Consider the following 117,820-nt stretch of genomic DNA (forward strand, 5'->3'; position numbering starts at 1 on the left):
AAGATATTATAGTCAAATTACATTTATTTAGACATCTTGAGAATATTTTGATTATTACATGATTAATTCGTCGTATTCAACTGAAAATTCGAATTGTAAAAATAGTCCTTAACTTCAAATTAATGGCCATGATGTAGACATAATTTTGGGTATGTTAGAAAATGAACACGAGTTTGAGTTAGAAAACGTTCCAATCATCCTCATTCCATATCCATATGTATAAACCTAAGAAAATGTTCCGAATTAAAGAGTTATCCTATTTGCTTTCATCATTTGATAGGCAATGAATGTGAACTATAAGGGGGGTTAGTAGGTCCCAAAAGAAGTTATCCAATAGGCTCTGGTGGCTTCAACGCTGTGGGTCCAAGCACAAATGAAGATGAAGCTGCATATCACTCACCTCCCTAATCCCTATGGCCTATGGCTATCACTTTTGAAAACTCTCAGATGAGGGTTTCTTTAAAGTCTAACCATGATGGAATCATGGAACCCTGCTATTTTAACTCTTAGATGGGTGGTATTGATTCTGATAATTCAGAAATCATGAAGATCTTCCCCCAGGATCTTGGATTCAAATCGTTTGTAATTTCTTTCTCTGCAATTTCCTATAATTCTTTCATGGGATTGTGCCATGTGGGATTTAAGTAATCTAATGGTTATCCAATTTAAATCAAATTTGTATTTTATTTAAACTCACCAATAAATTTGAATTTTATTTAAACTCTAGTTTGTTGGATAACCTTTGGATTACTTAAATGCCACATGGCACAATCCTATGAGAGAATTACAAGGAATTGCAGGGAAAGAAATTACAGACGATGTGAATCCCAAGTTCTTGTGGGGTCTAACAGTGGCCGAGCCACGTTGGGGCCGTGGGCCATGCCCCTGGATTTTTTTAAATTTCAAATATCCTTATATGTTTTCATGAAATATTACTATTTGAAAATAAAATAGGTAAATATCACTTGCCTCCCCTCTTAGCTGGACAAATAGCACTTACACCCCCTCTTACTTGGATAATATCACTTACCTCCCCCCTCTTACTTAGCAAATATATCAAACAACTCTCCTCTGTTAACTTTTTCGGTTAAATTTAACTTTTACCATTAAATATTTTTCTAAAATCTCAAACTACCATTGGCTACAAATATTTTTTTAATTTAATCCTAAATTATCGTAATCACCTTAGCAGTTAAAATACTAAATTATCCTTAATTAAAATAATTATTAAAAATCAAAACACCATAGTTAAAATTCAAATTATCTTTAATTATTAAAAGCCCAACATACCATTTTGATAATTCAATATTGAAATCAAGCAGTTTGTGTTTTCTTAGTTGTTTGATAAAATAAAATAAAATAAAATAAAAAAGGAAAAAAAGGGGTATGTTGGGGTTTTAATAATAAAGATAATTTGGGTTCTAAGTATGGTATTTTGATTTTTAATAATTATTTTAATTGAAGATAATTAGTATTTTAGCCACTAGGGTGATTAACGTAATTTAGGGTTTAAATTAAAAAATATTTTCAACCAAGGGTATTTTGAGGTTTTAGAAAAATATTTAACAGTAAAAATTAACAGGGGAGGTGTTTGATATATATATATATATATATATTGGTACAAAGGTGTTTTTTACATATAGGGATAGGGATATTACATATGTCGCCGGTAGAAATTGAACCCATGACCTCTCCACTGAGAAGTCTGATTCCTAACCATCCTACTCCTCCTCCATTGGCAGGTGTTTGATATATTTGATAGGTAAAAGGGGCAATAAGTTATATTATTCAAGGAATAAGAGGTGTAAATGCTATTTATTCAGCTAAGAGGGGTGGTAAGTGATATTTACCTAAATAAAATTTTAAGATAAAGATGATGGGTACAAATGTCATTCTTAATCATTATCTAATAGTTATTATTAAATTCCTAGTTTTAAGGAATAAAATGTTAAATTCTAATTAAAAATTAATTCACAATCCATGAATTTTTTCCTATATATTCTCTCATATCTTCATTTCTATTTATTCTCTTATGAATGTCATCTTTTATTCTTATTTTTTCTCTTTTTTTTTCTTTTTTTTCTCATACGCCTCACAAAATATTGGAATAGTTAATAGATTTTGGAATTTTTCTAAATCTTCTCCACGGTTATCAAGTATTCACTCACTATTTCTCAAATTATTCATCTCTCTCTAACACTCACGATTTCTCTAGTATTCCTTTCATAAAGCATAATTATTTTTTTTTATTTCGTTGTTCTTTCTTTCCCCTAAAATTTTGATTCTACTAATATCAATTTAAATCTTGTTAGAATTCAGCCATTGATTTTTTCAGATCTAATCATAAACATTGATTTTTTTTTTTTTAATTCTTAAACTTTCTCCTAAAATTTCATTTCTTATTAATGAGAATTTAAATCTCATTTAGAATTTCAGCCATCAATTTTATCATATCTAATTCTAATCATTTATATATATTTGAATTCCGACTAATAGCAATTAAATTTTAAGTTTTATTAGTTTTATGTTTAAATTTCAGTCATTAATATTTTATTTTATTTTATTTTTGGTACAAAGGCGCTTTTTATATATAGGGATAGGGATACCACATATGCCGCCTGGTAGGAGTTGAACCCATGACCTCTCCACTGAGAAGTCAAGTTCTTAACCATCCTACTACTCCTCCATTGGCAATATTATTATATCTAATCATGATAATTAATTTTTTTAATTAATTTATGATAACTTGAGTGTTTATTCCATATTTAATTAATAGACTTCAAATCTATCTTTTTTTCTTATAATTTCTCTCACAATTTCTTTTTCACTTTTTTCTTTTATGATTTTTTAAAGTTTTTCTCCCACAATTTTAATCCTTACTTATATTTATAATTTACTTATAATTGTGTTATCTATATTTTAGTCCTCTTATTAATTTACCTAAATTTTTACTGTGGACCCCAAATCAGAACATAATAACATATTCTTAAATGGGACTCACAATCGATCACGCATTGGCCTACATATATTCGCCCCCCTCCAATGTTCAATCCTGGCTCCGCCCCTGGCGTCTAATCCGGAGAAGATGAGTAATTCCTTGGTAGGTGGGGAGGATGAACGTGGACACTATCCGTTGGGTAACAATAAAAACAAGATAAAAGTAAATTTAATGTCATCTTTTTCTAGAACTCGAGTCGTAAGTGTTATGTCGGGGTATGATTTGCGATTCATGAGCGTCACCTCTCAAAGATTATTTCCGCTTTAATTTTTAATTTTTTTTAACAGAGAGACGCTTTATATATATAAGGATATTACATATGCTGCCGGTAAAGGTTGAACCCACAACCTTTCCACTAAGAAAGGAGATTCTCAACCATTCCACTAACCCTATATTGGCAAACATTTCATTGTTGTCGTTTACTGACATTCCATGGTTATCGCTGTGGGACTGACACGGTATCCATCATAGTCCTTGTGGCACATCCGATGGTTCAGGGGTGAGATTGATTTTCTGTTTGCGTGGCTTGCTCTCATGCTTAGCTAGAGTAGAAAAGTTCTACATGATTACATATTCTACATTACCATTTATGCCAAATTACATATACACCCCTTGTATGGCCAAAAAAAGAAAAGGGGGAAAGATTGCAACGTCTCTAGTCACCGGAAAATAAAAGTTAATTGGGAGAATGAATATAGTTATGCTATAAAATGGAGAAAAATCATCTGTTGTGAACAGTTCTCTAAACAGCAGTGCATTTTTGTATCAAATGGTTGGTTAAAATTAAAATCTTAAATTTATAATTTTAAAATCTTCAATAGTTTTGTATTTGCTTTGTTTTCTCAGCCAATCATTTGGTATCAAAAGTGCACTGCTGTGCACAGCAAAGAATGTTTTTCCATAGAATGTAATGCAAATTACAATTTCTACTTAGTCCAGTCGATTTAATTATTAGTTTTTTGGCTTGTTTTTTATGCAAATTTATTGTCACATATTATAATGAGTTAGCTTTAAAGGAGGCAAATGTGGCTTTTGGGGATATTTTCAGTAAATATCGAAAATGATGGATATGGACGATTGGCAAAGAAATATCAAACGAACAAAAATTTTCAACATTTTTTATGGGCCTATTTGGTTACATGAATTTAAGGTCTATTTGGTTACTTAAGTCTCTGAAGATTTAAAAATCTAGAGATTTCAAATTTATAAATTTCAAATCTATGGAATCATGAATCATAAAATTAACTGTTAGGGTAGCCTGAATCTTTGGAATGAAATGTGTAGATTCATCCCAAAAAAATATTTATGGAATCATGTTTAAATGTTTAACTTTTTTATAATAGGGGTGAAATCTCTAGATTTCACCTCATACCCATAAATCTACATATTCACGTTTTTAATGTAGAAAGGCAAATTTCTAGATTTCATGAATCCAAGGATTCACACAACCAAACATGTATAAATCTCCCATTTGTTTTTAATGTTTTCCTTTCAAATTCTATCTTCAAATTGCTCGTTCTGAGGCTGCAAGTTTCTATTATAAGACTTTTTTTTTTGGGTAGAATTATAAGACCTTTTGAGAGTCAAAAGGGGTTTTCCTTTTCACCTGCGTTGCTTTTAGATGCCGTGTGGACCAATCCCTCCTAATTTCCACATTCGCATGCCTTGTGATCCTCTCTTCTTGTTATTTGATACGTGGCATTTGAAATTAAAGTCTCTTACAAGTATTACTTATAGAGGATGTTATGGAAATTTTGTACTCCTTAAATGCAATATTGATTGTGCTGCATTATGAACATGGTTCTTCATATTTCTAACTTCATTTTATTGGCTCTGTCGCACAAAGAGAGTCTGGCAATGGCGGATTTGATGAAATAAGAAGATCAAGTAAACCCTTTGTTTGATATAGAATATAGTAAAATCAACTATATGTATCTTCCAGAAAATTTTGCCCAAAAACAAGTACTCGCACGCATTGGGCACTTTCATCAATGGTCACAAGAACACGAGTCTAGATCTGCGATCTTGACGGGGAATACTATATGCTTTCAGACGCTTTTCGACCATAGAATACAAAGGAAAGGGGGAGGTGCGGATGATTTAAGGTTCAAATTCAAGATTTCGTTGCTATCGTATCATAAAGGAGCCATAAAGTCGTGAAAAGCTATTAACCTGTATAAGCAATGGGGCACAGCTGAGCCACAAATGCGACCAACAGAGTCTAACTGGTATGACCTTCAGAAACTTCCAGCTGAATGTTTAATAGCTTCTTACACCCAAAAATATCAGCAGCTGGGAATGTTTAATCTTGTCATGGACACTGATATAACAATGTATGATGTACCATTAAGGCCTGAAATTCCATTAACTTGTATAAGCAGTAGGGCACAGCTGAGCCACAAAATGAAGCCAACACAGTCTAACTGGTATTCCCTCTTCTATACAGTTCTCACTATTTCTTACCACGTCCATGTAGGATTCCAATATTTCAAAGTCTATTAATCAACTTCATTTGTAATCAGTAACTGACATCTGTCTTTTTATAATGGCATTTAGCTATTGAACTGATTGTTTATCCCAGAATTCCCAAAATTTAGAACTTGTGTAGTTTCAAGTTTGTCCACCATCATATCCCCACTCCCCAGATTTTGAGTAAAAAACATTTCTATTCCATGTCTTCCCATGTATTAATGGATTTTTTTTTTGTGAGCTGAGGTTAGCTTACAGGTTCTAATGGCTTTTCAGGCTTTTATGGCTCCCTTAGCCTGGAGCCTTTTTGTAACAAAATCTACCCATATTTTGGTTGAGTGTTTCAACTTTTTGATAGAAGAATAATATTCCATAATTTGAGACCAATCTGATGGTTGGATTCCAAGTAGCCAAAAAAAAAAAAAAAAAACTACTTGATGAACGAAAAGCGAAAACCATAATCAAGTGCAGGTCTCAGAAGGTTCAAAACAGAATTATAGAGTTCATATTATTGAGATATATAACAACAGAATGATGCTGTGATCCCTGTAACCGAAATATAGTACTAAGACTACAGATTCAAGAAAGCAGGGTAATGGTACGGGTCAAGGGATTCAACAGCACAATCTAATTATGAACACAGACCTAGAATCAGCAATACCAAGAATTCAAAACCTTACAAATTCAGACTTTAAATTAAAATCCTAGTTGCCACGGGATGTCAGATATCCATTTGAAGGTTCAAATTTTGATATGAACTGGGCTTTGGACTAGTAACGGAATAGAGATCTGAAATCAGGCCTCATAGATCAATACAAGATAAGAGTTATGAGAAATTACACAATTACACTTGAAAAGAGAAATATAGAATTTGATAGCAAGATAGGATTTTCAAAACAGAAATATGTCTTACACAGGAGAGAAGTTTCAGTCTTTCAGATCTGACATGTTAATGGAAATGAGAAGATATCAATCAAGAAACATACCTGATCCTCTGAGTTAAAATCTCACCAAATTCATGCTTGGAACTGCCATCAAGGCTTCACTAGATCTCAGAGCAAACAAAATCTCTGAATCTCACAAAACCAGAGGGAAAAGACAATATTCTAATTCATCAAATTTGTGTGCCTTGCAGAATGGTTTTATAAATATATATACTTTCAATATAACTTGAAATAGCTAAAACCAACTAGTAATCAAACTATCCCCTTGATTAACCAAGACTCAATAATACTCAAAAAACCTCCAACTGTGTTTGGAGTCCCTAAATCAATCAGGATCTGAGATAATGAAAGGCAATCAATCCATGACAAAACTTGACTCGCAGATTCCTAAACCAGACGGAACTAGAACACATAAAATAATCAAAATACAAAAATAAATTAAAAAAAGAACTCCAGTTTAACAGAACTCTGTACTCAACGAGGAACAGTATTCCTAGAAAGAATAGGAGTTCTGAGTTTGCTGACCACTGACTGTTCTTCTTCTCCTGCAATTGCCACTGGTACCTAGATACAGCACGACTATTCATCAAGGGTGACTTCAAAAGCTCAATTAACAGGAAGCTCTTGAGAAAGAATGTTTTACTATTTGTTTGCAGCCAAAGACGTCTAAGAAATGCAAATTCCAACTCCTACTTCTGACCCTGCTCAATATAGTGAATTATATCATCATTGAGTTGGAAACAAAAAGAAAGCCTTTTTATGTTGGAACCTCATTATTACAGATGTATTCCCTCACAGCTTAAAATATTTTCAGCTAGATATCAATAATAAATGAATCTAACACCAAAAGAGTCTTGTTTGGATCTTCAATTATCTTAGCAGCATGTATAAACTGTACTTCCAAAGCTTCAAAACTCACAAGAACACTTGGCCAGCAACCTTCTATCCATTTATATGCTACTTCTTATCCAGCTCCCAAATAACCCCTCCATCTTCTGCAATGCCAGTGAAATAGGTGAAATCACAGGTCAAAGATTGCAAACAGAAAATGCAAAGAGGGGAGAAGTCACCATTGTACACAACCAATTGATGTTTAAAAGTTAATTCCTTGCTACGGTTAGAGTGTCCAATTTATCCAAGAGAAAATAGAATGCTTTAAACAAAATTACTATTGTTGTCCGATTTACTAGAGAAGAAGGACCTTCTTGGATCATTTACTATAGGCACACTGTTCCTGTTCCACAAATGTAAGCCTAGTAGAACTATTTAAGGAATGCTCCAAAACCAAAAACGTTGCACAAAAAGGTGCTAGTATGGTTCTTGGCACAGTAAAGCAGGCAAACAGTTGGATTTTATGACTGACTAATACTCCAAAGATTAAAAACATGAAATCATCAGCAGGTAATAGTAAATACACTAATATCTCAGGAAACAGCTACGTTACATGGAATTTCATCCCTTGTTCATGTCATCTCTTGCTGTCCTGCTGTTATATATTAGAAGCAATTGATCCTTTTTCTCCTAAGGTTTGTCATCAAGTGACCACCTCATCAGATCAGTAGCATAACTCAAAATCTCCATTAGTTATACTTTCTCTAGTTCTGAACCTGAGGAGAGTGCATGTACCAAGACTCTACATTCTTGAACATAATAACTTTCTCTATGATATAATGTTCTTGATGCAAGATGGAATGAAATATCTGTGAACAGGCAAAAAAAGAGAAAAAATCGGCTAGAAAGAGGAAAAAATACTCGAGGACTAATATGGATCAGATTTAATGTTGAGATTTTGAAATTACAATAATAATAAAGAACAAAGAGGAAATAAGGAAATATATGAACCATAGGAGGGGGGGGGGAGGGGAAGAGGATGTCTAATTAGAGATAAAAATAAGTTGGCTAAAATAAATTAAAAGTTGGTACCGTACAAGAGATAGCAACTTCCATTAAAAGAAAATAAGGGCTCAATCCATAAATTGTGGAGAAGTTTAAGAATTCTCAAGTTATGACTCAATTAGTTTAGACCAAATTTCACAAGTTTTGACCAGGACACCTATATTAGTGTCACTTATACCCCCAAAATTTTGTCCTCATTGTCTCAAACATTTGATTCATAGTGAGATAAAGAAATCGATCAAAGGGAACATATACAACTTAGATGTCTCGTATTTCTTGAAAAAGTGATTCGATTGATGGGATTTGATATGATACTTATGAGATGAAACCTCAAGAAACTTGGTTGGGAACACAAGTATTATACAAGTGCTACTTATCCCCATATGCACTTGAAATATCATTATCAAAATGATACAAAAACATTTTTATGATAAATGATCAAATACCCATATTTGAATCTGGTAGAAATATTTAAATAAAATATAAATTCCAAAATGGTAAAAAGTCAACCCCCTGTTCAAGGACAGAAACAGATTTTGGTGGTTTATCAAATTTTCAAACTTTAATGCTAAGGTGTTTCTCAATTCTAAAAGTTTCAATCCTGATATGGTGAAGCCCCCCCCCAACAGAAAAAAAAAAAGAAAAGAAGCAATAACATAGTTTACATATTTAGGAATTCAAAAAGATATTTTCAAATCAGAGCAGTTATGAATAGCATTCACAGACACCAAAATTATTGGAACATAATTTCTATCCAACAAATATTTGCCTAAATCTGATTAATATTGAAGGATATTCTCGTTTCTGTGATGGCTTGAACTAATGTTCCAGCCCTTGATTCATCTATTTTCCTCTCATATTATGCTGCTCCTTCAAAGCTAAACTTCTTGCTCAAAGGTGCAAAAACCAAGAGTATTCATCTTCTTTCTTCTTCTTCAATCTACTAAAACACCTTCTGATAATGGAAAATTCACAAGCACGAGCAGAGTAAAATTATACTGCAAGATGGTGCAAATACATAAAGGCCAGTTCATGAGTCGGTGCACAAGTTGTCATTGCACCATGGACACAGCCCTTAGGTGAACCATGAACATCAGTATGTGCTTGTAGTTTGTATGTTGTGTCTTCAGGCATCATTTCAGAAGAATGCATGGGATTCACCATGAAATTTCTTTTGGCATCACTAGCCCATCCTCTCAGTGATTCAGGGTATGTTGATACACTGATACACAGGCAGGAGATAAATTGAGGAAATGGGAAGCAGTAGAATTCAAGACCAAGGATTCGGATATTCAGTCTTCTTATATCTTCGTCTAGGAATTAATCAAAACTGTGAAGCTATTGGACCTAAATATTAAATCTCCTCAGATATTCAATCTTCTTCTTATTTTGTTGATCCACTCTCTGGCTTGATTTTGAGGGGCACCTTTTTTTTCTTTTGGGTTTCATGTCATGTAAATTTGTTCCCTTCTCTACAAATAATGCAGATCAACACAGTTTAAAACTAAAGTAGGGATGATCGGCACGTCCTGAAATGTGCTGACCACAGCTGAAATGGCCGTATTCTTTTCCCAATACAATCCCATACTGGTCCAAAGAATCCAAGAATCTCCCAAAAGTTAATGGTACTGTATTTATCTGGATGTACACCATCCGCAAGACCAAATAAATTGTGGATCAAAAAATTGAGTTTAGAACTTGGAAGAATAAAAAAGCCCCAAAAAATCAAAACACCAGATTGTGAGATTTTATTTTCACCCATATGGGAGGAAAAAAGGCATACCTTCGATTTTCTTGTTTATCCACATTTCCACCAACATCCCAGCACCAACACCAGCGGCACAGATTGCTCCATAGAGGGCAATGGCAGAAGGTAAGGATCTTCGGGGAAGGAAATAATACTCTGGGACTTGCCTTATTTTTTTGGGGAGCCGTTTCTTCACAACTTGTCCACCACTTGATCCATCAACTGAACCACCACCCACAGTTTTCCAGTCCACACCCTTTAATAAGTCTTTGGGCTCCTCAGCTGCCATGGCCAGACAACTAATTTGCTTTCGTTTCTGCAAAATCAGAGCTAGCAATATCAGTTGCAATTCACGAAAATCAGGATATTAATTAAAATGAACCTTAACTACCCTAACGCTTTGAAGAAAATTTCTGATGCAGTTCAGAATTGTGGTATTGAGCCGTTGATAGTGATCAGGATTTTAGTAAAAAGCGCCCTATATTAAGGGCATTTTCGTCAAATGGGGACAAAATTAGAACCAAGAACCAAAATCGAACCCTATTTTCTCCTCTTCTTCATGAGTGGAGCTTCAACCCAGCTGCCGTTCTTTGTCATCTCCATCTCTGGTAACCGGCTTATTCAAATCAGTTCGGTACACAAGTTGATCTCTTCTCCATCTTTTTTGTCTCGGATTGCTGTTAAGGTGAGTGAATTAAATCGTTTTTTCTACTTAAAATTCTTCATTTTTCCTTCTTTCCAAGAAATTCTCTAGATGGGTTCTAATCGTTTTAGAGATTCTTTAGGTTGATATATATTTTTGTTTTAATCAATTGAACTCCTCTTCCTGAAAACAATTTCCACAATGAGAGCAGAGAACAAGCACGAGCGTCTGATAGGTGTTCACCCTAAACTAGAGGTCTTGTGTTTTTTTTAATTACGGTTTTACCCTTATTTTTGTTTATTTTCTATTTTGCCCTTTTTAGCGGCGTTCACCGTTACAATCTCGGTTCTCACCTGCAAACCCCTAGTGCTCATCGCCGACTTCAAAAGGCTTTCCTTTCTTCTCCTCTCTGTAGTTTTCTTCTTCTTCTTCTTCTTCTTCTTCTTCTTCTCTCAATTCCAACTTCCAAGACTTCCAAAACTGGGGCTGAGGTTGCCGTTCCCTTCAGTGAAGGTCGAAGAAGCTGTCGTTAACCTTTAGTGAAGGTTGCAGTTTACTGTTTCAGGTTTAAAACTACAGGTATCTCGATTGCTCACATAAGTTGTAACAGTGTTCTATTTTGCTTTTACCAAGTCTGAAGAGAATTTTCTAATCCAGTGGAATTGATTGGGAGATAAATATAAATATCTGAGAAAAATTATATCCTGCTACGTTAATTCTACCTTGCTTAATACCTGTGATTCTTGTTGTAGTATGTAAGCAGAAGTATATTGCTAATAGTATGTCATTTTCTTTTGCTATTTGTTTCTCGACTCTACTAAAACCTGGTTGTTTGAGAAAAATCGAAAGACTCCCGGTTTTAATAGGTTGTCAAAACCTTGACAATTGGATTCATTGAGGGGAAGGATTTGGGGCTCTGAAACTGAAAACAGTGGTGGAGTGAAGTTATAGATTAGGCAATGGGCTGAACGTCAGCAGAATTTTTGAATATCAGATTGAGAAAACCTGACATTCGGTTGGGAAGACTGATTTGAGACCAGAATCTAATAATGGCAATAGTAAGGCAATTTGATAGCAGAGTCTATGCAATAGTCAGTACAGCAGCAGCATAGCCTTTTCCTGATTAAATAGGGTTGCCCTCACTCAAGAATCAATATTGAACAGAATTGGAACTATAACATAAACTTGAAATGCATAAACTCCACTGGAGATGCAAATTACAGGGTTTTGAAAGGATAGAAATTATGGCCTGTGTTTGACGGGGAAAAAAGGAAATATGAGGGAGATATAAGTCAATCTACAAACCACCAGGTCACCACTGCCAAATCCATGGCAGTTCTCTTAGTGTGACAGTGTCCGGAGCAGAATACCCTGGAATCTTCAGAGCTCATTTGAATTGTATTGAAACAAGCAAGCTGCAATGTTTCTTCATTAATAAAATACATCTGTAGGTTGTTAAGCTTTTACAACACTTATATAGAGTGCTGAACAGACCTGGACTCTGAAAAGGAAATATTCTCCCATTTGTGTGTTTGCAGTTTCCTGAACTGATTACGAAACTGAAAAATAGAAAGGACTCGAGAAGAAAACTGTATAGGAATAAAACTAGAATTTTTTTAAGCAGGGAAAAAATGCATCTGATCCTAAGGAGTTTCCTACTCCCTCTCCCATAGATTATTATTTTTCTCTCCTAAAAATCAGAACTACACATTAACTTGTGAAAAGCGTAGGGGATACTTACTTCCATTTCCCCTTGTGTGGATTTCAGTTTCCCAACATTGCCTCCAAAGGATCCATGTAGCTGGTCCCATTTAGTTGGGTTAAGGCTTTTTCAGAGAACCTTTCCCGATAATTTGCATAAACCAGCTTTAGCAACAATGATTAAAATAATAATAATAATAATAATAATAATAATAATAATAATAATAATAATAATAATAATAATAATAATAATAATAATAATAATAATAAATAAAATGATTTGACTTGAAACTGGGCCCATGGTTTTTGTCCAAGGAGAACTGGCTGTTCAGTTTGAACTAGAAAAACTGGTCTATACAGGTTGAACTACGGGCCATTTTTCTTCTTTTATATCCAAATACTACATCACATATACAAGTCTCACCTCCATCTACTCTGATCAGACACACTATCCCTATGCCTTCTGTTGATTTGTAGGTTCTCATTTTTCACCTAATTCCAATTAGATTTGTTGGACTATTTATTCACAAGTGCCCGGTCAAACTTGGAGTGTGTTTAGGATCTAATCCATGATGCCTCCTCCAAATGATGAATAGCTACTTCTCTGTTTGGGAAGATGGAACCCTTGAAGTATGACTTTGATAGATGCTTATTCCACTATTATATATAATAGCATGCTATTATACTGCAGCCCCTTTACCTAAAATGAAGAAAGTAGAAACTGAACTTGATTGTTGTTCTTTAGGGATGGCAAGAGCAAGAAAAACGCCTAAGTTTGCAGTCATGAAAAAGATTGTAAGCTCAAAAACACTTCAGAAGTATGTATTCTTCTTCCTTGATAATGTTCTTCAATATCTTTTCTTGTCTGATTTTTTTTCTTTCTTTTCCGCTCCCTCTGCTAACTGGTCTTATTGTGGTTGGATTCAGACACAAAGAAGAAGTTTTAAATCCCAATAAGAAGGATCTTGAAAAGCTGAAACTCCCAAGAAATGTGTATGCCATTATATTCAGATTTGCTGGGAATACAGTAGCTTGTTACAAATTTATGCTTTTCTTGTTAATGTTTTTAACACTTATTGGAATGCTAGGCCAAATGTTTCTTCGGCACTTTTCTTCAAACACAACACTGCACTGGGACCACCTTATCGGGTTTTGGTTGATACCAACTTCATCAATTTTTCCATTCAAAATAAGGTAAGTACTTCAAAAGCTTTCTTTGTAGCTAGAGTTGATCCTTTGGTAATTGTCTCTATTTTAGAGAACATTAGCCATGTATTTGATGCAAGTTATGCAACAGATTCATGATTGTGCTGCTTCAGTAATTGTTGCTTTAACGCTAATATACACCATGGGGATATGCTCTTGAGCATCTGCTAGATGGATAGGTGAAAAAAAGGTAAGGTTCAATCATGAAAAAATATTGAAGATGAAAGTGCCTAGAAATGCATCCACTTCCAATATATGACATAATATTCCTACATTTGGGGGTATCTATCTAAGAATTAAATACATTAAATCGTACATTTGTTCCCTCCCTCCGTCTCCTCACTTTCTTCTTAATGTGACTGAATTTCTTGAAACCTCTTTGTTTTTCATTCTGCTTGACTTGTACTTCTCTGGTTCTTGATGCAGTTGGATTTGGAGAAAGCCATGATGAACTGTTTATATGCAAAGTGTGAGTGTCTGCATACTTGAGTCTACATTCAAATAATGGTGTCATGTGCATGAACTTAAATATTTGTTGTGTTTTATTTTTATTATTATTATTTTATTCTTTTTTTTTGTTTATTTGTTTATTGATTTTTTTTTTTTTTGGGGGGGGGGGGGGGGCAGGGGCGGTTAAGACGCCTCTTTTCTGCATTGAAAGGATTAACAACTTCCTCAATGCTCCAGTCCACTGTATTCTTTTTTTCGTGCAGTTTAAGGAGGCAGAGATTCTAGTGCTGTTTATGCAGTTGACACTTATAATGGTGGTGTTTATACAGTTGACACCTTTTGCTACATGGGATGATTGTATCACATATCTTGCTGTGACCCCTCACCCCACCCTCCGCTCAAAAAAAAGAAAAAAACATTTGACCTGTACTAGGTCATGACTTATTGGTTTCATAGACTACCTGTAGTCATTCTATGCATTCATCGTTTCTTCAGTTGCTCATCTACCCAATTGCTTTAGTTGGTTGCCCCTTTTTCTTAATGTATTTATACCTTTTACATTTTATTTATTTGTTTATATTTATTTATAGGTACTCCATGTATCACCAGTTGTGTCATGGCAGAACTAGAGAAGTTGGGTCAGAAGTACCGTGTAGCTCTCAGGTATGTTCAGTTTGATTGAAAACCTCCTTCGGGGCATGTATATGTGCATGCGCTTATGTTCCAAGAAGATTGTACCCTTGAGAGATTTTATTATTATTATTATTATTAGTTATGTTGATATCAACAAGAAGATTCCCTAAGCACCTTCCATTTCATTAGATACAGAAGCAATCCCATTCCTACGATTGCCTTATCTGTTTAAAAACTGAAAACAAGTTTTCCAACTTCCAAGGTCTATACCAGAACTCTTTTCACTCTTAAGTTTATCTTTGGGAGTTTGGGGGAAGAGCAATGGTATCTTCTGCGGTGACGTACTGACAAATGCTGTTTACTACTTGTTATTCTCTTTATGTCTTACTACAACTATTGTCTTCTCTCTCTGCCATTCACCACTCCTAGCTTTCAGGCTTCATCTTCTTTACTGTTTTGAGTGTGTATTCGTTAACAGTAGCATCTATAGCAAATCAATGTCTACTTTAGATTTTCCATTGTTTGTTTTATAATTTAGAGCAAATTGCACTGACACCCTAAAATGGAGGCCTTAAAGCATTGACACCCCCACTTTATGTTTAAAAAACACAGAGACCCCAAAATTGGATTTTCAATGGATATATTTGTCTAATTTACCACTAAAAACAGTTCAATTATTTTCTTTCAATTCCAAAAATATCACCATAATAAACAGTGATTTAACTGTTTTTACTGATAAATTAAACAAATATATCCAATGAAAATTCAATTTTGGGGTCTCTATGTTTTTTAAACATAAAGTGGGTTGTCAATCCTTTAAGGCCTCCATTTTGGGGTGCCAATGCAATTTGCTCTATAATTTATATACCAAAGCCTATCAAGTTACCGGAAATTCAGCAACTAATTTGTTGTCTAAAACTGCATAAAATGGCCCGCAAAATGTTACAAATATCCTCGATAGATAGAAAGAACTGAGTAGAAGCAGGGTGCATCTCCCTCAACATCTTCCCTCATAGTATATTGCCTCTGTGTGACAAAGAACTTCATGTGTAGGCTATTTGCCTTGCTCTCTTTGTCTTTTCCTCTCTCCTTCTCCTTCCTGCAGTTTCTTGTTGCATGGAACTGTTTGTCAGAAGCAAGGTTCATACAAACACCGGTATAGGATGACGCCGGCCGGGGGGCAAGCGCGCGGGAAGCCCCCAAAAAAAATTCCCCCCCCACACCCCCCCTTTTTCCCCCCCCCCGCCCCTTTTTTTTTTTTATTTTTTTTTAAAAAAATTTTTTTTGAAAAAAAAAAAAAAAAAAAAAAAAAAAGAGAAGAAAATTCAATTTAGACATTGATAATCCGCCTCCTTCTTTATTTTGCATACTTCTCCCTTGCTTCCTCTCCCTTCAGTGTGGCTTGCTCACCATTTCCATATTCTTTGTGACCTTTCAAAATGCCTCCATATACCTAAAGAAAGTGAAGCTTGAGATCTAGTCTTGATGACCTGCCGAAAAATAGGGTTATTCTGATCTGCTTGTAATGTATTAGCCACTGGGTTGGAATCTTGATGTTGACCAACTTGCCGTCATGGTGAGTATGATCTTCCATGACTATTCATTCTTGCCCACTGCCATTGGTGCACTGAAAAGGATTCTGACCTCTGTTTTCAAGCATTTTCTGGGTTGAATTAATGACCTGCCATCAGTATTTTTTTCTTGGGTCAACTGATTTTGGAATTTTAGGTTTGTGAGAATGCATATGCAATTTGGACAGGCTTAGTGTGATTGGAAAATTTTGGTTCAGGTCAGGATGTTTGAAATATTACCAGTAGCTGACCAATTTCTGATGCATTCTTTTAACTTTATTTATAGGATTGCCAAGGATCCTCGATTTGACAGACTGCCTTGTACTCACAAAGGAACTTATGCTGATGATTGCATTGTTGACAGAGTTACTCAGGTATGGTTTGACACAATATTTAGTGCTTAAATCTTTATTTTGATGATTGTTTTCCAAGTTGGCAATGGATACATTACATATGGAAGCTATCGGAGAAACCCTCCCACCCCCCCCCCCCCCCCCCACAAAAAAAAAAACCAGCCATTTTTTTTTTTTGGGGGGGGGGGGGGGGTTCGGGTGGATAAGGGGGATGATTCCTTCATGTAGCTGTCTTTTGGTCCTTTTTTCATTGTTCTCACCAAACAAGCATTTGGAGAACTTTTTGTGTTTCTTGTCCCAATAATAACAAGTATGTTTGTGTTTCTCCTTCCCAAAATTTAGGAGGAATTTAATGACTTATAAATCTCATTTTGCTTCACAGCATAAGTGCTACATTGTTGCCACATGTGATCGAGACTTGAAGCGAAGGATTCGAAAGGTATGGCAACATTAGTTTTGTAGTAATTCAACTTCTAATTTTTGCTGAATGAAACTCACCTATGACATCGTTATTTCCCACCAACCCCCCAAAAGATATCTAAATGAATAGAACTATTGCATGAACAGATACCTGGTGTGCCTATCATGTATATCACTAAGCGTAAGTACTCAATTGAACGGCTGCCTGAAGCAACAATTGGTGGAGGTAAGACCTGAAAGCTTATGAGCTTTTATCATTTAGATCTTTAACCTTGTTTCTCTGTTCCTTCATGGAAGTCAGCAGTGTTAGAACTCTCATGCACTGTATTTTCCTTTCAGCCCCAAGATACTGATAATGCCAGATCTGGCCTTTCTGCAAGAGGAAGAGCGCTGGTTTTGTTCCTGGTTTCTGCAGAAGATTTAGTGGTCGATTATAGTGTTGAGTAATCGAAACAGCCTCTCAGCAATTAGGCTGCATAGGAAAACTACCCCCCCCCCCCTTCCCCAGCACAGGCTCTGCTTGTGTGGAAGCCATCAGCACCAGGTCACCCTTTTTTATTAGAGTGTTGAGTAGTTATTTACCAGTTTTCTTGTGAAAATTTCTGTTGGATTCATGTTATCCAAAATGGTGATATTAAAGCAATGGAAGGGAATGATAATCTGATTAAAATCAGTGAAAGAAGTTTGTACAACGTTGGTGATTAAGAAGTGAACTAATGTAGCAGGTATTGGTAGAAGATGTTCACATGCACAGAGAGCTCTCTATTATTAAATCAGCTATTTGACAACCTAACAAGTATTGTATTGTGAACAAGGTGATCTCTTGATGCATTATAGCAGTCGATTACTATAGTTATAACTTCATTCAGCTGTTTTTGTTATTATTTGAAGAGGTAATTTCAAATTTTTTTTCTTTGGTCTGATTATCATCACCAAACCTGTGTATGGACTGTCCAATGAATCCCCCTCAAATGCCAAAAAAAATGATATGGACTGTGCATCTTTAGATTCCGAATCCTTCTTTATGGCAACTTAGAATTTTTTATTTTTTGTCGAAAAGAAAAGATTCAATTACTGGTGGGAGTTGTTACAAATATATTTTTATGTCAGAAAAGTTTCTCTCTATCATCAAAATGAGGTGGGGTTAGTTCTAACAGCCAGTTTTCTAGAGGGTGAAATTGGATATTACAAATTATAATGTTCTTTGTACTTTCAAAAAGGTCAGTCATTGGTAGGATTAAATTCAATAGCCATATGCTGTTGTGTATGAACATGGATTGGAATTCATCTTTGAAGCATTAAATTTCTTTGATATTTATACCCAAGTCTTTTGCCTTGTCCAAGTCCTTTATGATTCTTCATGTCATTGCTTCCTTCATTGTCCCCGCCCCTGCTTCCCCTGTGCTTACAAAAGTATTTTTGTTTTGGTCACTCCAAGAGAGTGCTTACATCTCATAAGGCAAGGATAAGGAAGTAATTCAAGGTTTTCCATTCAGTAAATGGCAAGGGGAGAGGGAGATGTGTAAAGTTCTAGCTCCTTTCCCTTGATGAACTTCCTGACTCTTGTCTCTATTTGGTTAATGACTGTGTTGTGATCAAGTTTTATGAAGCCCAGAATTCTGAAGTGAAAGTGTGTGCAGAACGGAGATCAACGGGTCAAAAGATTTGATTACATTGACTTGTATAAATGCTTTTGTGTAAGAACTATTATCTAGAGGAGGAACTTCTCAATTCTAATACAGAGTTGAGACAAAAATGTTTCCTTCTGTTTGGCTAAGAAGTTTTTAGTTAATAAATTCAACTGTAATAGAGATCTGAACAATTCTACTTAAATATGGAATTTAATCTGATAGAAAACAATGATTGCAAGCAAATCATACTTGTGGGGGGCAAAGATCAGGGATGAGAAGGAATAATCAAAATCAAGATTCATGAAAGCTTGAAAGACAAGCTAGAAGTTTATAACAATACATAGTAGAATGAAGTTCAGAGTCTGTACGTAGAATATGTTATTAATGACCGAAAACAAAGAGAGAAATTTAGAGCATCATGCAATCCAGAAACATCACATATTCACTTTGGCCTTCCATTTGTTTGCAACTTCTGATAATGCCTTTCTTGAAGATCCATCTTCACTCAATACCATTGAAGCTGCCTCTTTCAGCAATCTCATCCTACTCCTGATCTTCTTCCCTTCTTCACCCTCCATCAAGGATCTCACCACTGTAGCAATCTCTACTCGCCCAATTACTCCATTTTCCCCTGCTTTGGGGTGCAGTGCAACCTTCATACCTTCCTCTCCTAACATCTTTGCGTTCATCTTTTGCTCAGCATAGAGTGGCCATGTAATCAAGGGCACACCATTTGCCACACTCTCTAGGGTCGAGTTCCAACCACAGTGGGTTAAGAATCCTCCGGTCGAACCATGGCTCAGTACTTGAATCTGTGGGACCCACGTCGGGACCATCAAGCCTTGCCCTTTAGTCCTCTCCAAGAATCCCTTAGGCAAAAATGCAAGAGGGTCATCAATGTTTTGGGATGTGAAGTAATTGGCATCTGCTGCTGTTAGAGTTGGCTTCTTGACAACCCACAAAAATTTTTGCTCACTTAGTTCCAATCCTAAGGCCAACTCATCAAACTGCTCCGGCGAAAGGGCCCCACCGGTACCAAAAGAGACGTATAGAACTGATCCACTTGGCTGATCATCCAACCACCTCAAACAGTCTGGTTCACCAGATGACTCCCTTGAACCAGTCTTGATGAGTGGTCCAATTGGGTAGATCGGAGGTATTGTTGGGTCAATACCATCCTTAAATGCCTTGATGGCACTTGGTTCCATAGCTACAAAGCTGTTTAGCAAGATACCCTCAGCTGATCTATAGAGCTTGCAATTCTTTATAAGCCCCTCATAGGCCTCATTAGTTCTATCTTGTGCTGGGTCCAATAGCTCTTCTCCATAAAGGGGAACACAACCAGGCAATTGAATTGGTTCAGGAATGTCTCTATATTCACAAGAGTACATCTCATCAAGCTTGGGAAAATGAAGAAACAATGACAAACACATAGCTGTGGTTGGGTAGAAGATGTAAGGAGAAATATTGAATTCCCTAGCAACTTCCATGGCTTCAATACCAAAGAGATCAACAACCAAGGCAGAAACAGAATTAGTAGCTGTCAAGACCTTCAATGTTTCCCTTAATGAAGGATGAGAACGAATCATGGTGAGTATAATACGGGTTTCGACCTTAACATCTTTGGGGAGATCATCGAAATTCACCGGAGGAAGGACAATGGAAGTAATGGATTCAGGGAGTGAATCTAAGAGAGATTTTTCAGCTTTTGAGACAGTACCATCAGTTGGGATAATGAAGGTGACTGAGAAGTTGTGGTAATCAACGAGTTTCCTAGCTAACTCAGTGAGAGGGGTGAGGTGACCCAGACCTGGACTCGGTAGAATGGTGATGAGGGGAGAAGCTTGCTGGGTTTCTGCCATTGTGATGGATTGAAGCCTTGCAGTCTTAGGAGTTGCAGAGGGAGAAGATGAGAGTTTAAGAACTGAGAGGCTTGAGAGGTGAATTGCATGGGCTTCCCTTATAAATAGGCTCCACTGCTTAATTAATATATATTATACTTTTTATCATTTAGTCGTTTAGTATTAATTTTGTGGATGATGAGACAAAATGCTGCTGAAGTATCTGATTTTAATACGTTTTGGGTTCTTTGATTAAGACAATCAAACAACAAATTCTTATGGTGACCACACTTTCACAATTAATTTTGAAATTTTATTTTAAACCCATCATTTCTATTTCTTGTATGATATTAACTATTAAATGGAATACATATAAAATGTCTTTTTGTCCTCAGAGTAGTTCTTGTTCTTAATTTAAGTGTAAATATACAATTAATCTTTGCTGGTGCTAATTAATGGAAATCAACTATGATGTCTAATGCAATTTTAATTTTGAAGTTGTCATGGATTCTAGTTTGAAATGGTTTTTCTATCTCTACAAAACTAAGGTAAGATCATGTTAGTTACAATTTTCCTTCCCCAGAAATCCAAACTCCTTAATGATGAAGTTTGATGTAGTGGGTATGCAAACTATTAGGAGGTTAGAGTTCGAATCCTCTCGAGGCCAGGGGCGAAGCCCCATCTATATTAATTATATAAAAGCTCCCATGAGGATGTAGTCGTGGTGCGCACAAGCTGGCCCGGATGAACCTTGGATCAAATATATATATATATTAGGAAATGTGTTGTATTTTTATTTTGTGTCTACCTTTTAATATCTCGTGACTTTATGACATATTACTGTATGTTTCTTTGTTACTTCGTTGGAATGTGTTTGACATGTTGCATAAGTGCTGAGTTGTTCAATGCTTGGTCATAGATTCATATCTTGTTGACAATGTTGCTGAAAGAGCAGTGAGTTGCACATTTTCAATTATCGTTGAACTACTAAAATATGAAAACCTTATGCACTAGGTATGGTTTTCTTCTTCTTCTTTTTCTTTTATTCCCTCTCTCTCTAAAAAAAATTGTGTAAAATGACTTGTAACGACGAAAGCCAGCTAGACCACCCAAAGCAAGTCAAAGAACGTGTCAAGATCATCCATAACAAAACATATTAGCGTTGTGCTTATCAAGATGACCTTTGTAGCTTGATATATTGGTACTCAACTCAATGCACTGCAGACGATCAAAATCCCGTAAAATGACCATAAAAACGTAGTTCCTACTCACAAATGTGGGAAATAGAAATTTTTACTTTATAGAAGGCTTTACAGTGCCCAAAAAAAATCATCTGGATTTTATTTCTTTGTATAAAGAAAATATAAGCATATGCCTCTTCTTTCTTTTTATCAAACCTAAGAACATTATAAGTTATTTTTCTATCATTTTCATTGATGTTAGCCTTCTTTAAAATTTAAATTCCACAATTCAAGATTCAAATATGGAAAAGATGAAATAGCATGCAAACACTAGGTTTGGTAAAATATTCCAAGATCATACGTATGAATCCTGAAAAAGAATCACAAGATTATTGAACAATTGGGTAGGTATTCTCTCTCTCTCTCAAAATTTTGAACCTTAATTAATCCTCTAAATAAAAAACTTACAGAAGTCTTCCATTGTTTCTCTATATAGTTCGAGTGATACACGTAAAAGATCCTGTTCTATTTCTTATATTACATATGATTCCAAAAAGAAAGTATGGAGTTCAAGATAGTATAAGAAGAAAAGAAAACCACTTCCCCCATTTTCTTACCCAAAAAAGAAAAGCACTTCCCATGACTTAGTTTGCTCGGCTCTCTTTGTCAATAGTTTGTTCATCACTCTTTGTCAATCATCCATCCAAACAAGTTTAGTTAGCCAAATCAATGATTTTCACATTTATACTAATCAAGAAGAAAAGCACTTATTCAACCCCCCCCCCCCCCCCCCAAACACACACCCCCAAAAAAAAGCACTTACCTTCTTAGGGTAGTAAGTTTTCTCATCTCTTCGGCAAATTAGAGAGAGACCATGAAAAGTATTCAATCACTTAATAAGCTTATCTAAACCTCGTGGTTAAATTCGAAGGGTTGACTCAAAAGGCATAGAGAGTAGAGATCAACATGTTTTATATGAGATCAATAATTTGAATCTTTTTAGAACCAAAGATGAAGTCTTGTTATAGAATGTAATCAAAATGCATCTAAAAAAAGAAAAAAAAAGAAGATGATGATGAAGAAGAAAACAAATCTTGTGGTTAACATATCCCTATTTTCAAAAATAAAAAAACACAGAAAAATAGTTTTTTCTTTGTTTGTGGAAAGTGGAACTTTCCATAGTGATGTTAATGAAAGGTCATATTTTAGAGAATAGTTATTTAAGCAACTAGTTCTAACCTAACCCGACTCATTATTTTGGTGTCTCACCAAACTTTTTAATAAATAATAATAAAAACAACAACAATAATTAAGTCAATTATGCAGATTCTACCAAAACAATGAAAAATAATCCACCCGAATAACTTTTCATTTTAAAATAAGGCAATATTATTTACAAAGAAGATTTTTTAAACATTAGAAGTTTTATAAATCTTACTTTACTTTTTCAACAAAAGAAAAGGTTTTATTGTTACGTATGTCTTTGAATTTGTACAATACAATTAGGATAAGTCACTTTTAATTTATTCTTAGAATTCTTAATTTACTTTTTGACCAAAAAAGTAATCATTTAAGAAAATGACAAACAAAAAAATTTGAACTACTTCGCTTTGTTTTGTTGATAATGTTTTGTACTATTATGCTAACAATTCTAGAAAATTTACAGATAATTAAGTCATTAAAATTTTTAGATGAACAAACCATTGTAGTTTGACAACTTGGTGTTGTGCATGTATATGGCAAGTTGTATGCTTGTTTTACTCAATGGAGAACAAAATTCAATAGAATTTATAGAGTAAGAAATGTTCGAATGCTTAGTTGTAACTAGTTTCTTGCTGGATTAGATTGATAGGATTTTAATTTTGGTCTAGGAATTGAATTGGTTTTGTTCTCTCGATGTATGAAGTGATTTAATTTTAAACAATCTTTTCAATTTGGTCTAGGACGATTTACTCTATTCAAGCCCAAGATTAACAACCTTAGGGTTAACAAATAATGCAATCTTTGGACAAAAAACAAAAAACAAAAAAAAAATGATATAATTCAAGGAGAAGAGGGGGGCGGGGGAGAGTACTATTATATATACCACCAGGGATTTAAACTTGTGATTTCTTCACTAAGATGTATTGGTTATTGTCAATTGAGCCAACCTTTTAGTGGTGTAGAACAAGATTCTCTGGGCTATGTTCAATTTTCTATGATGGACTCTAATGTGTGGAATTTTATAAACATGAGTCATATTTGAATGCAATAATAAGTTTGTTTTGCGTGAGTGTTTTGGTATATATAGAATACGGTTCGAACAAAAAAAAATGTACAGAGTCGAACTTTTGGGGGGGGGGGGGGAAGAAATTATTACAGATAGCGTGAAAGTCATACACTTGAGCTTTTCACGACAAGATGTTGGTAATTACTGACTGAGCTACCCTTTGATAATAGAATGGAGTTTGTCGGGTGTGTTGATAGAGAAAATCCTGCAAAGGTTACAACAACTCGAACTCTTTTTCGCTCTCATACCCTGAAAACTCTTTTTGGCAGCGGCACAGTTGCAAGGCACCCCCTAACATTAAGCTCCTTTGGGTAAGGCTCACCTTCAAGGAGCTCAACCTCATTATGTCTCCCACATCTCAAGGTTTGCCTAGCTAGTCATTGAGTAAGTGCATCCTATTGTAGTTCCAAAATTGATTCTATTTCCTTTGATTAGCCCTTAGTATGTCACATACTTCATTGTACATTACAAAACCCAAACTCCCCACCTCAAATGCTGATTAATTAATTTTTGATCAATCATTAATGAGGTTTCAAGAACACATAACTCTTTTTGCCCACGCCCGGATTGGATAGAGGATTATACTCCCGATGCATTAAGCGAAAACCCATTTGAAATCCACTGAAGATCTCACCTCTAATAATATGTGGTGAAAAAATGTGAGAAAAGCACGCTACATTGACTACATTGACAGGTAGAAGTCTAAACTCCTTCACCCACTTTTCTCTCTTTTTTCTTCTTTGTCTATCTCTCAACTCTCTTCAACTTCCCTGGAACCGCTATTGAGCTTGCTCTGTTTATAATCATCTTCCGTCCACCAAACAACCAATTCAGCAAATGAAATCCCTCTTGATTCGCTAGGGTTGGGAGACTTGACCAGAATCAAGATGCCCAGATGAGGCTTTTATGTGAAACAACAATAAGATTACAATTCATAATTCATATGAAGGGGGAGAGACTCGCTTATTCTTAATTTCCCTTCCCCAACTTCACCTTACTTCCTTGTGAATGGGTGATTGCAAGTGCTGAAAGATGGAGAAGACCAAATCACAGTGAACTGGGGACTACCCAGAGCTTCCCACCTGGTGTCCCCTCAAAAATCACTGCATGGAGTAGAAAACTCAGTCATCGCAGTCCAACATGAAAGATCAACTATTTTCACAACAATAATTTTCAAAAGAATGTCTTTATTAGCCTCACTAAATAACAAAACTCCATCTGATAATCTTACAATAAGGTCCCTCACCCAATCAGATTTTGACCGGAGCAGTGATAAAACTCATGCTTTAACATGGAATACCCCCATCAACCCTTTCAAGTACGAACAGCGGCAATAAGAAGGGTGGGGAAGGCAAGAAACAAACAAAAATGACACTTCTTAGTCATGTGCAGTATTTATCAGGAACTGGTCTTGCTCTTCTTTTTTCTTGAGGCAAAACTACTGGGTCCAACTTCAATGGACATTCGCTTCGCCCTGCAAAATCAATAGGAAAGTTAAGCAGAACCTCAATAACTATGTGAAATGCATGTCTAAGACAAAAAAAAATACAAGGTAAAGGATGTCTCTGACTCTCTGGGGGCATACCGCTGTGAGAGCTCTCCTGCCTCAGTGCCACTTCCATCTACTCCATCTGATGATGAAACCCACAAGTTAAAAACTATATTTGGCAAGACATAGCTTGAAAGCATTACTTATATTCAGCAGATAACAACGTAATTTTTGTCTTCTAAAACTAAAGAAAGGCTGACCCATACACTGATGCCAGAGAGACAGATGAAAGGTACCTCATAACCAATTGATGAAAATTCTTTCTGATCATAAATGGAAATGTTACCACTATTTGAATTTGTCTAAAGGTTAAACCAACCCATGTTACCCACCCAAGTCAACCGACATATGTTAATTGAGTCTGTCCCTCCCACTAGCTCCTTCATCTTATGAGCAGGAAGTTACAGATAGGTTTTGGATTAACAAGAAGCTCACCAACATTAAAACAACTGTTCAGTCAAGTATAACTGGATTACAGGGTTGCTTAGACTGCTACGACCAGCACGATCAGGTAAGAAAGAACAAGTCAATAACTGAAAAGAAAAGTCAATTCAGGTTTGAAAATCATCTTGGTTCCAGATACTAAATCATGGGTGATTTATCTAAAGAATATTCTCTTCAAAATTATAGTTCATAGATTGATCACATGACCCCTTTGATAAATTATGCTTGTTTGCCTAATTAGTCATCAAGATTTGAGGCATATAACATGTAAGTCCACCAGAAATGGTATAGTTTATGTGCTGTTACCCAAGCACTAGGTAACACCACACTCATTCACATCTTTAGGTAACCCAAGGGAAATTTAAGTTATATTGGATAAATTGTTTTGCCCATATAGTATCCAACTGCTTGAGTAATTGTATACAACTATTTGCTGATCCAGTGAAAGAAGGGGAGTACAAGACAAAGTGGAGGAATTGAAAATATTTATGCTAAAATAGCTCTTACTTTTAAGGCCAATAAAACACTTACCCACTTCAATACCTTCCTCAGATTCCAGCTCTGAGTCTGAACCCCATCGATCTCCACCATCATCGTTATCCCAGCGATTCCCAACAGGAGGGATCCAGAAATCGATTTCTTCTGAATCCTCTTCAACATCACTAGGTCTCCTTGGCTGAGGCTCATTCTGGTCAACATTGTTTTCTAAATCAGTTCCCACACTCTTTGCTTTTGGTTTTGAAACCTTTTGAGACAGCTTCTTATTCTTGCTCCCTACTAGTTTAGTGCCACCTGATGCTACCTGTTCTTCTTTTTGTTCTGCTCACAAACGACCAGCAATTAAGATGCAAAATGTTGGATATTTGTAAAATACAAGTTGAAACCTCCAAAGTGCATACATAACCATAAACACTGTTCAAAATCCATCATCTTATGAACAACACAATGTTTACACTGGAACACCAAGAAATCACAATGCGACAATCTAGAACATTGATTCTGAATAACAGAACAAAAAAATGATGAAATTTGGGAGGCAGGAATGAGAAGCAACTGTTAGGCTGCATTTGTTTGCTGGAATAAAAGTGGGGTGGGAAAAAAGGAGTGCGAAAATTCTTGAAAAAAGTGTAGATTTCTTACTTTTTCCTAAAATCCCAAAATTGTGGATTGTTTGGTTGCTTGGGGTGGGAAAGTGAGAGACAAGCTTTCTTGAATCAAGGAAACTTGTCTAGTGATGTGGCAGCCCAACTTTCCCACCCCAAGCCATTTTAAAACCCCACAAATTTGGTGGGACTTTGTGGAAAAGTTTGGAAAAATAAAAAGTGGGACCCACCACTATCACTTTTCCACAAAACCCTTTCCTTTCCTTTCCTTCTCCCTCACCCCACTACACATGGGGCCCACATGATTTTTTCCCACCCCACCTTTGCAAACAAACGCAGCCTTACAGGTTTTTGAAAAGGGTTTCAATGGCACAAACCTCATCAGAAAAAGATCAGAAAGTTCTAGAAAATAAAAATACAGACCTAACTTATGGAGGAACCTTCTCCCGTTTATATGCTTCCATATATGTTCCTCAGATTTATTGATGGTATCTCCAGTCAGCTTACATTTTATCTTTGACCTGCAACAAGATTAAAAGGCTATGAATAATGAAGCGTACTAAAAGTAACTCAGGCAACTTATTGGGAAGATATGCATCCAGAGCACAGAAAACAGTCTTCAGTCTCCCAAACTTGCTCGAGAAAACTTTCCTTACAATTAACAATAGTAACAATGCAAGACTGTCACAAAGAATTGTCAAGTTCAAACACTGGAAGTCATATTTTGCCTCATTTTTGTTAAGAGTAGTCGTAAGTTGTAAACATACTCAATATAATGCTAGACAGCACCAACCAATGCCTCACTTGACATTTGAGGAAATACTGATTAATGAGATTTTCTAACCTCACAGTAGGGGTGCCAAATGGTTGGCTTAGACCAGTTTTGACTGGTGCAGTTTTGGCTTATTTTGGTTTTCCAATGTCAGTATCAGTCCGTTTTCGGGCTTAAACCATAATTAAAGATAAGATTCACAATCTAAAACAAGGAAAGAAGTGATCAGAAGACTTTAGATACTCCTCCCTGAGCCAAACAAACAAACAATCAAGAAAACAGAGTTGATATGCTCGTGTTGTAATTGGAACCAAGAAAAAAATATCGCATGCCAGTTGAAATTTTTATTTATTTAGGGCAATCATCTATCACCCATGGAACTCTAGAAAAAACAACCATTGCAAGTTACAGTCAAATCTGACCACAGGAGCTTAGCTGGCACTGCCACACATATCTCCTGGGTCCAAGTGGTGCTGGAAGTCAATTATTTCATATAGGAACATGATGATTTATTCAGATAGAGAATGGCAACTTGACGATACTTGAGTTGAAGATTCAAAAGCAGAAGTTTTAAATCCTAGCTGCAAAATCAACAATTAAATCAATAAATCCTTCGACATAGAAAAAACATTAAAAGAATCACCAAACACTCTTAAGTAAAACATCATGAGTGGAGATGTTTTCACCCTTCATTTGCTCTAAAAATTTGCCGGGATACAATTTTATATCATATTACTGAAATAAGTCTCAACTTCATAAATAAATATAGCCATCCTAAACTAATGATCCAAAAGAGAGGAGAAAAAAAACATCCAAAGAAACAGAGGAAGATATTAAAAAGATACCGACAGAGAGGATCCTGTTTGAAAATGTTAAGGGGGGGTTTTTGGAGAGAAAGAGCAGAGTCAATGAGACCCAATCGACAGCGCTTGCTCTGACCATAGGACTCCATGTCTTTGGCGGGCAACTCATGGCCAGTCTCTATGCATTTAAAGCGACCGTTCTCTAGCTCCTTAAACGTCGGTGATCCCAATAGGTAATGCCCCTCCACTTTTTTTTCAGCTTCTTCTCCGACGGCAGGTTTTGGCTTTGCCTCCTCCACCATTGCCATAGCTTTGCCAGTGAAAAAGCAAGAACGGTTAAGAGATGGAAACAGAAGAAAATTTCAAATGCATAGCTTTCTTCAAAGGGGCATTATATTCTAAGAAACTGAAGAAATATTAACTAAATACCTCCATCTGATGTTCAAACAACTGAACATTTGACAGAAAAGATATATATTTCGCACCTGTTATCTAAGTTCCAAAGTCTGAACTTCCAATATACCATAAAAATAAGCTGAAACCATCCAAAATCATGTCCAAATTAAATCACCATAACCAAAAGAAAAAAGAAAAGCCAAACATGTCCAAACTCCACATACATACATCCAAGATGCCAAAAGAATTAAGATTACACAACACGTCTAAAGTTTAACACCAAACCACCACAACACCCCCCCCCCAAAAAAAAAAAAAACCCAAAAGAAATTGGTTTTCTCCAATAGCTTGCCTATGCCTGAAAACACTCTTGCTGATTGTAGATATGCAACGGCAAGCAAGACCATACGAAAACCATCAAGCGAAGATGTAAAACACTTTTCATCCAAAATGGAAGAAGATGAAGAAATGATTTGTTGCATTTCCTTGATGCTTTCTATGACAAATATCCAATTCCAAGATCAGCAAGATCTCCATTCAACCCCAATCTATCCAGTTCTTTTCCTACTCAAACTTTGTTACATAGGAAGGATAAGGATAACATGTGACTTGAGATTTGCAGCACCTAAAGACATCTCTTGCAACAAACAAATTGTATTCATTACCTACAAAAAACTCCAAGAAAGAGAAATATATTTAAGGAAATGCTTCAAAAATATGAGTTTGTTTATGGTGACGGAGCCATTTGGACAGTGCCTACTAAACCTCTCAATTTTATTTTATTTTCTTGTCAACACTTTCTGCTCCTATCTTCAACACTGATGTTTACGCCTGACTTGTCTCACTCTGCCTCCCTAATCTCATCATCCACATTATTGAACCATCCAAAGCTAGCGTATAATCTCCACCCGATCAAACTAGACAGCACAACCTTGTGCTATTGCTGTTTCAATTCAGCCTTTTCTTACTGCCCAAGATCTCTATGGGTAAATTGGGATGTCCTTCCTCTGTCCCTTTAAATTCCTCATCACTGCTGGAACCAAATCTTCCCCTTCCATCACTATTATGATCCTGCCTATCCTTTATGGATTAAGCAAAGACCAATTCATTATCAGTTGGATGTTTGCATTTCTCACATAAGATTTAATGGAGTAATGTCGTAGAAAGCCATTTGTCAAGATACAGCAATATGAGCAAGAAAATGGTACATCAATGTACTCTTTCTGTACCCCTATACCTACTGAGATTTGGAACCTGCACTCTTGTAGTAGGGGCTTCTTCATGCTCTAGTGCTATGCTGTCGCTTAGCTTTGCTTGTTTGGGTGTTTGTAAAGTGGCGCTCAAGCTAACTACAGGTCCAAATGACCTCTGACACCTAGTCCTTCCTTATGTGGTAGAAAAATCAGTATTCCTATACAAGTTCAGTTAAAACATCTCTTGAACCCAACCAACTATATTTATGAAGACTCTCAACAGAGAGAGATATATGCAGGAAAATATTTCAACAACTGAAATAACCTGATTTTCTTTACTTCCATCACTAGAAACAAAAGTCCCTCAAAAATCAAATCATAAAGTAAAGATCCAAGCAGGGCAAATTCAGAATCTCAATAGATGGCTAAATGCATATAGGAAAATGGAAAACCAATTAAATGCCCTCTATTCCTCCCACGAGCATCCACTCAAGTTCAGAAAAGGATGCAAGAGGAGAATACCAAAATTTGGAATTGGGGTTGAATCGATGGAGGCAGGTCCAGAGGCTTATCTTGGGCAATATGGTCGAGTCCAGCCTCGAGAAAGAGAGTTTTGATTTGGGGAATTTTGGTTCTCCGGTTGCAGCCCAAGAACCTAAGTCCATTGTTGATTATAAAGGTGGCCTAGGGTTCCTTAGTTGCATCTTATGACGGACTGCAGGAGACAGCAGTATCAGGAGTTGCATAGAATAATAATGCAAAGACAGAAGACTTGAAAGGTTTCAAATGACAATCATAAATGGGTTTTGTGTTTTGAAACTTTTTATTTTATTTTCCATCTTTAACTTTATAAAATACGATATATTTTAAGCTGGTGTGGCATCTCAGTTTAAAAAGAGAGTTATTTACGTGCACACCCCCTGACATTGCCATGACACTTGTGAACCCCAACCCCACCCCCCCCATCTGCCAAAAACTATATATAGCTTCATTCCACTAGTCACTATTTAGGACTGTTACTGAAATTCAAATAATTTTTCAAATATGACCCAGATAACCATTGTGTTAAAATGACCATTATACCCTCAATTAAAGAAAATGAAATTACAATTACACTTACCTACACCCTCATACCCTATTCTCAAAGAACCATACAGATGGGTGAAGGTATTCCCCCTTCACCCATCTTCCTCCTCCACCCCCCTACAAGAAGCACCTACACCACCATTGGAAACCACCCACCAGAAAAAGAAATTGTGGCAATGTCTCAATCTCTCATTCTTTCCGATTCGATTACTAATCAAAAACTCTAAAATTGAGGCGAATTGCGGAGTCTACTGTGGGGAGTCTTTCTCTAGACATTTTGTACTATAGAGGAAGCAAGAAAGCGAGCAAATGTGATATGAAAGAACCAGGAAAACCTTTGCTCGCCTCAATTTTGTTCAGTTAGGGTTTTACTATAGAAAGTTAACCAAAATAAAGGGATTCCCTGAATCATTTTTCCCGATTGAACTCCATTCCTTCCAATCCAATGGTGCTAGACTTACTTACTGGTTCGCTCGACGATCTCTCAACCCGAAGCTCGTTGATGATTCTTCAATTACCCAAGGCTTCCATTTCCTTTCTTTGTTTATCCCCCACCCCTTTTATTCCTTTCTTATTTTCATTGATTTTTCCATGTTTTCCCATCTTGGTTTGGAAATTTGGATTGGGAACTGCATCGATTAAACGTTAAAAAACCACCCAGCTCAAGGAATCCCTATGAATCTTTGTGGATTCGACCCTATGGTAGATTCCAGCAGTGGGGCAGTAGTGGGTGATTTTTGGCAGGGTAAAGGAAGAAGATGGGACCTGTATAGTTCTTTGAGAATAGGGTATAAGGGTGCACATAATTTTCAATGGTATATAGGTAAGGATATAATGGTAATTTCATTTTTTTGATTGAGGGTTTAATGGTCATTTCACCTCAGCCATTATTGGAGACGGTGTTAACTATTTTGGACCTATCTATAATTTTTGGCAGACTAGGAGGGTCACGGTTTCGTGGTGAAGTCAGGGTCTACGCATAAAAAAACTGTAAAAAAAGAAAAAAAAAAACACACACTGTTATACAAGGATAACAGAGATGAAAAGATAAAACTGAGAAGCAATTGAAGCTAATCAGAGACCAAAATCCTAGAAAACTTCAAGACTCTTATTACAAACTAACTAATTTAAATTCTTAAACACGATATAACTGATGTCATCACAGCTTAAAACCCTATCAATAAACTACCATAAATTAATAGCTTCCAAACTAAACCGAAATCATCAGCCCTTAGTTTAGTTAGCAGTCTATCTACCAAAAATTTCACAGGAGATCAAAATCATGCCCACCCAAAACTCTCAGAAACATCAAGAGCTCCAACCCTTTCGTTCTGAGTTTACCAGAGAGAGAAAACAAAAGCACATACATATACGAATAAACAAAGTATGAACAACAGTGAAACCCAGGTTTTACAACTTGGCATATGATGGTTTTTCACCACTCATTCCCTCACCATAGCAACCCAAAATCGAAAATACAAGGGAAAGCATAGAGAAATACCTGAAAAATAATCGCAGAGAATAATGAAACGCCTAACAACGGAGAGATTCTTTAGCAGGGGAAGTCGAGAAGTCCCCCCAGGAGAGCAGCGAGCACAGTCGGGAAAAACATCGGGAGGGTTTGGGAGTGAGATACATCGTTGTTAGGTTTTTATATTTTAAAAAAAAAAAGTAATTTTACAAATATAACCTTCAGTTGGAATGAATTTTCTAAATTAGTGAAGCACACTGGTTTTTTCATTCTTTTCATTTCATCTTCTCCAATTCTCTCAGGCTTGACCGGAGGAAACACTGCTGAAAGCTTTAATGGCGACGGACGAATTTCTCTCTGCAACCGATTTTGCAGTGGACTAATTTATACTCTGCTGAAGCAACTGAACTTCGTGATGAATCCGGATTGTCTCCTTGAAGGAACTATTCGTTCGTAGAGCTCACAAATGAAAAATGATTAAAAAATTTTAAGAGGGGTGGGACCACTCGCTGATTCGGACTCCTTCATGATGGACCCCTCATTATAAGTTGCATGGGCCTAGTGGGCCTTCATCTGGTTTCGGATATTTAGACTTGTATCCAATATCTTTTGGGTCAAAGGCCGTCAACTCCTCCATGTGTCAGCCAAATTCAGGATGTTGTTGACTTGTTGCTCGATTGTCTTTTTTATTTTTTTTTTTGTATTTTTTCCATTTTTCCGAGAGAGCAAGGGCAAAGTCAAAATTCAAGATAAAGTGGGGCCAAGTGCCGGTACTTTTTTCCAATTAAAGTCGGGGGCTACGTCAAGGATCAATTTTAAACCCATATTTATTTGCACTTGTAATGGATGGAGTAATCAAAAACATTTAAGACAAGGTCTCTTGGTGTAAGTTTTTTTGTTGATGATATTGCATTGATAGATGAGACTCAAGTAATGATTAATACTAAGTTCGAATCATAGAAAGTAGTTTTGGATTCAAGAGATTTTAAATTTAGTAGAATGAAGACATAACATTTAATTTGTAATTTTAATCATGATCGGACAAATGATGAGGTGGTAAAACTTGACAAGAAAGAAATTCTTTCAAGTGATTCTTTTAGATACCTAGGTTCAATCATAAATAAAAAAAAAAAATGATATAGAGGATGATGTTTCTCAAATAATTAAAATATGGTGGATGAAGTAGAGAGGTTTGTCCGAGGTTTTATGTGATCGACATATTATATTAAAACTTAAAAGAAAATTCTATAGGAGTTTAACCAGCTATGATGTCAGGTGCAAGAGGGAAAAGAACAAAGATAAAAGATAGAGAATGAAGATGCTAAGATGGATGAGTGGTAAAACTAGAAATAATAAAATAAGGAATTATCATATTAGAGTTACTCTGAGAGTTATTCTTATACATGATAAGCTTCAGAAAAGTCGTTTGAGGTGGCATGATCATATTCAATGGAGACCTATAGATGTCCTTGTAAAAAGAAATGATACAATTTAGATTGAAGGAAGTAGAAGACCTGAAAGTAGATCTAAGATAACCTTAAGAGAAGTGATGATAAAAGATTTGTATAGCTTAGGCTTTGTATCTAGCATGACAAACACATACTTCTTCTTTGATGAGGAGGTGATCCAAACTCAAAACTTTAAACCAAGTCATTCCTAAAATCCCTCCTTCACAAAACCTAAGCATTTTTGTTGTGCGATATTATGGACTGAACAATTGAAATCAACTGAATCAGCCTATTAAAACCCAAAGTAAACTAACCTAAGCTAATTAGACGAGATACATGCGAGTATTGGTAAACTCGTTGTTTTTAAGCTAGTTTGATCCAATTTGTTGGACTTTTTTTTTTTTTTTTTTTTTTTTTGTACAAAGGCGCTTTTTATATATAAGGATAGGGATATTACATATGCCGCCGGCAGGAGTTGAACCCATGACCTCTCCACTGAGAAGCAGGTTCCTAACCAAGTAACCATCCTACACCGATAAAAATTTTTTTTTTTTTTGTACAAATGCGCTTTTATATGGTCCATTTCTCTTTGGATGAATGACAAAGCATCACATTCAAAGGTAAATATTAAATTAAAATAAAATAAAAATTTAGCTTCTAAATTTTACCCCAACCTTTGGATATGATTGATGAGCATGTATCCTTCTTCTTTTTTGGCCAAATTTAACTTTTTTTTATTTTTTTTGATGAGGTTCATTCGGGCCAACACGAACATCCTCGAAAAGCCGCCGAATGGGTGCGAACCGAAGACCTCCCCATGGGAGGTAGAGTCTTCAACCGCTACTAACCCATCATTGGTGAGCATGTATCCTTCAATCCAATGGAAAATAGATCCTGTGGTTGACACCCCTACTTGCAGCAGTTATCACTAGAGTTGAAGAATCAATTTTATAGACGTTATTGATCTGATAATGAATCATTCAAAAGATTTCCAATCTTCTTTTGATAGCTAGGTAAGTTGCAAGGTAATTAGTGATGGTCTTACCTTGATGCACTGAACCTGTGAGATTTAATTACACAATTACACATTTTCTTTCACTTAATGGCAGCATAAGATAAGAACCAAGGAATGCTACCTACATGGATAACATGCATATCAAGAAAAGCTTTGCATATGAAATGTAATTCTCTCTTTTATAAGGGTTAGAGAAGTTCGTGATCTACTCATACCACTTAATCACAACAAGTGGCCGATATCTTATGTCCCAATTTTGATAAACATATTCACTCAAATTAAGGATGCAAACCTTAATAGTTTTAGTGATACCATACTCCACTAATGGCTCATATATTTAGCATTTCAGTCCTCTATAAACTTTAGTAGGTCATATGTAATAGACCCAACTACCTTATGTATTTGTTACCTTAATTAACAAAGATATTTCTTTTCTGAGCAAAAAAAAAAAAAAAAAAGGGGTTTGCGGAGATGGTATTCAAGAGAGGCATTGCAGACCCTTATTTAGTGCAAGAAGACTGGGATGGGCTGTGGAGGAAGAGAGAAGAGGATGAAGATGGGAAAGAGGAGAGAGAAGGAATTTGGAAGATAGAAAACCGAGTTAAAACTGTTAGATCTACTACACGTGACCCACCAAAGGAATTGGATGAAAATGAATGGTGTCAGAAATGGATATTATTAAAAATCCCCCAGGGGTGGGGTGGGGGTGGAGATGTGAGGAGCTGATGTGGGCTAGTCATTACATAGTTCAATGTGGGGCTAATATTGAAAAATCATACATAAGAACTAACTAAAGACTGCCAATATTAGAAATGGGGGAATTCGACTGATAAATTGGTTACACCAAGCACATTTGGAGCATCAAACTTGTTGCGTCTTCACTAAGAGGTGTTGTTCATTATTGACTAAGCAACCCTTCGATGATACTTTTATTTTTTAATTACTATTCTTAATATTTGATTTTCATATATTTATCTTAATTTTATTCTTATATTTATTTAGTAAGTTTGGGATTATGAGTGGACTTGGGTGCAATGGATTGTACACCATAGTTGTAGTTTGAGGTCAAGACATCAAAACAATTTCTAGATAAAGAAATTGTTAAAGTAAGACTGTGTAGGAAAATTGTCCTTCAAACTCAGCTTTCAGATTAAAAAATGAACTAAGAAATTATACTAAAAATTTTAGTTTGACACATCTCACGATCCAGAAAAGAAAACCCTCTTTAATTTGCCCTAAGCTTCATGAGAGGTTTGAGTATCAACAATATAGGGAAGAACCCTCTGTGGGACAAAAACAGCAAGCCCACTCAAGATGAGTTGATCTTGACATTCCCAAAGTACAGCAGAAGATGGAGAAGAAGAACTCGAAGATTAGGATAAAGAAGTCGAATCTTGATTTTCGACAACTAGATCTTGATTTGCAAGGGGCTTCATAGAAGATCCATCGGATAACGCCATTAAGTCATAACCCTTTAACTAAGGGATGAATTGGGCTTTCCAAACTAGAAAATTGGAAGAATAGAGTTTGATGGAAAAACTCGTAGCAACATTGATGAAAACTAGGGTAGAATTGGGGAAATTGCAGTATATATTTATAGTCAAATGACTTAATACAATTTCTACCATGAAAAAAAAATGACTAGGTACAAGTAACAGAAGAAGGTAAAGCCATAGATAGCTGGGTTGGCAGTATGGGGTCCTCAACATAGATGCTAAATCATGAACAAGGATGGTTGTTTCTATTAAAAAATAAAAACAACCTTATTCAGGGATGATCGTTAACTTGTTGCAAGTGGGCATGTCACTGTTAGCCAAGTTAGTGCTTGAAGGCATTGTAGACTCAAAAGGATTGGGTGGCATGATCAAGCTCTCTCTGTCTCCTTCCAACATCTGAATCACTAGATTCATTGAAGGGCGATCAACTGGGTACCACTGGATGCACCAAAGTGCCACAATTGTTAGCTTCTTAGCAATGCCTGCATCTCCATCTTCATCTATCCTAATCTCCAACTCTTTCCCATGATTCAGATGATTATAGATCCATTGAGAGAAGTAAACTTGGCTTGGGTTCTCTATAGTATTATCAATGTTCTTTCTCCCACCCACCATTTCAAGCAACATGATCCCAAAGCTATAAATATCTGATTTATGAGAAACATGACCAAAGTTCCTAGAAAACACTTCAGGTGCAATATATCCTATTGTCCCTCTTGCAGTCATGGATATACAACTTTCATCTTTTGGAAATAATTTTGCCAGACCAAAATCAGAGATCTTAGGGTTGAAGTTGTCATCTAATAAGATGTTATGAGGTTTAATATCAAAATGAAGTATACGTAAATCACACCCTTGATGAAGGTATTCTACTCCTTTGGCTATTCCAATAGCTATATCTTGAAGTTTCTCCCAACCCAAAACTACTCTCTTAGTATCTCTTGAAAAGATGAACTTTTCTAGTGATCCATTTGGTAAAAATTCATACACAAGAGCTCTTCTATATCCATCTGCACAGAAACCAACTAGGCGAACCACATTTATGTGATGAATTGTACCTATGGTGCCGACTTCATTGATAAAGTCCTCTCCATCTCCAGAGGAATTGTTGAAGACCTTAACTGCAACTAGAATTTCATTGGAAAGCTTTCCTTTGTACACAATACCATAACCTCCTTGTCCCAGTTTCTCCTTGAACTGATTTGTGATTCTCTTGATGTCAGCAAATGTGTACCTTGAGGGCTTCTGGGATTTATAGTCATCTAAGAACTTTAGAATCCTCACTTGGTTTTCTTTTTCAATTTTATCTAATTTGTAGTCACGGTATTGTTTGATACATACCACTAATGCCACAATCAGAACAAAGGTACCTGTGGTTACCCCTGTAAGCACTTTCTTTGCAGATGCACCTGTGAAGGCCAAAAAAGAAAGTAAATTAAAAAAAAAAAAAAAAAAAATCTAAGTGCAAAGATCAACACATTCACATGTAAAGAGATCTTGTTAAAGTGATCCTCAACATACAGGCCAAGATACATACCAAAGGCGGGTGGTGAAGGAGATTTGGGGACTGGAAAACATTCAGTTTCAGATTCAATTCTGTTGGTTGTGTTCTTCAATTTGCAATATTCTCCCTTTGCTTCACAAACTCCACAAGATGGTTGAGACCAACTCAGCTTGAGATAATAACATGAAGTCTCAGTTTGTGAGAGTACCCTGATTTTTTTGCAGAACGAAAAGGGCAAATTCGATGGAGGAAGATAAGAGGCCACCACATAAACTTGGTGCCCAGGAACGCCAAGGTAGGAAATCGGGTCCCCATAGCCTTGAGTATCTCGCTCTGGTTCTGTTGCTGAACAGTTGAAAAAAGTTGACAGTTTTATGAAGATATGCGAATAAGGTTGAGATCTTTGAAAGTTGAAGAGATCTTTGAATAAAGGGAGAAGCAGAGTAATTGAGATGAAGAAGCCTTTGAGAAAGGCAGCTATCTGGGTCGTATAAATCTACGGTCTGGGATGTATAGTCTATGTTTCCTATAGAGAAAGAACCTGCAAATGGAAAATCGAGAAGAGTTTTATTGGTGGAGGTGCAGGTGATATTGAAGCCAGGATAGCCACAGTGCTCAGGCTGTTGGCCCTTTATCCAGAATGGAAATCGAATTTCAGGACCTGTGCTGCTGCACTGCTTTGATGGTAAGATGCAATCATCTATTTGATTTGAAAATGAGATGGGCATCAAGGAGAAGAAGAGGAAGGAGATGATGAAGACCCCAGAAGCCTCCATTGAGTAGCTCTTGCATTTATCTAGATTGCCCTCTTTAGTATCTGCAATGATCTCTCATGATCAATGGGTTGTGATCCCTATACCTCATGATTCTTCCCAAGCCTTGAAGTGGCTTTAAGTAAGATCAAATAAAAGGAAAAAGCCAGGAAAGAAAGAGTAGGAAAAGGAAGAGATAAACAGAGAAACTAATAAAGAGGAGAGAATAGATAAGAACCCAAAAACAGGAAATCAGGATCGGTGGCTTAGTGGGAATAAACAAGTGAAGCAGATGATGAGATGAATCAAGAATGGCGGCGGTCATTAAATGAAAACAGAAAACAAGTGGAGGAGAGGAACCCAGGACAGAAGGCTGCATGGTGGGCATTAAAATATGAAGGATCAAGGAAAGAACAGGCCCAAGAATCAATAGTGGGTGGGCGGGAAAAACAAAAAGGAAGATAAAGCAGGAAAGCCAGGAGGGATAAGAATTGTGATGTCATTTTTTTTCATGTTATAAACGTTGAAATATTCAAATAACAGCACCTTATATGGAGGTCAAATTCCAGTGCCTCAATAGGCTGTCAAAGTTGAAAAACTCTGAAGTCTTTAATGGAGTGGAGTCTCTACTCTGCAACCAGTCCACGCACAAACCGCAAATGAGAAATCTGTGGAGGAGAAGAAGTTCTTGCCTCCTCCATGCATCTCTAGGAAAAATCACCATCTGCATCCCAGCCTTCTTCTTCTTCTTCTTCATTGGTTTTCATTCTTGTGAAGCTCAGAAAAGCTGCAACTCTTCTTCTTCATGTGGGAACCTCATTAACATCAGTTACCCTTTTCGCCTTTCAAGCGATCCTTCAGATTGTGGTGACCATCGATACAACCTTCATTGTGAGAATAACCGGACTGTCCTATACTTGTATTCAGGAAAGTACTATGTAGAGACAATCTCTTATGAGACTCGATCCATGAGAGTAGTTGATTCTGGTCTCCAGATTCACAATTGCTCCTCTCTGCCTCTTCATTCCTTGACACGTGAAGTTAATTTCACTTACGAAGACCCTTTCTTCTACCCTAGGGTTTTCCAATTGGATAATTATATAGTTTTCCTGAATTGTGACAACCCTATTGATTCTCCTTTGCACCTCGTTAGTACCTCTCCATGCATCAATGGTTCTTCTTCTTCGGGTTCCCGATATTCTTATGCCTTCGTTGGAGATTTAACTGTTTCAGACATACCAGATTCCTGTACCATCAGCACAATAGTTCCAATTGGGTTGCAGGAGGCCGGTAATCGCTCTTTCTCAGAAATACACCATGAAATGGCTATGGGATTTGACCTCTCCTGGTATCGCATCGATTGCGGAATCTGTGAAGAAATAGGGCTTTCCTGCTATCCTAGTGAAGATCTTTCCAGTAACTACACCTGCAGTTCCAGCTGCACGGAATTCTACTATAAAACGCCCATGAGGTTTCAACTCCAATGTAAGTATTAATTTATTTATTTTTTTCTCAATTTATATTTAGTCACTGTTTCTTCTTTAAACGTTTTCTTGTTATAGAAATGTAAAGATAAAAAAGTAGAAGATCATCAAGTCCCATTTGATTGCAAGGGAAATTAAGGGAAGGAAACTAAAATTTTGCAATCTGCAAAAGAAAATTATGTATCTATCACTCAACATAATTATAATGATTGTAACTAGATTTGTGTAACTATTCCATTGTTCGCATTAGTTTCTGATTTTAGATTTTGGAGCCACCAGTGCCAATAGCATATCCCCAATTTTGTTATTCAGTTAGAGGTAGAACATGATCTCTTAGATTGAACGGTGGTATTTTAAAGTAGATTCTGAGAAAAGGGGGAGAGAAATGAGCAATCTATTGACTTGGATGAGGTTATGGAGGTGGGGGCTTGCTGATGGAACAGTTATTGCTAAAACGCCTGAAGAAGAAATGGAGTTTTATGTAAACGGCAGTCAATTCTGTTCGTCCCTGTTGAAGCTCAGGGCCATGAAAACAGGGGCTATAGAAGGGTTGTACAGCTAGGAATGGGAGATGACACCATATTTGAGAGAAAGTGCTTTTATGATGTCGACCACCGGAATTTTTGATTGATGAAGAACTAGTGATTCCTGGACTGGTGTATTGTCACAATAAATCCTGAATATGGATTTGGAATTGTTGAAGTTGAATGGGAACTCGCTGTTGGTCCTCCATCTTCAACTGTATTTATAAAGCAGAAATGCTAGCTTTTATTAAGGAGAAACCACAATGGGAGATGAGTATTGCTGAGAAAATTGAGGAAGCTAGGAAGAAGAAACACAACTTAAAGATACTAGAGAATAGAGTGCAGCTTGACCTGATACTTAGCATGTTTGTGTGTAGTGGTTTTGATGCTGTTTTATGACAGCTGAAATGTCTCTCTTTGAATGAGAGGGTTCGTTTCTTCCATCTCAGTCGAAATGTTGTTCTTTGAGTTCCAGTTCTTATTTCTGGTCTTGTTTTTCCCGTCAACAAGCCAATCTCCTAAATCATGATTCCCTCTTCAACAAAACCCCCTGACCCCAATTACCATGGCGGTGGTGCTGACAGTCAAGGAACCAGTTGTAGCAGCTGTGGTGATGGTGCTGGTGGTGGGGGAAGAAGGGAATGGGATTATTCACTGTTACAACCTCTCTATTTTACTCAATGACAATCAGAGGCCTTTAGTTCTGATATGCCTACTGGTCCTACTCTTATGCCTCGACAGTTAGCATCAGATTGTTACTTCCTGACATATCAGTTTCATAATGCCAGATTAACCCTGATTATTGAAAACTTTAGGAAATAACCATTTATCCTCCCTTTCTTCTACTTTAGTTGTTTCTCCTTGCAACTCTCCCCTACCACTTCACCAAAATCTTTGAATCTTCTCTTCCTAGGTTTATTAATGGCCCGTAACTATATAAGAAATTAACTGAAACCCCAGAAATTTTCGTTAGATTGTTTTGTTTTATCAAAGCATGGTAGATGGGTGTCATCAATAGAGTTATTGAATTGATCAGAGCTTTCAGGCATGGCATGTGGGAGAGGAAAAGGCAATTAACTGATCTTGGTCGAAGAAGCTCTTTGGGCATGAACAGCTCCTGATGGCAACAACTAAGTTACTTTACACCACATAGGTATGTTGTTTGATAGAACCAAGTTGTTCCAGCAGAGAGAGGCAAAATGCCTGCCGGGTTGGATTTTGGAATGAGAAGTTTGAAAATGGCAGCATTATTCACATAACATTCTGATTTGGGTTTTGGAGCCACAGCCACAGGTGCCAAGGGTGTATTTGCCATTCTGTTAGTTTGAGGAAGAATTCATCCATTGGATTACAGTGTCAAGATATCCAAAGATGGTAATGGTGAAGTATGAGGTGGGGGCATGCTGATGGGATAGTTGTTGCTACAATGCCTGAAGAAGGAATGGGGTTGTGTGAATGATGGTAATTTCTGTTCAACATTGTCGAAGATATTGAAGACCATGAAAAGAGCGGCTAGAGAAGGCCAACTATGGTTCAACCACACCCTATGCCTTTGGGAAGCAGGGGAGAAGGCACTATTACAGCAAATAAAAGGGGAACTGTGACTCTTAGGTGTACAGCTAGGATAGGAGATGGCACCATACTGGGAAAAAAGGCTTTGACAAAGTGAGGCCATTGGACCTTTTAATAGATGAAGAATGAGTGTTTCATGGGGTTAGACAGCACAACAGCAACAATAGAGAAGTTAAATGGGACCTTTTTGTTGGTCCTCCATCTCCAACTGTATTTTCTTTTTGGGGTACAATCTTCAACTGTATTTATAGAGTAGAAATGCTAGATTTTGTCTGGGAGAAAGCACCTTGGAAGATGAGTAACTCTGAGAAAATTGAGGCAGCTGGAAGAAGAAAGAGCAGCAAAAAGATACAAAAGAAAGGGAATTCAGACCAGAAACTTAACATTTACATGAGTGGTTGTTTTGATACTGATGCTTGTGTCAGTTGAAACCTGACTTTGAATGAGAAGGTCCACTTCTTCCATTTCAGTTGAAATGATTCTCTTTGAATTCTAGGTTGTTATTCTTTCTCTTGTTCTTCCCCTCCTAATAAGCCAATCTCCCAAATCCCACTTCTCTCTTCAATGGAACCCCTGTCCCTAGAGTTGTGGTAGTGCTGACAGTTGATGGTGCCAAAGGAGGAAATATGGAAGATGAAGAAAATGGTTATATTATCTTTTCCCGCTAAAAACTAACAACAGCAAGCTAGCACCACTGTTAGTCAGAGGAGGTCTGTTATTTATTGATCAAAGTGCAAGGGGTGTTAGTAATCCAGTTGAATTTATGCAAGGTTGCAAACTGAAATGATATTTAATAACTATATAAAAAAAATTATTAGGGTTAATAATGTAATTATGTAGATAACAATTACAAAAGTTTCTTTTCCAGTTAGGAAATTTTAACTTCCCTTCTCTTGAATCCTCTTGCAATCAAATGGAGCCAAAAGAATAAGCAACATGGGGGATTGCCACCATTGTTTTGTCTGTAAGAACTGAATTGATTGAAGTCAAAATTGATTGAAATTTGTAAATCAGAGCAAAAAGGCAATCAATTTGTTCACAGCATGTTGAGGTTCTAAGCAAGCACTACACATGCATGTTTTCTTCTCTTATTTAAGCTTTTGGTGGTTGATAGGGTAGAGAATACTGCAATTTATCCAGTTCATATATTTGAATGGCTGATACATTTACATACCTTGATATTGTAGGTGGCGCGATGCATGGTTCTTCACCCAAGATTAACAGTAAGAATGTATTTAATTTTTTCTTCATTTTAATTTATAAAATAAAAATATATTTTTTTCTCTTTTCTTTTCTGACTTTTTTTTTTCCTTCTTTTGTGAATTTTCCAAATTGCAGTATATGAACTCATGCTCATAATAGGTATTGCATGGAACTCTTCCTTTTGATGATTTTTGAACCTCTGCCTATGTTTTCTTATCACTGCTGGGGGTCGCAATTTTCAATGGACCAGAAGAGGTCTTAAAGATTTTGTAGTTTACTTCTATACAAAGTTCTTTTTTAATGAGTTTCTATTCATTTTATATTGAACATTCAGTGCATGATCTAATTTCTATAAATTTTGTTTGTCTAGGATACATCTTGAAGTTCTTGATTGCTAGATCTTCATTTGGATATATTTGTTTCTTCACATTCTTGATCTATTATATGCTGCGACGACGAAGACATCTCTCCTCGGATACTAATATTGAAGAATTTCTACAAGAGCGTAACAACTTATTGCTGGTTCAGTACTCATATTCAGAGATTAAGAAGATGACAAAACAGTTTAGTGACAAACTTGGTCAGGGAGGTTATGGGTCCGTATATAAAGGAAAGCTTCGTAGTGGCAATCTTGTTGCGATCAAGATGTTAGCAAATTCTAAAGGTAATGGTCAGGACTTTATCAATGAAGTTAGTACCATTGGGATGATTCATCATGTTAATGTTGTGCGACTTATCGGATTTTGCTTTGAGGGATCTAAAAGAGCACTTGTCTATGACTTCATGCCAAATGGGTCCTTAGACAGATACATCTTCACTCAAGAACAGAAGGATACTATTTATTCAAGTAGTTGGGAAAATATGTATAAGATTGCCCTTGGAGTGGCTCATGGAATTGAATATCTCCATCGAGGTTGTGGTGTGCAAATTCTTCATTTTGATATCAAGCCTCATAATATACTTTTGGATGAGGATTATACTCCAAAAATTTCGGATTTTGGGCTTGCTAAGTTGTATCGAACAAATGATAATACTGTTCCTCTTACTGCTGCAAGAGGAACAATAGGATACATAGCTCCAGAATTGTTCTACAAAAGCATGGGAGGCGTTTCTTTTAAGGCTGATGTATATAGTTTTGGAATGTTGCTAATGGACATGGCAGGTAGAAGGAAGAATGTGAATCCCTTTGCAAACACTGAAAGTCAAATTTACTTTCCATCATGGATATATGACAAATTAAATGAAGTTGAAGATTTGGAAATGGAAGATGCAACTGTGGATGAGATAAAAACAGCAAAAAAGTTGATCATAGTGGCATTATCGTGCATACAAATGAAGCCGGTCGATCGCCCTTCCATGAGTAAAGTCATAGAAATGTTAGAGTCCCCCACTGAGAATCTACAAATGCCTCCAAAACCTTTTCTAGCGTCATTTGGAACAGTGGAACATCATCCAATTGTAGAGTCATCACCCATATCACAGTTATCAGATTGTTCATCATCATATGACACATACAATTTGACGATTCGATCAAATCAATTGTAATTTGCAATAAATTAGTTGTTTGGTTTCTAATTAAGGAGTAACTTGCCTACTAAAATTAACCAAGAAATGCAACTCCTTTGTTTTAAATGTCTCTCTTTTGGTGTGTTGCTTTTGTCACTCTTGGTTGAGCTTTTCATTACATTGTCTATCGCTCTTCAATTGTCTTCCATGTTTCCACTATTATTCTTGATGCTCTCCTAATTGTGTTCCTTGGTGTAATGTCCTTTGATTGCGCTAGCACGATTTTTCTTCTCCTTAAATTTCTCCAGGGCCCTGACTATTAAGGTGCATGGTTATTTCTCCACAAGAGGTCTTTAATTATCTGGAACCAAAGAACACAAACTAGCTCCATTTATCCACTAAGCATTGATACACATAGAAGTCATGGCTCTAGATCAGTTCAGCTCACCTCCAAAGCTATGACTTTTAGACCCAAAACAGCCTAGTTTCGCATGCATGTTAATTCATGTTTTGGTCACTAATATAGCAAATTCCAATTATATGCATGCATTGATAACATGATCATGAATCAACATTCCCATGGAAAGTTGTCTAAAAGAGCACAAATAAGAAGAAGACTTGAGATAGTAATTGAGTCCATCTTCACCCCTTTCTTGGCTCGTATCCTCAAAAACATCCAATGATTAGAAACTTTGTCAAGCTCTTAATGGCATTGCCTAGATGTCGAAGCTCTTAAATTAAGAATTCAAGGTATCTCGACTCTCCATCTTCAATGAGACTGTTGGTAATCAAAAGTTAATCAATTCACTCCTCTTGGATAAGATCTTCATTTTTGTGCATCTATGAAGTTAACCTGACCATGCATAGTGAACACATGGTGTCATTTAGTTCCTTCTTTTTTATTTAAGATACAACTTTTACACCCGTTCTTGATAGCATGAAGGTGAATCAACATTCCCATAGAAAGATAGTTATAGACCTAGTGTCCTAGTGGAGAACAGAGATGTTCATGCAATTATTTGATCATGTAAAATAGGAAAAAATCCGAGAGAGAGAAAAAAAAGCGACGCTTTGGCATCTAGGCGACAATAAGGCACACAATACGACAAAGTGGTAGCAATTAGGTAAAAATGGCTGAAAAAAAATTGACATTGGATTACACACAGGAATCAAACCAACTACATACAGGAATCAAACTAGAAACTTGAATAAAAGAGCAAGATTGATTTTTGTACCTTAAACATGGCTAAAATAAGTTATGAGTAGTAGTCTCCACAGACTGATGAACTTACATGGATTCAAAGAGGAAAACAAATTGGGCAACCCCTTATTCAAGTATGCTTGGTAGCATTATGTTGAGGGGTCTCACATTATTAGCTAAATCAGAGTTTGAAGGCATTGTAGACTCAAAAGGATTGGGTGGCATGCTCAAGGTCTCTCTATCTCCTTCCAACATTTGAACCACTACATTCATTGAAGGGCGATCAACTGGGTACCACTGGATACACCAAAGTGCCACAATTGTTAGCTTATTGGCAATTCCAACATCTCCATCTTCATCTATCCTGATTTCCAACTCTTTCCCATGACTCAAATGATTATAGACCCATTGGGCAAAGTACACTTGACTTGTGTTCTCTGCAGTGTTATCGATGTTCTTCCTCCCACCCACCATTTCAAGCAACATGATTCCAAAACTATAAACATCTGATTTATGAGAAACATGACCAAAGTTCCTAGAAAACACTTCAGGTGCAATATATCCTATTGTTCCTCTTGCTTTAGTCATGGAGATGGCACTTTCATCCTTGGGAAATAATTTTGCAAGACCAAAATCAGATATCTTAGGGTTGAAGTGGTCATCTAGTAATACATTATGAGGTTTAATATCAAAATGAAGAATGCGTAACTCACACCCTTGATGAAGGTATTCTATTCCTTTGGCTATTCCAATGGCAATATCTTGGAGTTTCTCCCAACCAAGGACTGCTCTTTTAGACTCTCTTGAGAAGATGAATTTCTCTAGTGACCCATTTGGCAAAAATTCATAGACGAGAGCTCGTCTATATCCATCTGCACAGAAACCCACTAAGCGTACCACATTTACATGATGAATCCTGCCAATGGTGCCAACTTCACTTATGAAGTCCTCTCCAACTCCGGTGGAATTGTCAAGGACCTTAACAGCAACTAGAATTTCATTGGAGAGCTTTCCTTTGTACACACTACCATAACCTCCTTCTCCCAATTTTTCCTTAAATTGATTTGTAATCACCTTAATATCAGCATACGTATACCTTGACGGTTTGAGGGATTTGTAGTCATCTAAGAACTTTAGAATCCTCACTTGGTTCTCTTTCTCAACTTTATCTGATCTGTAGTCACGATATAGCTTGGTGAACATCAGTATTGCAACAACAAGAAGAACGAAGCCCACAGTTACGCCTGCGATAAAATTACTCAAATTAGTGAGCAACAAAGTAGAATCAACACATGAATCAAACTAAACTAAGCTGAATATGTATGTGGGTTTACCTATAAGAATTCTCTTCGCTGTTGCATCTGTAGAAGAAAAAGAAAAATGAAAAATAAATCAAACTCTTCTAGGTATATTAGTATATCAATCACACCAATATATATGAACATCATGTTTGTTGCATCGATCAGATCAATTTATCCTGTGCTGAACACTTGGTCTCAGGTTCAAGGCTTGAAAACAATCACTTTCTCAAGTTAAAGTCCTGCCTTATATTTAAATTATATGTAAAAGGTTATCAAACCTCTAAAGATGCAATAAATAGCTGCACTTAAGTTGACCTAGAGAACCTAATTTAATTGAAAAGATAAAAAAATGCCATAACCTCTTTGGGAACAGAGGAAAGGCTACCTGTATTTTCCCCCAAATCTTGCTAAACGGGGGAACATTGTGGTAAGACCCTTATGTAGAAGGTGGATCTTGTTGGCACCAAGTGATCGAAATAAAGTTCTGAGAATCTAAACAGTGCGTGGTACAATCTAGAATTGGGTTTCTATGAAAAGAAAGTCCTTGTGAAACTGGTTAAGACCTTCATGTAGAGAGTGGATCTTGATGGCACCACTAAGTGAAAGTAAAGAAGTCCTAGAATCTTAACAGTGCTTAGTAAAGTCTAAATTAAAATCATGCAGTAGACCAATTAAGTACCTACCAAAAGCTGATGTGGTGACTGGAAAGCATTCAGTTTCTGGTCCAACTCCGCTGGCGTTCTTCAATTTGCAGTATCGTCCCTTTGCTTCACAACCTCCACAAGATGGTTGAGACCAACTCAGTTTAACATAAAAAGATGTCTCATTAATTTCAGAGATTGTCTTAATCTTTTTGCAGAAAGATAAGGGCAAGTAGCTTAGAGATATAGATGAGCGGAGGGCATAGACTTGGTGTCCAGGGACGCCAAGGTAGGAAATCGGGTTCCCTCCATAACTGCCTCGCAAATCTCGTTCTGGTTTTGTCGTTGAACAGTTGTAGAAAGTGATACTTTCCGGATCATGAGGTTGTTGATGTTCTTGAAGAAAGGGAGAAGAGGTAAAATTGAGATGAAAAAGCCTTTGAGGAAGGAAGTCATGTGGGTTGTATATATCCAAAGTCTGTGATTTGTAGTCAATCCTCCTTATAGAGAAGGACCCAGAAAATGGAAGCTTGAGCAGAGTTTCGTTGGTGGCATTACTGCAAGAAACAGCGAAACCAGGATAGCCACAGTGTTCGGGCTGCTGCCCCTTAATCCAGAAAGGAAATCGAATTTCAGGACCAGTACTTTCGTTGCACCGCTTTGATGGTAATTTGCAGTCAGTTTGGTTTAGAGATGAGGTTGCAGTGGTGAAGAAGAGGAAGGTCACAACGAAGACCACCCAAGTCTCCATAGAGTTGCTCTTGCTCGTCTCTGCTATCCTCATTCCAGTAAATACTTATTCCTCCTCGTCCACCCATTAAATGTACACTATTAAGTAAATGAAATAATTTAAATTTAAAATGGTAATCCAGATCAAATCTTGGCCACCCATTTTATTTTATTTTTTTAATTTCAGTGGTATAATTCAAAAAATAAAAAATAAATAAAACCTGGCGATATTTAATCTCACCACTAGAATTCACCCACACTATTATTTTATTATTATTATTTTTTTGGTTTGCCAATCCCGATTTTATAAATCGGTCGTTCGACCCACGTCGCATACCTAGCTTCTATATGCCAATGCGGGGTTACCCACACTATTAGGGTAATTTTCATATGGACCCCCTGAACTTTGGTTCAGGTCACTTTTAGTCCAGTTTAAGTTTACTTTTGCGTATGGCTCCCCTGTGGTTTCAAAAATGATTAAATAAGGACAAACTTAACAGAAACGATTAGTTTGATAATTTTTGTGACAAAAATACCCTCCTTTTTTTTTTCGATTTATTTGTTTTAGTTTTTTTTCTTCTTTTTAATAAGTTTTTTTTTTTATTCAAAGAAAAATCTCATTTTTGATAGTGAAAGGAATCTCTTAACACCTCCCGTTCTCTCCGTCTTCTTCGTCGTCGGCCAAGAAATCGGCAACTGCTCAGCCAGGAGAAAATTCACCGAGTTGGTGCACGAGCAGCCCCTGCTTCAATACCACAAGGGCGCTCTCCTCTCCGGCCAAGTCTCTGTTAACCTAATTTGGTACATGAAGAATGTGAACTTGTGCCCTTTTGTACCTTCCCTGCAATAGCTTTTCCTTTGCGAGTAGCAAAGGATTAGTGCAAAAGCAAAAATCAGAAACCCAAAACGCATCCGCCTACTATAATACCAAGTAACGCGGATCCACTTAGCAATCGAAGAGCTATAACTCGAGAGTTATCAAAGACTGCAAGTCACTCCGATCCAATCCCTGCAAACAGGTAAGTTAACATGAGACTCCGAGAGTGTAGACAGTTGTTGATGAAATCCAGCTAAGCTCGTTTATCCTCATCCAGACTGGGTGCTGCGTTGAAACATATTTGACGAGTGATGACGACGGGTGTTTATCCCTTTTTGTTCTTCTGGTTGGCTCTTGCTTGCGAACACAAACTTCCGATGCGAGATGATAAGAAGAAGAGACCTTTAAAGGAAGCGATGGGAGGTTTGAGAAGCAAAGTAAATAATAATTTTCCCGCATTCACTGGTGTACTGTTTGTTGCCCACTGGCTTCCATATGCATGTGCACACACAGCGAAAAGCAGGGCCAAACTAAATCCTTAAAAACAGTGATCAAAATCTTGCCATTAGAGCTCTTGGAACTTGGAAACAAAAAACAATTTAGGGTTTTTACGTTAATCTAACTTCTCACTCCTCTTCAACTGCTGTTGTGGTATTGAAGGGGGTGCTCCTGCACCAACTCGAGCAGTTGCCGATTTCTTTGCCGACCACGGAGAAGACGAAGAGAACGGGAGGTGTTATGAGATTCTTTTCACCATAAAAATGAGATTTTTACATTTTTTCTTTGTATAAAAGAAACAAACTTATTAAAAAGAAATAAAAAACTAAAACAAATAAATCGAAAAAAGAGAGAGAGGGTATTTTCGTCACAAAAATTATCAAACTAACAGTTTCCGTTAAGTTTGTCTTTATTTAATCATTTTTGAAATCACAGGGGAGCCATATACAAAAGAAAACTTAAACTGGACTAAAAGTGACTTGGACCAAACTTCAGGGGGACCAAACCCACGTCGCATACCTAGCTTCTATATGCCAATGCGGGGTTACCCACACTATTATTGCAGTTCAATAATTTAACTGCACTAAAGCAATATTCCCTAATAATTCAAAAATCTTTTGAAAAGAATCTAAAGTCAAGAGTCAACGAAGTGTCATTAATTTTTTTTTCTAAAATCAAGAATCAATAATGACCTGCAACGTAGATCAATGTAGAAAATGAAATGATAAAGTAGACAAATTAGCTCCAAAGCTAAAAAAATTCCAACAAGACTGGGAGATTAATTATTTATATATTTAAGACATCAAATCCCATTAAGATCAGCAAAAAGTTCTCAACATGACAGAGGGTTATCAATTTTACCATTAAGATCATCAAATCCCTGGGTGCCATTTTCCACGCGTAACCCAAAACCCACGGTTTTGAATGGGAGACTTAATTGTATGGACATATCACATCTGTGAAGTTTCAAAAAAACTCTGTTTTTTTTTGTTAACTTTCGCTTGAATAATACTTTTCATATAATTCCAGGATCATAATAAGTACTACTTTCGAGATTCAACGATTGTGGTCATAAAGACGCGTGAGAAGATGAGTTCACATAATTGAATAGGCAAACACCTTATCCAGATCTCACGAAGGGACTGAAGAATCCCCACTCACATGCTTCCAAAATTCCAGAAAATTCCCAGTAGGTGAAAAATCTAAAATTTTCATTGGAGAAGATCTGGTGTTCCTGTACACAGAATTTTACCTTTTGTAAATTTGAGCAACATGATAGGATTTATAGATATTCAAGTTCGGTGGCCGAGAAGCTTTGTTAGAAAGCCTTCTTTAACTCTGAGCTTTCTCATCCAGCTTCTTTCATCTAGACTCTCCGACCACTCTAGTGACTCCAGCAAATATGTTGGGGAGAAGAGCTTATAATTGCTTCGTCTCAGCATCCATAGGGTATGTCATCATCATCTCCATCTTTGCCTTTTCCTTCACTGGTTTTCAGTCTTGTGATGCCCAAAAAACCTGCAACTCATCTTCATGTGGGAACCTCGTGAACATCAGCTGGCCTTTTCGCCTCTCAACCGATCCTCCCGACTGCGGTGACCCTCAATACAATCTCTCCTGTGAGAATAATCGCACCGTGCTACACTTGTATTCAGGGAAGTACTATGTAGAGACGATCTCTTATGAGAATCGAACTATGAGAGTGGTTGATTCCGGTCTCCAGATTCACAATTGCTCCTCCCTACCTCTTCATTCCTTGACAAAAGACGTTAACTTCACTTATGAATACCTTTCAACCACCAATTACGGAAACGGTGCAGTGTCAATGATGGCCATTCTGGGAGACCCTTACTTCTACCCCGGGTTATATGGGTTGGCCATTCGGGGAGACCCTTACTTCTACCCCGGGTTATATGGGTTGGAAAACTACATAGTTTTCTTGAGTTGTGACAGCCCTATTAAATCTACTCTACCCTTTGTGAGTACCTCTATATGCATCAATGCTTCTTCTTCAGATTCCCAATATTCTTACGTTTATGTGGTAAATGGAGGTTTAAGTATTTCAGAGATACCAGACTCCTGCACCATCGGCAAAATCGTTCCAATTGGTTTGCACGAAGCCGGTGAACGCTCTTACTCAGAGATACACCATGAGATGGCCATGGGGTTTGATCTCTCGTGGTATCAGATTGATTGCAGCAGCTGTCATGCGAAACAGATGCTTTGTCTTCCCAGCCGAGATCTTTCCAAAACTCATGTCTGCGTCTCCTACTCTTGCAAAGATCCAGGATCCAAAAATTGTAAGTACCGCCGTGATATTTTGGGTTTGAAACTTTTTACTTTAATTTGTCATATTATGTTCAATAAAGATTTTCAACTAGAAGATTGGAAGCCCACTAGAGATATTTTATAGAGTTTGTGAGAGGAAGAGCAACACCCAGAAAATTAGAGAGTAGTACCTACTTTGCATTGAGCTATGATGAACTCTACTTCATTATCTTTGAAGAGGAAACCATGGTCACTCAGCTTTGACCAAGCTTACAAGCACAGTAAGTGAATCCAGTAGCTGAATTTATTGCAGAAGTATAGAGCAGAGGTTGAATTCTGGAAGGAGAACTTGAATAATTCATATAGATGGACAGATGCCTTGCTTCAATGCGGTAGAGTGGAACAAAAACATGGTAGGAGGAAGTTTGGCTCAATGTACCCAAACATTGCCTTGTTTCAAGCTTTCCTATCTACCAAAGTAAAGATGATCACAAGATATTAGAATCAGATTTATTTGGGACCATTTAGAACGATTAAACAAGAGGTTTCACTAGTCTTTAACTATTAGGATATTTTTGGCAATTCATAAGAACAACCCTGACCAAACCCAATGTTGCCCTAGCCGTCAAGGGTACTCCTAGTAACATACATGCAATTGGACGCATAAACAAGGTTGCCCTAACCGCCACTTATATCCAGTAGAAAATAATCTCCAGAGTTTAATTTCTAGAAGTCTGCCTTATCTCAAACACACAAGGATCTTTGAGTTCTACGGTATCTTAAACACACAAAGAACCATTATCCAATTTGGTTTCCCACCATATTTACTCCATTTGCCCTTACTTGTGTAAATAGAAGTCTACTAGAGTGCAAGAGTCCTGGACTTGTGATGAAGAAGGACTCTTTAACCTTTTTTTTTTTTTTTTTTTTTTTTATAGTAGATGTGTCACAGCTATAAATAATCTAGGATCAAACTATTATTTTTGTAGATGTAGGTTGTACAATTCAACCAAACCACATAAACAACTATAAGGACTCTCTCTCTCTCTCTCTCTCTCTCTCTCTCTCTCTCTCTCTCTCTCTCTCAACCCTAGCCACGCAAGGCTATCAACATGACATCAGAGCTCCAGGTTCCTTCCCAACCCTCTAAATTGTTTCCCTTCCTCAATGGCTTTCTCTTTATTCAGTTGCTTGAAACAAATTCTTTACCATGGATGTCTCAAATTGTGCCTTTATTGGGGATGGATCCTCTCTTTGCGCACCCACTACCATCCATGTACTCTCCAATTATGCAACTACTGCAATTTCTTAGCCAATTTTGAATATCAGAACTGGGATCACCAAGATGAACTATTGATGTGCTCGGTCATCGCATCCCTAATTGATTCAGTTCACAACTAGACTATTGGATGCACATTTCTTGCGATGTCTAGCTGCAACTAGAGCATATTCAACATCTTCATTTTCTTGTATTCTACAACTTTGCCTTCAAATTTAAAATGTCAAAAGAGGCAATAGCAGCATTCATGATTACCTCCTTCAAATCAAGGCTATTTCTAACCAACTTGCAATTGCAGGGAAGCCTGTTAATGATGAAGAATTATGTCTTCATGTAAGATGGGGTTGATTGCTTTCCATTTGCGACCACCAAGTCGTGGTTCTTCTATAACCTATAGTAAATTACAAGATATGTTGTTGACTCAAGAGATACATTTACAAGATAAAGTCTCTAATATGATACATCTTAGCCTATGGCCAATCTGACCAACTCATATTGATGGACTTCGACCTCAAAAATAGCCCCATATCGGGCGTCTTAATCAATGAGCTTTTCGTGGAGTTTTCAATTCTACTTGGCTATCTCATTCCTCTCTGTCACCTTCATCTCATTCTAGATGCCACGGATCCAAAATTGTATGCCAAATTTGTGACCATACTGGAGACAAAGCTAAAGACTATTATTAATTGTTCAATCATGCATATCAAGGTACACCAAGCACCTCTTCTTCTATGAATATTTCTGAAATTTCTTCAAATCCAGATGAAAATTGGTACCCTGACTTTGGAGCAACACACCATATTACCAACACTCTTGACTTTGGAGCAACACACCATATTACCAACACTCTTGAGAACCTTCACGTTTCTCAACCATGCATTGGATTGAACAATTTTCAAGTTGAGAATGGTGTTGGATTACCAATTAGTAACAATGGTAACATCTCTATTCGTACGACTTCTTCTCCAGTATATCTAAATTCAGTTCTTCATGTGCCCTCTATATGCAATTATCAGTTTCACATTTCACAAGGGATAACAATACTACGTTGAGTTTCACCCAAATATCTTTTATGTGAAGGATAATAAGATGGGAAGACGTCTTCTTCAGGGCGGTGTTAAGGATGGTCTCTATCAACTTCGTTTGAGAGCCTCTGCTTATCCTTAAACATTGGTTGGTGCATGCATTTTCATCTCAAGTTGGCATTTTCGTGTGGGGTTCAAAGTTGTTAAATGTTTAATGTCCAATTTTTTATTTGCCTGTTACTTCAAAGAGTTTTAGTTTTGTATGTGATGCTTGTCAAAAAGGGAAATGCCATAAACTTCCCTTCCATTCGTCAGTCTCTCTCTGATGGTCTCTTAGATTTGATTTTTTGGGATGTTTGTTAACTTTGTGGATGATTTTAGTAAGTTAATATAGTTTTATGCTATGACATTAAATCTGAAGTTATTGGTATTTTCAAAATTTTCAAGTTGCTAGTTGGGAATCTATTTTCCCAATGCATCAAGTGTTTTTACCTTTCTTCAAGAGTTTAGAATTGAGCATAGTCTTTCTTGCCCCAATGTCCATGAGAAAAATGGGGTTGTTGGATGTCATCATAGACATATTGTTGAGATTGGTCTATCTCTTTTCCCACACTCCTCTTGCTCTAGACGCTTTTGGGTTCATGCTTTTGAAACCGCTGTATTTTTGATAAAGTGGATTGCCTTCGAAAATTCTGAAAAATGTTTCTATATTATGTAAATCGATTTGTATACTTTACCCTCGATGATTTGATGTATTCTGGTGCTACTAGGAATCCTCAGATCTATGGTCTTACGAACTGCAAAAGCTTTGCTGCATTCTTTCAAGGTCGATGGGGATTTCAACTTCCAGGAAGTTAACTATTTTTTTTGGGGCTACTAGCTCAGTTTGCAGATGAAGAGGGAGACCTTCAATATGGACCCAAGATCAATGTTCTTAAAACACAGTTGCTGAGGTTGCAACAACTCTGAAAATGGAAGTAAGCATAGGTAGCAGGATTTAATTAGCTAAGATCCTTTAGATAGTAATATAGAAATCTCAAGTTGATTTCTCAAGAGAATAAGGAACAAATTGCTTTCAGTCTGCTGACTTTTACATTCTCCTTCAGGCCCTAGGCTGAAAAGAGAGCTCTAGATATAGTTGTCACAGAGATTTTCTTCAGGGTTTAGAGCTTTCCAAACAATACCAGGTTCTACTTTATTGAAATATCTTCTGTTTGATCGTCAATTGCTAGGTCCTTATCTCTATCAACCTGGTCCCCAGTGTTCAAGTCCAAATCTAGATCTAAAGTCTCCATGCTTATGTCTTGCAATCAAGAGATTTAGAGTCGAAATAGAAAAACAGAGAATTACTTTAATTCAACCATTAGCAATACCTTATTTAACATTTTGGTGGCTGGTAAGTGATTGGCTGATACATTTTTTCACTTTGACACTGTAGGCTTCATCAAAAGCTTAGTGGAGTCGATTATTGGTAAGAGCAAAACTTACATCCTTTTTGCATTTTAATTTCTAATAGGAGTATTTTTCACCTCTCCTTTATTTTCTTGACTGGCTTCTTTCCCTTTCTTGTCATTCCAAGCTTCCGTATTGAATCCCAATTTCTTTCGGAGTGTCAACTTCAAAGGTAAGATGTGAAACTGCTTTTGATGATTTATGAGTCTTATGTATTCCTATGCACTAATAGGGATCGCAAGTTTCCTATTTAATGGAGTTGCCGATCATCTTGATATTAGTTTTGATTTCTAGCTTGATATTCAGTGTTCACTACATGACCTTCATGCGATTTTTTATGTCCAGTATCCATCTCGCTCAGAATTTTGGGATATATGTGTTTGTTTGTCTGGCTCATCTATAAAATTCGGCAACAACGAAGGCACCTTTCCTTGGACACTAACATTGAAGAATTCCTACAAGAGCATAACAATTTATCACTACTCAAGTACTCATATTTAGATATAAAGAAGATGACTAGGCATTTCAAAGACAAACTTGGTAAGGGAGGTTTTGGTTCTGTATACAAAGGAAAGCTTCGTAGTGGGAATCTTGTTGCGGTTAAGATGTTAGAAAATTCTAAAGGTAATGGGCAAGATTTTATAAATGAGGTTGCTACCATTGGAAGGATTCATCATGTCAATGTGGTGCGGCTTGTTGGATTTTGCTTTAAGGGATCGAAAAGAGCTCTTGTGTATGAGTTCATGCCAAATGGGTCCTTAGACAGCTACATCTTCTCTCAAGAACAGAAGGATAATATATATTCAAGTAGTTGGGAAAAGATGTATAAAATTGCCTTGGGAGTAGCTCATGGGATTGAGTATCTACATCGAGGTTGTGATATGCAAATTCTACATTTTGATATCAAGCCACACAATGTTCTTTTGGATGAGGATTATACACCAAAAATTTCAGATTTTGGGCTAGCCAAACTCTATCCAGCAAATGATAATACTATTACTATGACTGCTGCAAGGGGAACAATAGGATACATAGCTCCAGAACTGTTCTACAAAAGCATGGGAGGTGTTTCTTTTAAGGCTGATGTTTATAGTTTTGGAATGTTGCTAATGGACATGGTAGGGAGAAGGAAAAATGTGAATCCTTTTGCAGAATCTTCTGGTCAATTTTACTTCCCATCATGGATATATGACAAACTAACCCAAGCAGAAGATTTGGAAATGAAAGATGCAACAGATGAAGACATAAGAATAGCAAGAAAGTTGATCATAGTGGCAATATCTTGCATACAATGGAAGCCTGTTGATCGCCCTTCCATGAGCAAAGTCATAGAAATGTTAGAATCCGCCACTGAGCTTCTACAAATGCCCCCAAAGCCTTTTCTAACATCATCTGAAAGAGAGGAAGAAGGTCATATAATTATAGACTCATCATCTATATCAGAATCATCAAGTTATTCTCATAACTATTCAGCGAGTCAATCAAATCAAAGGTAAGCTAACATATATTAGGTATGATAATCGAGTCTCATTTATTTCATCTGCAAATTAAGCCATATGAAATCACCCGAGTTCAATATGTTCAGAATGTGTGTTGCAGTAACGACATAGCTTTGGCTTGAGATTGGAGTACAACTTTCGAATGATCTCCGCAGTACTTGCAGAAGCTTCAGGGAGCTGTTGAAATATCTCATTTAATAGGGGCATATTTGTCTTGCTCCTTTTATGTGGTTTACTAGTGGTTTCTTGTGGTTTAGGGGGGCTCTCTCTACTTGATACTAAACCTGCTTCTTTTCGGGTTTAGGGTTTCTTACGAATGTAATCATGTTGGGTGTTCTCTCTCTCTCTCTTTCTCTCTCTAAGGTGCGATTCTCCTATGCCTCTCTTGTTCTCTGGTTTGATTCTTGGTGGTTAGTTCCCTCTACAGTTTGAAGGCGTTCTTGTGTTTGATTGAGCTTTGTACTTCTCATGGATGCATCGGTGTTATGCGGTTCTAGGTGAGATCTTTCTATGGTGTTCGGTGTTGTGATGCCATGAGTTCTTGGTTGATATCTTGAGGGTTCCTTTTCTAAGATGTTGTAATTGTTATTTGAGAGTTTCTCTGTACCCAACTTCACATTGATTTAGTTTGTGCATATTATCCTTGAGTCCTCTGAACTCATCCTTGGATGTAGGTCATTTAACCAAACTAAGTAAATCGTTGTCTCGTCTTGATTTTATGCTTGATTGGCTGTGCATATGAGGGTTTATTCCTAATGGGAGCATTAATCAATAGAGTTTCAATGAAATCAATATTGGTTTTCAGTTAGTGTTAGTCATCAACTATTTTCCTTTGGATTGGATTCCTCATTATTAGCAGAATGATTCTGTACCAAGAGTTATATCTGTCCTTGCATCATCAGATGCACAAGTAACCTGAGAAGAATTTCTTACATGTTTCTTTTGCTGACAATTGGATCAATAAGTTTCACACTTTCAGTAGATTATTTCCTTATATGAGACATTAGATAGTCACTCAAACCTGACCTCATCTTCATGAATTAGGGCCACTTGAACGGTCCCTCATGGCTAGAATTTTGAGCCCAAGTCCTACTCAGGCTTAGGGGTGGCTAAAATAGTTTCTAGCTATTAGGACAAAACTTGCACTCCCATTTTCTTTTACCAAGTCAAATGAACCCAGTTTAATTTTGTTCTACTCTATATCACTCACCAAGAACCCTTAAAACTTGTTCAAATTCCCACACTGTTGTTGTTCCATGAGATGTTTCTGCCCCATATCCTTGTAGGCCAGCTGTAATTATAATGAGTTGCACCTCGATCTTAAGTTGGTTTCAATTTTGAACGATCTGGAAACTATTTACTTTGTTTTTGTTTTCCAATAAACTCAGGGAAGGTTGGAGGCTACTTGATTCATATGTTTTGACCTTTGATTTGTGTCTCCGTAAACCCATCACTTGCTTTTTATTAATGTTTCCCATTTTGTTCTTTTGTCTCTGTTTATAGAAACCGATTCGAATTTGCCTAAAATTGGTTCAGTTTGATTAATTTGGCTTAAAAGAAAATGAAACAAACTTGTTTATATTACACCATTGGATGATCATGAACTGAATCTTTTCAAATTTCAGTGACTAATTTACTCAAGTATCTCCACATCGATGAATCATTTCAAATGATCAGTTCAAGAGAAATTGTAAATTTTGAACTTCTATTTATAATCAGATGCAAATCATTTTGATAGTGGCCAACCCGAAATGGCATTAGACCAAAAGTAAGTATCAGATATCAATTCCGAAAATTGCGAATTTTATTTTGGTAGAAAAGGAATGTATTGAATCAAAGAGCCTTTATAAGCATTGGCATTACCACTATATATTGATTGAGCCAAGGATTGGTAGAAGGCAACAATATCGAAAGCTCCACCGACAAAGTCATCTTTGCGAAAGAGTAAACCACAGAATTAGCACCTCGACAAATGTAGAAAAATTCACATGAATCAAAAGAGGCCTTGAGCCTATAAATATCTTAATTGTTTTTTTTCTTTTTCCCAACGATTTTGTGGTCATAAAGACGCGTGAGAAGATCAGTTAACAGAATTGAAGAAGAAATGGCTCGAACATTAGTAGGCAAACACCTTGATCCAGATCTCACGTAGGGACAGAAGAATCCCCAGTCAAGTGCTTCAAAAGCTCCAGAAAATTCCCAGTAGGTGAAGAATCTAAAATTTTCATTGTAGAAGATCTGGTGTTCCTGTACACAGAATTTTACCTTTCGTAAATTTGCGCAACATGGATAGGATTTATAGATATTCACGTTCGATGGCCAGGAAGCTTTGTTAGAAAGCCTTCTTAACTCTGAGCTTTCTCATCCAGCTTCTTTCATCTCTCCGACCCACTCCAGTGACTCCAGCAAATATGTTGGGGAGAAGAGCTTATAATTGCTTCGTCTCAGCATCCATAGGGTATGTCATCATCATCTCCATCTTTGCCTTTTCCTTCACTGGTTTTCAGTCTTGTGATGCCCAAAAAACCTGCAACGTACTCTTCTTCATGTGGGAACCTTGTGAACATCAGCTGGCCTTTTCGCCTCTCAACCGATCCTCCCGACTGCGGTGACCCTCGATACAATCTCTCCTGTGAGAATAATCACACCGTGCTATACTTGTATTCAGGGAAGTACTATGTAGAGACGATCTCTTATGAGAATCGAAATATGAGAGTGGTTGATTCCGGTCTCCAGATTCACAATTGCTCCTCCCTACCTCTTTATTCCCTGACACAATACGTTAACCTCACTCATATCAGAGAGCCTTACTACTATGGGTATCCGTGGTCGGAAAACTACATAGTTTTCTTGAGTTGTGAAAGCCCTATTAATTCTATTCTACCCTTTGTGAGTACTTCTCCATGCATCAATGCTTCTCTTCTTCTTCTTCTTCTTCTTCAGATTCCTAATATTCTTACGTTTATGTGGGAAATGGAAGTTTAAGTATTTCAGAGATACCAGACTCGTGTACCATCGGCAAAATGGTTCCTATTGATTTGCAAGAAGTCGGTAAACGCTCTTACTCAGAGATACACCATGAGATGGCCATGGGGTTTAATCTCTCATGGTATCAGATTGATTGCGACAGCTGTAATGGGATATGGCAGTATTGTTCTCCCAGCCGAGATCTTTCCAACCCTCCCCGCTGCTTCACCGATTATTATTGCACGTCTTTAAATTGTAAGTGGAAATGTGTTACTTTGTGTTTTAAATATTTATTTTATTTCTCAGTTAGGTTCGGTAATGCTTTACTTTGGGTTTTAGATTTCTTTTTTTCTTCTTTTTTTCGTTGAGTTTAGTTTTAGAAATTGAATGAGTGAAAAACGGTAAGCTAATAAGCTGTTTGGTTACTGGAGAAATTAATAGAAGGAAACTTGAAAATTAAGGGTAAATTTAATTTAGACTCCTCAAGGTTTGCTTCAATTAATCACATTCAAGTCCATTGTTTATAATAATTATAAAAAAAAATGACTTTTAGTGTAAAATTATTAACTTAACGCTTCAAATAAGAAGTGATAAAAATTAGCTAGGATCAACCTGACCCTACTGAGTTAATCAAGGCAGGTCATGCTTAAAAAAACCCTAATAGAGTTGCGACTTGGGTTAGGGTTGTGATTTTTTAAAGCTTAACAGAGTTGGGTGGGACTTGGGTTTCAACTTAGGTATCTATAGTAGAGTTAGGATTCAAGGCTGGCCGACCCAGTCCAGCTTGTTGACATCCCTAAGTATTCCAGGTGAGCTCAGGTTACTTCCTTTATAATTTCCTAGGCTATTCATCTTTTAACTCCTCTAACGATAACGTGTATTTGTTGCCTTTCCATGAAAAAATTTTATATGACTTTTAGATTGTGATATATGGTATTTTTGAGATTCAATGATTGTGATCATGAAAAAAGTGTCATGATTGAAGAATATATTACTTCAAACATATTAGTAGCCAAACACATTGAGCCAAATTTCAAGTAAGGACATATGATCCTCCTCTATCAAGTGCATTCAAGATTTTAGAAAACTTTTCTTTGTTAATATTCCTAGAAGGTGAAAAACATGAATTTTTCCTTCGGACAAAATGCAAAAGACTCAACCAATACGTACATTGTTGGAATATGCTCTTTGAGCATGAGTGAATGTGAATGAAAATCATTCATATAAAGAGTTTGTGGAAATAAATGTATGAAATATCTATGGACTATTGGGTGTTTCATCTCCCAAGGTGAGTTCATGAATGGAGGGTCATGAGACCATTTATTTCCGGCTAACAACAAACTTCTCATTTCCCTAGCATAGTTATGGAGGGTTTTGGGGACTCTTGATTTCCCAAGAAACTTTTCGTTTCTAGCTTGTTTATTAATGTCTAAGGCTTTTCATTTCTCATAACTTAATTCTTTAAGTTTGGTAATAAGTGATTATGATTTTTCATCTATCAAGCTTTTTAAAGAGACATAGGCCTCCTCTATAAATAGGGATCCCCTCTTGGTGAAGATAGTTGTTGTGTTGTGTTTTCTTTTATGATTTAAGAAGAATGCTAAGTGTGCTTTAAGGGTCTTCTTAAAACGATTTGTGAGTTTTGTCAACGGTGATAGAAGGAAGGCACATGTCAAGTTCGTCGTTGCGATATACTTTGTACTAAGTACATCATTGTTCGTCGTTGTATCCTGGGAGACAAACATTCGTTGAATCCTTAAGCACACTGTGGAGGAGACGAATCTGTTTTAAGGAAACTGTTTAACGTGCATCGACGATTCTTCTTCCTTACTCTTCTTACTTCCGGTTCAAGTTCTTTTTGGGTGTATTTCAATTCTCGTGTTAATTAGTATTAATATATTCTTTACATTGTCGTCTTCTAATTTCTCATGATTATATCTGTGTCTCCTGATTTATTTAACAATTTTGACCAACATACATTCCATAGTAGCATGCCCAATTTAATTGAAATTCCGTTAACTTATTAGAATGAGTCTTCCTCCATTTTGTTATATTATCATCCCTGGTATATTATGTCTTCCTTCATTCATTGGTTATTTTTCATTTTTCTTTAAATTTACATATTTTCCTTGTCCTTCCCATGTTTTTACTACTTTATTTGGTTGATTAAAAAAAACCATTTGGGAGTTGAGACAGAAAAAAAAATTCAAAGCTACATGCAATCCTCTCCCTGGTTTCATGAATCTCCTCCTGTAGCGTCGGTTTCTCCTCAATAAATAATCTATCCATTTACCAAAACAAATTTTATTTTATTTTGGTTGATCTTCTTATGCATATTTATTTCTTATCACATATAAATCAATTTAGCCAATGTAATTTTCTTTTTCACGAACTTGGCTACTAAGTTTTGCAAACGGCACTTCTAAGTTGTGAACAGAAAAACACAAATAATCCACAGCTATAGTTGGAGATTGTTTGACCTTTGGTCTTTTGCTACCCAGAAGGAACTGCAAAAACTCTTTTTTGTTGTCGCATAGAACATAGCTACCCTTTTATTTGATTTTGGTAGCTGGTAAGTGATTGGCTGATACATTCTTTTCACTTTGACATTGTAGGGAACAGCAAAGACTGCTTGCTCATCTATTTGGGTAAGAGTTAACCTTTATTTCCTTTTTGCATATTAATTTCTAATATAAAGAGTATTTTTCACCTATCTTTTGCTTTCTCGACTAACTTCGTTCCCTTTGTGGTCATTCCAAATTGCAGAATCTCTTGCCATCCAGATAGGTACGTAAGACGTGAAACTACTTCTTTTGATGATTTATGAATCTCTACTTACGCATTTTTATACACTTTGGGTGATTGCAAGTTTCCCATCCAGTGGAATTGTTGATTATCTTATGTTTTCAACCTTATTCAACCTGTCCCATTCTGTTTACAGATAGCCTTGGCCCTTGGTATTATTTTTTATTTTCTAAATTGGTATTCAGTATTCATTGCTTGACCTTCATGCTATATATTTTCTTTGTCCAGCATCGTTGTTGGCGCTGAGAACTTTATTAGGATATATGTGTTGCCCAGCCTTACTCATCTCTTATGTCCTGCGACGACGAAGGCACCTCTCCTTGGACACTAATATTGAAGAGTTCCTACAAGGGCATAACAATCTACTGTTAATCCAATACTCATGCAGATATAAAGAAGATGACTATGAATTTCAAAGACAAACTTGGTCAGGGAGGCTTTGGGTCTGTGTACAAAGGAAAGCTTCAAAGTGGGAATCTAGCGGCAATTAAGATGTTAGTGAATTCCAAAGGTAATGGGCAGGATTTTATCAATGAAGTTGCTACCATTGGGAGGATTCATCATGTCAACGTGGTGAGGCTCATCGGATTTTGCTTTGAAGGATCAAAAAGGGCTCTTGTGTATGACTTTATGCCAAATGGATCACTAGATGGGTACATCTTCACTCAAGAACAGAAGGGTAATATTTATTCTAATAGTTGGGAAAAGATGTATAAGATTGCCCTTGGAGTGGCTCATGGGATTGAGTATCTCCATCAAGGTTGTGATATGCAAATTCTACATTTTGATATCAAGCCTCACAATGTTCTTCTAGATGATGATTATAACCCAAAAATTTCAGATTTCGGGCTGGCCAAACTATATCCTACAAATGATAATACTGTTCCTCTTACCGCTGCGAGGGGAACAATAGGATATATAGCTCCAGAACTGTTCTACAAAAGCATGGGAGGTGTTTCCTTTAAGGCTGATGTTTATAGTTTTGGAATGTTGCTGATGGACATGGTTGGGAGAAGGAAGAATGTGAATCCTTTTGCAGAGTCTTCTGGTCAATTTTACTTTCCATCATGGATATATGACAAACTAAACCAAGCAGAAGATTTGGAAATGGAAAATGCAAAAGAGGAAGACAGAAGAATAGCTAGAAAGTTGATCATAGTGGCACTATCTTGCATACAAATGAAGCCTGTAGATCGCCCTTCCATGAGCAAAGTCATACAAATGCTAGAATCCCCTACTGAGCTTCTACAAATGCCACCAAAGCCTTTTCTAGCACCATTTGAAAGAGTGGAAGAAGATCATTCAATTAGAGAGTCATCATCCATATTAGGATCATCAAGTTATTCTGATAACCATTAAGTATTTTAATCAAGTCAACATAGAAATTGACATGATATTGAAGAACAAACTTCGAATGATCTTCACAGTACTTGCAAAAGCTTCAAGGATCAGTAATCAATAGTCTCCATGCCATTAGTATGGGTCTTCCAATGCTAGTCTTTGATTACTTTGGGATCCCTAGTATTAGGTGCATGTTTCTAATGATAAATCAATATATGCATCATAGATGCACGAGTAAACTGTGAATAAGATTAATGTTTCTTTCCTGACAAATGGATCACCTCAACTAATCCCTCATGGCCAGAATTTTGAGCTCAAATCCTAGTCTGGCTCAAGGCGGCTAAGATAGATTTGACCTATCCAGATCAAACTTGCACTGATATTTTCTTTTTACCATGTCAAATAAACTCAGTTTAATATTGTTCTACTCTACATCTTCCCTTCCCCCCCCCCCCCCCCCCCGCAGCCAAAAAAAAAAACTTGTTCAAATCCCCAACAGTGCTATTGTTCGTCTTCTCCTTTACTCACTTTCTATCAGGGCCAAAAATGAAACTGTGAAATGTTTTGTATGAGATGTCCAAATCGTTGAAGAGGAGTTGCAATTATGATGTTCTAACCAAAACCCAAAAAAAAAGAGTTGCAATTATAATGAATTGCATCTCTTAAGTTGGTTTCCAATTCTAATGATCCAGAAACTATTTACTTTTTGTTTTTGTTTCTCAATAAATTCAAGGAAGGTTGGAGACTATTTTTACGTTTCAACCTTTGATGAGAGTCTCTATAAGCTCATCGCTTGCTTTTAATAATGTTCGTCATTTCGTTCGTCTGTCTCGGTTTATATAAACTTATTCAAATTTGCCGAAAATTGGTTCAATGTGATTAACTTGGCATAAAAGAAAATGAATCAAATTTGTTTATATCACACCATTGGATGATCATGAATTGAATCTTGTCAAATTTCAATGATGAATCATCTCAGATGACCACTTCAACAGAAATGGTAAATTTTGAACTTTTATTTATAATTAGAGGCAAATCCTTCTAATAGAGGCCGACCTTAAATGGCATTAGACCAGAAGATGGTATATTATTGGCACCAGGTACTTTGAATGGGATAAAAGCATAGTCAGGAAGGAAGACCACCCGGGTTTGCAAACGGGTTCTCTTGTGTTTGCCCGAAAATCCTTTCTCCAGTTGAATCTGTAGTAGAGGAGTCAGCCGAAGGCAGATGCACCTGCGGAAGTACAGCATGCCCTGGAGACCTGCTAGTTAAAAGAAAAATATCCAGATGCTATTACAATATCAATAACCAAAACCTGCTCTGTATATATGTATGCATTACACCCTAATTCAAAAAGAATGTAAATATTTTAACTATAATGTGGTTGAAAACTGCCGCTTTCTCAGGTAGGCATCTCAGTTTCATCTCTTGCTTACAAGATGAATATTTAGTCTTACAGTTGATCCAGTCTGGTTGTATCCTTTAAATTCTGTGTCATGTGAAAGATGAAGCAGTTGGAGCCTGGAGGTCATGGAGATGGTGAAGGTTATTTTAGATTAAATTCCAACACCATCAATTGAAGTCTTAAGAGAAACAAATCTTACAAATGGTGGTCAGCTCAAACCTCAAACCAAGGATTTCAGCTTCCATACAAGCGCAGAAAGACGCAAATAAGCCAATCAATATGGATTCGATGGCTGTAACCCAATGCTGCAACCTGGCTTGTTAGGTTTGTGACTTCCAAACCAAATTAAACCTGACATCCAAAAATTACAAACTCTGATATTGATCCTAAGGCATTGATGCCCTTAGAGGTCAGTTAGCTTGTTACTTCAGAGTTTAGGAAAGCCTTGCATGTTATCCAATCAAAGCTGCTTGAGCTTCTTCTTCTTTTTTTTTTTTTCTTTTTTTTTTTTTTTTTTTAATATTTGACTCTTTTTATTTTCATAGCATTTATCCTACCAAGCCAAGCCAAGGAACTATAGATCTTAACAAGGGATTTTCAGTCATTTAAGAATCTAATTGCTGCAGAGTTCTAGCAAGACGGGGTGATGTAAGACAGAGAACGATGAAGAGAAGAATGAGGTTATGGAAGCATGATGGGGGCTTGTTGATGGAACTATTATTGCTAAAACGCCTGAAGAAAAAATGGAATGGAGTTTTATGTGAATGACGGTCATATCTGTCTGTCCTTGTTGAAACTCAGGGCCATGGAAACAGGGGCTATAGAAGGGGCATACAGCTAGGATGGGAGATGACACCATATTTGAGGGGAACTACTAAACTAGTAATTCCTGGGTCGGTGTATTGTCACAATAAATCCTGAATATGGATTTGGAATAAATGAAGTTGAATGGGAACTTGCTGTTTGTCCTCGATCTTCAGCTGTATTTATGAAACAGGAATGATAGCTTTTATTAAGGAGAAACCACTCTGGGAGATGAGTATCACTGAGAAAATTGGGGAAGATGGGAAGAATAAACAAAGCTTAAAGATACAAGAGAGTGAAAGTGCAGCTTGTCCAGATACTTAACATGTTTCTGTATAGTGGTTTTGATGCTGATTTATGTCAGCTGAAATGCCTCTCTTTGAATGAGAGGAAGTAGTTGGTATTTTTAAAATGTTCAAGTTGCTACTTGGGACCCTATTTTCCCAATGCATGAGTGTTTTTACCTTTCTTCAAGAGTCTAGAATTGAGCATTATCTTTCTTACCCCTATATCCATGAGAAAAATGGAGCTGTTGGACGTCATCCTAGACATATTGTTGAGACTGTTCTATCTCTTTTGGCACACTCCTCTTGCCTTAGACGGTTTTGGGTTCATGCTTTTGAAACGGCTGTATTTTTGATATAGCAGATTGCCTTTGAAAATTCTGAAAAATGTTTCCCCATTATAAAAATCGATTTGTATACTTTACCCTCGAAGTGCTGATCATGTTTTCCGGTGCTAATAGGAATCCCCAGATCTAAGGTCTTACAAACTGCAAAAGCTTTGCTGCATTCTTTCCAGCTCTATGGGGATTTCAACTTCAAGGAAATTGCCTACAAGGCAAGCTATTTTTTGGGCTACTAGCTCAGTATGCAACATGAAGAGGGAGACCTTCAATGTGGACCCAAGATTAATGTTCTTAAAACACAGTCTCTGAGGTCACAACAACTTTGAAAATGGAAGTAAGCATAGGTAGCAGGATTTAACTAGCTAAGATCCTTTAGATAGTACTATAGAAATCTCAAGTTGATTTCTCAAGAGAATAAGGAACAAATTGCTTTCAGTCTGCTGACGTTTACATTCTCCATCAGACCCTAGGCTGGAAAGAGGGCTTCAGCTATAGTTGTCGCAGAGATTTTCTTCAGGGTTTAGAGCTTTCCAACCAATACCAGGTTCTACTTTACTGAAGTATCTGCTGTTTGATCGCAATTGCTAGATCTTTATCTATGTCAACCGGGTCCCCCGTGTTCAAGTCCAAATCTAGATCTAAAGTCTCCGTGCTTATGATTTGCAATCAAGAGATTTAGAGATGAAATAGGAAAACAGAGAATTACTTTAATTCAACCATTAGCAATGCCCTCAAATTTTAATCGAATTTAGAAAACCAACACACAATTTAAATGCAGAAAGTAGGAACGACCAGGCCAGGGGGAGTGAGGAATCTACCTTATTTAACATTTTGGTGGCTGGTAAGTGATTGGCTGATACATTTTTCCACTTTTGACATTGTAGGCTTCATCGAAAGATTATTGACCAAGCTTATTGGTAAGAACTAAAACTTGCATCCTTTTTGCATATTAATTTCTAATATAAACTGTATTTTTCACCTCACTTTTCTTTTCTTGACTCACTTTTTTCCATCTTGTCATTCCAAGATGCCGTATGGAATGTCGTACGGAGTGTCGAGTTAAGAGGTAAGATGTGAAACTGCTTCTTTGGATGATTAGAGTCTTAGTTATGTATTCCTATACACTAATAGCTAGGGATCGCAAGTTTCCTATTTAACGGAGTTGCCGATCGTCTTATATCTTCTACCTTGTGCAACCCCTCCCATTCTATTTAGAGATACCCTTGGTATTTGTTTTGATTTGCTAACTTGATATTTAATGTTCACTACATGACCTTCATGCTTATATATTTTCTGTGTCCAGTATACATCTTGGTGCCGAGAATTTTGGGATATATGTGTTTGTTTGTCTGGCTCATCTATAAAATTCTGCAACAACAAAAGCACCTTTCGTTGGACACTAACATTGAAGAGTTCCTACAAGAGCATAACAACCTATCACTAATCAAGTACTCATATTCAGATATAAAGAAGATGACTAGGCATTTCAAAGACAAACTTGGTAAGGGAGGTTTTGGTTCTATATACAAAGGAAAGCTTCGTAGTGGGAATCTTGTTGCAATTAAGATGTTAGAAAATTCTAAAGGTAATGGGCAAGATTTTATAAATGAGGTTGCTACCATTGGAAGGATTCATCATGTCAATGTGGTGCGACTTGTTGGATTTTGCTTTATGGGATCGAAAAGAGCTCTTGTGTATGAGTTCATGCCAAATGGGTCCTTAGACAGTTACATCTTCTCTCAAGAACAGAAGGATAATATATATTCAAGTAGTTGGGAAAAAATGTATAAAATTGCCCTAGGAGTGGCTCATGGGATTGAATATCTCCATCGAGGTTGTGACATGCAAATTCTACATTTTGATATCAAGCCTCACAATGTTCTTTTGGATGAGGATTATACACCAAAAATTTCAGATTTTGGGCTAGCCAAACTCCATCCAACAAATGATAATACTATTACTCTGACAGCTGTAAGGGGAACAATAGGATACATAGCTCCAGAACTGGTCTACACAAGCATGGGAGGTGTTTCCTTTAAAGCTGATGTGTATAGTTTTGGAATGCTGCTAATGGATATGGTAGGGAGAAGGAAGAAAGTGAATCCTTTTGCAGAATCTTCTAGTCAATTTTACTTCCCATCATGGATATATGACAAACTAACCCAAGTAGAAGATTTGGAAATGAGAGATGCAACAGAGGAAGACATAAGAATCGCAAGAAAGTTGATCATAGTGGCAATATCTTGCATACAATGGAAGCCTGTTGATCGCCCTTCCATGAGCAAAGTCATAGAAATGTTAGAATCCGCCACTGAGCTTCTACAAATGCCCCCAAAGCCGTTTCTAACCTCATCTGGAAGAGAGGAAGAAGGTCATACAATTATAGAGTCCTTATCTATATCAGAATCATCAAGTTATTCTCATAACTATTCAGCGAGTCAATCAAATCAAAGGTAAGCTAACATATATTAGGTATGATAATCAAGTCTCATTTATTCATCCGAAAATTAAACCAAATGAAATCATCCAAGTTCAATATGTTCACAATTTGTGTTGCAGTAACAACATAGCTTTGTCTTGAGATTGGAGAAAAACTTTTGAATGATCTCCGCGTTACTTGCAGAAGCTTCAGGGAGTTGTTGGAATATCTCACTTAACATGGGCATATTTGTCCTGCTCTTTTTATGTGGTTTACTAGTGGTTTCTTGTGGTTTAGAGGGGCATTTCAGCCTTTCTCTGCTGTATTCTTAAACCTCCTTTTTGGGTTTAGGGTTTCATAAGAATGTAATCATGTTGGGTGTTCTCTCTCTCTCTTTGAGGTGTGATTCTCTTATGTCTCTCTTGCTCTTTGGTTTGAGGCTTGGTGATTGGTTCCCCCTTGTGGCTTGAAGGCGTTCTTGTCTTCGATTAAGCTTCGCGCTGCTTATGGATGTGTCGACGTTATGCGTTTCCAGGTGAGATCCTTCTATGGTGTTCGGTGTTGTGATGCCATGAATTCTTGGTTGATCTCTTCCTTCTCTGAAATGTTGTTGTTATTTGAGAGTTCCTTTGTACCTAACTTTACATTGATTTAGTTTTGCATATTATCTTGAAACCTCTGGACTCATCCTTGGATGTAGGTCATTTGACCGAACAAAGTAAATCGTTGTCCCTTGTCTTGATTTTATGCTTGGTCTACTGCACATTTGAGGTTTCTTCCTAATAGGAGCAGTAATCAATGGAGTTTCAATGAAATCAATATTGGTCTTCAGCTAGTGTTAGTCATCAACTATTTTCTTTTTGATTGGATTCCTGACTATTAGCAGAATGATTATGTACTAAGAGATAAATATGTCCTTGCATCATCAGATGCACAAGTAACCTGAGAAGAATTTCTTACATGTTTCTTTTGCTGACAATTGGATCAATAAGTTTCACACTTCCAGTAGATTATTTCCTTATATGAGACATTAGATAGTCACTCAAACCTAACCTCATCTTCATGAATTAGGGCCACTTGAACTATCCCTCATGGCCAGTATTTTGAGCCCAAGTCCTAGTCAGGCTCAGGGCAGCTAAGATAGCTTTGAGCTACAGGACCAAACTTGCACTCCTGTTTTCTTTAACCATGTCAAATAAACCCAGTTTAGTACTGTTATATACTCTACATCGCTCACCAAAAACCCTTAAAACTTTTTCAAAATCCCTTAGTGCTGCTATTCCATGAGATGTTTCTTCCCCATATCCTTGTATATCAGCCATAATTATAATGAGTTGTACCTCTTAAGTTGATTTGTTTTCTTTAACCATGTCAAATAAACCCAGTTGAGTACTGTTATACTCTACGCTCACCAAAAACCCTTAAAACTTTTTCAAAATCCCTTAGTGCTGCTATTCCATGAGATGTTCCTTCCCCATATCCTTGTATATCAGCCATAATTATAATGAGTTGTACCTCTTAAGTTGATTTCCAATTCTAAATGATCTAGAAACTATTTACTTTGTTTTTGTTTTCCAATAATCTCAGAAAAGGTTGGAGACCACTCGATTCATACGGTTTTGAACTTTGATTTGTGTCTCTGTAAACCCATCACTTGCTTTTTATTAATGTTTCCCATTTTGTCTTCTGTCTCAGTTTATAGAAACCGATTCAAATTTGCCTAAAATTGGTTCAATTTGATTAATTTGGCATAAAAGAAATGAAACAAACTTGTTTATTACACCATTGGATGATCATGAATTGAATCTTGTCAAATTTTAGTGACTAATTAATTTACTCAAATATCTCCACATCGATGAATCATTTCAAATGATCAGCTCAAGAGAAATTGTAGATTTTGAACTTCTATTTATAATCAGAGGCAAATAATTCTGATAGAGGCCAACTCGAAATGGCATTAGACCAAAAGTAAGTATCAGATATCAATTCCAAAAATTGTGAATTTTATTTTGATAGAAAAGGAATTTATTGGATCAAAGAGCCTTTATAAGCATTGGCATCAACACTGTATATTGATTGAGCCAATGATTGATAGAGGACCACACTATCGGAAGCTCCACCGACAAAGCTTTCTTTGCCAAAGAGGCCTTGAGCCTATAAATATCTCCAACTATAAGTCCAATTTCATTTTCTGGACAAGAAGAAAGAATCTAGTTGATTAACTCTTGATAATCAGATTCCACAACCAAATTCTTCACTTCATTCTTAATGGACTGAAGAAGTCCCGATCGAATAATTGAGGTTCTAGCAATGAGGGCCGAAGGATAAGAGATACGAGACTATCGAGACAAGTTCAATCTTGGAATTTCTAATAACTGATCCAATTAAGTAAGATGAAACTAATTTTACAAGTTGTTTAGTTGACTACTAGATTGATGTAAATTAATGTAAAAACGTTCTTAAATTTATATACCAACCTATTTTATTAATTTAAATTAAGGTAAACACATTCTTAAGAATAGGGGAACATAGATATATTACTTGAGTTTCTTTTACACAAGAGAAAGAAGAGTATTGTAAAATTAGTCACAAGAAAGAACACGAGAAACATGTATCTCAAAATCAGATTACAACAACTGCAAATACCGATTTGAACAGTAAATACCTAGACATCTGACATTTTTTTTTCTTTCCTCGGAGTACATAAAGTACAAAGGTTGATCTAGAATTCCAAAGATTGCTCATCAACCACAACCGATAAGCACAAAAAAATTTTAAAAATTAAAACGGTAAAAAGGAGTGTGAGATTTGGAACATGCTTTTCTGTCTCCTCTAGAGTATGGATCCTATTAACTGCTTTCGCTCTCTTCATCACGGCTGCAGTCTGTACTAGTTGATGATGAAGATGCAATAGCCTTTCCCTTGCTATCTGATGCCGTGGTGGAACCCTTTTCATGGATTCTTCCAGTTTGTATTGCTGTGGAAGCTTCGTCTGGTTTGTAGGACCTGGCAACGACACAAAAAAACTCAAATTTTTACCATGTTAACCACAGAAACAGGCCATTGTATTCGGCACCAAGAAAGTAATACAACCAGATAAATGAAGATACAAGTGCGAGGTAAGTATTGAATTTAAAAGCAATTGGAAGGTGGGTCGGGAATGCTAATATATCACTTATGAAAGTCACTGTACCTCAATCTGAAGCCAGAGAAATCTCTTCTGAGCTTCCTTAAGAAGAGCACCAGGGTTTGCAAACGGGTTCTCTTTTGTTTGCCCAAAAATCCTTTCTCCAGTTGAATCTGTAGTAGAGGAGTCGGCTGAAGGCAGATGAACCTGCGGAAGTACAGCATACCCTGGAGACATGCTAGTTAAAAGAAAAATATGCAGACGCTATTACAATATTAATAACCAAAACCTGCTGTATATATGTATGCATGCATTGCACCCAAATAAATTTAACCCAAAAATCATGAAAATACAAAATCGAGCAATCTGGATGTTCCCTTCCTCAGCCCAAACCAGCAATTGGATATTCCCTTCCTTTAACCCAGATTTTATTTGAAGCAACCGATGGCTGCAGCCAGAGAAAGAGATTTTGCCACGTGTACAAAAGCCAATCAAATGATGTGGTACTGACTCGGTTTAATGGGTTTAACTTGGACCGTGGATCAACTCGTTTCTAACCAAACAAACCAAATATTAAAAATCTTCTTTTCATTTTCCTCCTCAATTGTAAACGGGAAGATGAAAAAGCACCTCTACAAGGTAAAAATACCGATTTCGGTAAAAACTCTTTGACATTTTTGAGACTAACTCAGCCTAAAATCTTAAATACATTTACAAATTGCATTATTTCTAAATGAAGTTGAAGATTTGAAAATGAAAGATGCAACTGAGGATGAGATAAAAACAGCAAAAAAGTTGATCGCAGTGGCATTGTCGTGCATATAAATGAAGCTTGTGATCGCCCTACCATGAATAAAGTCATAGAAATGTTAGAGTCCCCCACTGAGAATCTACAAATGCCTCCAAAACCTTTTCGAGCATTATTTGGAACAGTGGAACATCATCCAATTGTAGAGAGTCATCACCCATATCACAGTTATCAGATTGTTCATCATCATATGACACATACAATTTGACGATTCGATCAAATCAATTGTGATCTACAATAAATTAGTTGTTTGGTTTCTAATTAAGGAGTAACTTGCCTACTAAAATTAACCAAAAAATGCAACTCCCTTGTTTTAAATGTCTCTCTTTTGGTGTGTTGCTTTTGTCACTCTTGGTTTAGCTTTTCATTACATCGTCTATCTCTCTTCAATTGTCTTCCTATGTTTCCACTATGATTCTTGATGCTCTCTCCTAATTGTGTTCCTTGGTGTAATGTCCTTTGATTGCACTAGCACGGTTCTTCTCTTCCTTAATTGTCTTTGTGACCCTGATTATTAAGGTGCGTGGTTGTTTCTCCACAAGCGGTTTTAATTATCTAGAACCAAAGAACACAAACTAGCTCCATTTATCCACTAAGCATTGATACAAGTAGATATCATGTTAATTCAGGTTTTGGTCGCTATTATAGCAAACTCCAACCGTATGCATGCATTGATAAATTGATCATGAATCATCATTCCCATGGAAAGTTGTCTAAAAGAGCACAAACACTTGAGATAGTAATTGAGTCCATCTTCACCCCTTCCTGGCTTGAATCCTCAAAGACATCCAATGATCCCCAGTATTGGTAGAAACTTTGTGAAGCTCTTAATGGCATTGCCTAGAAGCCCAAGCTCTTAATTAAGAACTCAAGGAATCTTGACCCTCCATCTTCAGTGAGACCATTGGTAACCAAAAGCTAACCTATTCACTCCTCTTGGATAAAATCTTCATTTTTGTGCATCTATGAAGTTAACCTCACCATGCATAGTGAATACATGGTGTCATCGAGTTCCACCTTTTTTATTTAAGATACAACTTTTACACTTGTTCTTGATAGCATGAAGGTGAATCAACATTTTCATAGAAAGATAGTTATAGACTTGTTCTTGATAGCATGAAGGTGAATCAACATTTTCATAGAAAGATAGTTATAGACCTAGTGTCCCAGTGGTGGACAGAGGTGTTCATGCAAGTATTTGATTATGTAAAATAAGAAAGAACCCTAGAGAGAGAGAGAGAGGAAAAAAAAAAAAAAAAAAGGACTTCTTTGGCATCTAGGCGACAATACGGCACACAAGGCAACAAAGCGATAGCAATTAGGTACAAATAGCTAATAAAAAAATTAAAAAAAATTTAAAATAAAATTAAAAAAAAAAAAAAAAAAAAAAAAAAAAAAAGAAGAAAGAAAGAAGAAGAAGGACTACACACAAGAATCAAACTAGAAACTTGAACAAAAGAGCAAGATTGATTTTTATACCTTAAACATGGCTAAAATAAGTTATGAGTAGTAGTCCACACAGACTGATTAACTTACATGGAAATCAAAGAGAAAAACAAATTGGGCAACCCCTTATTCAAGTATGCTTGGTAGCTTCTTGTCAAGGGGTCTTACATTATTAGCTAAATCAGAGTTTGAAGGCATTGTAGACTCAAAAGGATTGGGTGGCATGCTCAAGGTCTCTCTATCTCCTTCCAACATTTGAACCACTACATTCATTGAAGGGCGATCAACTGGGTACCATTGGATACACCAAAGTGCCACAATTGTTAGCTTCTTAGCAATTCCAACATCTCCATCTTCATCTATCCTAATTTCCAACTCTTTCCCGTGACTCAGATGATTATAGACCCATTGGGCGAAGTACACTTGGCTTGTGTTCTCTGCAGTGTTATCAATGTTCTTCCTCCCACCCACCATTTCAAGCAACATGATTCCAAAACTATAAACATCTGATTTATGAGAAACATGACCAAAGTTCCTAGAAAACACTTCAGGTGCAATGTATCCTATTGTTCCTCTTGCTTTAGTCATGGAGATAGCACTTTCATCCTTGGAAAATAATTTTGCAAGGCCAAAATCAGAAATCTTAGGATTGAAGTGGTCATCTAGTAAGACATTATGAGGTTTAATATCAAAATGAAGAATGCGTAGCTCACACCCTTGATGAAGGTATTCTATTCCTTTGGCTATTCCAATGGCTATATCTTGGAGTTTCTCCCAACCAAGGACTGCTCTTTTAGAATCTCTAGAGAAGATGAATTTCTCTAGTGACCCATTTGGCAAAAATTCATAGACAAGCGCTCGTCTATATCCATCTGCACAAAAACCCACTAAGCGTACCACATTTACATGATGAATCCTGCCAATGGTGCCAACTTCACTTATGAAGTCCTCTCCAACACCAGTGGAACTGTCAAGGACCTTAACAGCAACTAGAATTTCATTGGAGAGCTTTCCTTTGTACACACTGCCATAACCTCCTTCTCCCAATTTTTCCTTAAATTGATTTGTAATCGTCTTAATATCAGCATATGTATACCTTGAGGGTTTGAGGGATTTGTAGCCATCTAAGAACTTTAGAATCCTCACTTGGTTCTCTTTTTCAACTTTATCTGATTTGTAGTCATGATATTGCTTGATGCATGCCACTAATACCACAACAAGAAGAAAGGTACCTATGGTTACGCCTGTGACAAAAATACTAGCAATTAGTAAGAGAGAAAGTAGAATTGACACATGAATCTAACTAAAGCTGAATATGATGTGGCTTTAATTACCTGTAAGAATTCTCTTAGCTGATGGATCTGTAGAAGGAAAAAAGAAAAATAAATTACTCTTCTAGGTATATTGGTATATTGATCAACACCCATATAAACAAAAGGTCGTATTTGGTGCACCCGTCAATTTATCCTTCTGCTCAACACTTGGTCTTAGGTCCAGATCGATTATAGAAATCGTCCTCTTTGGGAACAGAGGTAAGGCTACCTATATCTGATTCTCCTCAAATCTTGCTAAACTTAGGAACCTTGTGAACCGGGTAAGACCTTTATATAGAATATGGATCTTGTTGGCACCAAGTAAGTGAATTGAAGTCGTCCTGAGAATTTAAACAGTGCTTAGTAAGGTAGGACAATCCAGAGTTTGGTTTCCATGTAAAGAAGTCCTTGTGAAACTGGGTAAGACCTTTATAATGTTTGTGGATCTTATTGGCACCACCCAGTAAGTGATCTAAAGAAGTCCTGAGAATCTAAACAGTGCTTAGTAAAGTAGAAGGGCAATCGAGAATTGGGTTCCATGAAAATCCAACTTAAAATTATGAAAGAGACCAGAGACCAAAGTACTTACCAAAAACTGTGTGTGAAGGCGATTTGGGGACCGGAAAGCATTCAGTTTCTGGTCCAACTCTGCCGGCGTTCTTCAATTTGCAGTATTGCCCCTTTGCTTCACAACCTCCACAAGATGGTTGAGACCAACTCAGTCTAACATAAAAACATGTTCCACTAAATCCTGAGATTGTCTTAATCTTTTTGCAAAAAGATAAGGGCAAGTATGTTAGAGGTGTGTATGAGGAGAGGGCATAAACTTGGTGGCCAGGGACGCCAAGGTAGGAAATCAGGTTCCTTCCATAACTGCCTCGCATATCTCGTTCTGGTTTTGTCGTTGAACAATTGTAGAAAGTGATACTTTCCGGATCATCAGGTTGTTGATATTCTTGAAGAAAGGGAGAAGAAGAAAAATTGAGATGAAAAAGCCTCTGGGGATGGCAGCCATGTGGATCGTATATATCCAAAGTCTGTGTTGTGTAGTTAATCCTCCTTATAGAGAAGGACCCAGAAAATGGAAGCTTGAACAGAGTTTCTTTGGTGGCAGAACAAGAGACAGCGAAGCCAGGATAGCCACAGTGTTCGGGCTGCTGCCCCTTAATCCAGAATGGAAATCGAATTTCTGGACCAGTTTTCTTGCACCGCTTTGACGGTAACATGCAATCAGTTTGAAACGAAGTTACAATGGTGAACAAGAGCAAGGAGGAGACGACGAACATCACACGAATCTCCATTGAGTTTGCTCTCGCTTGTGTCAACTATCCCAAGGCGTGTAAATAATTGGATTTAAACCGTATAAATTTTTTTTTTTTTTTTTTTTTTTTATTATCATCAAAAATCAAGAATTATTAGAGAACATGCGGTGCTTCCTATTTCCGTCTCTGTGACTCTCCCTATAACCATTTATTCTTCCCCTTTACATCATTTATGACATATGATGAGGAAGAAATGCTATCTTTAATCATTAATGGAGTTTCTTTCTCTTCTGGAAATAGAATGCGAAAGCATATGTAACCATCACTAACCGGTCAAAGTTCAAAGAAGGATTGATTGACTTATATTTTTCCACTGTTCGCTATTGCCATTTGCCATACATATGGAAAGCTACCTTGTAAGTTGTAACTATTAGGTTGACTTAGATCTTCTCTCCCAATCTAGTCTTGCCTAAGACAATGAAAGAGACATAGGAAATTAAATGATACAGTGTGAAAAGCAAGAGAGAGAAAGAGAGCTATCACTTCCACCTTTTAAAATCATCAAACTTGTAGCTGTCACTGTTGGAGATTACTTGTAACCTTTTTCAATTTTTATTTATTTATTATTTTTTACATCAGGGTTATCTGGTCCAATTACGCCTGCCTCCATTGTGTCTTTCAATTAAATTTTTATATAATTTTAATTAATTAAATATATCAGTTGAAACTTGAAAGGATGATACCATTAACAACCCTTATGACATTGGTCTTTAATAATAAATTCAAGAGCTTTAGGGCATGTTTGGTTATATGAATCTAGAGATTTCAATATTTGGATTCACATATATCTGTTTGGTTGTGTGAATCCCTGGATTCATGAAATCTAAAGATTCATATTTTAACACTAAAAACATGAATCTGTAGATTTATGGGTACGAGGTGAAATCCAAATATTTCATCCCTACTATAAAAGTACTAAACATTTGAACCATGACTACATAGATTTTTTTTTACGATGAATCTACAGATTTTATCCAAAAAATTCAAGCTAAGCAAATAGTTAATTTTATGAACCATGACTCCATAGATTTGAAATGTTTAGATTTTTTAAATCTCTAAACTCTTGAACTAAACATGCCATTGGAAATGTTAGTTTGTTACAATAAATCTTTTTTCTATGAAGATTTGATAAATATAAAAATTTTTAGGAAAAAATATAATTAGGTATATCTTGGGCAACTATTGTTACAGGGTTTGAGTTGACTTTATTTCTTATTTGAAATTAAGGGGTCTTCTGACCCATATGAGCATATACATGTAACATTTTTTCGCTTTAATATTGTTGTATCAAAATCCTGTTCAGCAACGTTGACGAGTGAACCTGCAAAAACGTGCTAGACCGGGTTGATTGAGTAATGTCTCTAACGATCAAGTTAGAAGAGCAGACGATGTTAGACGAAGAAAGCAAGTTATAGATCTATCTCAATGCTAGTGGGGATAATTCAAGAATGCTTATCTGATAATGGCAAAGGTGTATTTATAACCTAGGGGATTACCTTGGCTACGTAGTGATGGAGTTCGACTCTAACTCTATGAGTATTCTTGCTTAGGTCGTTGAGTCTGAGGACTCCACTAAACAAAAATTCCTTAACTTGTCAGAGTTCTTAACAACTTGATTATAAGACCTAGATATCTTGTACTTGTTTATGAACCTCCCCGAAGACTTAAGAGTATTAGTCGAACCCTAATGGAATTCTTTGCCTAAGTTTAGCCTTGGTTCATTATTGAACTAACTAGGATTTGGTAGAATAGAATTGTACCTGGTCGGTCTTTATTGACCTTGTTTAATTGAGATTATCTTATCTATTAGGTTTTTTATTAAATTCTATATTAAGTTTCAAAATTAGTTTTTACATTTCTTTTATTTAATTGTCTTGTTAGTGTGTAGGACCCATAAGATAAGGATGGTAATGAGGCACCTATGAGTAAAAAAGGCCCTTCATGGCCTTGGTTATGAAGTTCTTCGTGACATTGGTCATGGGTCTTAAAGGTCTTGATCATGGTGATAAGGTGGGCTTACTTGTACAATGGATTTACTTAAATTCTAACTTTTGACCTTCAATTTTCATTTCAACTTCACGACCATTCATGGCCATTATCATATGTGGTGTTAAGATTATTGAATGGATTAAATTCAATTCATTCAAAAGAAGTGAATATGAGAGTTAATTTTCCAAGTAGTGGGAGGTTAAGTCAAGGTGGTTTATTTACATTAGTGGAGAAAGGACAAGCCCATTAATTCTTCATTAGTGGAGAATTGATTCAACCCCTTGTGAGGAGATGAGTCATTGTGATTCATGACCCAATTCATTGCCTTGAGAATCTCAGCGGGTGTAAGGTGTGGTTTGGGCCTATATAAACCCAACCCTTCCTTGCATGTGGTTTGGAAGAGAAAGAGTATTCCTCGTACACTTGCATTATTTGTTACTTATCTTAAAAGTTTCTTCCTTTGAATTTGTCTAAGTGTTACGTTATAGCTTTTGGCTCCTTGAAGGGACTAGAAGAACTACCTCATTTTCTAGTTGGAGGTTGTTTTACCTTGGAGGTCGTGGTGCGAAGAACCCTTGATAGTTTGGTGCATCAATTACCTTAAAGACAACACTCAAGGCGTGATTTAACCTCATTGATCGGTGGTTCGTTCGATTGCAACACCAAGCTCTCCAGATTAGCTAAAGATCTTCATCTTTTAATTGTATTACAATTTTATTTTTATCTTTTGTAGAATTTGTAATACAATTACCTCAACATTATCAAATATTAAAGAACTTCTTAGTAGGAAAAAAAAATTATGGCTGTAAATTTTTATTCTTTGGAGCACAACCTATAAACTATGGCATTGAGTTTCAAGTCTTTGAGTTACATCAATCAATCGATGAACCGGGGTTTTTTAGTTTTTGGTTTTGCATTGTGTCGCTCGGTAAGTGCTTGGTTGCATGATGTTTGGAAAAGGTAGTTGAGAAAACTCTCAAATTAGTTTAAACGTCAGAATCTTCTTGACTTAGTCATGAATCTTGATGCCATTAGCTTCTTAGTTGAGTTTTGATGCAATTGGCTGTAAGGAAAGATAATCAAAGTTTTAACGAGTCTTTCTTGTTGTCGCATGAGAAATTTTTTATGATTTTTAAATTGTATTATGCGATATTTTCTAGATTCAATGAACATTGTGATCATAAAGAAGTGACCATATTCTTTATGATTGAACAATATGACTTCAACATATTAGTAGACAAACACCTTGATCCAGACTTCACATAATGATATTTGAATACTTGTTTCAAACAAAATGCAAAAGACTCGGTCAAGAGACTTGCTCATTTGTATACTGTTCTTGCTGGGAAGATATTCCCAGATTTGTTTATTTGAATGAAGTTTTCTGTGTTTGACGGAAAAAAAAAAAAAGACTCAGTATACATACAGCTGGTAATAGCAATACCCAATTTAATTAAAATTCCATTGACTTATTAGTATGAGTCTTTCTCTTAGTCTATTCTTTCATTTTCTTATAATTTTCAAACTGAAATGGTGTTTTTAAAAAATCAATGACAAGAGAGAAACCATGTGGGACCCAGCCCAATGTTCAAACTATGAAGCATTGACTGAATGAATATATATATTATAAAAAATAAAAACTCTGGTTTGTTAATTGACATATTTGTGGGAACCTAACCTTCATGCAATCATCCAATAGTGGCTAAAAAATTAAAATAAAGAAAAAAAATTTTGTAAAATAATAGAAAAGGAAGAGTAATTGTCAACGAAGATAAAGAGAGTTGAATGTAGAATTTTTCATTCAAAGTTTTTATTTTTTGTTTTAAAAATAGTTAACGTGCTTCCATCATTACTCAACTGCAATTTTTTAAATGTCAAGTATATCATTAATATATTTATTTTATGATTGATAAATTAAATAACTCAATGGGAGTCGGATGAATATTAGATGGTGGCTGAAAATCTCGGAAATTTTTTCATGATCAGAGATTCAAAGGCCATACTACCTGGAGACCCCTTGGACTAGTGCCATTTTCTAATTAATCCTCCCACGAATAGAGAATAAAAGACCTTATCCTTCAATTAACACAAGTTTATCTTACAATAACACCACCACAAGCCACTATGTTGAGGAGAAGCGATTATTGCCTTATCTCCATTCTAGCTTTTTTCTTGATTGGTTTCCAGTTTTGTCAAGCCCAGAAAGCCTGCAACTCTTCTTCATGTGGGACTCTTGTGAACATCAGCTGGCCTTTTAGCCTGCCAAGCGATCCTCCCAGCTGCGGTGACCCTCGATACAACCTCTCCTGTGAGAATAATCGCACTGTCCTGAACTTGTATTCAGGGAAGTATTATGTAGAGACGATCTCTTATGAGAATCGAAGTATGAGAGTGGTTGATTCAGGTCTCCAGATTCACAATTGCTCTTCTCTACCTCTTTATTCCTTGACAAACTACGCTAACTTCAGTTATAAAGACCCTTACTACTATCCCAGGTTTTATTGGTTGGAAAACTACGTAGTTTTCTTGAGTTGTGAAAGCCCTATTAATTCTACTCTACCCTTTGTGAGTACCTCTCCATGCATCAATGCTTCTTCTTCTTCTTCTTCTTCTTCTTCTTCTTCTTCTTCTTCAGATTCCATATATTCTTACGTTTATGTGGGAAATGGAAGCTTAAGTATTTCAGAGATACCAGACTCGTGTACCATCGGCAAAATGGTTCCAATTGGTTTGCAAGAAGCAGCCGGTAAACGCTCTTACTCTGAGATACACCATGAGTTGGCCATGGGGTTTGATCTCTCATGGTATCGGATTGATTGCGCCAACTGTCACGAAAAAAGGTTTGGTTGTTATCCCAGCGAAAGTCTTCCCAAAACTTACATCTGCGGCTCCAACTATTGCCTAACAACAATTTGTAAGTGCGAATGTGTTATTTTGTGTTTTAAATATTTATTTAATTTCTCAGTTTAGGTTCAGTAAATGCTTTACTTTGGGTTTTAGATTTTTTCTGTTTTCGTTGAGTTTTATTTTAGAAATTGAACGAGTCAAAAACAGTAAGCTAATAAGCTGTTTGGTTACTGGGGAAATTAATAGAAGAAAACTTGAAAATTAAGGGTAAATTTCATTCAGACTCCTTATTAAGGTTTCATTCAATTAATTATATTTAAATTCATTGTTTATAATAATAAAAAAAATGAGTTTTAGTGTGTTAAATTATTAAATTAACACTTCAAATAAGAAGTGATAAAAATTTCTAGGTCATAGTCAGGGTAAATTAGGGTCAACCCGACTCTACCGAGGTTAATCAAGGCGGATCATGCTTAGAGAAACCCTGACAGGGTTGGCTTAAGAGTTGTTATTCAATTTTTAGTTACACCTATTATTAAAAGTATAGTTTTATATAGTTTTTATTTATCCACTTTCACTATTATTTTACATTTTAAAAGCAGAAAATGGAGGAGGAAAGGAAAACGAAAAATATTTGTGGAAAAATAGTACCATGAAAATACAAAAATTAAAGAGTAAGAGTTGTTGTAGATGGTAAACGTAGACAAAAACAAATCCAATAGGATTTATCATTCAAGGATTTCTTTTTTGGGAAAAGATTTAACTTGTTTGCATCATTTATTAACTATGATTTCTAAGGGCAAGGATTGTCATTGATATATATTTTCCCTTATAAAGAGTGTGATTGATAAAAATAAAAAAAAGGTATTCGTGAATAGTGCTCGTGTGTATAGTGTCGTGAATAGTGTCTGTGTGGGGCCCACGTGAATAGTTCTTGTGTGGGACCTACATGAAATATAACAAAAGAAATACAGACAGAACAATATAAGTGGTTTGGCTTTGCCTACATCTACGGGCGTAATGAGACTTTTCACTATGAGAAAGTAAAAATATAAAACTTGTACAGTATTTGAATAGTTCTTGTGTGGGACCTACATGAAATATAACAAAAGAAATACAGACAGAACAATATACGTGGTTTGGCTTTGCCTACATCTACGGGCGTAATGAGACCTTTCACTATGAGAAAGTAAAAATATAAAACTTGTACAGTATTTGAATTTATTACCAAAACCAAACATGTATCCAAAACTGGATATCCATGTACACTCTCTCTTAACTCACACTCTCAACCCTTGAAGAGTTTCAAATCCACTACTCCAACATAGAAAGCTCACTCAAACTCCCAGAACCCTGCACTTAATGAGTTCTTTCATGAGATCTCGCGCTCACTTGTTTATTTTTCTTCTCAAGCAAACCCCCCCTCCCCCCCCCCCCCCTTTATTGTGGAAAGGGGGATGGTATAGAGAGAAAAATGCACGTCTCTTATTTATTGCTTTTGTCAAATATTGTAACTACAAAGACATAAATCTCATAAATCTCATTTTCCTCATTTTGGTGACTATTTATCACTTTATGAGAGGACCCCCACAGTGCCTACTGTTTGGCTGCTTTCCTCTCCCTGGCTTCACAAGTCTCCTCCTGTAGCTTTGGTTTCTCCTCAATAAATAATCTATCTATTGAAAAAAATAAATCTGATTTTATTGTTGCTGATCTTCTTATGCATATTTATTTCTTATCACATATAAATCAATCTAGCCAATGTAATTTTCTTTTTCACGAACTTGGCTAAGAAGTTTTGCAAACGGCACTTCTAGTTGTGAACAGAGAAACACAAATAATCCACAGCTATAGTCGGAGATTGTTTGACCTTTGGTCTTTTGCTACCCAGAAGGAACTGCAAAAAGTCCTTTTGTTGTCGCATAGAACATAGCTACCCTTTTATTTTATTTTGATAGCTGGTAAGTGATTGGCTGATACATTCTTTTCACTTTGACATTGTAGGCATCATCAAAGACTACTTGCTCATGTATTTGGGTAAGAGTTAACCTTTATTTCCTTTTTGCATATTAATTTCTAATATAAAGAGTATTTTTCACCTATATTTTCTTTTCTCGACTCACTTCATTCCTTTTGTGGTCCGTCCAAATTGCAGAATTACTTGCCAACTCCATAGGTACGTAAGAAGTGAAACTATTTCTTTTGATGATTTATAAATCTCTAGTACTTACGCACTTTTATACATTGATGATGATTGCAAATTTCCCATCCGGTGGAATTGCCAATCATCGTCTTATGTTTTCTACCTTGTTCAACCTTTCATAGCCTTGGTATTTTTTTTTTATTTTTAACTAAATTGGTATTCAGTATTCATTGCTTGACCTTCATGCTATGTATTTTCTTTGTCCAGCATTGTTGTTGGCGCTGAGAACTTTATTAGGATATATGTGTTGCCCAGCCTTACTCATCTCTTATGTCCTGCGACGACGAAGGCACCTCTCCTTGGACACTAATATTGAAGAGTTCCTACAAGGGCATAACAATCTATTGTTAATCCAATACTCATATGCAGATATAAAGAAGATGACTATGAATTTCAAAGACAAACTTGGTCAGGGAGGCTTTGGGTCTGTGTATAAAGGAAAGCTTCGAAGTGGGAATCTAGCCGCGATTAAGATGTTAGTGAATTCCAAAGGGAATGGGCAGGATTTTATCAATGAAGTTGCTACCATTGGGAGGATTCATCATGTCAATGTGGTGAGGCTCATTGGATTTTGCTTTGAAGGATCAAAAAGGGCTCTTGTGTATGACTTTATGCCAAATGGATCACTAGATGGGTACATCTTCACTCAAGAACAGAAGGGTAATATTTATTCTAATAGTTGGGAAAAGATGTATAAGATTGCCCTTGGAGTGGCTCATGGGATTGAGTATCTCCATCAAGGTTGTGATATGCAAATTCTACATTTCGATATCAAGCCTCACAATGTTCTTCTAGATGATGATTATAACCCAAAAATTTCAGATTTCGGGCTGGCCAAACTATATCCTACAAATGATAATACTGTTCCTCTTACCGCTGCGAGGGGAACAATAGGATATATAGCTCCAGAACTGTTCTACAAAAGCATGGGAGGTGTTTCCTTTAAGGCTGATGTTTATAGTTTTGGAATGTTGCTGATGGACATGGTTGGGAGAAGGAAGAATATGAATCCTTTTGCAGAATCTTCTGGTCAATTTTACTTTCCATCATGGATATATGACAAACTAAACCAAGCAGAAGATTTGGAAATGGAAAATGCAACAGAGGAAGACAGAAGAATAGCTAGAAAGTTGATCATAGTGGCACTGTCTTGCATACAAATGAAGCCTGTAGATCGCCCTTCCATGAGCAAAGTCATACAAATGCTAGAATCCCCTACTGAGCTTCTACAAATGCCACCAAAGCCTTTTCTAGCATCATCTGGAAGAGTGGAAGAAGATCATACAATTGTAGAGTCATCATCCACATCAGGATCATCAAGTTATTCTCATAATCATTCAGTAATTCAATCAAATCAACATAGAAATTGACATGATATTGGAGAACAACCTTCGAATGATCTTCACAGTACTTGTAAAAGCTTCAAGGATCAGTAATCATTAGAGTCTTCCATGAAAGTAGTATGGGTCTTCCAGTGGTAGTCTTCGATTACTTTGGAATCCCTCAGTATTAGGTGCATGTTTCTAATGATAAATCAGTGCATGCATCATAGATGCACGAGTAAACTGAGAATAAGATTAATGTTTCTTTTGCTTACAAATGGATCACCTCAACTATCCCTCATGACCAGAATTTTGAGCCTAAGTCCTAGTCTGGCTCGAGGCGGCTAAGATAGATTCAACCTATCCGGACCAAACTTGCACCGCTATTTTCTTTTTACCAAGTCAAATAAACCCAGTTTTGTATTGTTCTACTCTACATCTTCTCCCCCCTCGCCCACCCTTCACCCAACCCAAAAACAAAATTGTTCAAATCCCCAACAATGCTATTGTTCTTCTTCTTCTTTACTAAATCATTGTAGATGAGTTGCAAATTGCAATCATAGATGCACAAACAATCTGAAGATCAAAAACTATTTAAAAACCCCCAGAATAAGATTAATGTTTCTCTTTGCCTAAAATTGTTGGATTAACTTGGCATAAAAAAAAATGAATCAAAATGAATCTTGTCAAATATCAGTGATGAATCCTCCCCAGATGACACTTCAACAAAAATGGTAAATTTTGAACTTTTATTTATAATCAGAGGCAAACCCAATAAAGGCCCCCCTAAAAAGGCATAAAACAAAAAGAGGGTTCCCAAAACCACCCCCAAAATTGTGAATTTTTTTTGGGGAAAAAAGGATTTTTTTAAATAAAAAGCTTTTTTAAAGGGCACCAACCTTCACCATTTTGTTGTGCGCAGGGTGGGGGGGGGCCCCCCCTCAAACACCATTACCCAAAAACAAAAAAAAAAAATCACACCCCTCAAAAAAAACAAAAAATAACACACCCAGAGTCCTTGAGTGTACAAATATCTCGGACTATAAGTTCAATTTCAAAATCTGGAGAAGAAGAACGAATCTGTCCAATTATATAAGTTCAATTTCAAAATCTGGAGAAGAAAGAATCTGTCCAATTAACTCCTGACAATCTGATTCCACAACCAAATTCTTCACTTCATTCTTAATGGCTTGGAGAAGTCCCAGCCGCATAGCCAAGGCTTTGGCAATGAGGGCCGAAGAACAAGGGTTACTACACGAGAATGTCAAGACAAGTTCGCTCACGAGTTTCTTATAACCAGCCCAATTAAGTAAAATGAAATTAATTTTACAAGTTGTCTAGTTGACCAAAAAATTGATGTAAATTAATGTAAAAACGTTCTTAAATTTATATACCAACCTATTTGATGAATTAAACCACGGTAATAAAGTTCTTAAGAATAGGGGAACACAGAGTTTCATTTACCCAAGAGAATGAAGAGTGTTGTAAAATTTGTCACAAGAAAGAACATGATCAGATTACAACTGCAAATACCTATTTGGACAGTAAATATTAACACATCTGATAAAAAAAATTCCCCCTCAGAGTACATAAATAAAGATTGCTCACCAACCACAACCGATAAGACTGAATGATGGAGAAAAGAAAAAAAAAGTGTGAGATTTGGAACATACTTTTCTGTCTCCTTTACAATATTGATCCTATTTCGCTGTAGAACTTTTCAGTAATGATCTTACTGATTGTCAACCGCTTTCACACTCTTCATCACGGCTGCAGTCAGTAATGGTTGATGATGAAGATGCAGTAGCCTTTCCCTTGCTATCTGATGCCGTGGTAGAACCCCTTTTCATGGATTCATCCAGTTTTTGTTGCTGTAGAAGCTTCATCTGGTTTTGTAGGGCCTGGCAACAGCACAAAACAAAACTCAGCTTTTACCATAAGGTCCACACAAACAGGGCCATTGTATTTGGCACCAAGAAAGTAATACAACCAGATAAAAGAAGCTACAAGTACATGGTAAGTACTGAGTTTAGAAGCAATTGGAAGTTGGGCAGTGAATTCTAATATATCACTTGTCAAAGTCACTGTACCTCAATCTGATGACGGAGAAATCTCTCCTGAGCTTCTATGTGTGAAGATGGTATATTATTGGCACCAGGTACTTGGAAGGGGATAAAAGCACAGTTAGGAAGACCACCCGGGTTTGCAAACGGGTTCTCTTGTGTTTGCCCGAAAATCCTTTCTCCAGTTGAATCTGTAGTAGAGGAGTCAGCTGAAGGCAGATGCACCTGCGGAAGTACAGCATGCCCTGGAGACCTGCTAGTCAAAAGAAAAATATTCAGATGCTATTACAGTATCAACAATCAAAACCAGATGTATATATGTTACATTACAACCAAACAAATTTAGCCAAAAATGTGAAAATACAAAATCCGGCAATCTGGATTATTCCCTTCCTCAAGCCCCCACCCTTACTCTCTCCTTTCTCTTCAAATATTCAAAAAACAAGCTCATATATATATATATAAACAAGTTTCTTTTATTATTTTTTGGGATGATAAGCTCCCAAGGAGAATTGAATTGAACTCATGATCTTATTCATGAGATAACTGTCCTCAAACTGAGCAAACCACTTGGGGTAACAAGCTTGTCTACATTACAATACAGGACTAGCTTGGTTCAATTCCTCTCCCCCCACCCAACTCCTAAAAAAATAATAATAAATAAATAAAGATAACACTTTGTCTTCAAAGATTGCTCAATTAAGAGGGATGGTAGTCATCTTCTAAGTTTCTAATTAAAATAATTGAAAACTTAGAAAGAATGTAAATATTTTGACTATAAATGTGGTCGAAGCAAAATAAGCAACCACGGATTTTAACAGACTAATTTTTCAATGCTCACATTGAAAATGCATACCAAGCAGAAGCATTCACAGAAGGATAGACAAAAGATTTCCCATATACTGCAGCAGCAGCGGCAGCAGCTTGGAGTCTCATCTGATGTTGCCTCAAATTATTATCAGTTGTACCACCTTCTGAATCCTGAGTAGATGTACTTGCTGCACCCATTCCTGCACACGGTTAAAATGGTGAGTTTCTCAAAATTTAGTAGCTTTACTTCATCAACAATCCGAGAGTTTCTCAACCACAACTAAACAAAATAACAAAGCCACAAAATGAAGATGATTAAGTGGCAAAAGAAAAGTTTCAGTATCATCACAACTATATAATAAGGAAGAAAACCTTTGAATTACAGTAACCCCAAAGTATTAATCAAAGTGCCAAAATTACTGGAAAGCCTACTTCTAGAAGAATTAGAAAATTGCCATAGAATAAAAATAATTTAGAGTATGCTCAAACTTCATCCCGATGTTTCTTGACCTAGGTCTAAGTGTTCAATTCCAAGTATGATTCATAATTATACCATCTTGCCAGATTTAAATAAAGAAAAAAGCCTAATTCAGTTATCTGCCAAATCAATAAACAGAGCTAGTCAATGAGCAATATATATTGCTTTGAGTGATCCTATCTAAAGAGCAGCATTGTTAGGGCCAGCCAACAGATAGTAAGCTTAAGCCCAATGATCAAATAAGTAAAAGGATATTGGCTGCAAGTACATACATCTACGAATTGGATACAACTGACCATCAAATTTAGGATCTTTGGACTTGGCTCATGTATCTCTTCAGGGCATCAAATAAAAATGGACTGAGGTTCGAATTTGAAATAGGAAAAGCAAGCTAACACTGAAGTGGCACTCAGTATCCATACGTAAGAAAATAAAACATTAACAATAGAGAAATGAAATTTGTGAACCATAACACAATACTTTTACTCCAAATATGATGGTATAAATAAATTTTCAATTTGTAATGAGACTAAGCCAACTCTCATGGATATTTTGAAGAGTAAGGGCAAGAAAGTATCTCAATATGTCAAAATGCCATAAAATGTTTGCTCCAGAATCCAATGCTGGCAGAGGATACAACAATAGACAAGAACAAATGAGCATTACAGGAGCAATGGTTCAGCAACCAAAAGTTGAAAACTAATAATTAAAAAAAGCAGTAATAATAACAACATTTGGCATGTTGCATGCAGGCAAATGCCTTTTCTTTTGAATGCATCATCACCAAGTGAAAAAACACCAGCACAAGCACAGACCATCATATTTCAACTTTTTAAGTCACAAACATGAAAAGAAACGAAGCTAACAGCTATATGATTTACCTTGCTGGTGAACATCAGACCCGGCTCCATGTCCCCCAGATGCAGTCGTCCCATTTTCAGGAGGAACAACTAGAGCTCTGCATGTAGGGCAAGTATGTTGGCGCTCTAACCATGACCGGAGGCAATTGACATGAAAAAGATGTCCACAAAGTAGCTTTTTTGCTACCACCATCTCCTCACGACAAATAATGCAAGTTGCATCACTTCTGAAAATTTAACACACATATTTCGATGATTAATTCAAGAAAAAATGTCAGAAAAGAAATACACACATAAATGGCAAGGCAAATATATGACTCACGCATTTAACTCTTCAGGTGTTGCATCTGGGAAACGGTCATTCATATTTGAAGTGATTTTCCGATAACGAATATAATCAGAAACTCGGACCCTGAAGTTGCGGAAAGTCTCATAGAGTTCTCGGATTAAGTGCAATGGCACACCATAATTCCTAAGGACCATTTCCACAGTCAAACAACATGGCCAAAAAAGCAGCATGTCATGAAACAAAGACAAACAAATGACCACCACATGCTCAAATAATTTTCTCAAGAAAATGAAAATAAAAAAAAAAAATAATAAATAAATAAATTAATAAATAAATAAATAAATAAATAAATAACACAAACTAAGGATCACCATAATACAGTGAGAACTAAGACAGTAACAGGAAATACTAAAAGCAAATATAGTTTTACAGATAAACAAGGAAATGCAATATTCTCATCGGAAGAACTACTTGTCAAAACAGCCAACTCTCATTATGCCTCATCGACAAATGATGTGGCTCTTACAAGTTATGACAGAAGATAGAAAGTGCAATATTTGGATTAGCCATGTCAAATTTCAGAGTCTGATGTAATCAAACCTCCTCCCACTTTTTGGCATGCATCCCCATGTATAACCAATTAGCAGGATCTGATAGGCTGAAACTTTAGATGTGAACAAGGAACAGTGAGGCCTACCTGTCTACAAAATGTGGGCCCCTCTGATGTGCTATTTGGCAGATTTTTAGGGTTGTTTAGGAAAACTGCCCCTTTGTCATGGGAGGAGAGAGGCCTTCACTATCTCCCTCCCTCCTACTGGATCTCCATGACCTCCAACTGCTTCATCTTCCACATGACACGGAATATATGGATACAACTTAAGTTATGGTAAAGCAGACTGGATCAACTGTAAGGCTAAACATTCATCTTGTAATAGAATAAGAAACACAACTGAAGATGCCTAACTGAGTCCTCCCCGCCTGTCCACCACCATGGCCACCCCAAAATTTCCCAAACTTGATTACTGAATCCTAAAACTATTCAGGTTTCGTTGGTTCAAGTTTGCGTAGGTTGCTTTAGATTAAATACTGACACCATCAAGTGGGGTCTTATGAGAAATAAATCTTACAAATAGTGGTTAGCTCAAACCTCAACACCAAGATTTCAGCTTCCATACAAGTACAGAAATACTTAAAGAAGCCAATCAACACAAATTGGTTGATAATAACCCAATGCTGCAACCTGGCGCATTAGGTTGTGACTTCCAAACCAACCAAACTTAACATGCAGAAATTACAGACACTCTGACAATGATCCTACGGCATTGATGCCCTTAAGTCTTAAGGTATTAAGCCTGAGGTTAGTCTGGCATCTTGGCACACAAAATTCAGCTTGTTACTTAACAGAGTTTAGAAAAACCTTGCATGTAATCCAATTAATGCCGGTTAAGGTTTTTACCATATTTACTTTTTTTGAGGGAAAAATGTCAAATTTATGGTTTATCCACTTGTGGTACCTTTTTCTATTTTCATAACATTTATCCTACCAAGCCCAGGAAATAAAGATCTTAGCAAGGGATTTTCAGTCATTTAGCAGTCTTAACTGCTGCAGAACTCAACCAAGACAGAGTGATGAAAGACATGACATGAAGAAAAGGCGGCCACAACACAACGTGAAGGCTGTCATACTTCTGGGGGTCAAAACAGATAACATGAAGATTCCTATAAGGACTCCAAGGTGCTGCCGGAATAGAACTTTGGTGAGGATCACATGGGATTCCAAGAAAGTTCTCGACTGCAATTTTGAAAAGACAATGATCTTATTAAGTCACTATTTTTATGTCATTACTAGTTTTTAAGAGTTTGTGTATATTCCTCTCAGTTACTAATTTCAGAGTTAGTATGTTTCTATTTCACTTGTTGATCTTCTCTACTTCTGACCTAATTGTTCTCTAAATCTGGATCAGTGGGATTTTGCTATATCAGTCAGTTCCTCAAAACAGCTTAGCCCATCAATGGAGCACTTCAATAGTCTTACCAATCGATGAAAAATAGGTGAACATAAAGCGACGCGAAGCGTGTGGCAAGGGATTTTCATATTAGGTTCCAATTTGACATGTGACGCACATGAGAAATTGGTGACAATAGTTCAACAATCTTGATGAGGTCGTATGTACCCTTACCGAGGATCTAACAGGATGGGAAGTTCCAAAATTTGTATGAAATGTTGAACATTGTAAGGGATGCCTTTAAGTTGATAGCAATGTTAGACAATATATTTTCACACCTAATATTTTGTCTAACATAGTTTCCCAATGCAATGCAGTTTAGATATTTGCATTTCTGTTAAAGGCAATCATCTACTCTAATGTACACACAAAAGCTCAAGATGGAAAACAGAGAAATAATTCAAAATGGATAGTTTACCAATATGACTCTCATGTGGTACAGCTTCAATGTAATACATAAGTATAAAGCATGAGTAAATTATAAATGTGTGCAAGTGCATATATATAGACTGTGAATAAGAAATCAGTGGCAAATTAGTTACTCACATGAAAATCACAAGGAAGAAGCATAGGTACATAGATAGATGAAGCAAGTCACGGATAAGCTCCAAGTAGAAAGTATAAACAGGCTTTCTATCCCATTGTCCTTCCATCAACATGTCACTGACATAGAAAACATATTTTATAAATGTGGACACTGTTGTAGTTGCTAGTATCATGTACCTGAAATAGATTAATTAGTGGGGCTGTTACAACTAAAGAATATCAGACTGAAGCAAAAACAGCAGAAATGATATCCAAGTACAAAGCTGGTCTGCCTTGGTCCCAAAAAACTAGAGAACGTAGCACTAGTTCTGAATAGTTAAATCAAAATATATACTTTGATGATAAATTCTAAGAGGTTCAGTCAAAAGCAGATTGAGGAAAAATAAAATAAATAAATAACTTTTAAGGAGAATATTCTTCTTTTCACCACACAATTTTGATCACGTGATCCTACAAGCACATCAACATTTTTTGTGATAGTTCTATGATTATGTTAATCAGCCACATCCAATTGATCGAGAGATCTGGATTGTGAACTCCTTTTAAGTGATCACTGTGTCTATGTTTCCATTAACTGACCTTGGCTTCACCTAAACGTTTATTCACTTAAGCCTCTAGCATGTATTCTCTTCGACTGATGCCTTCCTAATAAGATATCCAACGTATCAAAAACTAAAAATTATATCGGATAGTAATTCTCTTTCCATTGTACCAAAAATTTATTCTAAAAAAATGCATCAACTGAAGCTTGGGTATTCCCTGTTTCATAGATAACTTACTATGAGCAACCAACTTCAAAAAAACACATGAAAAAACAACACAAACAACAAATAAATGCCTATAATTGTAGGCAATCTATCTTACCTTTTATTCCTTTTCAATACTACCCATTCTAAGAGATAAAAATTGATTAAGAGAAACCTGCTCAGACCGGTGAAGGAAGATGAAAGATTAAAAGGAATAATTTTTTTTTTTTTTTAATCCACTAACATTTCATTGCCATATTTTGAAAAAAAAATTGTTGTCGTTTTGGAAATATTTTGGTTGCCCATCTATCAATCCTAAATACTATATAGTAGTTGCTCAGCTCCACATAAAGAGAGCAACAAGCAAACTCCAGATGATTCAGTACTAGCTGGAAATTAACAATGCTGTCACCAGGAAACTGATTTTTTTCTGATCATCTGAGCATCCATCCATCCATCCATATTTTTTGAGGCATCAGATGCCTTTCTAGCAAGCCAGAAATTGACCATCACTAAGCATCATCATCTCTCTTTTTTTCCATTTAGTGAGATGAGCTGGCATGCAAAACAAGATAGTGTGCTATAACCCATAGGATCTCAAGTCTCGACTCTGGTGTTGTAATTTTAATGATTGAATTATCATTTGAACTTTGTAATTTAAACTGTGAACATGTGTAATGTATTATACTCATTTGAGTTTTGAATTTGACCATTAATGTATGAGTATATGACCCATAAAATAGGCCACTTTAAGGTTTCACTTTAGTGTAGTGGTTTCACACTTGGGTTTTGAAGTGAAACTCACATTTACATTATCTTTTTCATAAACCTAAGTTTACCAATTGTTCAAATAGGTTGAAATAGGTTGACCAGCAAGTTTCAGCCCCAATGACTCTTAATACAGTAATACCCCTCAAGTTGGATCCTCAAGGTGGGGTTCTTTTTTTTTTTTTTTTTTTTTTTTTGGGGGGGGGGGGGATTCCACCAACTCAGCGAGATATCTAGCCAACTCTGTTTTTTGAGTTGACAAAATGGGCCTCAGTATTGAGATCTGAACCATGACCATGCACCAGAGCAGTGAGGAGGGCTTGATCCACTGACCAAGCCTCAATCTGTATGTTCAATCCTTTCTTGCCACTAATCTTGTTACTACTTGCTTCTTATTTTGAGTAGGCACACTAAATCCTCTGATTTGTTTTCAAGAAAAGAGAAGATTGCATTTAGGTAGCAAGAATGGAGAAGATCAAACAGTTCAGAAGCTTGAGTTTCAGGTGTCTTTCTGTCTTTTCAGTCTTTATGCAAGGTACCATAATAGCACCAAAATGTGAATCAATTGATAATTTGGTGTTTTCCTTTTCACCACTGGTTCTAAGTTGTCACAAATCAAAACTGGTAAAAAATTGAGTCAAGTTAATGACATCCAAAAAGCATTATACTCACTCTCTCTCTATCTCCATGGATACAAAGCATTCTTTATAAAACATCTTTGTATGCTTAAAAATTCTATTCTGTAGTCCAAGGCTAATTTCGTGATAATAAAAAAATTATATGTTCAAATGTTCACCATAGGTAAAGTCATTAGGTTAACTGTTCCCGGGGCTGGGTTGTTTACTTGAGCTGTTTCCCATCTGGAAGAATTTATTGATTCAAGGAGGGAAATATTCCAAAAGAATTTAAGTAGATGCAGTCTAAAGGAATTGTATGCTTATGAATCATTCTTCCATTTAAGTAATTTCCACCCACAACCTTAAGTACATCCACTCTGGTATAAACTTCTCCTACCAAAAATGTAAGAAAAACAAGTGCAACTCAAATAGCATGTCACAGTAAAAAGAATGTTCTAACAAAAATGCAAAGAACCCAGAAGCATAAGCATCAGTAACTTACTCAAACGCAAAGAAGAGCGAAACAGAAGGTTGCCATGTCTCTATCAAATACTTTACCGAGCTGTAGAGGAAGAGACTATCCAGAACGAAAAGAAACCCCAGAAAAGAAACTATCCGAATGTGTGTCAGCTTGGGAACATACGGGGTTGACTCAATGTACTCCACTCTCTTCTGAGCCAACCAGTGCAATGCCTTAATTAACAGAAGAGCAGTGACCATTGCAAGAAAATTAACCGAAAAATCATGCCTGAATATAGTGACTGCAAATAGTATTTCCATGACTTCTCTCCAAGACTGTTCATTCAGCCTCTCAACCTCTGCTTCACGAAGTGTTCCAAGAAACACCCTCTTGGTAAGTTGCCACAAAATGCACATGATGACCAGACCCATGTTCAAAAGCAGAACCAAACTGATCTTGGAGGTCGATAAATACACCATTGCTGGGTAAAATTGCTGTCTTGTATTAAAGGCATGATAAATAATCCCAAGAGCACCAACTAAACTGAACCCCGCGTAAGTTTGCAGCCTCATCTATAATAACTGTTGCAAAACATTAAATCCAGTCAGAAAATCCGAAAAACAAATCTAATTTCAATCTCAATTGAAATTAAAAACCTATAAACCCTAGATGTGAGAATTTTTCTTCAGAAATTGCAAGCAGCAACAACCCATTCGCGCAAAACTAAACAAATCATTCCGAGATCCCTCCCCTTAAACCCATCCGAAAAGTAAAATCTTTGTAAAATGGGTATATTTGCAGTGGAGATTTAAGTGTTTCGATGACCAAATAAAATCAATTAATTCTAATGAGATAAACTTGAAAGAACCTGAATATTCTAACAAAAGAACTGACCAAACTGACAATTGAATCGAAAGCTAAACTTGCAAACATTGAAGAAACACAACAATTAAGGAGCGAAAGCATTTACATGTGAAGGCTCCGATTATGGGTATCTCCGTCGTCGGTGAGAAGTCGTCGGTGACAGAAATCGAGAATAACTCAAGGAAGAAAGAAAAAGAGGAAATAGATAAATCGTCAGGGCTGGTTCGAAGTTCGGACTGGTCCAACCAAGCTACACGTCAACAACTTAAAATCAGCCAATAATATATTAACACGTGTCTGGAATATTTTACTTTTGTTTTGGACAGTTTTTTATTAGTTTGCCCAGTGTTTTTTTTTTTTTTTCTTTTTCATCAATTTTTATCTAACTCTTTAGCATTTTTTTTTTTTTTGTTAAGACATTCTTTTGCATTTTTACCCTTCTCTTAAAATTTCACTTTTAAATTCTCCCAAGAAGAGTGAACTTGTACAGTTGTACCTCTCCACCTACCTCTCCTTTTCCCCTATATTTTGAAATATCAACATTACCTCTCCCTTTTTTCTTTTTTCTCTTTTTCTTTTTTTTTTTTTTTTTTTTTTTCTTTTTTTTTAAAGAAATTACCTCTTTAATAAATTATGTTGATATTTTAATTGATTTTTTTTTCTATTTTATTTTCCTTCTTTTTGCAAGAACCCCTATGACAATACCTAGATGTAATTTTTTTTAATAAAATGGGGTAAACAAAAGAGTAAGCAAAAATAATCTGAAAGGTGGCTTAATTGGCAAAAGTTCAATGTTTGTATGTAAGAGGTCGAAGTTCGAAACCCCTTAGGGCCAAGGGCAAAACCCCAACCTTATATTTAAATAGCTACCCTAATGATGACGTAATCAAGATCACAAAAGTTGATTCAACGACTTCAATTCCAAAAAAAATAGAGAGTTAGTTAGCCTGAATTGTGGGGTATGAACCATTGGAATAGTTATTATAAAATGTAAGCTCGTTTTCCTTTTTCATAATGTTAACTATATTTTTCCTTAAAAAGGAAAAAAAAAAAAAAAAGACTATTAGAGAATCTTCACATACAAATTATTTTTTTTTTTTTAGAAACTAAAGTCCATCCAAGCCAGCTTATGCGCACCTCAACTGCAACCTCAAGAGAGAAGCATCAACAAGAGTCAAACCCACAACAGCTTCACTAAGAGGCATGGGTCTTACAGCTAAAACAACTTTGCATGACAAAAAATGTACATATGTTATGTTATCACATGCATTCACAAGTCTCACATGCATAAAAGTTCACTGGACTCAAAAGAACAATCCTGATTTTTCCGTCATGGACTACCATTATAGTCTTAATAAGGCTATTCATATCCTCTCTAATTAAAGCCCTAGTCAGGCCATTACAGAAACACAAGTAGATCAATAAATTGTTCTTTATCTTTTTTTTACTAGAGCAAGCTAATTATTCCATAATTAACAATTGAATAACATGGTTTCAGCCATTTACATTTAAATTGATTGAATCATCTAATTGTAGGAAAATGAACAAGTAGATGATTCAGAGATGGAAGATGACTCCATCATTGTATGATCTTCTTCCACTCTTTCAAACGGTGCTAGAAAAGGCTTTGGGGGCATTTGTAGAAGCTCAAGTGGAGATTCTAGCATTTCTATGACTTTGTTCATGGATGGACGATCAATAGGCTTCATTTGTATGCAAGATAATGCCACTATGATCAATTTTCTTGCTATTCTTTTATCATCCTCTGTTGCATCTTCCATTTCCAGATATTCAGTTTGATTCAGTTTGTCATATATCCATGATGGGAAGTAAATCTGACTTGAACTATTTGCAAAAGGATTCACATTCTTCCTTCTCCCTGCCATGTCCATTAGCAACATTCCAAAACTATAGACATCAGCCTTATAAGAGACACCTCCCATGTTCTTGTAGAACAATTCTGGAGCAATGTATCCTATTGTTCCCCTTGCAGCAGTAAGAGGAACAGTATTATCATTTGTTGGATACAATTTGGCTAACCCAAAATCCGAAATCTTTGGAGTAAAATCTTCATCCAAAAGAACATTGTGAGGTTTGATATCAAAATGTAGAATTTGCATATCACAACCTTGATGGAGGTATTCAATCCCATGAGCCACTCCTAAGGCAATCTTATACATCTTTTCCCAACTACTTGAATAAACAGTACCCTTTTGTTCTTGAGTGAAGATAAACCCATCTAACGACCCATTTGGCATGAAGTCATACACCAAAGCCCTTTTCGATCCCTTGAAGCAAAATCCAACAAGCCTCACCACATTGACATGATGAATCCTCCCAATAGTAGCAACTTCATTGATAAAATCCTGCCCATTACCTTTAGAATTTGCCAACATCTTGACAGCAACAAGATTGCCACTTCGAAGCTTTCCTTTGTATACAGACCCAAAACCTCCTTTACCGAGTTTGTCCTTGAAATGATTAGTCATTTTCTTAATCTCTGAATACGAGTATTGAATTAGTGTTAGATTGTTCTGTTCTTGTAAGAACTCTTCAATGCTAGCATCCATGGAGAAGTGCCTTCGATGCTGCATATAGATCAACAAAATGCACAAAAACAGAAACCCAAACGTTGTTCTAGCAATGAAGAAGTACTCCAGGATTCTCCCTGGGGAAAAGAAATGAGTATAAATTCTTGTAGGTCAGATCAACACGAAAAGAAAAACGATATCTATAAAAAAAAATCAAAGTGTTAATCTTTACCTATAATCAAGAGACGGGGTCGAAGAGTATGCTCTGTTGCAAAACCCACAAAAAAATGGAAAATTTTGAGTTTCAGGAGATTAAATTAGAATATAAATGAAAATTTCAGTGTATGTTCTTACCGTAAAATTGGGGCCAATATGCTTCAGTAAAGCCTGCAATACCAATGAACAAAAATTGAATCAGCCATTCAAGAATAGGAACAGGTAGCAGGTTGTAACAAATTCTTGCTTACATTCTCTGGGAGGATGGAAAAGTGAATACCAAATTCCTCCTCGGCAGCCCAAATCGCAGTAGGTAATGGAAAGATCATAACCAGGATAGCAATGACCCCCTTTTTCTTCACAGTTTCCACAATCAATTCGATACCATGAGAGTTCAAAACCCAAAGCCATTTCATAGTGTATCTCTGAGAAAGAATGATAATCCTTTCCTCGCGAACCAATTGGAACCATTCTCTCGATCGTACACAAATCCGGTATGTCTGAATAACTTAGATCCGCCAGAAAAACGTAAGAATATTGGGAACTTGAAGAAGAATTGATGCAAGGAGAGGTGTTCACAAATGATGGAGAAGATTTAATTCGGTTTTCACAACTCAGGAAAACTACATATTTTTCCAACTGATAAACCCTAGGGTAGAAGAAAGGTTCTTCGTAAGTGAAGTTACCATTACTGGTCAAGGTATTAAGAGGCACAGAGGAGCAATTGTGAATCTGAAGACCTGAATCGACCACTCTCATGGTTCGATTCTGATAAAAGATTGAGTCTACATAGTATTTCCCAGAAAACAAGTAGAGGAAAGTGCGATTATTCTCACAGGAGAGGTTGTATCGAGGGTCACCGCAATCTGGAGGATCACTTGAAAGGCGAAAGGGGTAGCTGATGTTGATAAGATTCCCACATGAAGAAGAGTTGCAGCTTTTCTGAGCTTCGCTGGACTGAAAGCTAATGGAGAAGAAGGTTAGGATCATGAAGAGGCACCATCGGCTTGTCTTCACCATATTTTCTTGTGCTCCACTGTGGTGCATCTGAGAAAATTTTTCTCAGTTCTTTTCTCAAGTTCTCGTCACCAAATTATCCAATTTTCATTACAGACGATTCTAAAACGATTTGTAACCAGAAGTGAAGCAATCACTTCATTAGAAGTGGACTCATATCAAAGTCCATGATTTTTTTTAGTTTACTTTTTGAATTTTATATTACATTTTTTGTTTTCAAGGAACAGGACCCGAGGAGGAGCACCAAAAACGAAACCCGAGAGGAAAAACAAGAAGGACAAAAGCCGACGATCTTTTTTCTTTCTTTCTTAATAATTTTAACACGGGATTAAAATTATTAAACAAAACGGACCTCAACCCGATCCCAAACCAACGGGACGAGAGAAGCACACCAAAGCCGAGGAGACGGACACAATAAAGTGATTAATCACTCTCTCTTTCTCTTTTGGGAACGGGAAAGAGAAGGCGATTGTAAATTAACAACCGAAAGAAAAAAAAAAAGAAAAAAAAGGGCAAACGAGCGAAACCAAAGACCCATACTATAAGGGAGGCGAGAAATCAATTTGCAAAATGCACCAAACCCGGGGCCGATGAAAATTCCCTTTTCTAAATTTATAGAATTTGACTATGACTTATCAATATGAATTGATATTCAAAAACATTTATCACGAACTTTCCAAGTTAGTGCAGTGTGCAAAATTGGCATACACGCAAAATGGGCCCTTTTTTTTTTTTTTTTGAACCACTTCACAACGAAAAAAGCACAAAGCGAGGCACCCCCCCGGGCCGGCGGGCGCCGGCCGGGGACCACGCGCACCCCACCACACAAAAGGAGTGAAGTTCAGAGCTGGCAACGCGCATCCTCGCCCTCAACCAAACAGAGAATCGCGGCCGGCCCCGTGGGTGCCCCGGCCCCTCCAACCGGTATACCCGCCCCCTTTGTCCTACCTTGCCGCATCGTGGTTAACAACCCCACTCAAATGCAAAATGGGTTTCTACTTTACGTGATATTTAGAGTGTTTTTTTTATGTTCGTCTTTTAATAGAGCATAAACTAATATTAGATCCTTTAGAACAATATATTATATCTGGGTTTTAGTATTCGCGTTTCAAAAACTTCAAATCTCAAAAATTAAAATATTTATTAAATTGTTTAATGACCAAAATACTCTTTTTAAGTATCCTATTTTGATTAATGGGGACTTACTTGGAGGTAGTGGTGGGTTCCCTTCCACGGAATTTGCTCTTGATATTTAGGTCCCTAGTGGCTGAGAAAACTCCTTCATGTTCCGAATTCATCCAGTCCTTCCATTGATTATTCATTAAAACCCTTTGTTGGATTTCATTTGTTTTTGTTTTCCCCCAATTGAATTGTCTTTTTTTATTTTTTTATTTTTATATCCTTACTTAGTTTTTAGGTTTTAGGATGATTCAATTTTGAACTTTAAAGCTCTGTTTTCTGAAATTCATGTAACATTGGGGGACACTAGATAATATCTTTATGTTCTATAATTAGATTTGAATCTCTCTCTTTTTGCAACAATCAGGAAATGTTAGGTTTGAATCCTTTCCAGGGAGGATATCCCTTATAGAGTGCCCAATGAGCCTTCAGAGCATGCCACATGTTCAATTCCAATCTAAAAGCTATAATAAAATAACTCATTTTTATCCAACTTGAAACTCACACTACTATAAAGCTCGACTAATATCCCCATACCCGATTTAGTTTCAAAATGTCTCTCCACCTTCCAAATTATCTGCCATGTCATCTTCTTCGACCTTTGTCTTCTTCACCCTTATTCTCGTCTCTGCAGACTTGTTTTCATCTTCTCCATTGGATTTGAACACTCTCTAAGAGGTAAAATCTATTTAGATTTTAATCTTCATTTTTTTTTCCTTAAAGTTTTTGCAAGAAGGCTATGTTCAACTTCTTCTTATTCTTCGTTTCTTGAAGAAAAAAAAGGTTGTGGAAGACATTGAAGAGCAGTTTCTTCGAACGTAGTGTGGGTTTCAAGTTGGATAAAGAAAAAACTATTTTACCATAGCCTTTAGATTGGAATCAAACACGTAACATCCTCTGAAGGCTCATTGGGCACTCTATGGGTGATATCTTCTTTGAAGAGGATCCAAACCTGGAAAAGTCTACCTGTTGCGATGCAATACTTCAATCTCATCGTCATCATTCGGGTTAGGGCAAAAACATTACCGTTATCAACAACAAAAAAATCGCAGAATTTTCAAGATTTAAATTTTCCTCCATTAACAGCTACATCAAACCCTTTGGAAGAAACTCGTTAATAGATTTGACCCGCTCCTTCTTTTGATTGTTAGAGTGTTTGTTCTCTACATAAGATAAAGTCAGCTTTAGAAAGAGTAGAAAGAGAGTCGAGTAAGAAGCATTCGTCATCTTATGCATCTTTTGGTGATAGAATAGAATTTATTTATGTTTTTTTCTGAATGAATTTATTTGTCTGTGTTTAATAAAAAAAAAGAATATAGTTTATTTATTTAAAGGAAGACTTCTCTATTACAACCAAGGATTTCGTGGAAATATGCATACAATTAATGTACGCAATATCAAGCATAATATATTCACTTAATTAATGAAATGATTATAAGTGGTCAAATCGATAATAAATTATTGATAACTCATCATTATTTTATTATTAATTTAATTGATAATTGATAAAGTGATAAATACGTGAAGTGAAATCCTTTTAATAAATGCTTAGTCCACACTAACTACACATCACCCATCTGTTTTTTTAAACTGTGGACGACAATAGTCGTGAAGAACAAGATGCAAGAGAAGTAAAAAAAATGAAAAAAATGTATTGATATGACGTCACATCATGTGATGGAAATGTGAATGCATGGGATGGTGGAAGAATAAATTAAAATTTAATACAAAACCACCTAGGAGAATGAAAATCAAGAAATGAAAACACAAAACCAAATTGAGAATAAAACCAATAAATGAAGTTTTGGTACTTTCGGCAAATATTCGTCGGTATATCGCCAAATATCGCTGGAAAATCGATTTTCTTGTGATATAGTGTAATTTCGAATTCGATCTCAATTTGGGTTCGCCATGAACCAAAACCATTGAATTTGACGATCGGCGATATTGCCTTCCATGATTACAACCTAATCCTATCTCAAAAGTTTGTCATCAAACAACTTAAGGGATGTTAGAGATGTTAGAGGTGATGGTGGTGGAACTGTAAATAATATGATAATGATTAAAAAAAAGGTTGATTTAGTTTTAAGCGTAATGACCAATGGGTACTTTAGTCAATCATATTTATTACACGATCTGATCTCTCTAGATTTGAAATTTGAATACGGTGGTAAATAATATTAATTTAGGTGGGATCTAGATGTAATATATTACACTAAGGGCCTGTTTGGTTACATGAGTCTTGATATTTCAAAATCTAGAGATTTTAGATCAATAGAGTCGTCATAATTCATAAAATTAAATGTTTAATTAATCTGAATCTGTTAAATGAAATTTGTGGATTCATTCTGAAAAACTGTTTAGTCGACATGATTTTTGTGAATGCGCAAATGTTTAGCATTTTTATAGTGAGGGTGAAATCTCTCCCATAAATTTACAGATTCACGTTTTTAGTATAAACAAATGAATCTCTAAATTTCATGAATCTAGAGATTTTCACAACTAAACAGATATGAATCTTGCATTCATGAATCTATTGATTTCCCAATCTCTAGATTTATGTATCCAAATAAACCCTCCACATATAAAAAACTTATAATATTTATCAAAAGGATTAATACAAATTATTAGTCAAAACTTTTATGCAGTGTGAAACTGTTTCCATTCTCTACCAAGCATCATTTTTTTTTGTTTTTGTTTTTTAGCAACCTTAACATCACTTCTTGTTTTAAAAATTGATTTAAAAAAAAGTCAAAAGTCAAAAAAAGTCCAGCTGCCATATATTTCAAAGCAAGTCATCAAAGATTAAATCACCAAGAAGAAGAAGCAGAAAACCAAGAAAAGTCTATTTTCATTATCGAATATTTGTGGGATTCATAGACTCTACTTGATTGTTTTTCGAATAATGTTCGAAAAATTCAACTTTACTTTTCCTTGTATTATTAATATTGTCCTGTCATGTGGATCTCATGATTTTGACTCTTCCACGGAAAAAGACCTTTGCCGTGCGTAAAAGGGATTTTGCTTCGGTTCAATGTGATAAATGCGTTGAAGCGTTCAACATGATTTTAGGCTGTTGGATTGCACATCTTGGTCGAGATTTTGATCACAATATTGAAATCTTGATTGAGATCTCAATCCGACAGCTCACGGTAATGGTTCAGTGAATTTATTTCACTGAACCCAAGCAAAATAAGTATAGGAGTGCACCCATAGAGCAAATAAAAGAGTGAGATTAAAACCAAATTGAAGACTATCTTTAATTTTAAATCAAGCTTTTAATCTCAGCCTTATCGTATAGAGTAGAAGATATTTTTTTTCCAATTCCAACCTCATGTTTTTTTATTTCTTCCATCCGGGTTTTTTTCCAATTCCAATCTTATGTTTTTTTAATTTCTTCCTCCCCCATCTTCGAAGTACAAGACTAGAGGACCCATTAGATGAATAACACTGACAAACAACTCCAAAATGGATTTCGCTTCAGTCCTATACATTAAATGTGAATGACCATCATGCGAAACAACTCGAGCAATCAGATCGAGATCTCGATGAGAATTTTGGATCCAACGGTTTGAAATTCTGGATGAATGTCCTGCACAGGATTGAAGCGATTTCTGCCCCAAAACGTGTACTGCCATAATCATTCAATCGGAAAGGGGAAATTTACAATCCTACCCCAGAGCTTTCTTTCTTTTTTTTTTTCCCTTCTTTTTTGGGCCAAACCACCCTAGAGTTGTTAATGCCACCCTTGAGTTTCTCAATTTATTACTTAGAACCTCCCCCTCTCAAAATACTAACATTGTTAGTGTTAAACAAGAGATGGGGCATTGTCCTCGCCTTTAGGGGATGACTAACACCGTCATTGTTAAATAAAAGTTGGGGGCTTTGTTCTTGCCCTAAGGGATTCAAGTTTTTGATATCATATTATGAGGCATTACTAGTCTTTTACCAACTAACAATTCCTCGAGGTTATTCAGTAAATCATTTTTAAAAGGGTAATTTTCATCTCGACCCCCTGAGGTTTAGTCCAGGTCACTTTCAGTCCAGTTTAAGTTTTCCTTTGCAAATGGCTCCCCTGTGGTTTCATGAAATGATTAAATAAGGACAAGTTTAACATAAACTGTTAATTTAATATTTTTTGTGACGAAAATGCCCTTTTTCCAAATTTTTTTTTTAATAAGTTTATTTTTTTTATTCAAAGAAAAAATAGTAGTCTCTTCGTCCTCTCCATCGCCGGCCAAGAACTCAACTGCTGCTCAGGCCTTGTTGCAGCTAAGTTCTGAGCAGTGGTTGAGTTCGAAAGCTTCAAAGACGAAGCAGAAGAAGAGTCCCTCGTGTTTGCATTCCTCGGATCACAGGCAAAGGGAAGCCGACGTGTTTTACCGTTGCTGGATTTAATCACAGCTACTCCTCTACTGCAACTGCTACTATCGCTTCTGATGCTGGATCTCAGACCAATTGGAAGAGGAATCCTCAACGCCATTTTCTACTACCCTTCTTCCTTTCCCGTACCTTGTCGTTGGCTCAAGATCTTACTGAGATACTGAACTAGGATGGAAAGAAAGAATCCAGAGAAATCTATAAAATTTGAGAGAGAATTGATGTGCAGAAAATGCCTATTGCTTGTCTGATGAAATGCGAAGGTGAGGTAGGTGCGAGATTATGAATTTCAGGCACAGAGATCTTCCTGGCTGAAGATGACGGAGGGAGAGAAGGGAGTATATATAATAAGAGTTGAGGAATTTGGGGGGTTTGGAGAGGATGGAAAAGGTGTGGAAATTGTGAGAGGGGTAGGTGGGGGGAGAGGTGCGTGGTGGAAGGAGGTAGGTGAGATAGAGACTATGGTTGAAGAATTGGAGTCTGAGACCTTCAGAGACAATGGATTCTGTTATGCAACTGAAGATAACTGAATCATTGCACGGCTATGATTAGGATACCAAGTAGAGACATCAGCAATTTTTCTTCTCATCTCATGTAGTTATACAAGAGCAAATCACCCACAAATTTCTACAGGAATAAAAACACCCACAAATGTAAGTGTAAAAGTGTTAGAAGAGACATATTCCATACAGAGATTTCTTTTCCGGTAAGTTGCTATACAAGAAATTTAACTATTTTGATGGACCAGTAATCAACAAAAGGGAACAACAAATCAAACTTAACGCCTTCAGAGAGTTGAGATTCTGCAATGGATGATGACCGAGGAGATCCATCTCCTGATAAAGAACCCATCCTGAGACATCACTTGAACCTAAGAGGAACACTCATTCATGAGGTATGAGGAAGGCTCATGAACGAATGGTTCACGCAGACATGAAGGTTTCTTTTTCTTTCCTGAAATCCTCACCTGCTCCATAATACGCACGGGTTCTTGGTGGAAACAGAATTCTAGGCCTTTGAACATTACCGAAACGTCATTTCGTGGAGGAAAATTCCTCTTTCTAACAAGAAATGGAGGAAGATTAATCAAATTAGTGGTGGCGCATTCGCCGAAGCTTGAAGCAGCCAAAGGGCGAGAGCGGCGAGTTCTGGCCGCGATGGAGAAGACAGAGAGACACTTTTTTTCTTTGAATAAAGAAAGAAACTTATTAAAAAAAACTATAACAAATAAATTGGAAAAGGACATTTCGCCAAAATTATTAAATTAACTATTCGTTAAACTTGTCCTTATTTAATCATTTCAGAGAGCCAATGCAAAAGAAACTTAAATGGATAAAGTGACCTGGACCAAACCTCAGGGGGTCCAGATGAAAATTACCCTTTTTAAAAATAGTACATCAAGGAAAATTTTCCTTGATTTTAGGGAAATGTTTTGCTCCACTTTAGCCCTTAAAATTAATGACATCTCTTGAATTATCCAATTTATCAATTAAACCCTCTATAGGATGAAAACATATCAATGACACTCTATGCCTTTAAGAAACTATTGTTAAGTATTGATATGAATAAATTAAATATTTTAAAAAGATAAGAATAACATTGAATACAAAACCATGTGCTTAACTCGGTTGTTTGTCTCCCTTTATCGTTTGTGATTTCTTCTTCTCAATCATAAATCCTCACAGAGTTTGAGATATAAGGTTCATGGATACACTAATAAATTAGACAATTCAAAGAATGACATTAATACTAGGAGGTAATCTATGAGGTAATCTAGGGGATGGAATTGAGATGTTCCCAAATTTTAAGGGGTTATTCAATTGGTGATGCTAAAATTTCCCTTGGTTGAGCTCTACTCGGGTCGCTGTGCAATACCGTGTAGATCAAAATTTGTTGTCGAAACGAAATCTCGACCACTCATTTCACAGTTAAACTTTATTCGAATTTTTTTCCTTCCACTTATGCGACATAAAGAGAAAGAAACAAATTTCGATCAAAACTGTAGGTTGCACGATACTATGCATCAATTGTGCTGCACACAAGCAATTCCCAAACATCTTAAGGGGAAGTCACTCAACTTAGGTGCCGCTGAAATCCCTGATATCAATTATCACTGGAGTCTGGAGTCACTGTCACTTAGGCTGCGTTTGTTTGCTGGAATAAAGATAGGCTGCGTTTGTTAATTAACTTTTTTTTAATTTAAAATGTTTTCTAAATTGAAAATACACCCTCCAGAAAACAGTTCTTTTTGGTTTTTTGTTTTTTTTTGTTTTTAAAACTCCTAGAAAGCATTAAATTCACAACACAAGGCCAACATACTACCCATTACAAATACATGATATTTAGTTCTAAACTCTAGCCTAGCTGCTGTTCTGCCCTTGACTCCAGAAACCCATCGGTCAATTTAATCTTATCCGGTGCCCTCGATCATATTGGTGTACCGTAAGAGTAAAATCCGGAGATGAGCAGGAGCTACTCTCTGGTCTTCATCTTCTTCTTCCTCTGCTTCACCATAACTATCTTATCTTCCACGCTGGTTTTAAGTTCAACCCAGATAAACGATTGCATGCTTTTATCAAATCGTTGCAGCGACACTGGTCCTGAAATTCGATTTCCTTTCTGGATAAAGGGTCGGCAACCAGATCACTGTGGCTATCCAGGCTTTGCAGTATCCTGCACTTCCACCAACCAAACTCTGCTCCAGCTTCCATTTTCAGGTTCTTTCTTTGTAAACAACATCAACTATGCATTACAGGCAGTGTGTCTCGATGACCCAGATGGTTGCGTTATTGGAAAGCTTTTTCATCTCAATTTATCTGCTTCTCCTTTTCATAGCTTTCCCAAAGGATTTCATCAAGATTCTAACGGTTTTTTTAATCCGGAAACTGTCACTTTCTTTAATTGTTCAACAACAGAAACAGAACGAGTGTCTCGTTACTATAGTCAGCCTCAACATGATCTGGTTTCCTGCCTTGGCGTCCCTGGTCACCAAGTATATGCGTTCATGTCGAGTCTCACACTAACAGAAATGCCCTTGCCGTTGTGCAAAAAAATTAAGACCATATCTTTCGTTTCTTACCCAAGTTCGTCGACTCTTGTTTGGTTTAATGCCCTAGGGAGTTTTTTATATTATCCTGGGATTGGTAACCCAGCTTTCTGTCTCCCGCTGAGTTGGTCTGAACCATCGTGTGAAGATTGTGAAGCAAAAAGAGAATACTGCAGATTGAAGAACGGGAACACCAGTAGGTCTGAAACTGAATGCTTTACTCTCCCCAAATCTCCTTCACCACCAGCCTTGGGTATGTATTATGCTCTCTATCACTTCAATTTTTCCCATAACCCAATAAGTATTACTCTCGTAGGTTTCACGGAAACCCTAACTCACTAGGACTGAAAGATTTCATGCCTTGTTCTGCTTTCTCTGTATTTTTTTTTAAATTATTTACTTTTGGGTTTTCTTTTTTCATCCAGAGCCTTTGAGGTACAGGGTAAGTTATATTTGAGGTGCAGATTTGGATGCATGTTCTGTTATTCACTGACTACAAACTTATTTTTTTTTGGGTGGGGTTGAAGGTGAATCAGGAATTGTTTTTCTCTTTGTTTACATAGACTCATTGTTGGAGGGACTTGAGCTTTCAATCAAGCACAAATACATATGGAAGAGTTACATCATTTATTTCTTTTCAACTTCCTCTCTTTTTCCCTCTCTTAACTTTCCTTCTTCCTCTTCCTTTACTCTCTTTGTCCCCTTCTCTGACACTTCAGTTTTAGCTGACATGATGCTGATTTTTTATTTGATGACTCAAATGCTGATTTGAACAGAACAGTTTTCCTCCATTTTTGTAGTTCAACAAGGTTCAGAGCTTTCAAAAGAACCAAGGAAGAGAGGGATTTCATATGGAACTATAGACACCATTCTTGTTGTTCGAAGTCCATTAATCTTCAAGAATTGAGTAGGAGAAATGGAGTTAATCTCTTTTCAGGACTGCTGTTACCATTTTCTTCATTGCTCTCGCAACTCCCCTCTCTTCAAAGGAAACCAGGATTACCTTTTCAAAAATCTAATGCACTTTTCAATGGCATATGGCTTGTAAATTTTATGGAATCTTGTTTTCAGACCAATTCAAAATTAAAGAGAGTAATTAGCATCCGTAAGAAAGACTTTTCCTCTCTTTTGTTTTCTTGTGTTCAAAAAATCTAGATTTTGCTTTTGTTTGACACATGATTGCTTATATGCTAGCTTCCTAAGAGAAGAAGGCTCACATTGAAATTTATTTTGAAGTTGCAGAATTTGAATCATACAAAAACATTCTCCTCTAAAAAAGTAACCTTGACCTGCCAAACCATTATTGGCTTAATTAAGAATGTTCAAGGTTAGCCTTTCAAATGGAAGGACAAGATTCATCGGATCCCTACTCGGTTGCCAACAATGAGAACCTATGTGCAACAAGTTCTATACCATTTGTATTGATATATTTATCTGGATTTATTGATTCCTTCTTTCTTTTTTTTGGGCAGATGAGTCTGATAAGAAAATTATCACAGGTAAAGCCAAGCCAATTACATTTTCATGTTAAATAAATTTCATTTGTTACCAAGGACTTGTACTTTATGGTTTATTCACTTATAGTACTTTTTCTTTCTTTTTTCTTTTTAATTACAGGTGCAACTGTAGGCAGCTTTCTTCTTGTGGTGGCAATAATGATTTCCATCAAACAATACCGTGACTACAAATCAGATAAGATTGAAAAAGAGAACCAAGTAAGGATTCTAAAATTCTTAGATGACTACAAGTCCCTCAAACCATCAAGGTATACATTTGCTGACATTAAGAGGATTACAAATCAATTTAAGGAAAAGCTGGGAGAAGGAGGTTATGGTAGTGTGTACAAAGGGAGGCTTTCCAATGAAATTCTAGTAGCTGTTAAGGTCTTCAACAATTCTACGGGAGATGGAGAGGATTTTATTAACGAAGTTGGCACCCTAGGTAGAATTCATCATGTAAATGTGGTCCGACTAGTTGGTTTCTGTGCAGATGGGTATAGACGAGCTCTTGTCTATGAATTTTTGCCAAATGAGTCGCTAGAGAAGTTCATCTTTTCAAGAGATACTAAGAGAGCAGTCCTTGGTTGGGAAAAACTCCAAGATATAGCCATTGGAATAGCCAAAGGAATAGAATACCTTCATCAAGGGTGTGATCTACGTATTCTTCATTTTGATATTAAACCCCATAATATCTTATTAGATGACAACTTCAACCCTAAGGTATCTGATTTTGGTCTTGCAAAATTGTTTCCCAAGGATGAAAGTGCTGTCTCCATGACTGCTGCAAGAGGGACAATAGGATATATTGCACCTGAAGTGTTTTCTAGGAACTTTGGTCATGTTTCTCATAAATCAGATGTTTTTAGCTTTGGAATAATGTTGCTTGAAATGGTAGGTGGGAGAAAGAACATTGACAGCGCTGTACAAAACACTAGCCAAATGTACTTTTCCCAATGGGTCTACAATCAACTGAGCCGTGGGAAAGAGTTGGAAATCAGGATCGACGAAGATGGAGACGTTGGCATCGCCAGAAAGCTAACAATTGTGGCACTGTGGTGTATCCAGTGGTACCCAGTTGATCGGCCTTCAATGAAAGTGGTGGTTCAGATGTTGGAAGGAGACAGGGAGAGCTTGATCATGCCCCCAAATCCTTTTAGCTCTACATTGCCTTCAAATAATAATGCTGTTAATATGGAAAGCCCCCTCTGCACAAAATTACCAACTATATCTGAGTAAGGCTGTCTCTTTGATATTGCTGTATACGTATATAATGTTGTTTCCACTTTATATTGATTGATGAATCATACTGGAATTTGTAGCTCTACTATCTCTTTATTATTATGGAGGGTTGGGTTTGGGAATCCTCTGAATAGTCTTGATGTTCACCTTTGAAGTTTCACAGTGGATGAAACATACAGTGAACTGCGAATAGTAGAAAATACATTCAGGATAATAGACATTGCATCTGTTTTTCCATAATTGTGTTGTGGTAGCTTAATATATGAATCTATAATCTGGAGAGCATAACTCGTTAGAAATTTCCAGATGTCTTAAAATTGAGAGTGTTTCTCTCCAAATGGATGGTTTTGCCTTTGATTTTCCTTACAAAAATCATCACAGGGCTTGTTTGTTTAGAGATGTTTCAATGGCTTTGCAGTTGTCTCCTCCCCTCCTCTCTATTTCTGCCTGGAAACTCATGATTTCTATTCAAGAGATGGCGTTGGAAGTATCCTCTGTTTCAAACTTGAGCAGTGGATATAAGGAGTTGCCCTGACCACTCTAAATCTCCTGAGTTCTCCCTTGCTTTATCTCCTTTCCCTCTTAATTTCTTGAGTGTGGATGATGTTCAATACGGAATTGCTTTAGCACTTAACAATGGTAGGAATTTTGAACTTCAGTTTTTAGTCTTCAATTTTTATAATCTTAACTCATCATCAACTGGGAGATCTCAACTACTAGAAAACTAGATCCCTAAATATCTAAGAATGCAATACTAAGGCCCAAAGACATTGTCAATTATATAAAGTCAAACTCATGACAGATAAAATTGGCATAAGATTACAAACTTAATATGACTTAAGCTTCTGTTGAAGTGCTGACAGCAGTAAAGTTCATCGGTTCCACTGGATTCCAAGAGATAGAATTGGTTTTGCTCTGCCAACAGCAGATACAAGTCAGCAAAGAAGGCACAAGAAAAAATGAATGCACTCCACACAGACCTTCCCTCCCCTCCTCTTCCTCTTATTTTCTTTTCTTCTTTTGTCAAACATGCTGCATATTGCATATTCTATTCTTATTTTGGAATTTGTTATCACTGTAAGGACTGACATTAAGATGACAGATCAGTGTCTAATTGGGACCTTGCTTCATGCGTAGAACTGTCAAGTAAAACATTCTCGACCGCCGGATCAAAATCTCGGTTGAGATTACCGAAATTTCGGATCCGACAATCCGAAATTTCGCTTGACAGTCCTGTGCATTAAATGTGCAGGACTGATGCAATCTTCTTGCCAAGTACCTTCATGATAACCTTTCTTTCTGGGGATGACATACCCAAATCATATAGTGTTATGCTGCGGTCACTGCAACAAAGATTTTATCATTATGCACACGCGCATCAAAGGGACATATTACAGGTTTCATTGCAGCACATAAAAGAAAACTTATTTTTCTTTTTTCTTTCTTTCTTGGGAGCAAACATTACTTGCAAAATGTAAACTTTAAATGGCCAAGACAAAGGGTGCATTAGGAAAACCACCTAATCTCATGTCTGGCCTCTGCTCGCTTTTAAGGAAAGGAATTCATCCAGAAAAAATTAAATCTGACTCTGTCATTAAGTGGCTATGCTGTTGAACAGTTGTAACAGAAGATTAAAAGTTCCCCGTCAAATTTAAATGGTAAATCGTGATGTTTGATAGCCAGTGCGAAACCAAGCAATCACCTAATCACTCAAAATAATATGCAGTTTTAAGATGCTTGCTTTCACATGACTGAAATCTAACTGTTGAATTTCGGATTATATATACCTGAAGTTGGTAAGCTTTTCATTTGTTCTTTTTTGTCCTTCTATATATACATTTTAAAATCCAAATCTACTGGGTTGTGAAGAAGATAGGCTCGGAACATGCTTTCAAAGAGAAGAATATAGTTAACAATTAATTCTTTTAAATATATGGTTGATAGATACCTGGCTGATGTAGCCAAAACATTTGGCTCTCCAAGATTAAATCAAACTGATATGATGGTGTCTTTTCCCCATTCAAAACTGTTGACTGGTTGCGACCCAAAGAAAACTAAGATTGAAACCTGTTACTATCCCCAATGTCAACCTGGGCACCAGCTGTGGCGAAAAGATCCCCTACCCACTGGTGATTACTGCCCTGAAATAAAACCAGAACTTAGAAAATTATGTGTTGTGTCTAACAAAAGGGAATCATGCAATTATTTAAGTAGAAATATTTACTGCATTTAAGATAATGTCCATAATAACACTTCAGGTGATAGGTTTGAGAAATTCTTACCAGAAATCATTCTTCCAAGCATAAACTGCCAGTGGATGAAAATATGAAGCACAAAAATAAATAACAGGTATTAGACAAACAGAGCACATAGTTATAACTTATAAGCATAAGACATGGCCTTCAGCAGTACTTACCTTCGCAGGATTATGAAGAGAACCTCTCGTGCTAGCTAGATAAATGAAAAGAAAATGTAATAGGTGTTGAAATAGGCTTCGCATCAAACAAACTAGCCGGCTGAAGTAAATTCAAAATATATCTTTGCTGAGACAAGAGCAACCCTGTGGGCAAGGGAATAAACTCAACACCCAAGAAAAATCTGGCAGGCCCAAGGTCCTTGATAGCAAATTCGGCTTTAAGAGAACCCATGAGATCATCAATAGCCATTGAAGATGAGCCAATAATCAAGATGTCATCCACATAGATTAGGACATACAAAGGTCCTTGAAGTCCATGATAGAAAAATAATGAAGAGTCAGTTTTAGACCCTTGAAACCCAAAAGTAGATAGAAAAGAGCTCAACCGTTGGAACCATGCCCTTGGAGCTAGCTTGAGACCATAAAGTGATCGTTGAAGCTTGTATACAAATATAAGCAGGACACCATTGCACATAGACATTCTCAGTGAGTTGCCATGAAGAAAAGAATTATTGATATTCAGTTGGCGAATTGGCTGCCATTTGGAGAATATGGCCAAGACAAGGATTATGTGAATGGTAGTTGGCTTGACAATCGGACTAAAAGTTTCGGCATAATCTAGACTGTATTTTTGGGTATAGCCTTTGGCAACTAAGCGAGCTTTGTAACGCTCAATGATCCCATCAAACTGCCTTTTAATTCACCTCGTTTTTGCTCTCAAAGGTATGCTTTTGATCCATCCATTGCATTGTAGACACATCTTACTAATGCTACTGCTTTGACACCATATTAGGGTTGTGAGAGTGTTGTGAGTGAATTAGTGTATTCACTCAATGTGAGTATAACACACGCACACGCACGCACGCAAAATAATGTTAAAAAACTTGTCTAATAAAATAAAAAACACATTTGCAAAAAGATTTACATGATTCTTCAGAAGGCTAAGTCTTGAATTGAGCTTTTGATGGTTTCACCATGAAGATGAAGAATCAACATGAATACAACTTTACTTTGTTTTCTACCTCACTCTCAAACATATGATAGATTATTTATAACAAAAAAAGTGAAAACGAGAAAACCCAAATCACCAACCCCAAAACCGCGAAGGACTAGGAACACTTCTAAACAACTTTGAACCCACAACCAATCATTTTGAAAAGCACGAAACTTTAAACACGACTTACAATGCATGCAATTGGTTGTAGGGAATGTCATTTTTAATGTAGATAGATACGTTTAGGCCTTGAAACAAACCCGCAATACTTTCGATAGTGAAATTTATTTTTCCCAGAAATAGATAATGCAACTATATATAATGAACTATCTTTTATTGCATCTTCCCCTTCCAAATCTCCTTCTTGAGTTAGTTTGCCAGATATCCCTGATGGAAAGTAATTTTGAAATTTCAGTGTTCACAAATGGATTCATATTCTTCCTCCTGCCTTTGCCATACCAACATTAACTATAAATATCAGCCTTATAAGAGACACCTCCATTACATCCCTAAAACACTCTGGAGCTATTGTTCCCGCAGTAGGAGGAAAGAATAGTATATAATTTGTTGGATAGAGTTTGGCTAGTTTGAAATTCAAAATTTTTCTGGTGTGAATTTTTTCCAAAAGAATACTGGGCTTAATATGAACATGTAGATTTGCTTATCAGAACTCGATGTAAATATTCAATCTCCAGAAAATACTGGGCTTAATATGAACATGTAGATTTGCTTATCAGAACTCGATGTAAATATTCAATCTCCAGAAAATAAAGAATTTGTTCTCGAAAAATTCAAGCATAAGAGAAGGAAAGCACCCACCCATCCGTTTAGAAAAAAAAAAAGAGACTTTGCAATATGAGTATTTTGGCAGCAGAGATTTAAGGGCTTCAAAGGCCAAATGGAGTCAATTAAATTCTAATAATGAGATAAAGTTAGAATTTCTGCAAAATGAGTATTTTTGCATCCCGTCCAATATTTTCAATTTCTATTCAACTCTTATTATTCCAGATTCTTGTTGTAATTTATTTTTGGGGTGGGAAGAATATTAAGGTAAATATTGAGAACTTTTTTAGGCATGATGTAAGAAACTAGGCTGGAGATTAAAGAAGTCACATAACCATTAATTTAGAGATATTACATAAACGTAGCAGTACTAGTGTTAAATTAAGAAAAACGTAAGCTCGACATTCTAGGGCACATTTCCAGACTAACACAAACTTGATTGCATTGTAAGTGATTTTCTACTTTTATAGAGAAAAAAATATCCAACCCACATGATTAAATTCTTAACACAGTTCAATCTTAAAACAATATCTTTTTTTTTTGGGGGTAAATTAGCTAAAATGGTAATTAATGGTGTGAAGTTCTATTTTAACTAATTTATAAAAAAAAGATTTACTTTGAGATTAAATATGCGTTAAGAATTATACCATGTTGGTTGGGAAATTTCCTCTCTATGTGGGTAGATTTCTATTTCATTGCAATATGAAGCTAGTAGAACTTGCTTTTGCAACTATATGTTGTCAAACACCACCCCCCATACACCTTTGCTGCCTGATTGCTATCTATTACCTCCTTGTTCCTTGGAGGGAGTTCTTGCTGCAGTAATCCACCTTGATAATTTCCTTGCATGGTCCTGAGCCTGCGTTTTTTGCCATAAAATTCATCAAGAATAGCAAACCCTTCTTGCCCTATTTTTGCGAGATCAGCCTTCTTCTGATGCCCCATGTAGTGTTAACTCCAATGGAATGCTTGGAATTTGATTTTTGCTCACACATAGCTAGACCAGCCTTAATGCCTTTTTATAGTGAGCTTTCAAATAATGAATCCCATCTTTTAATCCTTCTAGAAGCATTCTTACCTACATTCATATATTCTCCCTTCAGGTAATTAAGCAATGTTTTAAAAATTGTAATTTAAATCATTGCTTCATTTATGTTGAATATATTGTGAATTCTCCTCCAAAATAGAAAGACAAGACTTCCAAACAATTTAGGGTCCACAACTAGTCTTTCAAAGAAATCAAAATTCTGAATAAGACCCATTGCCTACTAGGCAGAACATT

At 36.4% G+C, this 117,820-nt stretch overlaps 12 protein-coding genes and 3 pseudogenes across 22 annotated transcripts; 7 read left to right on the forward strand and 8 right to left on the reverse strand.

Moving 5' to 3' along the window:
- Nucleotides 1-6,002: 6,002 nt before the first annotated feature.
- LOC149000089 (krueppel-like factor) lies at nt 6,003-10,684 on the reverse strand. 3 transcript variants are annotated; one of them, XM_089139608.1, is made up of 4 exons: nt 10,446-10,565; nt 10,091-10,370; nt 7,331-7,406; nt 6,003-7,112 (listed from the first exon to the last, which is right to left on the reverse strand). In XM_089139608.1, the coding sequence occupies exons 2-3, from the start codon at nt 10,341-10,343 to the stop codon at nt 7,369-7,371; spliced, it is 291 nt and encodes a 96-aa protein (XP_088995734.1). In that variant the 5' UTR covers nt 10,344-10,370; nt 10,446-10,565; the 3' UTR covers nt 6,003-7,112; nt 7,331-7,368. The 3 variants fall into 3 exon arrangements, with proteins under 3 accessions (XP_088995734.1, XP_088995733.1, XP_088995732.1); XM_089139607.1 differs by lacking the exon at nt 10,446-10,565 and adding an exon at nt 10,594-10,684 and having other exon boundaries at nt 6,005-7,406; XM_089139606.1 differs by having other exon boundaries at nt 6,006-7,406; nt 10,446-10,564.
- Nucleotides 10,650-17,895, forward strand: LOC149000090 (PIN domain-like family protein). 2 transcript variants are annotated; one of them, XM_089139604.1, is made up of 11 exons: nt 10,651-10,739; nt 11,020-11,276; nt 13,144-13,216; nt 13,326-13,391; nt 13,487-13,592; nt 14,031-14,073; nt 14,645-14,717; nt 16,545-16,632; nt 16,994-17,050; nt 17,179-17,257; nt 17,371-17,895. In XM_089139604.1, the coding sequence occupies exons 3-11, from the start codon at nt 13,146-13,148 to the stop codon at nt 17,382-17,384; spliced, it is 597 nt and encodes a 198-aa protein (XP_088995730.1). In that variant the 5' UTR covers nt 10,651-10,739; nt 11,020-11,276; nt 13,144-13,145; the 3' UTR covers nt 17,385-17,895. The 2 variants fall into 2 exon arrangements, with proteins under 2 accessions (XP_088995731.1, XP_088995730.1); XM_089139605.1 differs by lacking the exon at nt 11,020-11,276 and having other exon boundaries at nt 10,650-10,739.
- Nucleotides 17,896-19,096: 1,201 nt separating this feature from the next.
- On the reverse strand, nt 19,097-20,592 carry LOC149000091 (hydroquinone glucosyltransferase pseudogene; annotated as a pseudogene).
- A 3,945-nt stretch (nt 20,593-24,537) lies between these two features.
- On the reverse strand, nt 24,538-33,077 carry LOC149000092 (uncharacterized). 2 transcript variants are annotated; one of them, XM_089140951.1, is made up of 6 exons: nt 29,110-29,278; nt 28,667-28,934; nt 27,473-27,570; nt 26,478-26,765; nt 25,539-25,584; nt 24,538-25,427 (listed from the first exon to the last, which is right to left on the reverse strand). In XM_089140951.1, exons 2-6 carry the CDS (start codon nt 28,930-28,932, stop codon nt 25,352-25,354), a joined length of 774 nt encoding a protein of 257 aa, XP_088997077.1. In that variant the 5' UTR covers nt 28,933-28,934; nt 29,110-29,278; the 3' UTR covers nt 24,538-25,351. The 2 variants fall into 2 exon arrangements, with proteins under 2 accessions (XP_088997077.1, XP_088997076.1); XM_089140950.1 differs by lacking the exon at nt 29,110-29,278 and adding an exon at nt 32,801-33,077 and having other exon boundaries at nt 24,539-25,427.
- A 3,334-nt stretch (nt 33,078-36,411) lies between these two features.
- Nucleotides 36,412-39,249, reverse strand: LOC149000093 (rust resistance kinase Lr10-like; annotated as a pseudogene). Its single transcript, XR_016170849.1, has 2 exons — nt 38,267-39,249; nt 36,412-38,138 (listed from the first exon to the last, which is right to left on the reverse strand). The product of XR_016170849.1 is annotated as a rust resistance kinase Lr10-like (transcript).
- Nucleotides 39,250-39,378: 129 nt separating this feature from the next.
- Nucleotides 39,379-45,391, forward strand: LOC149000094 (rust resistance kinase Lr10-like). The gene is made up of 4 exons (XM_089140952.1): nt 39,379-40,470; nt 43,753-43,788; nt 43,904-43,927; nt 44,139-45,391. Exons 1-4 carry the CDS (start codon nt 39,537-39,539, stop codon nt 45,311-45,313), a joined length of 2,169 nt encoding a protein of 722 aa, XP_088997078.1. The 5' UTR covers nt 39,379-39,536; the 3' UTR covers nt 45,314-45,391.
- Nucleotides 45,392-45,430: 39 nt separating this feature from the next.
- Nucleotides 45,431-49,218, reverse strand: LOC149000095 (rust resistance kinase Lr10-like). Its single transcript, XM_089140953.1, has 3 exons — nt 48,460-49,218; nt 47,810-47,836; nt 45,431-47,719 (listed from the first exon to the last, which is right to left on the reverse strand). Exons 1-3 carry the CDS (start codon nt 49,199-49,201, stop codon nt 46,602-46,604), a joined length of 1,887 nt encoding a protein of 628 aa, XP_088997079.1. The 5' UTR covers nt 49,202-49,218; the 3' UTR covers nt 45,431-46,601.
- A 2,367-nt stretch (nt 49,219-51,585) lies between these two features.
- LOC149000096 (rust resistance kinase Lr10-like) lies at nt 51,586-58,631 on the forward strand. 4 transcript variants are annotated; one of them, XM_089139714.1, is made up of 6 exons: nt 55,092-55,181; nt 55,914-56,020; nt 56,472-56,504; nt 56,613-56,657; nt 56,831-57,977; nt 58,085-58,631. In XM_089139714.1, the coding sequence occupies exons 2-6, from the start codon at nt 56,005-56,007 to the stop codon at nt 58,104-58,106; spliced, it is 1,263 nt and encodes a 420-aa protein (XP_088995840.1). In that variant the 5' UTR covers nt 55,092-55,181; nt 55,914-56,004; the 3' UTR covers nt 58,107-58,631. The 4 variants fall into 4 exon arrangements, with proteins under 4 accessions (XP_088995838.1, XP_088995837.1, XP_088995840.1 ...); XM_089139713.1 differs by having other exon boundaries at nt 55,095-55,181; nt 55,804-56,020; XM_089139712.1 differs by lacking the exons at nt 55,092-55,181; nt 55,914-56,020 and adding an exon at nt 51,586-52,761 and having other exon boundaries at nt 56,831-57,996.
- Nucleotides 58,632-60,119: 1,488 nt separating this feature from the next.
- On the forward strand, nt 60,120-65,479 carry LOC149000097 (rust resistance kinase Lr10-like; annotated as a pseudogene). The gene is made up of 4 exons (XR_016170804.1): nt 60,120-61,206; nt 63,567-63,599; nt 63,718-63,738; nt 63,985-65,479. The product of XR_016170804.1 is annotated as a rust resistance kinase Lr10-like (transcript).
- A 1,124-nt stretch (nt 65,480-66,603) lies between these two features.
- On the forward strand, nt 66,604-72,094 carry LOC149000098 (rust resistance kinase Lr10-like). The gene is made up of 5 exons (XM_089139120.1): nt 66,604-66,643; nt 69,239-70,388; nt 70,652-70,676; nt 70,827-70,889; nt 72,050-72,094. Exons 1-5 carry the CDS (start codon nt 66,604-66,606, stop codon nt 72,092-72,094), a joined length of 1,323 nt encoding a protein of 440 aa, XP_088995246.1.
- A 3,767-nt stretch (nt 72,095-75,861) lies between these two features.
- Nucleotides 75,862-78,331, reverse strand: LOC149000099 (rust resistance kinase Lr10-like). Its single transcript, XM_089140650.1, has 3 exons — nt 77,638-78,331; nt 77,070-77,096; nt 75,862-76,979 (listed from the first exon to the last, which is right to left on the reverse strand). Exons 1-3 carry the CDS (start codon nt 78,272-78,274, stop codon nt 75,862-75,864), a joined length of 1,782 nt encoding a protein of 593 aa, XP_088996776.1. The 5' UTR covers nt 78,275-78,331.
- Nucleotides 78,332-82,475: 4,144 nt separating this feature from the next.
- LOC149000100 (LEAF RUST 10 DISEASE-RESISTANCE LOCUS RECEPTOR-LIKE PROTEIN KINASE-like 2.1) lies at nt 82,476-87,123 on the forward strand. Its single transcript, XM_089140173.1, has 4 exons — nt 82,476-83,273; nt 85,211-85,243; nt 85,362-85,382; nt 85,617-87,123. Exons 1-4 carry the CDS (start codon nt 82,484-82,486, stop codon nt 86,777-86,779), a joined length of 2,007 nt encoding a protein of 668 aa, XP_088996299.1. The 5' UTR covers nt 82,476-82,483; the 3' UTR covers nt 86,780-87,123.
- Nucleotides 87,124-88,116: 993 nt separating this feature from the next.
- LOC149000101 (ERAD-associated E3 ubiquitin-protein ligase HRD1B-like) lies at nt 88,117-97,439 on the reverse strand. 2 transcript variants are annotated; one of them, XM_089139881.1, is made up of 8 exons: nt 97,345-97,439; nt 96,417-96,955; nt 93,784-93,960; nt 91,265-91,414; nt 90,964-91,169; nt 89,636-89,804; nt 88,822-89,047; nt 88,117-88,632 (listed from the first exon to the last, which is right to left on the reverse strand). In XM_089139881.1, the coding sequence occupies exons 2-8, from the start codon at nt 96,944-96,946 to the stop codon at nt 88,474-88,476; spliced, it is 1,617 nt and encodes a 538-aa protein (XP_088996007.1). In that variant the 5' UTR covers nt 96,947-96,955; nt 97,345-97,439; the 3' UTR covers nt 88,117-88,473. The 2 variants fall into 2 exon arrangements, with proteins under 2 accessions (XP_088996007.1, XP_088996008.1); XM_089139882.1 differs by having other exon boundaries at nt 88,118-88,632; nt 89,651-89,804.
- Nucleotides 97,440-98,352: 913 nt separating this feature from the next.
- LOC149000102 (rust resistance kinase Lr10-like) lies at nt 98,353-101,109 on the reverse strand. Its single transcript, XM_089140993.1, has 4 exons — nt 100,237-101,109; nt 100,124-100,156; nt 100,002-100,034; nt 98,353-99,906 (listed from the first exon to the last, which is right to left on the reverse strand). The coding sequence occupies exons 1-4, from the start codon at nt 101,030-101,032 to the stop codon at nt 98,765-98,767; spliced, it is 2,004 nt and encodes a 667-aa protein (XP_088997119.1). The 5' UTR covers nt 101,033-101,109; the 3' UTR covers nt 98,353-98,764.
- Nucleotides 101,110-108,907: 7,798 nt separating this feature from the next.
- LOC149000103 (rust resistance kinase Lr10-like) lies at nt 108,908-113,117 on the forward strand. The gene is made up of 3 exons (XM_089140838.1): nt 108,908-109,860; nt 111,080-111,106; nt 111,225-113,117. The coding sequence occupies exons 1-3, from the start codon at nt 109,023-109,025 to the stop codon at nt 112,340-112,342; spliced, it is 1,983 nt and encodes a 660-aa protein (XP_088996964.1). The 5' UTR covers nt 108,908-109,022; the 3' UTR covers nt 112,343-113,117.
- Nucleotides 113,118-117,820: the final 4,703 nt, after the last annotated feature.

This window comes from Hakea prostrata, chromosome 11 (genome assembly GCF_041222555.1).
Source record: "Hakea prostrata isolate BN-2017 chromosome 11, UWA_Hpros_2, whole genome shotgun sequence".
NCBI lineage: Eukaryota > Viridiplantae > Streptophyta > Magnoliopsida > Proteales > Proteaceae > Hakea > Hakea prostrata.

Excerpts from the sequence above, each read along its gene's own strand:
- LOC149000089 (XM_089139608.1), bottom strand. The coding sequence starts at position 10,343 with ATGGCAGCTGAGGAGCCCAAAGACTTATTAAAGGGTGTGGACTGGAAA. Across the intron at positions 7,407-10,090 it reads GATAAACAAGAAAATCGAAG|AAGATGGAGGGGTTATTTGG; the intron begins GTATGCCTTTTT and ends CTGGCATTGCAG.
- LOC149000090 (XM_089139605.1), top strand. The coding sequence starts at position 13,146 with ATGGCAAGAGCAAGAAAAACGCCTAAGTTTGCAGTCATGAAAAAGATT. Across the intron at positions 13,217-13,325 it reads AGCTCAAAAACACTTCAGAA|ACACAAAGAAGAAGTTTTAA; the intron begins GTATGTATTCTT and ends GGTTGGATTCAG. Across the intron at positions 14,718-16,544 it reads AAGTACCGTGTAGCTCTCAG|GATTGCCAAGGATCCTCGAT; the intron begins GTATGTTCAGTT and ends CTTTATTTATAG.
- LOC149000092 (XM_089140951.1), bottom strand. The coding sequence starts at position 28,932 with ATGGCAATGGTGGAGGAGGCAAAGCCAAAACCTGCCGTCGGAGAAGAA. Across the intron at positions 27,571-28,666 it reads AAACAGGATCCTCTCTGTCG|GTCAAAGATAAAATGTAAGC; the intron begins GTATCTTTTTAA and ends ATCTTGTTGCAG. Across the intron at positions 26,766-27,472 it reads AAGGTTCCTCCATAAGTTAG|AACAAAAAGAAGAACAGGTA; the intron begins GTCTGTATTTTT and ends GTTTGTGAGCAG.
- LOC149000094 (XM_089140952.1), top strand. The coding sequence starts at position 39,537 with ATGGAGGTCAAATTCCAGTGCCTCAATAGGCTGTCAAAGTTGAAAAAC. Across the intron at positions 43,789-43,903 it reads TTCTTCACCCAAGATTAACA|TATATGAACTCATGCTCATA; the intron begins GTAAGAATGTAT and ends TCCAAATTGCAG. Across the intron at positions 43,928-44,138 it reads TGAACTCATGCTCATAATAG|GATACATCTTGAAGTTCTTG; the intron begins GTATTGCATGGA and ends TTGTTTGTCTAG.
- LOC149000095 (XM_089140953.1), bottom strand. The coding sequence starts at position 49,201 with ATGAGGATAGCAGAGACGAGCAAGAGCAACTCTATGGAGACTTGGGTG. Across the intron at positions 47,837-48,459 it reads AGTCACCACATCAGCTTTTG|ATGCAACAGCGAAGAGAATT; the intron begins GTAGGTACTTAA and ends TTTCTTCTACAG. Across the intron at positions 47,720-47,809 it reads AGCGAAGAGAATTCTTATAG|GCGTAACTGTGGGCTTCGTT; the intron begins GTAAACCCACAT and ends ATTTTATCGCAG.
- LOC149000096 (XM_089139711.1), top strand. The coding sequence starts at position 51,864 with ATGTTGGGGAGAAGAGCTTATAATTGCTTCGTCTCAGCATCCATAGGG. Across the intron at positions 56,505-56,612 it reads CTTAGTGGAGTCGATTATTG|CTTCCGTATTGAATCCCAAT; the intron begins GTAAGAGCAAAA and ends TGTCATTCCAAG. Across the intron at positions 57,978-58,084 it reads GCGAGTCAATCAAATCAAAG|TAACGACATAGCTTTGGCTT; the intron begins GTAAGCTAACAT and ends TGTGTGTTGCAG.
- LOC149000098 (XM_089139120.1), top strand. The coding sequence starts at position 66,604 with ATGAAGCAGTTGGAGCCTGGAGGTCATGGAGATGGTGAAG. Across the intron at positions 70,389-70,651 it reads GCGAGTCAATCAAATCAAAG|AGGGGCATTTCAGCCTTTCT; the intron begins GTAAGCTAACAT and ends CTTGTGGTTTAG. Across the intron at positions 70,677-70,826 it reads CATTTCAGCCTTTCTCTGCT|GCGTTCTTGTCTTCGATTAA; the intron begins GTATTCTTAAAC and ends TGTGGCTTGAAG.
- LOC149000099 (XM_089140650.1), bottom strand. The coding sequence starts at position 78,274 with ATGTTACCGTCAAAGCGGTGCAAGAAAACTGGTCCAGAAATTCGATTT. Across the intron at positions 77,097-77,637 it reads GCCTTCACACACAGTTTTTG|ATCCATCAGCTAAGAGAATT; the intron begins GTAAGTACTTTG and ends TTCCTTCTACAG. Across the intron at positions 76,980-77,069 it reads AGCTAAGAGAATTCTTACAG|GCGTAACCATAGGTACCTTT; the intron begins GTAATTAAAGCC and ends TTTTTGTCACAG.
- LOC149000100 (XM_089140173.1), top strand. The coding sequence starts at position 82,484 with ATGTTGAGGAGAAGCGATTATTGCCTTATCTCCATTCTAGCTTTTTTC. Across the intron at positions 83,274-85,210 it reads CTATTGCCTAACAACAATTT|GCATCATCAAAGACTACTTG; the intron begins GTAAGTGCGAAT and ends TTGACATTGTAG. Across the intron at positions 85,383-85,616 it reads ATTACTTGCCAACTCCATAG|CATTGTTGTTGGCGCTGAGA; the intron begins GTACGTAAGAAG and ends TTCTTTGTCCAG.
- LOC149000101 (XM_089139881.1), bottom strand. The coding sequence starts at position 96,946 with ATGAGGCTGCAAACTTACGCGGGGTTCAGTTTAGTTGGTGCTCTTGGG. Across the intron at positions 93,961-96,416 it reads TCGCTCTTCTTTGCGTTTGA|GTACATGATACTAGCAACTA; the intron begins GTAAGTTACTGA and ends AATCTATTTCAG. Across the intron at positions 91,415-93,783 it reads TTCTTCCTTGTGATTTTCAT|GAATTATGGTGTGCCATTGC; the intron begins GTGAGTAACTAA and ends AATGGTCCTTAG.
- LOC149000102 (XM_089140993.1), bottom strand. The coding sequence starts at position 101,032 with ATGCACCACAGTGGAGCACAAGAAAATATGGTGAAGACAAGCCGATGG. Across the intron at positions 100,157-100,236 it reads TTTCCATCCTCCCAGAGAAT|GCTTTACTGAAGCATATTGG; the intron begins GTAAGCAAGAAT and ends TTGGTATTGCAG. Across the intron at positions 100,035-100,123 it reads ATATTGGCCCCAATTTTACG|AGCATACTCTTCGACCCCGT; the intron begins GTAAGAACATAC and ends GTTTTGCAACAG.
- LOC149000103 (XM_089140838.1), top strand. The coding sequence starts at position 109,023 with ATGAGCAGGAGCTACTCTCTGGTCTTCATCTTCTTCTTCCTCTGCTTC. Across the intron at positions 109,861-111,079 it reads TCCTTCACCACCAGCCTTGG|ATGAGTCTGATAAGAAAATT; the intron begins GTATGTATTATG and ends TTTTTTGGGCAG. Across the intron at positions 111,107-111,224 it reads TGATAAGAAAATTATCACAG|GTGCAACTGTAGGCAGCTTT; the intron begins GTAAAGCCAAGC and ends TTTTAATTACAG.